Source organism: Boleophthalmus pectinirostris, unplaced genomic scaffold (genome assembly GCF_026225935.1).
Source record: "Boleophthalmus pectinirostris isolate CB_2022bp ecotype Guang Dong unplaced genomic scaffold, ASM2622593v1 HiC_scaffold_13, whole genome shotgun sequence".
In the NCBI taxonomy this organism is placed as follows: Eukaryota; Metazoa; Chordata; class Actinopteri; order Gobiiformes; family Gobiidae; genus Boleophthalmus; species Boleophthalmus pectinirostris.
In genome coordinates this window covers 13,601,883-13,703,240 of record NW_026571036.1, presented here as the reverse complement: position 1 = coordinate 13,703,240, position 101,358 = coordinate 13,601,883, and the positions used below count along the sequence as shown (strand labels likewise).

Here is a 101,358-nt window from a genome sequence, read left to right as displayed (position 1 = left end):
GTTGATATATTTATAAGGAGGAGAAATGATGCTCCTTCTTTTAGCCCCACACACACAGACCGAGACTCTCTCATGTGTGTGTAAAGTGACAGTGCAGGCTAATGCAGCACAGCCAGGAGAGCCCGAAATAGGACCATAAAGTGAACCTGTCCCTGTTCGAAGCATTTAGTCAAAACAAAACCCAACTGTTCTGGTTCAGGTCACACTAAACTTAAAGGTCATTCACTCATTCATTATAACATTGTAATATTGACTTAATAATAGAAAAATGTCCATTGACTATGAGTTCAAAATTGGTGAATTGATTTGGATATTTTTATTAATGTTTTGTGACATTTTTGAACTCTGCAAGTGTGGCTCACAGACAGATTTTTATTTATTTTTTTATTTTTTTTATTCGCAAGTACAGAGAAGCAGACAGGGATAGAATTGTAATGGGATCCAGACGTCTTCAATACTTTATGAAGATGTGAGTCTGATCACTGGTGAATCTCCCAGTTTTCAAATGGATATGACTGACAGGAGGATTAACCATTCAGAGACACGCAAGTAAAAATATCACAGGGAACTGAAAAACAGTGTGAATTTCTACAGAATCAGTGCAGCATTAAACGGTTCATTTGAGGTGAGATACAACTGATTTTATTTGTAGATCATAGGACACCAGTGAGCTCCTTCATTCCACATTCATTACTGAAATAAGACAAATCTGACTGCACAATCACATTTGACCAGGCTTGAGATTTGACAGAGGGCATGGGGACCAGACTATTCTTGATGTGTATAAAATAATAATAATAATAATAATAATAATAATAATAATAATAATAATAATAATAATAATAATAATAATAATACAGATTTACAGGCAAGAGTTAGCAGGTAGGTGAAACCGACATTTTCTGAGCAGCCTCAAATGCAGGACTATACTGGATTACTGTATATAAAGTTATGACATGAGTCAAAGCTCATAAGAGTTGATTTCACACCATATAGCTTGGCAGTAGAATCAGAAAAATATATATTGCAGAAATAAAGATCACAAATATTTGTAAGTGTTTTTGAGTGAGTGTGGAGAGGGCAGAACAACTACATTACACGACAACAAAACAATGAATATATTTAACCCAACCCGTCTGCAAAGAGTCATTAAAAAGTCATCAAAACATTCTCTGACTTGGTTGTACTTGACATTTGAGCCTGTGGCCCGGGGCTCGGATCATTTGGCCGGGTCTGGGTGCCTTAGATGTGGGTGGCAGAGCAGCGGCAGACAGCTGGTGCACCCCGGGGTGACCTCCAGAAGACACAGCACATCTGTACAGGGCTGTCGAATGTACCAGAGCCTGCCAACAAGCCCCCGGTCACTGCTTCATCAAACCAGTGCTGTCACATCTTTCTTTATTCTTATAGTTATGAGCTAAAAAGTTTTTCTTTTTTTATATATCCAAACTACCAGTCAGTCAATTGCATTTATATGACAATTTCATGCTACACACCATGTCTTATCTTATGTCTGGTTCAGTAGTAAAATGACAGTATGTGCTTGGTCAGAGTTGAACCATGTACCTTCAGAGAGTGAGAGAGCAAGAGATGCTTTATTGATCCAGAGGGAAATTCAAGTTTTGCTGCACCAAACTGTTGCAATTGCTGCTGCTGCAACATTTCCACTGTGTGTCTAAGTCACATTTGTATCACACTCAGGTGTTTTTATTGCTCAAAATATCTGCAAAAAGGTGCATAGTTATTGTCCCTTGTTCTCTTGTACTTCCTTTTTTTATATTTGTGCTTTAGGAACCAAAGTCCACACACCTTTGGTCCCAGTGATCTGTCCACAGCACCCCAGCACAGCGATTTGATCTGTAACAATGGAGATTAATTACACTGATAAATTAAAAGCCCTACTTTGGAAGATTCCAGGCAATGCAATAACATTTCCATGGAGACAAGCAGAAGGCGTACCTTCCGCACCTAAGTGCACTTATAACTAGTTTCAGTGGAGGAAAGCAAAAAGTATAGGTCTGGTTTCCTTTGTAATGACACAATGCAAACTTTTTTATTCATTTCACGTCTGTAGCATTTTAGATCATTTTTGTTTGTGATGTTAAAAGAGAAACTAAGGCAGAAAGGAGATGCTGCACTTTCCAGGCATTTCCTGAGCCCCATTGTAGCGGTATTACTTTGAAGCAATCTGCATGCCACTGTTGTGAGTATAATGAATCAAGCGGTTTTATTGTCAAACGCTGGCGATATGACAATGCGGCGCGAGTCTTATTTATTCCTCGTGTATTGTCAGTGCTCTCCTCGGCTGATCTCCGGATGAATGGGGCTTTTTCAGGCAGAACAAAGCAGGGCATTCATCATCTTCTCGCTGTCCCTGAAGCTCTCGACAAGGCCAAGGCGAAACCTGCTCAAATAAATAGTTCTGAAGACTGCGCCAAAGGTCAGGTAGAGATGCAAAAACTGATAAGAGTTCGATGAGATACGATAATCATCAAATGCACAAAGAAATCAACCTGGCAACCTTTTCAGGGCGCTGGAAGTGACAAGCAATTTGGTGGCTGTAGTGCAGTCGGTAGAGATGCCCACAAAGGTTGCTGCTGGTGATATATCTTACCTTGAGCAAGACACTTCAAAGTTTCAAAGAAGCTTGCATATGAGCAAGCAGAAAAGGTTCTGTCTTTTAGTTTTTTCCACTATGAACCATGCAGGCATTTGACATCACACACATATAATATTTATGTGCTTCCATGTTCTTGGGTGGAGTGGTCAGGCTCAGTGGTTTATTGGTGTGTGAAGTAAGCCTCCTCATCTCCCTGTATTGTGCACACACCAGCATTGTTTAAGGAAGGGTGTGAGGCAAAGGAATTATGTCTGATTAGAACTGGAAGCCATTAACATACAGATGCAACTCCTTTAAAAAGCATTTTACCCCTCACTGATGTTTACTGGGTCAAACTGTAGTGTCAGGTTTGTCACAGTCTTAATCAAATCTGGAGAAGCCATATAGTCTCATGTTTAGTCGTCTGATGCTTCACTGTCGTTAAATATAGTACTTCATTAGCCATCTTCATGTGGACATTGCCAGGGTTGAATGATCAGTACCCATAGATAGATGCACTTCCAGACTGTCTCATGCCTTTTCATCTATATCCTTATTTTTATGGACTGTAGCTCCAAAAATGTATAAAACAACCAGACATTTTCTTTATGTTCAACAAAAAGTTTATGACACCATGAGGCCATTTGACTTTGTGGGACACTCTGAACAGATTGCAATTTTGTGTTGTGTAACTAATGAAATGATTTTCTCAAACAGCAGACAATCCGGTCATATTAATAGTTCATGCATGCTGAAAGTGTCTGTCAGGGCTTTAGCAAGTGGCTCAGCTGATATTGTCTGCAGCTCAGAGCAATCCATAGCCTAGTGTTTGTGTGCCCTTTGCCAAGACACCTTGTGTGGCTTATGAGAAAGTGATTGGTGGTGTTTGGAGATGCTGTTGGCCCATATTGGCAGCCAAGACTCTAAGTCAGCCCCTGGTCACTTGTGGCTGAAGGAGCTTACCGCCGCAGAGTGGAGAATTAATGAATAATGCATAATAGAAACACTGATGTGCAAAAAGTGCCATATGATACTGATGCATTATTATGAGCCGTTATAGTTGAGTATTCTAGAAGCTTAAGGCACAGTTGTACTTTAAACAAATTGTCAGAGCGGACAAAACCCCCAGTGGGACACTGGTGAGAGAGGAAGCTGCTGAAAGATGCAGCGTCCCAATGGGTCGGGCCATTTGTCTGTGTCAGGGTTTATGCTACACTCCCAAACACTTTGCCTAGCCCCCCAACTTCCCTGTCTGCTCCTCTCTAAAGGCAAATCCATCACGCTCCCCCATGCAGGAAAGTGCTGAAATAAAGAGACAATGAAGTGGAATGAGTGAGAGCAGGATTGATCGTTTAGAAGGAGGGGGACCACAGTTTGAGGAGCAGACTGGTCCACACTGCTGAATATGAGCTATGCAGATAGATGGAGCCAAAGCCTTGTAATCGTATATTCAGGAGCTGGGACACCGATGCTGCTCTGATGGATGACCGCCTTTATGATTTCCAGAAGCCTGAAAGACAGAGGTCTGTAGCATAACAAATGATCCATCATTTCTGAGAGATTGGTCACCGTATCTTTCAGCACTTCATTTGGTATGTCCAGTAACATTTGTTTGTTCATAATACGCTAATTACATTAGAGGGCTTAAATAGTGATACATCCATTTTAGATTCACTGTTGTCAAGGCCTTTCTTAATTTCATAATTGGAGAACCATTGTTATGCTCTGAGATCTTTGAGCATGTTTTGATAAAATACTACAGTACTTCTGAAGGAGTGATTCTAGTAGAACCCTGTCGAATGTAGTACATATGAAAGGTTCAGATTTTTTTAATTAATTGGTTCAGTGAATACTGCATGTTATATTTATTGTAGATATAAAATCAAGTGACATTTTGAGGGAAAAAAGGTTAAGAAAAGTACAGAAATACAGGAAATATTGACAAGTTCCAAAAATAATACCTCCATTTCATCAACCGTGCCACTTAGGTAATCAGTTGTTCAATTTAAACAACTTTTGGCACTTCTTAACCATATGGTTGCTATAGGCATCTGACTGTATAGTTAATGTATTTGCCTATGCTTTAGTGAAGTGAGTAGTTTAACCTGTCATCGTAGGCTTATGTTCAATTTATCCATTAACAACAGAGCCAATCACTGACCACACAGCACCCTCTACTGGTAATACTGTGTAGTGTGTCATAAGTGATACCTCACAAAAACACTGTCCAAATGTAATTACACAAGGCAGCTTTAACAGCACAATTAAATTAAGTATCATGTTCTCCATGTTCTCTCAGTGAGTTCAGGGTCAGGCAGACCTTTCACACAGCAGTAAGAACATGGTACAGTACATGTAATAAAAAACACATACCTCCATTGACCACAAAATCAGTTTAATTAGTTAAGTGTTAAAATGTACAATTGTATAATAATTATATAAAAACACTGACATGGTTAAAATGTACAATTATTTGTCAAAGAAAAACATTGTAATTTCTCATAAAAACTTCATATTTTTAGGATTTTAACTGTTTTCACAAAGTAGTAAAACATGGTCAGTTGAAAATCTCCTGAAGCAGGTAGTTTAAATTTTTATATATTTTAAATAGAATCCATAATTTCCTTCATTTAGTAAAATGTTTAATACCATCCTATTACGCACCGATAAACACATGACCAGAGTGGAATGTTATGTCAGGAGTGGAAAATATGAGCAGTATGCTAGGTGAAGAACCGGTTCATCCAGATGGTAGTTCACATCTCAGCTCCAAGCAGTGTCTTCCTGTAAGGAGGAGGTCACAAGTGCAGTCTTTGCTAGGCCTCCTGTGAGTGCATTTACAAGTGAAAATATACAATGGATCAGTACTTGCCGAGTCCACAAACAGACTATCCACCATCATTGCTGAGATTTTGTTGTGGGTTAATTATTGCCTTGTGGCTCTGAAGTGCCATGTAGTGCGAAAACAGTCTTCATCTTAGTAATAGTATCACAGTATTGGCGTCAAAATGACAGTGTCCTTCATTTGTGGACAACGATTAAACATCCAGTCATATCCATCTTTGAGATTGTGTTGCTGATTTTTGTTATGTAAACTAATACCAAATGTTTAGGAGTGATAGCGGTTTGCATCATCATATGAGGTGGTATCCAGTTCAAAGTCCTCGAGCTTCCACTGAAGGGTCTCAAAGGTGGGTCTGTCCTGAGGCTCCTTCTTCCAGCAGTCTGACATGATCCCATACATGTGTTTGGGGCAGTTTGCTGGGGGTGGCATCCTGTAGCCCTCCACGATCCTCTGCACAACCTGGTAGTTGGTCATGGCTGTAGGACAAAACCATGGACAAAATGGTTAAACTTTAAATAGAATCAATCAAACAAACACTCAGTTAAGAGCTTACCTGGATAAGGCGTTTGGCCAAATGTCATGATCTCATAGAGCAGAATGCCAAAGGACCAGACATCTGATTTGATGCTGAATATACCGTTGTGAATGGCTTCAGGAGCAGTCCACTTCACTGGGAACTTTCCCCCTTCCTTTGCTTCATACACATTTTCATTTTCTTTCTACAACAGGAAGCAAACGCACATTTAGATATAAACAGTTTTTAACTTAAAAGAAATTCCACATTCAAGAGCCAACAGGGAAATGAAGACACTTTACAAAAGGTATGTTATTCTACAAGGACCTTGTCCTGTATTTGTGTGCACACACATATACACACACATATAATTCTGCGTTAGTAGGTTTTAAGTGCAACTGTTCTCTGCTCATATAAACTATCTGAAGAACAAGCCTTTCTCTCCATGGCAAATGCTTTCAGCATCAGATACTGAAAACAATTTAAGAGAATTGTTTAATGTATATATAAAAAACAGAATTTTTACTTCTATACTCTCCAACATAGTACAATCCAGAGAGACACTAACTCCTTACAGAATTCAAGCAGCTAATCCAACTCAATCATTGAAAGTGAGGACCAGTACTAATACAATATACATTATACAAGGTTCTAAAAAGTGTTGTGCATGGAGTTAAACTCACCATGAAGACCCTGGCGAGGCCAAAGTCTGCCACCTTGCAGATGTTGTTCTCTCCTACAAGCACGTTGCGGGCTGCCAGGTCTCTGTGAATGTAGTTCTGCTGCTCTAGATAGGCCATCCCTGACGCCACCTGAGCCGCCATCTCGATCTGGTCTGACAGGCCTAGATCATTGCCCTTGTCCACTGTCAAGACAAAGCCCACACCACCATTATTGTTCATCCGTCTGATCTCTTGCTGACATGGGTATGCTCATTGTTTGGACTTGGGATATCAGGGTTAAGCATTTCTACTACATAATTAAAAAAATCTGAATCAACATTTGATTTGATCAGCTCAACATCACATTGTACAATCACATGATGGCATTTTAAATTACCAGTAAACCACTATTACCCACAGTTTCTCCGGTATCACATTCCCCTGTCATTTAGTTTCTTCCCGTCAGCAGCACTTTATAAAAGTCATATAAGTGAATGAGCAACTACTAGACTGTAAATGTGGTATAACCAATTACAATATGAGTGGAGAGAGGAGGCATGTCCTTACTCTGCAGATACTCCAGCAAACTCCCGTGCCTCATGAGCTCTGTGATGATGAAGATGGGTTCCTCCATGGTGCACACGGCATACAGCTGAATCAGTTTGGCATGTCGCAGCCTCTTCATGAACTGAGCCTCTCTCAGGAAGTCACCGGGGTCCATGGAGCCTGTCAGCAGACACAGGATAAAACCACTGTGTACACAACAATAAAGCTGACAAAGTGCACAGAATGTAATCAGAACTTCAACCAGACAAAGCAAGTGTAATGGGGCTGCGCATTTTTGACATGTGAAATCTATAAACCTCTCTCATAAAGACCAGAGACCTGTACTCTGCTTATTAATCTCCAGCTAACAAAGTGTGTTTAACATACTAAAGGTGCACCATTGATAATAATGGTCAAGAGTCAAACTGTACAATCTTAAACAGTGCCAGTGAGAATAACTTCTTAAGACTTCAAAATACCCATCCAGTTAAAAGCATACAAGCTTTCGTGCCATAAATGACTCACCAGTTTACCAGCACATGTTCGTACCACAGCTTCCCACATAATTACATTGAATTTATGGGGGTTATAATTTATTAACACCAGTGTATATAATTGATTTTGTGGCCATGTTTATGATGCCTTCTCTTCTTAGTTGGATCATTGTGCAATTTCTGCCTTTATCATTCACAAAATGTGCATTTCTTTGTGCGTATTCCAATACAAAGTAATTTCTAAACAAATGAGAAACCAGTTTACCAGGTTTAAGGGTCTTGACAGCCACAGCGGTCGTGTCATTCCAAAGGCCCTCGTACACCTCTCCAAACTGTCCTGCTCCCAGCTTCCTCCCCAGCTTTATGGAGCTGCGCGGGATCTCCCATGTGTCCACTGTGTTGTATGACAAACCATATGTCGTAGGAGCCTCTAACTGAACATAACACCACAACAGTTCAATGGCATATAATGTCATACATTTGATTTCACATTTTATACTGAATTTGTTCAGTGCAGACCTTTTTGCACGGCTCTCCCAGACGAACACACAGGCCGTCAGCCTGCACAGTGTACCACTCCACTAGCTCCTTCAAAGTTTCAAAGGATTTGGTCCGGGACACAAAATAGTGACCATTCTCTAGTTTTCTGAGTTTGTAGTGCTTCACACGTCCATGGTCCAGCACTACAAAGAATACAACACATGAAACATTAGGAGACTATGGACCAAACATCACCACCTACTTCCCTGGAAAACAGGATTATTTTCAGTTCATGATTCAGTAAATCATTGAAATAGACATTTTATGGATATTTTGTGCATCCTGCATAAACCAATGACTTTGGTCAAAAACAATTAACCTGTTTGAAGGCTCAAAAACAATCTAGAGTAGTTTTTTTTATTTCATGCATTTTTAAGATGACGACAGTGAGAAACTATGACATATGAGGATAATTAAAAGAATATGGCAATGGAAAGTACGAGCGAGAGCAGAGGTCCGCGGGTGTTATCTGGTCTTTATGAGTACTATAGGCCACTTATCAAACAACAGTCACATTGATGTACTGGAATAATATTCATCACAATGTTGACGGAAAAAAAAATATATCACGAAGTTCAAAGTCTAGCTGTATTGTATTCCATTTACAAATTAATCTGCACACATTCATGGAATTTTGTAGATCTGATCTCCTACACAAGACAAACCTGAAATTGTGGAATAACCAACTATTTTAAGCCTTGTTTCATGCATCTGAGGAATGTGTTGATCAGGTTTTACCACACAATTTGTCACATAACTCAAGACCTCTAATAAAATATTCTATTTTGTCCTATAGGGGCTTGAAGAACTAAATCATAGGACTAAATATGGCTCCACAGATTCCAGGGGTCAGATGAAGCTGCAGTGGACTTACCTGAGAGGGACAGCTCTCCTTTCTGACTCTCACAATTGCGGATGAGGAAGGCTCCTTGACTGTTGCCTTCAGCTAGAAGCATCTTCTCTGCATCCAGTCTTTTGGTGTCCAGAAAGTACCAGCTGCAAAGCAGTGAATATGGGTGACTATGTTGCATTAAATTATACATTGTTACAGTGCAATATTTTCCATAATTGCATAGTCATCCATCAGTGATGCTGTTGAACAATGTTCATATCACTTTGTTCAATCAAATCCAAACAAACCAAATAATAAAACATTTTAGTCATGGGGCACTGACAAAAAGATTCTCTGCTTGCCACTTAAACTCAGAAGAAGAACTGTCTAGATTTAGCATCAGATACACCGGCATATGAGCTTCTGTTAAACTCTGTTAAACATCTGTACACATAATAAAAGCTTTTTGTGCTCACACAAGTTTGCTGTGTTTTGTAGTAATTTTTCATTTATTTCCTTTCAAAATATATGTCCCACAACTAAATTGCACTGAAATTGTGAACATTCACCTGATATTTTTTTTTTATGTTCACATATTTTCTGCTGCCATTTGAAGTATAGGCCTCCTGTGTGCTTCTAAAATTAGCTACTGTGACCTGGGGATTTCCTAAGTAGATAAATGCAGTTTAATCAAAAGCTACAATGACAGCTTAGAGTTAAGTTCTGTGGTTCATTATACCACTTTTCCCTCACAGATACAGCCCTCAAGGCAGCCTGTCATTTACCCTCAGAAAAGAGCAGAATAGTTTTGCCTGAGCTTCTGGATAGATGTTTCATGATTAGATTATCTCCTCTGCCTTAGGTGTAAAAACAGGTCACCTATACAGTTTCCCAAAAGTGATGAGAGCTGCTGCTGGGACACAGTCCTGGTTGAGTTACTGAGAGTTAAGGTTTGTCAGTGACAGAGCACCCAGGGGAACCGTGGGTGACGATGTGAGCCACTTTTACATCACAATCAGGAAGCTACCGAAACTTGGACGGCAACAATAAGTTGACAGGAGGTATTTATATGACAACAAGAAAAGCTGAGGCATGACTAGAACTGGGTGAGCGAGTAGCATTCAGTGTGTCACATGACTTAACCTGAACAGTGACATAAATACCTGGTTCAATTCACTGTAATGCAAAGTGCACAACTACAAATGGAAAGGACCCTAGAGCTGTTTTTAATACTATCCTGCTCTCAATTACTACATTTGATAGAAGAGTACCTGTCAAATCAGTTAAAACATTTTTGGCAGCACACCAGGAGTCATGTTTCAGACAGATGTTATTGACCAGGTCAAAGGTCAGGACTAGAGTGTTTAATGTGTTGTGTATTTATCAATGAATATACAATAGGGAAATGAAAAGCAAGACAAGACTTTAACAAGATCTTTGAATGGCAGATCAAAAGCAACTAATAAAGAGCCACGCTATAAGTATGGTTAAAAGTCATCAGAACATCAACATCTTAAATAGTGAGTTAACACTAGCACTGAAAACAGTCAGCTAGGTTGATAGAAGATGAGTATTTTGAAAGATTGGCATGTGTGTATCCTTTTGTATATCATCTAAAACTAATCCAAAATGTTCTTCATATATTTGGGTCATGTGCATCACTTTTACCACATTGATTATTAATAATACATTATTGTATAATTGTCAATAATGAATATTTTATAATATAGTAAATCTATATTACAATATATTTCCTGCATTACTCTATTTGGACTAGAGTAATGCCATGTAAAACCTATGGGATAACAATAATAAGGTCAATACTTCCCTCTACACGGAAGTATTTCTCGCATGCTTTCCAGTCAAGAGGCCTGATTGCTAAATGCAGCTAAAGTTTGTCAGATTTTAACCAGCGCTATCTCACCACACACAGAGACACACACACAGAGACACACACACAGAGACACACACACAGAGACACACACACACAGAGAGACAGAGACACACACAGAGACACACACACACACACACAGAGACACACACACACACAGAGACACACAGACACACACACACACAGAGACACACACACACACAGAGACACACACACACACAGAGACACACGCAGATTCCTTGTGGGAATTATTAACCCACAAAGACATTTCCTGGTTTGAGGCAATTATTAACCAGACTCGTCTTGGCAGTCACAACACTGTCAGCTCAGGGATTATTATTATTCCTCGGGAGATTTAGGCCCATTGGTTTATTCGGGTTTCAACTGGGGAGTGGTGAGAGCACTGTTATTTAGGCATCTTCCAAACTGATAGGCCTAATAGCACAGGCGTAAAAAGTCAAATGTAAGTTGCAGGAAAAAATATACCATTTTAAAATGCTTTAAAATGCTAAGTAAATAGTTATCGACGCAAAATATACAGTCTTATACCCAAGAAAGAATTTTCATGCCAATTTTGTTTCAAGAACTCTTATAACGGACGACATTTGTGCATTTTAAACATTGTGTTTATGGAAAACACAGCTATTAGGCACACAGGCTACTCACGGTTCTGCGTCGATGCTCTCCACAGGGGCCACATAATTGGCAGGAATGTAGCCCGTTCTATTGGTCGAGATCCCGGTGAGAGCTTTGGCAAACCACCATTCCCCTGCGTCTTTGTTGATTGCTTCGAGTTTATCCCCGGTGTTGAAACTCAGGTCGTCTGCCGTCCGGGCCGAGTAGTCGTAAAGGGCTACGTACTGGTTTCGTGAAGACACCGGGGCCCAGGTTTGCGGGACGGTCGGGTTGGGCTTTGAGTCCGGGTCCTTGGGCGGATTAGTGAAAAAAGTAGTGCCAGTATTCTTTTTGGATCCATCCGTCTCGGACTGTTCAGGTTTTCTAAAACACGACAGAAAGCGATCCCAACATGCGGATAACCTTTTCTGGAGCTCCATGGTAGAACTCAGTCAGAGCTGATCATTGTGAGAAAATCAGAGCAGTCAGTTACGCACAGTCACGGTGCGGTTCATCTGAGCGCCAGCTTCACATGAACTGTTTCCTTGTGTGATCACCCCGGGCTCCGGGCCAGGTGAAGTCCAATCACCTGGGCCAATCAGATGCACCTGCGAGGAATGAGGAACCGAACCACCTCGTGCGACTTTGTGTAAAACAGCGCCACCTGGTGAACACTCGCTCATATTGCAATACTGTATACTGTACTGTATAATGAGCTATTTTTTAACTACAGGCTCCTATAGTAGCTACGCATAAATTATCAAGGTCTGGGGGTAATTTGTGTATGCCCACTCATAGCCATATGTGAGTAGATTCCCCCAGTCGTCCAAGTAGAATCCATGACAAAGGAGAAATTAAATTTGTCAGTTGACAAATTTAATTTCTCCTCTGTCATATCCATATGCCCATATGCTTGATGCGCGAGATTTATAAGCTGTTAATAGAAAAATGCAGTTAAATTACCACAAATAAAACTGCACCCATGGACGGGGTATTTTTATTGTTATTGTTATTTATTGTCATTGTTATTTACCAGTGTCAAGCAATTACAGAAATCTTTGTGCATTTATTTCAAAATGTTTTGCGTTATTGCAATTCTATCCTAAAATGACTGCGCTGTGGAAACGCTGTACACTGTTTATAACCTGGGCTCTCAAGTCTACTATATGCTTCATATCAAGTTGCGCTCAGATGCCATGTGCTCACTTACATCACACATTACGGTCTCATACCCGGAAGCACGGTAGCCCCGCGCGCCTCTCTACCGCGCTCTCCAGTGGCGCGCACTGACACACAGCACATGCGTTTTGCTGGTGCGTCCGTCTTATGGAGCTTTCGTTTTGGTTTACCGCCCGATAACCTGCAGTAATCCATCAACCCGCAGCCCCCAGCCCCAGAGAGAGTGAGCGTTGGCCGGGTAGTACAGGCTCTGACCGCAGCGCTCCGTCAGCTGTGACATTGACAGCGCGGTGTTGAGGTGTTGGGTGCATGTCCGTTATTAGACAGCCTCGTCTGCGATCATGGGCGACTACTTCTGCCTCTCCGACTGCGACGTGATCGGCTTCGACCTGGACCACACGTTGTGCCGGTACCATCTGAAGGAGACGTCCAGGGTGAGTGGGATGTGCAGGGGGCGTGTGTGTGTGTGTGTGTGTGTGTGTGTGTGTGTGTGTGTGCGCGCGTGTGTGTGTGTGGACAATAAACCAGCAGATCCTCACATCTGGAACGCGGCAGCATCAGGACGAGCAGCCCGGGTCTTCCTGAGTACCGTGGTCCATGCCCGGCCGTGCACAGTGATAGAGGATATTGTCTTTAGCCAGCAAATGCTGCTGATGTGTTAATTCATGATTCACGGGACTGCCTGAAAGGCCCAACACTTCCCCGTGTCAGTGGCGTTGTGTACAGTGTTCAGGCTACTGTAACGCTGGCTGGGTTTTGTGATTGTAACACAGCCTGTAGGTATTGATTTACGCATGATGCACGCACCGTTTGCTCTGTATCCAAATGTAATAGCTGGTTGGGGTTTGTGTGAGGTGTGTCAAATTTATGCAAATCAAAGTCTTGCACAGATGTGTTCACTAGAAGGCATATGCACCAGGACTATTGTTTATAGTCTCTTTTACTGATAATGTCACTATAGTTTATTGCATTCGTATAAGCCATTATTACATAGTTTATTGCATTTGTATATGCAATTATTACATGGTTTATTGTAGCTGTATAAATTCTTATTTGGGAGTTACACAAAACTGGTAAATGTTCTTACCTTTGTCCTATTCCAGTAGGACTTGGCAAAAAATGGATAAATCAAAATTGAAGTTCAAATAAATGCTTACTTTCCTCACTTTCTTGCACTGGAAATTACATTGAAAATGCAAGGAAGGCTGCTCACTGCAGTCAGTAACCAAAAGTTTAGCACAGGGCCATGCAGCTCTGACTGCGTTGAAATCGTTGACTTCAAATTTAATGATGGCGTGCATGTTTAATGCAATTATTTGTTTTATCTCATTCATGTAAGATTTCCCCAATGGGTAATTTTAATTGTGCATGTCGTTTTCTTTTTGCTATTGTGCAAAGCAGGGATTTTGGACTGGAGAAGTATAGGTTACCAGTTTATCAGGACTCTACAGTGCATTCATCTTAGAGAATATGTAGTGTGGGGCAGTCCATGCCTCTGTTGTAGGGTAGGGAGTATTATAACCTGGACAGGACAGAGATAAAGCTATTCGCAAAGAAAGTAAATAAGGATCCTGCTGAAATTGTCCTTGATACGGCATTGCATGAAAATTCCCCATTACTTTTTACTTTACATTGAGTGTAAGTAAAAAGTATATAAATGTATATAAACGCATTATTATTTACTGTATATTTATATTTTTAATTCAAATGACACACCTGGTGTTTGTTCTTGACAGCTGATCTACGAGAGCTTTACCCGGTTTCTGGTAGAACACAAAGGCTATGACAAGGAACTGCTGGAGCTCACCCCTGCCACTTGGGACTTCTGGTCTGTACACTGTCCATATAAATCACAATTGTAATACTAGAAAAACACAAACACGCAATTCATATTATAACAAGAAAATAAATATCACTTTAATGCTGCAGTTTTCCATAGAATATTTTTAATGACAGAACATTTCCTGTAACTGACTTAATTAGTTCTGGTTTAATCTAAGTTGTTGTTTTTTGTTTGTTTGTTTGTTTGTTTTTTTTAACTTCATTAAACTCAGTTTTAAATTTTGTATTAAAATATTATGGTGCTGCTCTTCTTGATACAGCAGTATAGTACAGGTGCTACTGTTTGTCTGTGATATTAAGTATGTGGTGTCTACTCAGTTTCAAAGGCCTTGTGGTGGATCTGGAAGATGGAAATCTTGTGAAACTGGCAGAAGATGGAACAGTTCTAAGGTATGTAGTTGTTTATTTTTTATATGAGACTGAGTGGTTGTTGTAAAAATAAGAACAGCTTGTCTCTTTTTTAAGACAGTGCAACATCAATTATGTTTTAAGTGACCATAATTTCTTCAAGTTAGCTCTAGGGTTGTCAGAAGTATCCAAAATCACAGAACAGAAATAAACTTTTTTCAAACAGCTTTAGAATGACTGTGAGTTGTACTGGAACAAATATAAGACCACATAAATTAATATATGCCCATTGACCAATTATGGAACATACCTGGATGACTGAGTGATTAAACAGCTACAACACCATGTTAATATAAAAGAAAGTGCTTACGTAACAATCCAGATATACTGACTTGAAACTTACAAGTCAGTATATCTGAAAGGTCCATAGATTTCTTCCTTATCATTATCCTTTCGGTGTAGTTCAATAACTAACCTTGTTCATTGATGGACATAGAGCGACACGTGGGACCAAAGACCTGAGCACAGAGGAGCTGCTCCGGCACTATGGTCCCTTGCGGGAATGGAAACACTTTGAGAGCCTCAGCACGTCCTTCACCAGATCTGGTACGCCCCACCATATTGTACCTACTATCCCCTGCTCCCTTCTGTGTTCACAAATACAAATATTCTCTTTTGTGTTGCAGCTAAATATTATTTCTACGACAACTACTTTGACCTGCCTGGAGCTCTTCTTTGTGGGAGAGTTTTTGACATGTATCAGAAGGTATTAGTGTTATTTATAGATACGTATGTGTTAAAAGTTTCATGACAGCTATTTTCCAGATTATACCACATCACCAAATAAAACATGCATTACACCAATTTAAAGATTATTGGGACATTTGCAAGATCAGCACTTTTACACAATTATTATAGGGACATGCTCCTGTGGCCAAACCTCCTTGTCAAAGCCTGATCTTGTCTGATATCAGAAGTTAAGCAGGTCTGGGCCTGGTAAGTTCTAGGATGGGAGACCACTGGGAATGTGGCACAGTGGAGCACCATTAGCAAAACTGTCGTTGTCTTCTTAGGCAAAGCACTTGACCCACATTGTCTGGTATGAATGTGGTGTGTGCGCCAGTGTTGGTGGTGGTTGATGGTGGTTGCAGGGGCCGATGGTGCAGATTGGCAGCTTTGCTTTTGTCAGTCTTCCCCAAGGCAACTGTGGCTACATTAGTAGCTAACCACTAAGTATGGACTGAATGATTGATGCACAAAATTGTAAAGTGACTTTGAGCATCAGAAAAAGCAGGAAAAGAATAGAGAAAGTCAAATGTGCTGTGCATGCAAACAGGGTCTACTAACTTCCACCAAATGTTTTTCTTAAAATCTCTTTTGTTTTTGTAAGCAGCAAGGAAAAGAGGTGAACGCTGACTTTTGGAAAGACATGATAGCTGCCATCGACCACAACTACAACACCTCTGCCTTTAAAGGTATGGCTCATTCTGCTCTTTGCTCTCCTGTCATAATTCCACTGTTTTTGAGTGCTGCCTCATTATAACAGATGTTAGTTCTTGAGCTGTTGTAAAAGAGTCAAACAGACTAAAGAGTAAAACAGTTAAACCAGATTTGATTTACTTTCACTACAATTATCATCTGTTATGCTATGTTAACCCTCTGCACTTTGCTTTCTCATTACTACACTATTCTGTAGTAGACAGTTTTTGGAATTAAAATGTCCCAGTATAGAAACACACAAAACATTACTTTTTTTTTTTCAACTCGAACTTTATTGTTTCTTTTGGTCTTTTAGAGGCACTCATTCAACAGGGCATATTGTAAAATGCATTTTGAATTTTTCTCACAGTGGTTGTGCAAATGCTTTGGAATGTGAAGGATGTTCTTCTGTATATTACAGTTCAATTTTCAGACAAACATAACAACAAAACACATAGAACAGAGGCTGTAAATGTTACAGGCAGTTGTAGAGCACCATCTTAAATCTCCATTGAGTCTTATTCCTTCCTTCTAAGGACCAGCATGTAAACTGTGACAGGGGTCATTTAATCTGTACATTATAGAACTCTTTTCATACATTTCAAAACTTTCTCCTGGCTTTAAGGTTGCATTAAGAGAAATTTAGGATAATCTGTGAAAATGACAACCGTTTCTGGGCTCATCAGTTTGTAAACTGATTTACTTTCTCTTCAGTTCAATTTGATCAAATATTTGAGGTGTGTTGATGAATTTGTGAAATCACGTAGACGCAATCAAGAAGCCAGAGAAAACACAGTGAACATTATCAGCGGCAAATATGCCATTGCTCTCCTCATCAGGGACCTGAATGTAGACACGGTCTCCAGGCTGCAACATGAGCACAGCGCTGCCTGACATCTGGTCCAGGAAGCCCTTGTTGTACTCATCATAGCTGAACACCTGGGGCTCTTCATTCTTGTAGAGGGCCACCAGTGCATTGGCTCCATTCACGTGCATGTGGTAGCTGAAATAGTACAGGCCAGCCACCTGGCAGGTGAAGACTCCACTGTGCTCATCATAGTGCTGCTCCCCATTGTACAGGACCTGGTTGAACTGGATGGGGGTCTGAGCTGCAGGATAGGCATGGGTCAGTACTGCACTGAAAGCAGACATGGGGGCTTTCATCATCTCATGGGGCATGACGACTTCATGGGATTTGATGGGCATGGCTTTCTCATGGTGGTAAATGACCTCTCCTGGAGGTCCAGGAGGGCCAGGGGGACCAACAGGTCCTGGAAAACCATCTTGACCTCTGGGTCCAGGAATTCCTGGTGGACCCTGAGGACCAGAAACACCTTTAGCCGTCATACCAGCAGGACCAGGAGGTCCAGGAAGTCCAGGGTGCCCTTTAAGTCCAGCAGGACCGGCTGGTCCAGATGGACCAACTGGGCCCGTAGGTCCTTGCCTTCCAGGCTCACCAGGTTTTCCAGGAGATCCTGGGGAACCAGTGTGTCCTTTAGGTCCAGGAGCACCATTAGATCCTGGCTGTCCTGGGGAACCAGAATGACCCTGTGCACCTTTAGGACCCTGAGCACCATTGTGACCTGGGGTTCCAGGAGGACCTACGGCACCAGGGACACCGGGCTTTCCAGTGAATCCTTGAGCTCCTTGTTCACCCTTTGCTCCTCTGGGACCGGGGGCTCCAACCATTCCAATGTCACCTTTAGGTCCTTGTGGGCCTGATTCACCCTGGAATCCTCTTGCACCTTGTGGGCCAGCTGGGCCAATTGGACCTGGAGCACCTGGATGACCAGTGAAACCAGTTGGGCCGGGCTCTCCTTTCTGTCCTGTAGTTCCGGGGCTACCAGGGGCTCCTCTGCTGCCAGGAGTTCCGGGCTCTCCAGTTTTGCCAACACCTGGCATTCCAGGGGAACCTGGCTGCCCAGCTGGACCTTGTGGACCTTTAGCGCCCATTGGTCCAGGCATACCAGGGCTGCCATCCTGACCTGGTTTACCGGGTGATCCTGCGCCTGGAGCTCCGGTGTGACCTTTGGGTCCTGGAATACCCATCGGGCCTGGGGCTCCATCCCTTCCAGGTGTACCAGCTTTACCGGGCTCACCTGGATATCCTGTGGCACCGGGTTTACCTATTCCTGGTTTGCCAGGCATTCCTGCTGGGCCCATGGGTCCAACTGGGCCAGAGGGTCCCTGAACACCGGGAACTCCGATACCTCTATCTCCTTTGGGACCAGGAAGTCCAGGAACACCAGGGTGTCCTTTAAGACCAGGCTCGCCCCTTGGTCCCATAGATCCTGGAATACCAGAAGGACCAGGTTTGCCGACAGATGAGAGTCCAGCAGGTCCAGGTGTTCCAGGTGCTCCAGGTGCTCCTCGTGGGCCCATTGGTCCAGTGGATCCAGGGGCGCCTTTTTTCACCAGGGTAACCAGTTGCTCCAGGTTTGCCAGGGGAACCGGGGGTGCCAGGTTTTCCAGGTTGGCTGTATCCAGGAGGGCCAGCAGGGCCAGGGGGGCCTTGAGGTCCGGTAAATCCAACACCATTCTTACCAGGGGCTCCTGGGGGCCCCATAGGGCCTGGCTCTCCTGGTGGACCTGGAGGTCCTTGTTCAGCTGCTGGAAAACATGCATGTGCTCATTAATATACAATCACTTTTACTATAGTTATATTTCACCAAATATATGCTGTTTGTTTTTCTCATGCAATTTGCATTATGCTCTAAAGAGCAATTGTGTCTCTAACTTTAACTTTTAATTTTTATATGAATTCAAATGTGGAGGTAATGGAGTTCGCTTTGATCTTTTTGAACTGTATTTTATTTAATGGATCATCTAAATCTATGGATGTGCATCCACACAACATTATAATGATGTCACAGTTGTCAGTTCTCATGTCAGATTTATTGCCTGTGAGGCGTATGCTGTGTCTCAGGGCTATCATTATCAAGCCACATGGGGCTGAGCTCAAACCTCATCAAAAGTCAATGTGGCAGACTGCCGCTCTGGCAGACTCTTTCAGCACAGTGACAGAGAGGAGGTGCCTGCTCACTACTCCCAACCACGTGCACCCTGTTTACACTGGGCTTCACCTGTCCTCCGCTGTCACACACAGCCATTTCATGGCTTTCTAAAACGTTACCTGTTATCAGACATCTTCCTGTTCACTGCTACACTTAGTGACCTCTTAAAATGTAGCTTTATTTTTTTCCTCACAGGAAGGACTTCAGCACAAACAAGGAGCAGTTACAGGGCGTGTCTGTGATGTGGTTTCATCTGTTGGGCAGTTCTGTCAAATCCAAGCTTTTATAGCGTTTATGTGGAGACAAGCAGTCAAACCACATTACAGTATTTACGTAAACAAAGAAAAACACCAAATGTGCGTGCCACAGATTTGAGTGGTGGTAATAGCCTGGCACCTCCTGTCATCTGGACAAATGGGGAAAGGGCTAGCAGTAAAACTGGGAGTTTAACTGCTAGCCCTTCATTTACTCACACATTACAGCAATTTAACCAGAGCCAATGAGCAGGTAGCAGGGTCCCTGCATATGCAGCTTAACAGTAGTAATGATGGAAAATTATTTGTAATGATAATAATCCTCATGCACCTGCATGAGTGATGCTTTTTGCAAAGTTTTGCAATTTTTTTTTCATTTTAATATTTCTTCCTACTATTTCTTCTTCACAATATTTTTTGTCATGTAATATTACAACTTCCTGGTGATCACATTATAATATATATAATTTATGTGTATCTAAAAAAATGGCATTAATTAAAAAAAGAAAAAAGGCTTAAAAGACTTACGTTGGCTCTTCACGGGCGCCTGGCTCTTCGAAGGGTATGGAGCCTTGGCCACCTTGGGGACATGGTAGTAGCGGTCTGGGGTGGCCACTGCCACAGCCAAGAGGACCAGGAGAAAGCTTGCTACCCTCAGGTCCATTTTTGTGAAGCTAAACCTGCAGAAAATGCATTATAAATAAAATTTAAAAAACAACTTAATAATAAATAAAAGCATTGTAAGGAAACTGCATTTACACAGATCGCAGTAGACTGTCTGTCCTTGAGACCTTAGTAAGTGTACAGTTCCTTGCGAGATGCTGCAGTGATGCAAAGTACAGCAGGTGTCAGTCAGTGCAGAGGTTAGTCTTACCGTTGGTTTAGGCTTCAGAGGAAGGGTCAGGCTGAAGGCTGCTGTCCAAGCAAGGCTCTTATATCCTTAAAGTGTGGGGCCTCAGCTGCTCTTCTCAGGGCATTGGGCTCTGGCTTTTTATACAGCGCCAGTCCCCAGCATGGAGCTGCACGCTGCACGTGGAGGGCCCTCCCAGTCTGATGTCATCTTTAATGACGGGGCCCATGTCCTCAGGAGGCCTGACTGCAGAGTGACAGTCCTGCTCCTGTGTTTAAAGTTGCCATAAGTTACTTGATTTTTGTCTTTTTTTTAATACAGCCATATTAATTTAATCAGTTAGAGCCCTCTTCTAATGAATGAGATTTGCTTTTTTTTTTTTTTTTGTAGAGAGCATATCCCATTATAGTGAACAGTTTGCCTTTGGTGCCCTCACGCTGCATAAATCCCATGCCCTTGTCAACACAATGACTTATTTAAAATCAGCTGGACCTCAGATTCAGGTTTCTAAAGACCAGGTTGTGACTGTAGTGGCTTGGTCGAGCTGAGCTGTAGCCTACAAAAAGTAAGTAGTAAATGTGTCTAATGCTAAGATTGGTTTTAGAAAAGACAGCAGTGCATTGGGTCCACATTTGTTTTAAATATTCAATTCATAAATTACTCACAATTGTGCAACTGTAAAACATTCTCCCCAAAACAGCAGCATTTGAATGTCACATTGTTATTATTTTTTTTTACACAGACTCAAATGTATACCTACATGCACTTATATTTTCTGTAAACATTTGTAGGTGTTGATTTCAATGTTGTATTAAAGCTGTAATTTTTGAAATGATGTTTGTGAAAATACCGCACAATAATTGAGGACCCTTTTCAGGATGTTTTTTCTCTTTTTAGAAAGATTATGTGTCAAGCTTTATTTTTACTCTACTTTGGCACTTGTGGTGAAATACATTCACCAGGTTGGCTATTTTCATCCAGGTTTTAATGACCATGGAAACGGTTTGATCTATAATTTTGGCCTGTGCACACAGTCAGTAAGCATTGTTTGTGTTTGTAAACTTTAAATTATCCAGTCAAACATAGTTCCTCCTCACAGGGAGATGTCTCACTCTGTTGCAGATGCCGCCTTTGATGCATTGGCTGTGAGAGTTGTTGGGGTTGTGGTTTGGTTGCGAGAAAATGTAATGCAACTGTCACACACTAGAGGGCAGGAGTGAGGTACACCCTGACCTATGGTTGCTGTATCAGTGCATGAGAAGAATGCCATGTTGTTATGGATTGAATCTTTCTTGGCACAGTAATCTCTCCATGCTCATTGGAGAGTAACCTTGGACCTTCCTTTTTATGGTGAAGTTTGGCTTTGGTCAGTGTAAGCAGAGAGGTGTTTGCATGTACAAATAAACACAATATAAACACAAGCATAAAAGGAAACAGAGTCAAACAACCTTTGGGCAGTATTACAGTGGAGTTGCTTGGCCTCCTGTTGTAGGGAAGCTCATGGAGTGTGTGATGGAAATAGAATATCATGTGCATGTGTACAGCAGATTCACTTATTTGAGGTCACAAAATTAGTTAATTGAAATGTACTGTGTTCAACTTTACTATTCCTAGCTCATGCTTGCAGACTACGCATTATATTAAGCTAATTCATTCTGGGAAAACCAGTTGCTCACATTAGTATTTTGTACTGTTGCAACAAATTGTTACAGTCTCTGCACTCATTGCTCTAAGAAAGCGTTTAATTTATATGCTCTTATTATAATGTTTAAATTTGTGGACGGTTGTGTGGATTGGAGATAGTACTTTGTGCACAGAATGCCAGATCCAAGCTGTGCCACAAAGTGACGCTGGGTGTATAAAGGGCCGCAGTGGTCAGTGCAGTGTGTCATTTGGAAAAGCCCGGACTTCCTCAGGCCTGGCTGTGTTTGGCCTGTTGCAGATGAGTGCCTCTGTGCAGAGGGCACCCATGCTATTGCCTCCTAAGCATGTGTGTATTAAGACTGATGCTCCATCAGCAGACACAGTGTGAGAGATGAGCTGCACTTTGTATTGAGCTGAAAGTGCTGTGCTGATTCGTAAACATATATTAAAGGTCTTCAGTCCCCCCTCTCTCTGCTGGGCAGGGTGTCTCTAGGAAGGGTCCGCTCTAAGCATTGTTTTGGGCCCCACATTATTAGGACGCCCCAGACATGAGTCAGTGCCCTGTGGCTTTAATTAACTGCAGGGAAGGAAGCCAGCTCTGTTTTTCACATCACGTTTGGTGCCTTTTCAAACTGTCTGACAGGTTTTTTTTTGTTTTTTGTTGTTTTTTTGTAGGTTTTTTTTTTTTTTTTTTTTTTCATTTTTTAAAGAGATAGTCATTTATTTTTTCAGTGTAACTTTTTCCTAGTTGCTTGTTGTTTGCAGATTGCTATGACAAGAATTCTTGCTATCCATTGAGTGTGTGTTATCATTCAAATCCTGCTCTTGGTGTGACAACTATGTGCGAAGTAGTTGACAAAAGTAATTACATGTTTTTGTGCCTGAAGCGGGAAAGCAGGCTAAACATAGTGTCCTGAAGCAGGGAAATGACACTGGCGTAGACTGAGTATTTTAATAAACCGAATTCGCCACTAAGAGCCATTTGGAGCTTTATGAATGGACCTCCTTGATACAATTATAGGGTGCCTTTGGAAAAGGTTAGAAGCTTGACTGACCTGAGAAACGAAAACAACCCAAATCCACTGCAGCCATCTTGTCTTCCTTGACAGGTTCATCTCATTCACACAAGATTATGGTGCACTGCATTATAATATTTTATGAGATACTTTTGTTTGTGTCACAATTAAGGGTAATTTATATCTCAGGCTACTTTGCCTTGCAGGCCTGCAAAAGTCTGCAGTTGAAACTTGACTCAAAACTAAGTCTTGTCAGTAATTCTACTCACTGTTTGTGTTTAAGGTATCACTCTTACACTAGGATTTAAACATGTTCTTTTCAAAAGCACTTGTATACAGGATACGGCTGGGGTCCAATTCAAACAGGTCTGCTCTGATTCTTCAGTTATTGCTTGTGATTTGGGGCCTGAGTTGTTTGATGATATAAATATACAGAGAGCAGATTTCTTGCTTATGAAATCAAATTTAACTCTCATTTTCAGATTTATTTTGGTGCAGCTAATGACTTGTTAGATCTTATTATCCCAATCAAAGCAGAGTAAGTGGTATAATGGGTCTATTTCATGATGTATAATAATGCTGTTTATTCTGGGTGTAGTTTGAGCCCTGCCTGTACCTGCCGCTCTGTGAGGGTGTGCCGTCGGGCTGGACCCAGGACCATTACATTTAAAAGCTTGTGCTTTCTTCATTATGGGAATTTACGGTGAACTCCTCGTCCTAAATTCTGGTGTATGTATTCCCAGTATTCGACACATTGTGAATGTTGCACTGGTAAGTTTTAGTATGATCCTAGTTGTACAGAAAATATTGTATACATGATTTTTTACAGTCATTGTATACTGTACATGAAATCTGACACAGTTGAGATGGTTGCCAGCGCAGCAGACAAACAACAGACTTTCATCTTGGTGCATTACTCACTTTTTTAAACAGTCTATTCTATAAAAAGCTCCACCACAGCTGTGACTGGAGGTTAACACAATGTATGCACCGTGCGGGTGTCGCCCAGAACATTGTGACTACGCAGACAGCCGGCTGGAGGCCAAAACAGATTCTGACACTTAGTTACTCCATAGCTCTTTGTTACACAAATATAGATTATTATTAAGTAGTAATTGGTTTATGAAATAAATCTATTTGCATCTGCTAATGACTAACCAAGATATACTCAAGAGATACTCTGTGAGCCCCATATGGCAACAGTGAATCAAAACCAACCAAAATTAACAATTTTGAGCATATAACAGTAGATTAAATCATATTTAATCCTTATTCATCCCATTTCTGTTTTAATCAGTATAAATTTTCCTTGCTCTATATAGATTATCATAAATCATCAGGTGTTGGCTCCTTTTACTGCCCTGCTGTTCTTTAGGGTACTGTTCCCCAGAAATCTTTTCATTTTCTGATTTCTAGAGTTACTAGGTTGAAATGTCATCTGATCTGAGTAATCTTTTTTTTTGATTATTCAGATCTATGTTGCTTTTGACAAATAAAGTAATGCAAAAAACACAACCTAATGGAGTAAAGACAAAACACTGAACAAAGTATGTTAAAGATTGATATATATGAAAAATCAGCTCTAATTATTGGGTTCTCTTATAAGTTACCATATGTATGTGTACCCAGTGTGTGGACAAATTCAAACTATTCACCAACACATGCATGCTCCTCCTTACTAAAAGTGTGAGGCGAGGACATGAGAGTCCAATATAGCAAACCAAGAGGAGTCGAGCCCTAAAGGCACTCATTGGTTTTGGTGTGACTGTATTTCTGGGGCCGGTGAGGAGTTATCACTGAACCATTCTTAGTGATATGGACGCTGCTAAAGCTGCTTATTCTGTCCGATCCAAACGTGCTCAAGTCACGAATAGCACTTATCTCATGAGTGGGATAAATGTCTTTGGTTGATTCTGGCCACAGCTAAAGATACATTGAGAAAACCTTGAGTGGCTAGTGCCGCAATTCAAATACCGGTACTCCCTATGAAGGACCAGAGTTTCATATGGGCTATAATATGACAAGTGAAATGCCAAGTAAAACTATATTTTTGTACTCTGTAAACAGTGAATAAAATCATAATAACACCATTCCCGGGTCAGTTTGGGGTCAGTTACCACTACATTATATTACATGTTTCTTTTGCTTGGCTGCTCTTAGGTTGTGAAAGTCTGAGTCATTGATGAAATAAATGGGACTGTAGAAGAAGGATGCACCGATTCAGCTTTTTCACTTCTGATATAAGGATAGAAAATGGCATTTATTTACTTAAAATGGTTAACTTATTACACAAGACATCCTTATTCTTCAAATAACTACTGAACAGCTTTGTATGAATGAAAGTTCAAACAAAATCAACCTGTAAATGGCCTTAATATACCCAGTTTAAGGAAATTAAAGATCTTTGGTACAAATATCTGTATTGGTGCATCCCTACTTTACAGTCACACACTTCTGTAGTTGCCAGGTACATTCGGCTCTATGGCCTTTGTGTTAATGGGTGAAACATTGGCTATGGTGGTTGTAGCTATGCATTATTATCAGATTTTGTGAGCTAAAAAACTATGAAAATGACATATAAACAGCAAAATCATCGTTTTTCATCCTGATCATGGTCCTTTGATTACCGTATTTTCCGGGTGATAAGGCGCTCCGGGTTATAAGACTTACTGTCGTTTTCCCGAACTTTTTTCACATATAAACCGCACCGGACTATAAGGCACGTTTAAACGAAACAACAGTTAGGTAAATCAGTCAAACTTTATTTAACGTGTTTACTCGTTACGTTAACTCTCAACTTTGTTCATTTGTAACACGTAAAAAACAAAAACTGTCTGAGACCGATAAATTGTCAGCGTATTCACAATAACTCATAATTGTTCGGTTATAACTAAAAATAACACATTAGGGCGTTTTCATACCGCTAGTTCGATTATTTGGTCCGCACCAAGTAATATAATTGTTATTATGTAGCAAATACACTCCAGTGTGGTCCGCTCTCACACCGGCTGGTTCGATTGACGTGTCTCCGTTTCCCGGTAAAACAGCGATACCTCCAGTTATCAACACCGATGTTCCTGTTAATACCACTCCTCGTCTCAAATTATCATCATGAACTCATAAAACAGCAACATGTAGAACTTTGTACAAACTCACCGCATCAGCCCAGAGTTCGGGTAACAGCAGCAGCCAACAGCGCTCACAGTAGCGCGCAGCTCCTCGGGACGGGGCTGAGGTCTGGTCCTTGGTCTGGTCCTTGGTCTTCTGTCGTCCTACAAGCGCGTTGGTCAGATGGTCCGGAGGCTCCATCCTCCATGTGCTTTTTCCAAACTGTGGCGAGCAAGACCAGTGCTTCATGGAGTCCGAGCGGGTACGTTCAGTCGTCTGCGCGCTGTTTCCGTGCGGGAAAAGCAAGAATGCGCTGTGGACTACAGGTCCGGACGGGCTGCTCTGGTCCTCCGCGCTCAAGAACGCGGCTGGTTCCGAGGTGGTACAGCATCCGGACAGAAGCGTGAGTCCAGTTTGGTTTGTTATATGTTGTTCTGAGCGTCCGTCCTCCGCACATATGGTTCTTCCCGGGGAAAGCGCTTCCTCAGGTCGAGGCTCCCCGCTCCAGCTCCTCTGAGCCCGGCCTGAACTGGAGCTGCCCCCGCTGGTTCGGGACTCTGGTTTGGATCTAGTCCGACTGCATTTCTCACACTAAAAGCAGGGACTTTTTGAAGTTGTATCAATTGAATAGGCTATTGCCATAAAATTATTTGGTTAATTAAAGCCTAAAATAACAAATGCTGGTTGGTACATGATCACGGGGAACACCGGGACCTCTCTGTGCGTGCAGGTCGTGAACAGACGTACGCACCCCCAATTTTGACTCACTCTGGAGCCACATGTTCGCACACTGGTACTTGCTCTGATCTTCGTGTATTACATTCTCTGTATTGGCTATTGTTGGTAAAATAATTCGGAAATGAATCGCGGCTGCGTCTGGACAACAATCTGTTACTGCGCTGGAGTCGCAGATCAATAAGGACGGAGATGTGTGGAAAAAGCCATCCGGTCTCTTAAGGTAAACTTCTCGCAGCCAGTCGCTCATCTTTCCCTCGTCCACAGGAAAAATGAGGAATCACAGTATGTATTACTTCGCGATGCTGCTGACTACGGTAGCCGTAATGCTGCAAGTGGTGCGGCTTTGTCGTTTACTGAAGTTGTACTCGAACACTCGCGTAAATTCATATAAAAGGCGCGCAGTCGTTTTTGGAGTCTTAAGGCCGCGCCTAATCGTCCGGAAAATACGGTACTCACATCAGAATTAACGGTCTACATGTCATTTAAATCAGGGGTCCCCAACCCCTGGGTTGCGGCCCAGTACCGCGCAACCCCCCTCCCATACGCATCTCTAAATCAGAACTAAACCAGGACTAAAACAAGGTCTAAACCAGGTCTATAATCAGGTCTAAACCAGGTCTAAACCAGGACTAAACCAGAACTAAAACCAGGATTAAAACCAGAACTAAAACCAGGACTAAACCAGGACTGAACAGGTCTAAACCAGGTCTAAAACCAGGATTTAACCAGGACTAAACCATTACACAGTATTTAACAGGACTAAACCAGGTCTAAAACCAGGTATAAACCAGGTCTAAAACCAGGACTAAACCAGGACTGAACAGGTCTAAAACAGGACTAAGCCAGGACTAAGCCAGGACTAAAACAGGATTTAACAGGGCTAAGCCAAGTCAAAACCAGGTCTAAAACCAGGATTTAACCAGGACTAAAACAGGATTTAACAGGACTAAACCATGACTTAAACCAGGTCTAAACCTTGTCTAAAACAAGGACTAAACCAGGATTAAATATTGTCTGACATAAAACCGGTCCGTCGCTCTAAAAAGTTTGGGGACCACTGATTTAAATAATTTTAAACTCAAGAAATCAGATCATCAGGTTTTGGTGTGCATGTAAACTTCGCCATTGTGTGGGAGACAGTAGAACATCTTGGTTTCCTCTTACCATGAGAAGCAAACCTTATGTTGTACTATAATTAGCGGGTGGAGTTGGTGTTCTACTGTGTGAGAACCCTGATACCCTGTTTGTATAGAGCAAGAGTCGATGATTGTGGTGAAACTTGAACCAGATGAGAAAAATGTAAGCTTTTAATCAGCATTTTATTAGCTGCAAGAGAGTTCAACCATTCTGTGTAGTGAACCAAAATGTCCAGGATGTGCCAAGTGGAGCTGAGGCATGGCACCAGTGTTTATGGTAAATGGTAAACCAGCCAATCCCAAGTTTAACGTCAGCACTTTCATCTGTAACATGGCATTAAGATGCAAAAATACCAGATCACTCTCATTGAATGCACCACTACTTGGACCACTCCTTCCCCTCCTGCCACGATGTCTGTACATCACCCATATATGAGTGTTAGACTAACTGTGCTGCTCTGCCACATGGCAACTTCATTTCTGTCCCTATTTCTTGTGGAGAGTTCTATAATCAAGTAATATAGTCAGATTTGTTAAGTGAATGTTGAAATATATTTTAGGATGTGAATATTATAACATGTAGCTTCATTTTAACTTCACTTTAATTTTTTGTAGTTCTTTTAATATTTGAGCTGTTGGGGTGTTGAATAATTAATATATATGACTAGGGATGTAACAATATTCAAAATCCCTCAAAACGATATTTTCACAATATGCATGTCACGGTACGGTATTTATTGTGATATTTTGTGGAGGCTAACAAAATTGTGAATATGCTACTTTTTCTTTTTAACATGCCTTGACAAGACTTAATCCAAAGTAATAAGATTTCTTCATGCTGTCTGTGCTGAAATGATGCAAAGGATCATGGTCTATGTAGTTCCCTCAGCTTTTTAGCTGATACTGCACCATAACAATGAATTTAAGCAAAGAGAATTGTAATTCGATTTGTGATGGCCCAAGATATTATTGTAAGACTTTTGACGATACAATATCATGATATATTTGGTTGTTATTGTTACATCCCTATATATGACTCATTGTAGATGCTAAGTAGCTTATATTTTATGAAATGGTACAAAAATGTTTTCCTGGACTTACCCTACTAAGCAGTTATATTGTCAGTGGCATGAAGAGATCTTCAGTATTTTTTGTTTATCTTTTACAGTACTTCCCATACTTCAAAATGTGCTGTAGTAACAGGCCTGTGTTTTGTAACCTGATCATACATTATAACTTCAGTTCTTCAGTTCACTAATTCACAGTGAATTAGTGTTTAGGTGCATGAGATGTTTTACTTTACTTTTCTTGTTACTAAATGTGTTTCACTATGCTGGATTCATTAAAATTACTTCTCTTTATTATTACAGATTTGCACACAGAGCTCTAGTTTTATAAGGCCCATATCAGTCCGAATAAGGCATGGAATCAACCTCAGTTTCAGCAGCGGGTGTATTTTTATTATGTAAATAGTCAATGGTCACATTTTTATTTAGCACTTTTCCAATATCAAGGCACTCAAAGCATTTTACATCAAGGAACCACTCACCCATTCACGCATACATTCGTACACCAGTGTATGCAGGCACTAAAAGCGAGGTGCATTAAGTGTCTTGCCCAAGGACACATTCATCTGTGGGAGATAGAATTGCATCGCCAACCTGTGGGTTAGTGGATTTGACCGCTCAACCAATGATGTTGACGCCAAGAGCAGGATTGAAATCACCAACCTTCGGATCAGTGGACAAATGCTCTACCAACTGAGCTACTGACGCCCATATTGAACACTTAATGCTGCCATCTCTAGTTCTAAACTAGCCCAAATCTTCTCCCATCAGAATAGAGCAGTTTGATATTCTCTGTGTGATGCTTGAGAACCTTTAATGTGTTCAGGAAAGGCAGGGCCGTACAGTTTACAGTGAGACTCAGACTGCTCCCCCTGTCTGCCCTGCCACTGTTACTGTGTGACTGCACTGGAAATGATCCTGGGGCTTTGATCTGCTGTGATAAGCTAATGTATGTTTTGCATGCAACAGTTCAGCCCTCACTTGTGTACAGTCATGTCTAAACATGGGGACTGTTTCTGTCTAGAATATCTTGAATGAATCACATATTTTCTCACAAATGTGTATCCATTTATAAATTGAACAAGTAAATAGACATCTATTCATATTTACACTTTGACGCTTTAGTGTGTGTAAAGCAACCTTGCAATGTTTACCATTAGAGCTGCAAGATTAATCATAATCTTGTCAAAATTGCAATTTCTGTGGACACACTTGGCAAAGTTGAAGTACCATAATTTACCTCACAAACAAATAAATCTCCTATCTTAATCTGCATAAAATAACAGCTTTCTCTGTAGTTTAGATCTGTGCAAACATATTCTGAAATGTGATTCTTGTATGGGTTTGTCAGTTCCTCAGTTTTGTCAGTTCTTCTAGACATGTTTTAAAACATAAACAGAATACTGTTATTAAAAGGAAATTGCAAATCTTCACAACTCCATTGTCAGAAATAGCTCAATTAGATATTTTTCCCAAAGCTCTATTAACAATGTGTTAAGCCTTTGACCTTCTTTACACACATGTATCCTCCAGTGTCCTGCAGTGACCTGTCCTTCAGCTGACTCTGCACATATACTGTAGGTCTTAAAGCAAAGACCAGCCTTTCTCTAAATACAGTAACATGTCGAGGGCAGAGGAGATATGAGAAAGCCCAGTCAATGGGTTTTAACAGTCTACGCACGTATACCGCTCCCTCATTCATCATGATTGTGCGAGTACAGCCAGGCCTGACCCCTCCTGCTCCACTTACCTGCCTCTCTCCCTTTATGAGTCAGCACTATCGTGTTAAACACATTTAAGCCTCAGGGTAATTTTACAGTGTGATTATTTCATAGTTCAAATACAGCTGCAGTATTGCCATATTAGACTGTAGGCATGGCTTAACATTAATGTTTTCCTCACACAATGTGGCTATTATTTCAGCTAAATGGCCCAAATTATGCCAAACTACCTTTTTATCTTTTAATGATATAATGTTACTTATGATTATCAAAACCATTTCTATGTATTTCCACATTTTAGGTGCTGGGAACATGCTGTTGAATAAACTAAAGCATAATGGGAAGTAGGTGCCCAATTTTCACTATAACCTATCCTAGACATAGGATAAGATCATAAAACTATTAATTCACATTTTTATAGTTTTTGTTGTTGTTGTTGTTGGTTTAAAGTTTCTCTAGGTTGTGTTTTAATTAAAAATACACTGCATTGCATCACTCATCACTTTATCCTCTACAGATATTGTATTGTACTTAAATCAACACAATTTCTGGCAATCAGCAATACTATTAATGAAACAAACCAAGGATACTATAGGCAGGAAATGTAGGAAATGGTGGCTATTGCTGCTAATTGGAAATCTGCTCCTATATGTCCCCATTTGACCCCATTTGGCCCAGCTGCTGTTGAGCCTGGCTGCATGTGTGAGACCCAGCCTCAGATGTAAAGGCAAAGATAAAGCTCTGTATATTTGGAGAGACTGCCTCTAAACATACATGTGGTTTAGTGTAATGACACATTCTGCTCTGCTCCACGTCACACTCCCCCACTGGGATCAGGGGCAAAAACCACAAAGCATACACTCTGGCGCTCGCCATTGTTCTGTCTTATCTTTGAGATTTTCATTCAAAGACAAGGTCTTTCAGACAGCAACTGCACATTTTACGTTTACTGTTTCGTATCAGCTAGTGTGTGCTATTGATTGGGACGGCTGGAAGGTATATGCTATACATGAGTTTTTAGTGATGAATGAAAAATGTATTTTCCAAGGCCATAACAAACAAGGTGAAGATTTGAAAAGCAGAACCCTGCACTCACACTTCAGTGCCACTGGGACAACCTGTCTGGTGCCACAGTGCATCACCTGAGACCCATCTCCATGATCTTGAGCTAGGCTTGGTCAGGACTTGGTCAGGATTACAGATATTGAATTGCAAGCTCATACCTAAATGCATTGTTTTGTTGCAGCACCACAACAAACAAATTATATATTAATCCTAAATATTGTACTGTGAGGGAATAGTGTGCTAATCTTGTACCATGAATTTTGGACATAATTATGTCCCTACTATTTGCATTCTCGTTATTTTCCAAAGGGAGAGTAGAATCTTCCCTTGTGGCCGGTGGTAAAAGTAAACGCTTGACTGTGAGGGATGTGCTGCAGTAATTTGTGGCCATGCTGCTAAAAAAGGCCTGAGACAGACAGCAGTGTTTTCCACAGGTGCAGTCTGGCCTCACAGACCTGCCGGTTACAAGTTCTGAACTGTGGAAAGAAAAATGTGCATGTGCCCCATGATAAGGGTAAATCTCCTTAGGGAGTCCTGGTGTGGTTGGCACTGGCGTCTCATAACAAGGACCTGGGTTTGATTTGCAGACAGTTTCCAACCTATCTGTAAGGATTAAAAAAAAATTCTACTGTGGTGCTGATACTGAAAAAAATACTGGATCTGATCTCTGCTTCTAAATATATAGACTGTAGCCATGTTCCAAATAGGAAGTGAGCATGAGCGTGCTTTCGGCTCCATCAACTCCACTTCAATTCACTTAACAGTATATTGAAAAACCGCTGCTCCTCTGTGTAACTGAAGCTGTCAGACTCTTCATTTTGGTCTTATAATGTTCTTATTAACCCACTGTACATGATCCTGGTGTTTTTATTTAGCTACTTTGTCAATAAATCAAGTAAATCATTAATAACAGACAAATCAGGTGCCTTCTTTCCCTGAGGTCGCTCCCGCTAGCGTTCGCAACAGGTTTGATTGACAGTGTTGCTGGTTACTGGTTCTTATGGTCACAGTTCCACATATGGAACTTTGCTCCACATTTGTCCCTATAACTGCTACCCTCAACAAGCTTCATCTGATTGGAGATGAATGCTATGAGTGACTTCACACTCCCTTAGTCCCCTCCTTTTTACAGTCTATGGATTGGGCATATAAATTGATGCACTGATGTAAAGACTGTTTGCTGGAGATTATTTGCTGGTCATAGTCAGCCCTGATTTTTTATTTATAGAAATTTGTTTTGTGTTGCTCAAGGGATAAATAACAGCTGCATATCATATTTGGAACAGATTTGTCTTATTTTACTTTTTGTTTAAAAGAAATAAATGCTGTTTTCAGTCTCTACACTCAGCAGATACTTAAAGTTATAGGACTGAAGTCAGTATCGGACCTAAAAACCTAATACTAGGGCTGTGTTATTAATCAATTAAATTTAATTAAATCAATACAATTTAATTAAAAGTTTAATCATATCAAGAGCCAATAATTTCAAGTCATCAGTGATATGCTTGATGTTTTTAATCGAGATGTCCACAGCCAATGGATTCAGTAAAAGCATGTGTTTTTTTTAATAGCACAGATTGAAAGTCTGTCTTGTTTAGGTTGATGAAATTAAAACAGTAGTATGCCAAAAAAAAGAAAAAGATTAATCTCCACATACAGGACTCTTATTTGGCTTGGAGGAGGGTCCCATCCAGCTTCCATGGAAATGTTATTCCTTTGGTTATAATTTCTCACAGTATGGCATAAAACTTATCTAGTTCCATGGTTTTAACTTTTTATTTCCATGAAATCATGCAATTGACCTTCTACCTCCAGAAAAAATTAAAAATTTAGATATATCCATACAAGGAAAAAACTATTGTTGTCATAAATCTTGCTGTATATTATTATCCTTGTTTGTATTTATATTAACTTTATCTATTCAGTATTCTTGTTGACATAGTGAGATTTTATCACTACTGTCTAGTGTCTGTTACTGCCTCAAGTTCATTTTATGTTTGTGATGTTTGGTTGTTTGTCTGTTAAGAGATAGTCATGATCCCAGCCGTTCTGTATAGATTGCCCGGGTCATTTTCACAGCTCATGACCACAGCGTTATGGCGGGTTGTGTGTTTGACTCTCTGCCCAGCCCCACACAAACCATCACACAAATCAGTATTTAAACCCGCCCATACAGACCCACGGAGACAGAGGGACAGAGCAGGAGAGTGTGGACACCGCTGTACACTGTATGAACTGTCCTCAACTTGAAACATAAAACATCCCTTTGTTAGATTAATTTGGTTCAGACAAGCATTTACACATAGGATGACCAACAGACACTTTTTTCATTGATGTCAGTAATGAATTGTGGTGTAGTGCTGGTGATTTACATTTCTTAAGAGACTTTAGTTCCAAAAAGCAGCACTACATTGACAGCAAAATATTTAATAGACTAAATCAAATTGAGGCCAAATTGAGGCTAAAGTTGTGAACTAAACTATACAATTTATTTATTACAAATTATGTCAAAATCACATCTTTTCTCATGAACCCAATCTTGTGTCTTGTCTCATCATATGTTTGCACCTATTGCTATTCCAATCCGTCTGTGTGTATTACTATGAATATAAACTGAGTCTGTCTCTCCATGTCCTTCTTTTCCAACAATTTGAGGTGCTATACACAGCCACTTACTCCAACTCCTAGTTACTTTCTGGATGCTCTTCATGATATTGTTTTTAAACTTTATGTATTTTCCTTTCATCGCCACAACTCCAGATTTAAGACTGTGTTGTTGCATTTTTGTTGCATTTCTGAACTCCATACGCACTTTCTGTGATGGGTAATTGTAAGTTTTGAACACTTTCATGTTGGCGGGAACTGTTCATGTGCTGTGCCGATGAAAAGCAGCTTGACTTTTGTCCCCATCTACAGGCAGAAAAGGTGATGTGCCTTTGAATTAAATATTTGTGGTGCTATACAATTCATTTGACAGCAGAGTGCAGTAGATCCATTTTTAAGACTTGAGGTTTAGCTACTGTTCAGTAAAATGTTGCTTTTAATTTAGATTATAAGAATTTATATGGGGCAACAGCAGAAAGGAGACGTGAGTTAGCTGAAGATTTTGTTATTTATTGGTACTTATATGTTAAAAGTCAGATTAAACAAGTTTAATCTGACTTTATGTAAATACATTGTTTCCTTGTACTTATTTTTTGGGGTTAAATAGTTGTTTTTGCTTGAACTCCCATGCAGTTGTAGTCTAGAAATACTGAATAGTTTTGAGAGCTTTTGCAACACTCCCTTTTTAGTTGACTAATCGATCAGCAGGGATTTCCTATTACAGCCCTAAACCATTATGCTGTCCACTTTTTCTGTACATTCAATATGAAAAATGGCAATGTATAAGTATAATATCTGACAGTGGTATGTTGTTTGTGCAGATGATGCTGGTACATACTTTCCATGTGTGAAGAGGGACCCCGGGCGGTACCTGCAGCCCTGCTCCGACTCGGTCAAGACCTGGCTCCGGACCATGAAGACCGCAGGCAAAGTGCTGCTGCTCATCACTAGCTCCCACAGCGACTACTGCCGCCTCATCTGTGAGCACGTGCTGGGGTGAGCCTCAGAAGCTAGAATGTCAGTTTGTCTCACCTAAATTTAAAAGTGCGCTGTGTAACTTTTCTGGCAGAGGGTCTGGCATTTTGCTTGTCTCAATGCAGATGGCAAAGGAGAAAGTCACTTTGTCGACTGGACAAAAGTTTATTTGGCCAAATATGTTTTTGTCCAGTCGAGAAACTGAATTTCTCCTTTCCCATGGATTCTACCTGGATGACTGAGGGATTTTTCACACATCTAAATGCAGATGTTATTGCTTTGCCTGGAATGTTCCACAGTATGGTATAAAACTTTACAGTTTACTACAGTTCATATCTGGGGCAAGTCAACCCTGATTACCGTAAGAATGCATGTATTTCAAGGATTTTGAGTGGCTCTAAAATACCTAGAATTGAAAAAATGCAGGATGAAGCAGTTTAAAACCATACCGTGGAACATTACAAGTAACAACACCTCCATGGAGACCCACATCGGAAAAGTCTTTGCAAAGAAAATTGAATTCAGTCCACTGATCTTTAGCTCAGAACTGATGAAGCCACTTGGGTGAGTAGTGAAACGTATTTACTCTTAAACCTTTTGTCCATTTGACAGAATTGAATTTTCTTTTGGGATGAAACCTACCTGGAAACTTGAGGGATTATACATGCCTCAGGAAAGTCATGTACTGTAATCCCAATTTTAATTAACATTTTAAATGTACCCCCCCATTGTATTCCCCCAGCACAATATGAATCAACACAGTGACACATAATGAGCCATGAGAAACATTGCGCCAGTGAAGTGTACAATTTCTTGTTTTATGCTTTCCAGGAAGGACTTTGAGGAACTGTTTGACGTCATCATCACAAACGCTCTGAAACCAGGCTTCTTCTCCCTGGTTCCCCATCAGAGGCCCTTCAGGAACCTGGGTCAGTGCTTACATTTCTCTCACATATCTCATTCACTCCTCATTTGGGAGTGGTAGGTACTCAGAGTGGCAGAAAGCAAAGTAGCTGAAGTGTCTTGCAAGTCAATCTCCGGTGCATGTAGAATTGATTAAATGCAAGATCTTGTCAAACTCACACTGACAATTGCAGGGTAGCATGGGTTGAATCCTGTCTTATCCCTATGTTTATTTAGACTGTGCTTAGACATGGGAAAGGACAATATTGTCAGCTTAGTGCAGCAGCTTAAAGTTGCTGGGGTAAACAGTTAGTGAATTATGACTTTACAAGCTCATCTAAGTAAATATTGGCACTGGCAGATGGCATTAAATGTGTTGGTTGGGAACAGACTAAGTGGTACTTGGCTGTTGTCATGTGAAGTCATAGTACTGATTTGTAAAGAGCTTTTGCAGTCTCCTGGTTTATGAAACATGATTATATGTACACAGGTCTAAAAATGTGTTTGGCAAATGTGTTTCTATCTATCTAAGATAGAAATTACCTGTTCTGCTTGTTGCATAGTAATAATTTTATTTATTTACATCAGCATGAATTTAATCCCAGACAAATTAAAGGACTGTTTTTTTGTTTTGTTATCTTGAGCAACTGAATGCTGAATGAAGTAACTTCCACTATGATTTCAAATGGACTTAAATATGGTTCCTCATTACTTATCTTAACCCATACACATTATTTAGTGTTGTGTAATGGCTGCGTCAATTAATCAACTAATCATTATTAGTCAACTATAAAAAATAAAACATAGTTTATTTTGATAATCATAACCAGGATTACGTAGCCTATAAAAACATACAAGACCTGTGTATAACAAAGATGTCAATAGATTAAAATGTCAAAAAGAATCAACAATTTTATCAATAATACACCATTTGTAAATATTCTCCTTTTAGAAGCCTTCAGTTGCCATATTTTGAGCTTTATTTGGTTTAAAAAGCATTTAAAAGGCTCAATGTACAATAAAAATAACCGTTTGCCTAGTTGACGGATCGTAAAATGTATTGCTGACTACTCAACTACTACAATAATCTTTATTTGCAACCTTGTAGTGTAAATGACCACTTAAGTACCATGTAGTATAAGAAGTGCCGGTTCACAACAGTATAGCTGATATTATGGCATTTGTTGACCCTCTGTCTTCTGTGTCCAGTGAACGACGTGGAGGAGAGTGAGGGCCTCCCGTCTCTGGACAAACCGGGCTGGTACTCTCAGGGAAACTGGCCCCACCTGCACGAACTGCTCAAGACCATGACTGGAAAACCAGAGCCCAAGGTACAGCAGACATTCCACAGACACACATATGTAATGGTGCAGGCAGAGAGCAAAAAATACACTGTACATCTGCAAATCACATCAACCACATAGTAGAGACGAAGTAATCAAAAGTATACTTACCCAGAGACTAATCAACACAAAAACAAGTATTTATATTGAAATTTGAACCAAATTTGAAGTATCTATATTGAGTGAAAAGATTAAAAATGGTGAGAAAAAATTAAGGGTTTTAGAATATTTGGAAATCATCAGTATTCATGTGTTTCAGCTTTCTGCAACCATTTTCTTCATTCAAAAGACATACTATTCAGTGTTAAATTGTAAATTGCTACATCAGCCGTTTTTCATTAATTAGATATTAGATAATATTAAAGAAATTTGTATTATATTTTCTTGAACATTTTTACTATTATTATTATGGTAGAATCAAGTTTTTCCTTAGTATTGAAATCAAGTTTTAAATTGTGACACTATAGGCAGTAGAACATGAGAATAATATTACATTTTCATCTTGTGTTGCATCAGGCAATATTAAAAATCTGCTTGTAGAAAAGTCCTTTTAAAGTCTAAAGCAGTGTTGCCCGGGTGTGGTCTTGGTGGAGTGTGTCAGCACCCAGACGCTGGCACACTCCAAGTGGATGAGAAGAGTGTGATAAATGAGCTGCAGCACATTCACAGAGGAGTGAGGGGAGAGCACCACGTCATGGGCTCACTGCCAGGTCAAGCAACACTCATATTTCATGTTCCAACTAACAACTATGACACGGGGTTTCCACTGAAGTCACGTGATCAAACTGATTCAACTAAATCCACAATATTTCACAAACATTCGGCTAATGTTAACAGACTTGGGCTGGTTCTTGCCACATCAGTCAAATATTGAGCACAAAACTAGTTCAGTGTTGAGCTGAATCATACACACTACAGTTTATTTTTTATTTTATTCACTTTTTAATGATTTACCGATAAATGATACATACTGAGCAGATAGCATATAAAGGTGCAACATGTAATTTTTTCTGGGGGATGGTAGAACCTGTTTGTCTGATGCATGTATAACATTATTTTATTGCTAAAATGCCTTACTGTGGAACCTTTTTTGGCAAAGCAAGAACACCTCCAGGGAGACAAGCAGCTGGCGGAGCCTCCACCAGAAATGTTAGGGTACTTTTTTTGTACTTTTTTTTTAACTTTTTTTTTTATGGAACTGTGTGGGCCATAATCCTTTGCTCATTTTTGGTATTAGAAATCTGTACTAAATTCAAATCTTGTAAAATGGACATTGTTACCCTAAACCAATGCAAACAACACCATACATTATCTAATTATCAACATTGTTAAGTGGGGCAGAATAATAACGGATGACCTGTTGACATGTAGGCAGATTAAGTTTGTGAGCATGTTTAAACCTGAAGTGAGGAAACTGCCGGGCTGTCAAAACGTCTTTGTGGAATTGAAAGAAAGGTGCACAAGCCTGAGGATAAAAGCAAAAAAAAGAACAAAGTCTGTTTTGAGGTTCTCGTAAGAGGCTGTTTTAGAGATGCTGCACTATGTAGCTTTTCTGATTTAGTGTCCAACATCTACTTCTATATATTATTGCTTTGCCTTGAATGTTCTACACAGTTTTCCCTTAAACCTGTCTATTTTGTACAGGTGTTTCTATTGCTCAATACCGTGAGTGATGTCGCCTCTCCCTAAATCAGACCTATAATTTGGCATGGCGGCATCACCTGCTTGTGTCCAGGGAGATAAGTTAATAATAAGTTTAATGCCAAGCTGTTGACCCTTCCAGGTAACAGCATATCATACAGCATACCAGATAAAAATCATACAGGCTGAACTCTCTAGTAAAACCAACACGTCATCAGACCCCCTCTCTCCCCCCTTCCCCCAGAGCAGGTCAATAGCCGTCTGTTTAAGCCATGTTCTGGACTCAGGAATGTGCTACGAGGCTGCTCTCAGATGACCCTGGGCTTTCTCCCCACTTTCACCTGAAGGTCTACAGCACAGCATTTGAGTGGCACTAGAGATGCTGTTTTGGATTAGAATTTTTGGTAAGAAAACTACAGAACGCTCTCCAGAATGCTTTCCAATAGCTTTCTGCAGTTCAAAGAAGTGGTAAGAATAGCTAGAATGTTGGCCAAGGAAACATTGTCTTTGAGTGTCCAAAAGCACTATATAAGTCTGATGTTTTATTATTATTAACTATTATAAAATATTATTGATATAAACTGGAAATGTAAACACTAACTAACCCTAACATTAATTGTAGACACCCTATGTAACCCCCTAAATTAAAGGTGCATTGTGTTGCTGTGCTCTTTTCCCTGGAAATGTTATTTCTTTGTCTGGAATTTTTCATAGTATGGCATTAAATCTTTCTATCTTAATGGAGACCGAAGCAGACCAAGTTACAGGTCAGATCTGTGAAGAGGTGCCCTGGCTCACAGTCAGAATTCCTGTTTTTATTTGTATTTTTGAGCTGTAAAACCACCTGTAATTGAATAAATGTAAGTAGAGTTGTTTAATGTCATACTGTGGAACATTGATGGACCGTCCAGTAGAAAAGGTGCACAGTGTACCTTTAAATATAAAAATACACTCTGATAATCTCAGTTGACAGCCACTTCCAAAAACATGTAAACATCTATTTCTAAAATGCCTACTAGTATGCGTGTATCTGAAAGGTAAAATTCTTACTTGAAAGACAGTACAACTCAAGACTACCTATCTGTATCACAGTCGCACACACATTCAGAGCCACAGCAGCTTCTCTGCACATCGCTGTTCAGTGTGAGAGAGGCTCCGGACGCCACAGACCCCAAAGACCCCACACCGTCCTGACACAATGGACGCCCTTTCACTTGGGTCCGGCGCTTACTGCTCTCGAGTGATAAGCTAAGACCTGGGCCCCATCTGTGTCAACGCTGTCATCTCCTCATAAGTGCACACGCTCAGCCTCAGCAGAAGAAATGGACTGCTCAATCATTAAAATAGGTTTGATATATTGCTCATGGCGCTTTTCTAGACACTTACTTGTTGAAATATTAAATAGATTCTTAGTCGTCATTCACATTGCTTTATTTTTTTCTCCATATCACTTGGTCCAATAATCCATTAAGGTAAAAAAGAAGCGTCTGACCCAAAAGAAAGAGGTCTGTGCAGTAGGTTTATTGAGTGGAGGAAAGTGTTGTGTGCGATAGGAATTTATAAAAAAAAAAAGAACAAAAAGCATGGGGTTTGGAAACAAAGGAGGGAAGCTGCATTACTGGATGTTGAGGTTCGAGAATAGCGTCGATTTGGTTGACAAAAGTATTGAAAATCAGGTACTAAAACTAGTATCAAAACTTGATACTCATTTGTGTAAGTGTTGACATTTAAAAAGTCACATTCACACGACGGAAATGAACCTTCCCTGAATAGCTTTTGAATGATCTTGAGCTGTATCAAAACTAGTGTAAGACCACATAGTATACACCCATGGACCACTATGGAACCTACCCTGGACGACTGAGGGATTACACAAATATAAGGCAGCATCGTTATACAAAAGAAAGTATTTTATTTAATGCTGTGGTATTGAAATCAAGTTTGAGAGTCACTAAGTGCTGCTGACTAAAAATCAGTGTCGGAAAATTGTTGAATGATAAGAAATGCTGAGGGGAGATAATGCTGCATGTGTACAACTTTAGAAACAGCTTTTTTCATATGAAGAAGTGAAATAGGCGTAGACAATTATTATACAGTGTATTTACACCCTGCATTTCTGTCTTCCGAACTTGTGTTCAGTAAAATACCTTATATATTATTATTATTAGATGCACACGGAGCTCAGCCATCTGATTTTGTTCATAAATGTTGCTTTAACAGTAATCTATAAGAAGGAAAGGGACTAAATTAATTAGAATGTAGGTTAATAATTAACCATAAGATCAATCTGGGTTGGGTTAATTTTGTTGCCCATATTAGTGTTGTCATAATACTAACATTTCAAAACTCTTATTTCGATACTAAGGAATAGATATTCAACAAATACTGAATACTGATTCCTATACCACAACTTTTATAATACCATGTTGTTTTATATCTGTGTAATTCAGATATATGTGATGTTTATTAGTTCTGATACTGCTTAAGATCTATCTAAAGCTATTCAGGAAAGGTTCATTTCTGTCCTGTGAATGTGACTTCAAATTAGTATCTAGTTTCGATCAAATTGTTTATATAAGGTTAAAGAAAGCGCTTGTGTTTCAGTGTCTTCGCACAGTAGAGCATTTCGTGGACAGTGTCGGAGGCTAACTGGAATCCGTGTCCTGTGTAAATATTTATCAGACTGATCCCAGACTTTTGGAGAGCTACCGGCAGCTGCGGCCCTTTTGGGGAAGGTGTGGGGGGATTGTGATTGTGGAGCCCCCCCCCTCCCTCCTGTTTGTTTACATGTGAGGGCCAGTCTGACACAGGCAGCTCTGTCACAAACTGCTAGTGGAATGCCTTACATCCCTTTTATAGACATCTCACCCGGAGAACACTGCCCTTTTCGGATCTCCACTAAACAGCAGTGCTTGAAAGAAGTAGGTAAATCATAGAGCTAGTGTTCATCAAACTGATAAAATAAGGGTTTGCACTAGGCCTGTCACAATAATTACTATATAGACTTGGCACTCAGTACATGATAGATGGAACAACCAGTTTTTAGGGTCAATATTTTTCATGGCTTCTTTTTCTAGGGGGGTAACTTTTTTTATTTTTTTTTTTTATATGATGTGATTCAAAATTTGTTATCGTGACAGGCCTGGTTAGCAGACTGTAGCTTGATGTAGCTTGTATGTGCAGTCTCCTAAACTAAAATATAGCAATTAGTCATCCAGCTATGAGCTCCTGTCTATCATCGACATATAGCTTAGATTTTGGTATTTTGACCCATTTGACATTGGAGGACAGCATGAAAAAAATGACTAAACTTTCTTGGAGCAACAATATAATAAAAAAAAATGAAATGCATAAAAAAACTGCTGAGTCTAATTAAAAATTGCACTGGAACACGGATATAATAATATAAGCAATAAGATTAGATAAGCACTTGGGGCACTCTGCTCCAAGTCACTGCCCTCTCTTTCCCTGCCTCATTTCCTGTATCTGAACAAGGCCAACAGCTAATAATCTCACTGTTTTTACAATCATTCCTCACTTCATTTTCCCTTCTCACCGTCTGAGCTGTGGGTGGAATTCTTCTCCAGACCTGCCTTGGCCTGCTCCGATGTAATGTGATGAGTTCAACAGACTTCAATGTCTACTCCAGAGTTTCCCACTTACCATAACGGGGGGTACTTATTGGGTTTTCAGATTCAGAATTTAATTGGAGATAAAATGTTCTTTGTAGTAAAATTTGTGTCTTTAAGAATGTTGTGTAGGAAAATTGGATGTCAATATCAACAAAACAAGATAATGTAATAGAAATAACTGGCCATTTGTTTGTCTAAAAAATCCTCATGGGTAAAAGAGGATACTTGGGACAAAAAGAAGTTTGGGAAATCATTGGTCTACTCTGTTTCCTACTGACCACAAAAATGTTCTAAATATGAATGCAATTGCTCACCTCAGAAGTGCATTACCTTCTTGTCTGTTTTTTATGGTGGCTTTGTTAAAATAGTATTTACTGTAGCTTGTCACTGTTGCTATGTGTAATGTGTGTACTTGTAGGCATGACGTAGGCAAAGAAAATGTATTTGTATAGCACAATTTGTACACAAATTAGTTCAAAGTGCTTTACAGAATAAGAAATACTTTAAAATCACAATGCAAACAAATCAAAACTTAAATAATCATAAAATTAAAACAAGAGAGAGAGACATTAAATGAAAGAGAAGAGTGCGGAATGAAAACCTTTCAGTCATGTGCACAGCTAAACAGAACCATTTTGAGCCTGGATTTAAACAGAATCAGAGTCGAGGCCTGTCTCACATCTTCAGGAAGACTGTTCCAGATTTTAGCTGCATGAATCTGAAACGCTGTCTTCCTATGTTTAGTTCTGACTCTGGGCACCAGCAGGAGGCCCGATCCTGAGCTCCTCAGAGTGCGAGGTGGTTCATACGGCACTAATATGTCAGAGATGTACCTTGAGATGAGACTTGTACACAAGCAGAGCTGCTTTAAAGTCTGTTCTCTGAGCCACAGGAAGCCAGTGCAAAGACCTGAGCACAGGACTTACGTTCTCGTACTTCCTGGTTCAATTAATGACCTGAGCTGCAGCGTCTCACAGCTCATTTGGAGAGGCCAGTGAATAGGCTGGTCTAACGTACTGGATGCATGGATAAGTCCCTCCAAGTCTGCTTTAGACAGTATACCTTTGATTTTTGCTATGTTTTTAGATGGTAAAAGGCTGCAGATGTTATTGATTGATGTGGCTGTTAAAGTTCAAGTCTATCTATTATTACCTTTAAATTTCTAGCCTGATTTGAAGGTTTTAGAGAGCGAGACTGGAGGTGACTGCTGACACTGTCTGAGAAAGTTGTTTTGCATCCACATACTGATCTGTTGGAGTCCACTGGTCTATAGTCCCCTGCTGCCAGTGTGACATAGATCTGAGTGTCATCTGCATAGTTGTGGTAGGACACATTATTGCTGCGTATTAACTGGTCTAACGGCAGCATGTAAAGATTGAACAAAAGGGGGCCCAGGATCGACCCCTGGAACACCTCACAGGTCAAGGCGATGTGATCTGAGCCACAGTTTCCAATTTCAACAAAATACTTCCTGTCTTCTAGATAGGACTTGAACCAGTTTAGCCCAGTACCAGAAATGCACACCCAGTCCCTTAGTCATTGTAAGAGGATCCCATGATCGACAGTGTCAAAAGTAGCACTCAGATTTAACTGACTGAGACTTTCCCTGCATCAGTGTTCAGGCGGATGTCATTTGTCTCCTTGATAAGAGCAGTCTCAGTGCTATGGTGGGCTCTAAAACCTGACTGGAAAACATCAAAGGAGTTGTTCATTTGGAGAATGTTAGTAAGCTGTTGGTAAAGAGCTTTTTCAATGACTTTGCCAAAAAAACGCAGATTTGAGATGGGTCGGAAATTGTACAGTACTGTGCCATCAAGACTTCTCTTCTTTAGGAGAAGCTTAATGACTGCAGTTTTCAAAGCTCTTGGGAATGTTCCAGATTGAAGTGACATGTTTACTGTGTGAGCAAATGGTGAAAGCTAACTGTTGAGGAGGGACTTTAGAAATCTAATGGGTAACGCATTGAGGCAGCATGTGGATGAACTCAGACTGGTGACGATCTCTAAGAGAGTTTTGTCAATTACAGGCGCAAAGTGACTCAACTCTAAGTGTCTCTTTGGCTGCATGCTTGTTATTTGCATTGTGGAATTGACGCACTAAACCTTGTCATTAAAGAATACTGCAAACTCATTACACTTAGATGTGGAAATGAGTTCTAATGGCAGTGGAGCTGGAGAGTTTGTTAATCTGTTCACTGTTGCAAACAAGACATAAGAGTTAAACCAAAGATGTTAATTTTGTCTTCTTATGTACTTTAACTTCTTGGGTTCTTTTTTAAAGACAATACAGTGAAGTCTAATTACCTTGTTGACATTTTTCGGCTGCTAGCTGCAAGCTGTCTTCAGAACTGGTGTTGGTGGTGACCTGCCATATATCAGCTGTTTTTACTTCCTCAGACCTTGAGGTCAGAGAAAGTAACAAATTGCCCGTCTGCCAAACGTCAAGGTCAGAGATACACTGCTGCTAGGACATGGGGCTATCAGTGGTGTGAGCCATCGAGGAATCCAGACATGCTGATGTAGTACGTCATTTGCTCTGTATGTAGTCTTTTTTATCATAGTACATTGTCTGACAACAAATGAAACCTGGCATGTTAGTGTTGATCCTCATTAGTGATAAGGTATTTAATTTGCCAATTCTGTAAATCATCTCAAGTAAGTAAGTAACTGATAAATTTGACATTCAAGAGTTGTGTACTCCTAACCAAGCAACAACAAAAGATCTGGAGAAGGGTTCCTAGGTGCTGCACTGCCCTGTCCAGAGGCTTTAGGAGTTCTCAACCACTGGGCAATGGGAAAACCAGACCCACCCAGACATTGGGAGAAACAGTCAAATCCTCACAGTAAGACCAGACCCCATAGTCGAAACCAGGAACTTCTTGTTGCTGTGAGGCCACTCCACCAACATACACGGTTAAGGCATTATGCTTTTTGCTCTGTTGTCATTGATTTTACTGGCCCGGCCCCTTCCACTGGTCCCTGAAAGAAAGTAAATGTTCCCTGGGGACCACTGGGATGGGTTAAATGCAAATTTTCAAGCAGGGACAATAAGTGTAAAGATGTACAAATGTTCCTTTCCACTAGTGCTGTCTGTGTGTACATTTGTGTACATTTTGTGTTGTCCTTTGTAGGTGGTGTACTTTGGCGACAGCTTGCGCTCAGACATGTTTCCGGCCAGCAGCTTCGGGAAGTGGGAGACTGTGATGATCGTGGAGGAAATGGAGGGGGATGGGGTGCCCCAGAGTGACGCAGCCAAATCCAACCAGGCCCCAGTGGAGCCGCAGGAGAAGAAGGGAAAGTTTGAGGTAAGAGTGGAGCTGCTTTCTATTAAAGACCTATAGATCCTGATCCCTAAACCACGCCCCCGCCTGCTCTGGATCTCCCCCCTTCTGTGCCTCACTGCAAATACCACAGTTCATATTCTTTGGTCCCTTTTTAACCTTTTGACAGTAGATTATTATATTTTTTCTTTAGTTATGGTAACAACAGTTGTGGATATTAATTATTCACAACGATACCGTAAAATACTGAAACCAGTCAGAGAAATGGTAGCTGTGATTTAAGAAATTAATATAGTAAACGTTAAAGGTGATGTAGCTTTTATGGTTGAGGGGTCTGCCACTTGCCACCTGCCACTATGAAAGTTATTTGTCAGATCTGTGGAGCTGCAAGCTTACTTACCATATAAATGCTAAAATTGCTAAAAGTTTTTTAAAAATGACTACTAAAACTGTATGATCTGTAAACTATGTAATCTGTAAAAGACAGATAAAGGCCCAAGATTCAAGCGGACAATACTTCTGTGAAATCTTTATGATATAAATGTTTATTCTTTCACATCTTCTTTTCTGTCAGGGGTTAAAATAAGTAGATGTTGCACAAGGGTCATAATCACATCCCTTTTTGAAGAACACATCCTGCTTTCCCTGTACTCTCTTCTGACATAACTCTGATGAGAAGTGGAGCAGGGGAATTTCTGTCCATTCATTTCATCACTGACAGGTATCAGAGCCCTTTTGATCGCCCATCTCCTCCCCACTCCTCTCACTCTCTCAGTCATTCCTGCAGGCCTGTCTGTACATGTCTGAGCTTTGTGTGGCATGTCTTTCAGGAGCAGGGCATGAAGTCTCCCTCTGCGGCGTCTAACCAGTGGGGCTCGTACTTCGTGGATGTACAGAAGGGAGCGGGCGGAGATGAGGATGTGCACAAGCTGACCTGGTGCTGCCACTGCATCCACAAGTACAGCTCTCTAGCCATTCCCAGTGTGGAGCACATAGCAGGTACACAGGCTTGCTTACAAAAAATAAATACATGAAAGGGAATAAATAATGTAATGATCATGGCTAATAGCTTTCTCCGTAATGCCTAAATTAGCCATCACGGAGGTTAGTAATTTCAAAACACATTCCCCTCTTGATTCTAGTTCTATATTTCAACAAAAAATCACTCTGCAACCACTCTGCTCTGGAAACTTTGAACAAATAAAGGAATAAAAGATTTCAAACGCATACAAGCTTCACTGGCTACCATTTATTGAGTTCACCTACCAGCTTGGCTTCCTTTGCAGACACCATGTCAGCAGAATGGTATGGAATCCTTCTCAAATTCATCTCCAAATGTGTTAAAGTGTAGTGCTCACTGCTCACTAGTGGTGTAGTGGTTTAAGGGGTTGGGCGCATTTGGCTGTTACCACCTTGGCGGTGCAGGTTCCCTTCCTGCCTCAATCACCGTTTGCTGAATGTCTCTACCCTTTCCACCATTTCACACTGATGCTTTAGCTGTCCTATCAAATACTGCCTTTGGGCCAGAAAATGAAAAGAAATATAATCTAGGAGTATGTAGAAAATATGTGTTTCTGTGAGGACAAAATAGGAGATCGTCAAACACCTAACCGACTGGTGATCCTTCAAGCAACTGGGTCGGTTGTGTGTTGTAGCAGACCACAATGCAAAAAAATTTTTCATGGATTCAAAAGGCTGACCGTGTACTTTAGCCCATAAGGATCCTGTTATAACTACATACCACGTGCACCTGTTCCTAATGCTCTGCTTCTGCTTTTCCAGATCTGCCTTTGGATTACAAATTCCCCCGTTTTTCTCCAGACAAGCCCTGCACCAGTGGATACTATCCCAGACCTCCTGATTCTTTACTCAAGAGGTTCCAGAATCAGTAAAAAAATATTAAATTCTACATAATTTTGAAACAGTCCTTCCTTATGTCGGCCTCAGGAGAGGAACGTGCCTCCCATCACCATCTGCTGTGTAGACTGAGACTGCCAGAGGTGTGCCTGGAACACTTGTGTGTTTGTGTCTTCTGTTCATCCAAGAACAAACTATTGGTCTTTTGCCTCATACGTTTAGTGCAACGTTCAAAGAATTGATTGTGTACTCTGTGTGAATCTCTTTTGTTGAAATAGGAACCTTCATTAACTCCCAGAATTGAAGCCCTCTCCCAAACTATACATGGTGGAAAAGCTGGAAATGACATTTTGTTATTCCACTTTCTGCTAAATGCGCAAAGAAACACTTGGGTAATCAAATCTGTAGAATATTAATTTGAATTTTGTATAAAAAGAGGATTTAACCCACCTGGTTAAAACTGTATTCAACATAAATCGATTTCTCCTGTGGGCATATTATGCTTGCATTATTATGAGCTTTTTACTATGTATGAAGGGAGGGCTCTCATTTCTGCAGTTACGAACAGGAGGCCAGTGGCCTGGTTTCTATTACTAAGCTGTTTTAGATCAATATTGCAGTTTACAAAATGTAAAATAATATTTGTGTGATCATTTAATAGGATACTAAATACCAGAAGAAAAGCAAAATATGTCTTCATTATTATTTGAGGAGGATGGCCTTATGGTCTTGCTGACTTTTATATTCAATTCCATATTTTTGTGTAAATGGGTACTCTATACTTTGAAAAGAGCTGTGGTTCAAAAGCCATGTTGTAAGACATGAACAGAGCATTTGTGAATGTAGGCCACAGTGACACACATTGGGACTTTGTGTCGTGCTGTAGTTTTCTCTGAAGAATAAGACTTGAGTGATTGTCTGTTTACATAAATAACACATGGACAGTTCTTCAAAACTGACCTGGACATGGTTAGCACTTTACATTTTTTCCCATTACCTCTGGATCGTGTTGGTGCTGTGCGTGTTGAAGTTTCATTTGACTGCTCATTATGGAGTAAATCTGTCTTTCGTTCTATGTTGATTGTTTATTGGGACGTTACCTGCCAAACCCTGGTGCAGTGCTGTCTTTTGTATTTAAGACGCATAACTACAGTGAGAATATATGTGTATAATGGGTGAAGTCTGTGTGATGTCCTGTACTTGTTCCGCTGGAGTGACTGTATTAAAGTGGACTTCTTGTGCTTCAGTCAAACTGCTTTGAATCCTGCTTTGAATGAATGGTTTACTGTTCATCATAGGCAATAATATTGTATTCATCAGTGACAGTGGCATAGTCTGGCACCTGGTGACTTGGATAATTTATTTTTATGCATTATATTGTGATAACATGTATGTAATACAAATTGGTTCTATAGTCGGTTATATGATATTCATTAAAAAAGAGACTGGAATCCATTTTATCACATTCTTTGACTACATTTAAACTGTTGGAAGGACACAAGTAACTACTGCAAATTATTTCTATTGAAATACTTCCACACATGCAACATGTGACTGTGCCGCCATGAATGCATTCATCTTTGTGATCTGTCTATTAGCTTACGGCAAAGTCAGGGTAGAATTGGAGACTATGTAAATTACCCTTACAATTGGTGTGCCACTGCATTAGTCAAGAAATATGTAGAGATCCGCATATAATTAAGAATTGTATTCTGTTGTTTCTAGGCTCCTGTCTGGAGGTGCACTGTCAGGCTGCCTTCTTCTCACATAGACCCTGTATATTTGCCTTTTAGTCTGCCCTGTCTCAATGGGGGAAAAAAGCTAAATATTGTCAAACACTGACTACATGTAGGTTCTTTAAGATGATATACAGACAGACATTATGAATATACTGTAGTGCTGTTCAGTCATAGAAAAATGTGTTTCACACTTGAGCAGAAAGACGTGAGTGGTGATTGTACTCTGCTCATCTCATCCTGGAAACTCTGACAACTCCTGGTTTAGCCTCATTAGTGTGTTCTGTAACTGTCACTAAAATAAAGTCTTCTTTGTATGTAGCCTGTGTCTCTGTTTCCCCAAAATGTTTTAAATATGTAAGATGCATTAGTTACCAGACTGAAAAAGGGATGTCAAGGGAGACATGTTTTCATGCCAAACTGAGCAGCCCTAAATTTACATATGACTTATTATTTCTTTAGGTTTTAAATTTTGTGACAGGACAGTTGTTGCCAGCAGAGGCTGCGTTCTTTTTTTCTTTGGCCCATAATATAATCGTATAATACCAGGCTATATCCTAAAGCACAGAATAGCACCACATTCAATCTTTTTTTAGGCCAACGAAGGACTTTTGATGACATGGCCTTCTTTATTTGTACATCTTACAGGAAATGGTGCCTTTGTAAAATTTTTTAAAGGACCTGCATTAGATAATCCTGACCTCAAGTATGCAAAAATCAAATTTTGTTTTGGTTAACACTTGTAATGCTGATGTAGGCTTATTGATAATTCCAAAAACAGTGGACATGGTGATGCCCCATTTATTTAGCTTGTGTTCTCAAGACAATTATCCAGTCAGAAAGCAGTTTTTTTAAACTGGCTTTAAAAAATGTTCATAGTTGTCCTAGTTGTAGTTGTAGGCTAGCTTGGTCTTGGTTTGAATATGAAGTATAGTTCTGATAGTATCATTGTTTAAGTCCTGATTCAGTCAAGGTTTAGGTCCAGATTTAGTCCCAGTTTTGATATGATATTTGTGCAATTGTGTGAACGCACCCTAAATTTGAGTTGAAATTCAATCACCTCTTAATTATGTGTCAAACCCCTATAGTCCCTCCTTATAGTCAGCCTCCCTGGTTTATAAGAACCCCAGAGATGCCCATGTTCGTGTGTGAGACTGAGAGGAGACAGATCCATGCGCGGAGTGAGTGTGGGCTCTCTTGGCTCTCTGTGCGCCCTCCTTGCGCCCCTCCTCGTCGGTCAGCGGGACGCCCCTCTCGCTTCCACATTCCTCCTCCTTCTTCGCAGCTCACACACTGCTGCGGTTGCCTGCTTTCCGCCGACCCAGGACTTTAGGCCGACCGCCGACTTCAGTCCGAGCTATGACGCCAAGAACACGGGCCTCTGACAGGTAAGGTCCCGCTCTCCCCTCCCCTTCACTCATCGCTTCTCTCTCTGAACAAGGCTACATTTGTACCCAAATCTAGTTACAAATGGGTCTTTATCAGTGACCGATAACGCGTTTGTTCTTACCAGATATAACGAGCAGTATTAGTCTTATTCTGATTTAGTTTTTCATAAAAAGAACTATTGAATTTGGCAATCCGCGTGGAAGGATGTTTTACACCAGTAGCAGAAGAAAACTTCATGCTTCCCAGGAATGAAAACCCTGATGACATTTTTGGATCGTATGAACTCTCGACCTTGTCTAAGGTCTGTTTAAAATATGTGATTGCGAACTGATTAGGCTACAGTGAAAAGTTCCGTGGGACTTGTTATTGTAAGCTAAGTTGCTTGTGCCTGGCTTTATGTTTTGGGGGTTGTGGTGGTGTTATTCCTAGTGTTACACAGAGGTGAGGAGAGCAGCCAAGTCTGTGCTCTGCTCTTGCTCTCAAGTCACAATGCGTTTGGCAAATCATCTCTGTTTACAACCAGCCTATTAGAAATAGTCTGAGTTTGAGAGTTATTGATCTGTTGTCACACATAGACAGCAGCCTTTTCTAAAGGAACACGCTGTGTACTTACTTTTTCTACACTTACTCACTGGTGGCCACAAGGGATTACTTCTGGAATTCAACGGAATATGACAAACTTCCTTCCAAACCACTTACAAATATTTCGACCTTGGTCGTGTTCAAATTATTAACAGAAAGCTTTTGATTCGTATAGTTCATAGCCTCTTCTTAATCGCATTATAAAATACACAATTTTATTATGTAACTCATTTTTATCGTTTGGTGTTGTGTTTAGGCTTCATTATGATACCAAACATTCCCATGTCAAAGTGTTGAGTTATCACTCCCTGCTCACGGGGCTTTTTTTTCTATTATAAACAGACAATTTAACCTTTATTGTTTTTCCCTCTTGTCCACTCCTCCCAAATGCAGCATGGCTGTTTATTGGAGTTTAGCAAAGCCTTAAAGTTAGTGTGAAAAGCTGGTCACTGTGAGCGGGTGCTCCGGTCTGGAGCAGAGTGGAAAGTCGACACATGGAACTCGTTACTGCAGGAATGCATTAGGGGTTTGTACTGGCTCTCATATTTTCCTCCTCCTTTCTCTCAGCTGATGTACCTCAGAAATGCCTTCTCTCCGATGAGACGATGAGCACACACACCCGCGGGGCCCCCACAGTCTTCCTCATAAGTGCGCTGTGGCCCCTGCTCTGCGGTGCTGCTGTACTGGACCCTGGAGGAGGCATACCATTCATTGGGGGGAACTATGAGGGCCACCCCATGCTGTACTTTGACCGGGGCGAGGTGGAGGAACTACAGCGGGCAGCGGCGGGCTCACACCGTGAGCTGGCCAAGCTGATCCGAGATGCTGCAGAGGAGATGCTGGAACACCCCGAGGAGTACCTGCCCCCCTGGAGCCCTGCGGAGTTCACCAGCCGCTGGAACGAGGTCTATGGGAATAACCTTGGTCTTCTGTCCATGTTCTGTCTGCTTTATCCTCACCGAGCTGGGGCCCTGGACATGGCACTCGACTACATGGAGAGGATGGCAGCGCAGCCTAGTTGGTATTCTCTCTTTTTGCTGTTATACTATTATTATTCCTTTTTTGCTATTATCACCCTCACCAAAGACAGTACTCATAGTCTAGGCTACTCTAGTCTACTAGTTTTAAGTAGTTGTCTTGTTTATGAATAGTAACAGTCTTATTACTTAGTGAAGTAAGTAATAAGACTGTATCAAAATTTTACTTTGTCTACAACATGCAGGTTCAAATGAAAGTACACTTATTCAGCAGCTGTGCTTTCCAGTGTCAGCGCTGCGGTAATGTTTACTCAACAGACCAGTTTAAGAGTATGCCTGTGTAGACTAAAATCTGATAATTAGCTACTTTTTATGTTGTGGTTTTCAATGCCTCTTAGTAAGGAGAAAATATTCTGCATCGGTAGACCCAACTGCTGCACTGTTTAAGCAAGTGTTACTCTCATTAGGGGAATGCGTTTAAATTGCCTGATAAAAATAACAAATTAACAACCCACATAGTGTCAGCCATTCTGTCAAATTGTAAAGCACCATTGTTTTAAAGATGCATTGTGTAACTTTTCTGGTGAAGGGTTCATCAAATGCTTTTCTTCATGGAGATGTTATTGCTTTGTCTGGAATGCTTCACAATATGGCATTAAACCTTTCTATCCTCAAGGAGACCAAACCAGACTAAGTTACAGGTCAGGTCTGTGGAGAGGCGACCCCGCTCATAAACAGACTGGATGTTGTTTTTCTAGGTATTTTTGAGCTATAAAACCAACTGTAATTGAATAAATGTAAGGTGGAGTTGTTTAATGTCCAACTGTGGAACATTCCTAGTGGAGCAGTGAGTCTTCCAGTCAAAAAGTTACACAGTGCATGTTTAAGACTGAAAAAGCAAGTCTTTCTGCTCTTATCCTATGCTACAATAGCAAGCCTTAGTGTAAAAGAATGAGGGCAACTGCTCAGATTTCACTGTCCAACTGGAAATGTGTTCTGCAGCTGTTTGGTGAATGATGAAAGGAAATGAATAGTTCAGATGTGGGCAGAGGAGACACCGACTCCCACTCGCCAACGCTAAAGAACTGTCAACACACCGTCACATGATCGCTCTATCATCTACAAATAAGTAATGTCCTTGAATATATACCTGGAAGGTTTTGTTTTAGTCAGGTAGACCTAAATCTGATTCAGCTATTTCCACTAGCAACTAAAACCAGTGACCATTTGTGTGCTTGCTAACATCACACTGACAATCGCCATGCTGCTAAGTAGTATTCTGAAATAATTTTACTTAAAGGTGCACTATGTAACTTTTGTGGTGGAGGGTCCAACAGCTGCTTGTTTCCAGAGATAATATTGCTTTGCCTTAAACCTACCTATACTGCATTGATTCAATTGCAAGTGTCTTTAAACCAAAAAATAATAATAATAAACATGCAATCTTACATTGACTGGGGTCGCCTTTCCACAGATCTGACCTGTCACCTATATACAGTATGGTCAGAATAACAGTACAAGACAATCAGTGGAAGTATAGGAGTTATAAAGTTATAAAGTGCAAATAACAAATAATACGTTTAGAACATGACTCGGTTAGAGAAGTGCTTTCCAATTTATCATTTTATTGTGTTTATTCATCCAAATTATTGTGTAACTAAATTTATATGACCTTTATAATCATTTATATCTTCAATATTTTGACTTTCCTCTTTCTGTAAGTCCAATAAAAGAAAAAGAATTTAGATAAAACTTTCCACAAGCATGCATTTCTTGACATTTTATGATTAGAGGCACATGCTGATAGCTGAACCAGGTATGGAGGTTGGGGGAGTGGGGTGGCTGGGGTTAGAGAGGAGTTAATCCTTTTGTCTGATCTCATCTGGTGCCCCTACCTGCGGGGAGGGGGTTTCTAGCACCTCATTCCTAGGGGCTGCAGTAAGTGGTATTAGGGCATTAGGGTGCAGGACATTTTCCCAGCTTTGGTATGTGTGCCACAGCGCAGCGAGGGAAAGCCACTGAGCAAGTGTTTTCACATGTTCAGAGCTTGCTGTGAGTTTTCCCCTTGGCTGCATTTTATTATGGTCAGCCGAGTTCTCAGGGCGACACAGCTGTGGTCTGCAGGGCCTTCAATTATGTGTGCTGCTGCTGCTCTCGTGCTCCAGGAGGTCTGTGTGTCTGCAGGGCTCTGGAGCTCCTGTCTGCACCAGGATCTTATGTCAGGCAAAGAGCTGTGTCATGTTTGGAATGATACCGAACTCTCACCAACGTCTGTCATTTACAATACATACAAATAAATGTGAAAATGAGTTTCTTTCTATGGGAAAAGACAGTGTTGTAGTTTTATAGTTTTTTGGTGTTATAAAGCCAACATTCTATTCATATTTTTCATCACACTAAAGTGAACAGTTCCACATTTAAACCCAAAGCACATTATGAGCAAAAACAGACAAGTTTTTAGATGGTCTGAAGACACAAGAAGAAAATTATTAAAAGTCTGTCTTGAATAACAGCTTTTGAATAATAAAAATAAAATAAAACGCTGGCTAAAGTAAAAATGCTGAGGCTAAGACTAAACTAAGTTAAAATTTCTGAATAGTTTTGCATAAACATTACAAACACACAGACACACACACACATTGGCTCTCTCTAACCTTGGATCTCTTTTCCAAACTCTGGCATTAAAAAAGGAAGTGCTGATCTCCTCAGACTCTACTCACTGCCTCCATAATCAATACAGACTGCACCCATCTGGCAGGAGATTCTCCTCTCTCTCTGAGAACCAGACAGGCCATGTCCCCTTTTGTGCCAACGTCAGTTAGACTATTGTACAAGCACTAGAGGAAGGAGTGTATAGACCTCTTTTAATTACAAACCCCCCTGCTGTTTTTTGTTTCATTTATATATTTATATTGTCTTTTTAACCCATGGTATCAATGACCCTTGTTTTTTATGTGTGGATTGTATAAAGGTGCCAGACCACAAAATGTTCCATAATAGGAAAAATAGTTCTCGTTTGTGTAATCCCAGTTGTCCAGGTAGGATCCATACCAAAGGAGAAATTCAAATTCAGCTCATCCAAGTGAACTGAATTTTTCCTTTGCCTCTTTGAATAGAAATGAATTGAATGTTTGTCATAAGCCAGACCACATAATAAGTCCATATTAGTTGTTAACCTAGTTCATATGGGTAGAAATGTTTCCTAGCAGGAAGATGAGATGATATTTTTCCACTAGTACCATGGATTTGAATGTGGTCTTGTGTTGCAGGTTTGTGAAAGACGCTCCGTGGGATGAGGTTCCCGTGGCTCACTCATTGGTTGGTTTTGCCACAGCGTATGACTTCCTGTTTGAATATCTGAGCAGACAGCAGCAGGAGCGCTTCCTCCAGGTGATCGGAAACGTGACCCGTGACATCTATGAGAAGTCCTATGAGCGAGGCTGGGGCTTTCAGTACCTCCACAACCACCAGCCCACCAACTGTGTGGCTCTGCTCACTGGCAGCCTGGTCTACATGGCCCAAGGTCAGCAGCTATTGTACAGGAAACCAGAAGTAATGTGTTTGTTGATATTTGGAATTGAATTTTTTTTTTTTTTTTTTCAAAGCTGCCTCTTGTCTGTGTGTGCCCTTGCGTTATTCCCAGTTTGTCCTCAGATGTGTCTTTTTGAACAGACTAGTGTTTTACAATAGAAATAGAAGAGCAATAGGGCGAAAAATGTTTACATATGTTATGGCTACAAAATCATACAACACATGATTTTATATCCCAGATAAATATACAATTTATATATATATATATATATATATATATATATATATATATATATATATATATATATTATATATATATATAGTAAAAAGTTAATTTGTGAACTAAAGATATCCATATAGGACCATCCTCACAATACAATTAAAATATAAAGAAAGCGCAGTGTAAATCTATTCAGCAATCATATTATTGTCTCACTCTTTCCACCCCATACTCAGGAACCTAACCTCTGTATGTTTATACATTTTTCAATATGGACAATGGACAAGGACATGGAAAATGGAATACATGTTTTTCCAATTGTTCAGTTGCCTAGTAGGAACGCAAAGTTTGTGACTTGTGGTAGAAGTATGATGTGAAACAATGAAACAATAAACAGGTCTAAACAAGGTTGACCCTGACCACAACCTCCACAAATAATTATTGTGGTAGGGTCTTTGAGCAAGACACCCACTGAGACTATTGTTTGAATCTGGGGTGTGAATGAGTGATTGGTGACTGTCAGAGACACCATCAATTCTTTTCACCATCAACTGAAAAATGAAGGCATAATGCAGTGTAAAAAGAGCTTGTCCAAAAACTGCTATAGTGTGTTTTCTTCTGTTGCAGGTTATCTCCAGGAGGCATACCTGTGGACCAAGCAGGTGCTGTCCATCATGGAGAAGTCCTTGGTGATATTACAGGAGATCACTGATGGTTCTCTGGATGAAGGTGTGGCCTATGGGAGCTACACCACCCGCTCTCTGTTCCAGTACATGTTTTTAGTGCAGAGACACTTCTCCATCAGCCACTTCCATCACCCCTGGCTCCTCCAGCACTTTGCCTTCCTCTACCGAACTATTCTGCCAGGTAACTGTGCACGTTGGTATAGATTTGAATGAGTTTTAACTATCTATTTCATATCTTGGGAATTTAAAATTGTAAGTGGGGGTTACAAAGCTTACGAATCTTGACCAAGAATGAGTGGAATATGTAGTCTGGGAAAGTGTCTTGCTCAGGGACACAATGATGTTTGGCTGACCCTCCACTAGGAATTCTTAACCCACTATGCCACTGTTGCACGATTTTATATATTTGTACTATGACCAGCAATATTTAGAAAAGCTCATGGCAAATAGTTGAATGAATGTGGGACTAAGTTATACTGTCATAAATATTAGTATTTAGTATGAAGCATATTCTTTTATTCTCTAGGTCTAATTATTTGTCAACAAACTGCCTAACTTAATAGCAGCAAACTCACCTTACATACAGTAAGGCAGTAATGACATATAGATTTATTTTCTCTTCTGCTCATTATTGTCATTGTGCTTTGTCCATGTGCAGGATTCCAGAGGACTGTGGGTATTGCTGATTCCAACTATAATTGGTTCTATGGCCCTGAGAGCCAGCTGGTGTTTCTGGACAGATATGTGCTGCGTAATGGCAGTGGGAACTGGCTGGCACAGAGGATCCGTCAGAACCGAGTGACTGAAGGGCCTGGGCAGCCCGCAAAGAGCCAACGCTGGTGCACTCTGCATACTGAGTTCATCTGGTCAGTCACATCATGGGCCAATATTTTGTTTTGTCTGGCATATGTGATCACAATTTTGTTAGAGCTGCAATTTTACCATCGAGTATACTGTAAAAGAAGCACTAATTGACAAAATCAAACTGCTGTTGTAAAACATTTTATCAATTGCAAATGAGATAAAAAAGTCCAATATGTCGCTAAAATAGGTTTTGGAATGAGAGCAGATTGATGGTCCACCTCTGGTACACTTTGCGGTCTGAAATAAATATTTTAAAAGTACATAGAACAGCACAGACAGATTTAAATACATACTTTTATGGTTTGAAATTCATCTACCCCAGATGTAATATATACCGGTAGTTTATCTTCTCCTTTTGAATTAGTTATTCATTCATTCAGCCTGCTACATGTCTTAACAATCTCTTCTTATGCCCATGCTACCTAAAGTCCTCATATGAACTTATATAAACTATCTTTCATAACTGTTCTGTCTTGTTTATTTCAGGTATGACCCCAGCCTCTCCCCCACCCCTCCACCAGACTATGGCACATCACAGCTCCACTACTTTGAGGACTGGGGGGTTGTAACCTATGGAAGTGCGTTGCCGGCAAGGATCAACTCAACGTTCCTCTCCTTCAAGTCAGGGAAACTGGGCGGCCATGCCATGTATGATATAGTTCACAAGAACAAGTACAAGGAGTGGGTGAAAGGCTGGAGGAACTTTAACGCTGGCCATGAGCACCCAGACCAGAATTCTTTCACCTTTGCACCCAATGGAGTGCCTTTCATCACTGAAGCTCTGTATGGGCCAAAGTACACTCTGTTAAACAATGCAGTGCTGTTTGGATCAGATGTTCCAGGGGCCTGCTTTAAGCCCTGGGCTGGACAGATCACAGAATCCTGCGACTCCAAGTGGCTTAAGTATAAGACCGGGCAGGCGGCTGACACTCAGGGTCAGGTGGAGGTGGCCATGCACAGGCAGGGCATGGTGTTCGTCCGCGGAGAGGGCAGTGCTGCGTATAACCCTGAGCTGAAGGTGCGCAGCTTCCAGAGGAACTTGCTGCTCCTGCACCCCCAGCTTCTTCTGCTCGTGGACCACTTTGCTCTGGCTGAGGATAGCCCCAGCAGAGCCATGAGTGCTTTCTTTCACAACACAGAGCTGGCCTTTAGTGGGATCAGGAAGGGCCCTCTGCATGGAGCCTTTGTCAGACATGAGAATGACAGGTACAAGATGTTCTGGATGGATGACACTGGCTTCAGCAACAAGGGGTCTGTGGGCTTCTGGAAGTACCCATCAAACTTTGGCTATAATGGGTCTAATTATGTGAATGTGACTGCGCCACTACGCTACCCTTTCTCTAGGATGGTATATGCCCTGTTCGGTCCTGGAGTGGAGTTAAACTCCTTAAAAGTGCGTGGGGATGATCAGAGGTTGGATATTCGGTTGTCCACAAAGGAGCAGACGTACACAGTACATCTGGTAACTGGGGAGGTGCCCTCAAGCCCCCTATATGCCATGATCCTCAGTGGGCACCAGAAAGTGGTGTTTGAGAGAACAATGGCTCAGGCAGAGCGCTCTCCTGCAGAGGTGGAGGAGTATGTGAACCTGGTGGAAGACAACCTTCAGCATGTCAAGCCTGTGTTCCAGCAGATGGAGAGGCACATCCTGGGCAGAGTGCTCAATAGTGCCACCTTCAGGAAGACAGCAGAACGCCTTCTGCAATTCTCAGACAAAAAGAAAACTGAGGGAATTATTGAAAAAATGTTTGCCAAGTCAAAGAAACAAGAGCGTGGGAAAAATGGCAGGAGACTGAACCTGGGAGATAAGCTGCCAGAGAATCTACCTGATATATTTGCACAGATTGAATTAAGTGAGAAAAAAGAAAGACAAAGGACGTTCCGTCGTGTTTATGAGGACAATCCTGAGAGCAATGTGGACTCCCATCTCTTTGTAGACTACGCTAATAAAAAGGGAGGCTTTGCCAGACCACGGCTTAAAGTCTCTGAAGTGAACACTGGAACACAGGCCCAGGCTCTGACCCACACAGGGCTCTACATCAGACTGTTCCTGCTCATGAACACAGGCACATTCTTCCTGCTGCTGGCTGTGCTGGTGACACGCTTCCAGGGAGGACACAGTCTACACACGCACCGCTACTTCTACAGCATCCTCCTCATCGACAGCTGCATCCTGCTCTTCCTCTACTCCTCCTGCTCCCACTCCCAGTGCTAACATCTGCTCTTCCTCTACCTCTCCTGCTCCCAATCCCAGTGCTAACTTCTGCTCTTCCTCTACCCATTCTGCTTCCACTCCCAGTGTTAACCTCTGCTCTTCCTCTAGGTTTCCTGCTCCCCTTTTCCACTCTTTGAGACAATCTGTAATGTAAATTGTGGTTGAATGTGATAGTTTAAAAGTTTGGTGGTGGAAAAATATATTGCAATTATTTTGTATAAAAAATATTTCATGAAAACTGTGTCTGTTCTCCGTGAGCTTTATCACTAGGGCAGCTGGTGACCCTTTGAAAGCAGGTTCTTGTAATCAAACATATCAGATTAAAGTCATATCTCTGCTGTTGGTAGTTTTACTGCTGATGTGTTCATTAGGAGCGACATGACTTCAGCTCCACCATCAAACTACATAGGTCAGCTTTAAATAGGCTACTGTCCTCAAGAGCCATAAGAAAAAAAAAACATTTTATATCAAATGGGAGGAACGTGCTGTGAAAATACATATTGTCAACATCTTTAGTATAAGGTCTAATGAAATTTTGGTGTTCATACTCTGTAGCTTCAGAAGGCTCTGCTCATCATGGAAGCATAATATAGTTCTTATAGAAAGAAAAGAACAGGAAATGCTGCCATCTGCTGGACACATTTAAACATTGTAAACCATTTCTCTTGAGTGGGTGTTTTTCATTTTTAATACTACGGATTTGATTCTACAGATTTTTAAGCATGACACTGAATAGGAATGAATGAACTTTTAGCTGAGGTACTGGCATGAACTCTTCTTTATACGGTCGATGGCTGTAGGTCATTAGATCTAGAATCATGTAAAGAACATTGCCTACTCATATGTTTACTTAGTCTTGAAATATGTGATTAGTTCATTGGGCCTGGGATGTAACCCTGTACAAATCCAACCAATTAAAATTGAAATTGTACTATAGTGCCAAACATTATTAAGGCCATATGTTTTTAATGAATTTTTAACACACCCATTGGCCACGCAATGAGCCTCCAGGGCAGTAGGTGGCGCTGTAAGTGTCTGAAAGCGGAAATTAGCAGTGAGCCTCTTCGCTTCCCGTCGTTTTGCGTAAGCGGCGTGCGGTGCTGTTTTGCTGTTTGGATGTGGAGGACAGTCAACGATGGGCGCCCGTGTGGCTCGCATGTTCCGAAACTTTAACTTGGAGAACCGAGTCCACCGAGAGATCTCCCGTGACAAGCCGCGAGCTGCGCCCAGACACCCGGACACCGCTGCCTCCGTCCCGGGATCCTCTGAAGGTGAGGAGCAGAGTCACAGCCGTAGAGCCTATGGTCACAGACGCCTTATTTTCTATGACCTGAGATTATAACTCCAAGTTAAAATGGCATTTGTTGTTGTTTTTATCGTCTTGCAGCTACTGGAGGTTTAAATGAGAAGAATGCCCCTCTGCTGGATCATCTGCGCTCTCTGTATGTGGAGTCCACTGACCCCGCAGAACTTCCGCAGGTCAGACTGGGACACTCACTGACCCCTACCACACTGTATCCCATAATGTTGTTGTTATGTTATTATTTCATTGCATGCAGAACTCTTGTAGTAGTTACTAATCATAATTACTGATCAGATATTTACTGATATGGCGTTCAGTACAATAGTCTAAAATAGAGTTACATAGTCAAGGCAAGTTTGTATTTTGTAATTGTATAACACAATTTGTACACTAAGTAATTCAAAGTGCTTTACAGAATAATAAATACATTAAAATCACAATACAAACAAACAAACCAAAACATAAATAATCATAATAAAATTAAAACAAGAGGGAGACATTAAATGAGAGAGAAGAGTTCAGAATAAAAACCTTTCACTAATATGCACATCTAAACAGAACTGTTTTGAGCCTGGATTTAAACAGAGTCAAAATAGAGACCAGCCTCACATCTTCAGAAAGACTGTTCCAGGTTTTAGCTCCATGAATCTGAAACTCTGACTCTCCGTGTTTAGTCTTGACTCTGGGCACCAGCAGGAGGCGGGTCGCTGAGGTCCTCAGAGTGCGTACATAGACCCTGCTGTGCTTGAAATTACAATATCATTAAATTATAGAATGTGAAAGACTCAAATTTCAAGAGGTATATCTGACTTATTAAGACTTTGACTGCATGTTGGCACAGGAACGGTAAGAAAAACGTGCTGGTTTGTGATTTGCATTGCATGGGTATGTTGATGACACAAACAGATCTTCATCTCCATTTTATTACAGTCATCCAGAGAGGAGGCAGAGGAGGCAGCAGAGTCAGAGCGACGCCCCCTGCAGTACAGTGTCCCCTTGGAGCAGCTGGGTCTGATGGAGCTCACGGACGTCCCCAAAGGCAAACTGACCCTGGCTGAGGCTCTGAAGGCCCTAAGCAGTCACCAGCAGCAGCCCCAAACATGGACCGCAGAGAAGATTGCCCAGCATTACAGTCTGGAGCTGAGGGACTGCAAGGCTCTACTGAACTTCTTCTGTCCCTTCAGAGTCCAGATCATTCCTCCCACCAATGCACAGACTAAACGCATCACCGATTCATAGCACTGGATACCACTGTAGTGTTTACTAGCTTTATATTTATGAACTCTTAATAAATTAAATGAAGAAATAAATACAATGGATATTTTATATAGGTCCTTTGGTTTAGTTATCCTTTGGTTTATCTGTATGACTTTATAGACCATAGCATAATTTGAACGATTTGAAGTAAGGGTCAAAGGCGCCCTTCTTAACTGCCCTGTCGCATGCACTGTGGATGTGATGTGGTGGTAAATGGGCTAATTACAAAAACTAACTAAACTAAAATACTAATTAGAGCCCGACCGATATGGATTTTGCTGTGGCCGATATGAAACCAATATAATGGAAGTTGGAGCTGCCAATAGGCGATATAATCACCGATATATTTAGTGATGTAAAAATTCACTGTAAATGTTGAATTGTTTAAAAAACTTAGGTTTGGCTCTGGTGGATTTTAAATTGGGTTTATTTAGGCAACATTTATTGTTATTCTGCCTCTTTACATCATATTTACAGACAGTAGGTTGACTTAATGGCATTTTTGCATCACATTCTAGACACTAGTGATGGGTATTCCAGTTCTTTTTAGAGAACCGGCTCTTTTGGCTCGGCTCACTAAAAGCTGCTGGTTCTTTTGGCTCCCAAGTGGCTCTTCAGATTGTTTTGTTGCAAGCAGGACTAAAGCACGTCTAAAGCAGGACTGAATCAGGACTGAACCAGGTCTAAACCAGGACTGAAAAATGACTTAACCGGGACTTATTTATTTTATGCTAAACTACAGTCAAATATGCTCGTTTTTTTATTTTTATTTTTTTTAATCCTACGTACACGCAAATTTCTCAAAGTTTCGTTTTGAGCCGCTGCCGCTGTCAAACCACGAATCTGCACGCGGCGTGAAGAGAAAAAAAAGTGAGAGAAAGAGAAAACACGGCTCCCAATAAGGATCAGGCTCCCGTCGTTCCCTTCAAAGAGCCGGTTCTAAGAGTCATTTCGGCCGCGACGGACCCATAACTAGTAAAGAAAGTAGCGCTATTAGCCTTTAACCGTAAATACGTGCGCGCCGCGGTAATTAATTATATGCGCAAATGTCATAATTCACACCTCTATTCACAGCTCATTTACATATCAGTGCAGGTCCAGTAACAAATATACGGCCAATATAGTCACTTTAGAACAGACCAATAGAAAACAGCCTGTTTATGTGCGGGAGCTACAGCAGTTAAGCCATAACAAATGACAAAAACTAGCTTCAGAGTCGACATATTTCCAACACTCACCGCTCACACAGGCTCCTCCTCACATCACAAATCTGCACTAATAAATGTCCTTTTAATCCAGACTCAAACCGATTGTCCGTAAAAAGAATATAATCTCAGTGTTTGGATCTGTGTCTGCAGGTGTAAACAAACACACGTGAGTGACGCGACTCTGTGGTGTGTTCAGGGACAGTACAGACACACACGCTGACAAATGATTCCGTAGATAAATACTGATGTGGAGCCACATATTAGGACATTTATCTGTCTGTAAATTGGATTAAATGAACAGAATGTAGAGAGTCTAAGCTTTATAACGAGGTATAACATGCCCACGTGAAATATCGGCCCCTATCAGCAAGCATATCGGCCGATAGCCGATATACCTAAAGTTGCCCATATCGGCCGATAATATCGACCAACCGATATATCGGTCGGGCTCTAATACTAATATTGTTTAAAATACGTACTTACACTTTACATAACTCTACAAATGACACTAAAATTTAAATGATCCAGTAACTCTATGATCTGGCTTACAATAACAACTTTGCACACAGATAATCACTAAAACTGTCCAGCTAACCTTCTCCTTCTTCTTCTGTGGTCCATATCAACTCTTATAATACCTTTACAGAAAGTTTGTGTGTCCAAGATGCAATTTAATCCACCAGTTGCTGTTTCTGAAGCTGTAGTGCATGCATGGGCTGCCTCTGGTGGATTGTGGTGCCCTGTGCACTTGTTTATTGTCTTCCTTTAATCCTTTACTACTTATCTATTATTATTATTATTAATAATAATAATAATAATAATAATAATACATTTTATTTATATTGCACTTTACATAAAATAATCTCAAAGTGCTACAGGTAAAAACAATGAGTAAAAAGGTGCATCAGAAACAGTGGATCAAGCTAAAACCAGTGCAGGAATTTATAAGATAAAACAAGAATAAAATACAATTAACAAAAGGCTTTAGTAAAAAGGTATGTTTTAAGATTTTGTTTAAAAACAGAAATAGATTGTGGGGCTCTCAGGTGGTCGGGGAGAGCATTCCAAAGCCTTGGAGCAGCAGAGGAGAAGGCCCGATCTCCCATGGTGCAAAGTTTGGTTCTGGGGGTTTGGAGAGTGTTGGTGGCTGCAGAGCGGAGGGTGCGTGAGGGGGTCTGGGGAGTGAGGAGTTCTTTAAGGTACTGGGGGGAGTTGTCTGATTCTTTTGACTGGTTGGTCTTATTTTAGGCCAGTTTTAGAGACCTGGTAAAGTCATGGATGGTGTTTCTCTGAAAGGATTTGGGTACTTGCTGTAAATAATTTGAGAACCACTAAGTAATTGAAGACATATGGTCCTAGTAACCCATGGTTAGGCTGCGAGCAGAAGCACATTTGTTAATTATTTATTTTATTCAAGTTATTGTTAAAATTGTACATCTTTTAATCATCTGCTGCTGTTGCAGCATTTGGTTATAACTGGGTTGTGCATGCTGAATGACACTACAAAATCATGAAATGGAAGCACATTATATTCTTCACTGGCAGATCTTTGTGGGATCGATTTGGTGGCTCTGATTTTCCATTTCCATTTTTAATTTGTTCTTCATGAAAATGCACAGTAATGCAATGAATACCAATCCAATATGTATGTACATAATACATGCATGCATTAAGAGATGCCCATAATTGGAGTAGGTTAAAAAACAGTGGATTTTATTTTTTCATTATTATTTTTTTAGATTATCTATTTTAAGAACCATACAGTACAATAAGGTTCCTGAACAGTATCGAAGTGTAGAAATCAAATGAGAAAAGGGCAGAGTAATCGTTCCCAAAAATTGTCCAGATTAGTTTATTCTGAAAGAGCTCATCGGAAGTCATGTTGTGTGCACTTCCTTTCGGTAGTTTTTGTTGTGATTTTTGGTTCCAGGTTCATTCAGAGATCAAACGGTGGAAGTCCTCTCGTGTTGTCGCACGCAGATGTTCCTGAAGCAGTAACCAGGGAGAAAGCGGAGGAGGATGCGCCTTCTCTAAACATTTGTGCATGATGTCTTCTTCTCCGGAGCTTCGTTGTGGACAAAGAAGCCGTTTAAATGCGGCTGTCCCTCGGTCTCCATGTGTGTAGGTGGGAACACCTCTGTCTGCGGCATCGGAAAAATCCATGGATACAGAGGCGAAGTCAAGATACTCTCTCCGTACTGCGTAAAACCCATTATTTCTGTCTGCGCTTCTGCGAAAAAGAAAGGCGAGCTGTGAAACGAACCGATGTATCGTTTGGTGTAAAACCACACAGCTGCTGTCGGATATCAACAACATGGCAAAAACATGTAAGTAGCACGATCATCATGGTCCATGGATCTTATCACCAGACGCTATCTAAAATATGTTTATGTAACCAAACGTGTTGCGGATGCTAGTTCCTCATATGCGTTCCAGCTGTTGGGATCTTGCAGATGCTCCTCAGACAGTGGGATTGAGCCCGAAATACTCATTGATTGTAGGCTACCGTAGGCCATATGACGATTTAGTTTTCTGTGCACACTGTAGGCCTGTCACACATGTTTTAATGAAGACCAAACTATTAACATTGACAAATCCGAACTCAAATATATCGAAGGCCAAATGAATTCTGTGTTCAAATTTAGGCCTACCTTTCTTCTTAAAAATATTGTTAAAAAGGCCTAAATGTTTGCAGCCACATTTTGCAAAAGTGTCCAAGGTTAAAATCCTCAAATGGATATGAGAGATGGGTTTCAGCAAATGTTCTTCAAAAGTAGTCAAAGGAGTGTGTGTGCTACAACCTAATGACTGCTGTTTTGCAGGGCAGTAAGAGAATATGAGGTGTTAGGTGATATTTGAATGTTTTCTTCTTTTAAGTGGAATAAGAGGATGTTGAAAAGTACTGTTAAATTGTCAGATTGTATAGCTTAACAAACCAAGTTTTTCAACTGACTTAAATTTAATCAACACACTTGAATACACTTTGATCATTTATAATCTTATGTGTTTTAATTAGTTTCTATCTTTTAAAATGTGCTTTATTAAATTTATTTATTCATTTATTTATTTATTTTTGTTTAATTTCTCCAGTGAAAATAGCACTAAAGAGTTAAATGTGTGGTATGCACGGGTTATCTGCATGTCTCCATTACACATAATTTGCTGTAATAATGTTTACCTGAATTTACCGCCCACATATTTCAAACTATCAGGACTGATTCAGTCTGAAATGTGTTTTTGTTATCATTATTTTAGCACACGCATTAATGTACCACTGGCCACTCAGTGATCCAGGCCGTGTTTACACAGGAGTGATAAGGTTTTATAGATGCATTTGTGCCAGATGGAGACTTATGTTACTGGTAATAGAGGAGGAAATAAAATTGTTATTGGGGGTTCAGCAAATGAATGCTGCATAGTAATGTACTCATTACCCTTGTTCTGCCAGTAACCTGCCAAAGGTTATCCAGAGAAAAAGCAATCAATGTCATGATGTAATTGCAAAATGTTAATATTATTCAGCAGTTTATTGCGTTTGTGTTTCAGGCCCGGAATCTGGACATGGAGCTGCTCTTCTGAACCAGTGGCCTTCACAGTCATGTGTTAGCTTGGTCCTGTGCTGAGAGGATGCCTGTTGATTCGGGGCAGTCATGCTTCACTCCACTGCTGTTGGGCCCCCACAGGAGGGCCCCAGGAACCACAGTGTGTGCTGCCTGGTCAGAGCCATGTTAAACCTCTCTGATGTGCCCATGGATAGCGTCTCCATGGCCAATACTAGCCGAGTTTGGACTTTAACATCAGTGTCCCCCACAGGGCCCCCTTCAAGCCTCCAGGGCTTGGGGCTGCCTCTGCAGATTTTCTTCTGTGCAGTCATGGTGATTATTCTGTTGGTGGCGCTGTTGGGGAACGTGGTTGTGTGTCTGATGGTGTATCAGCGCTCAGCCATGCGCTCGGCCATTAACATCCTGCTGGCCAGCTTGGCCTTTGCCGACATGATGCTGGCCATACTCAACATGCCCTTTGCCCTGGTCACAGTGATAACCACCAGCTGGATATTTGGGGACATTTTCTGTCGAGTTTCTGCCATGCTCTTCTGGTTCTTTCTCATGGAGGGCATTGCTATTCTGCTTATAATAAGCATAGACCGATTCCTGATCATCGTGCAGAAGCAGGATAAGCTGAGTCCTCACAGAGCTAAAGTGCTCATAGCTCTCACCTGGGGACTGTCTTTTATTTTCTCTTTCCCTCTGGCTGTGGGCTCCCCACTACTACAAAGCCCCCCCAGAGCTCCTCAGTGTGTGTTTGGCTACAGTGCAGAGCCTGGGTACCACGCCTACGTCCTCATCCTCATGCTAGTCTTCTTCTTTGTGCCATTCACAGTCATGGTGTACACCTTTCTGGGGATTCTGAACACTATCCGGCACAACGCCATCCGCATCCACAGCCGCAGTGACAGCATGTGCCTCAGTCAGGCCAGTAAACTGGGGCTGCTCAGCCTGCAGAGGCCTTTTCAGATTAACATCGACATGAGCTTCAAGACACGTGCCTTTGCCACCATTCTTATCCTCTTCTCCGTGTCCACCGTGTGCTGGGGGCCTTTCACTGCCTACAGCCTCATGTCCACCTTCAGCCACGGATTCTACTTCAAGGACTCTTACTTTCAGATCAGTACATGGCTGCTGTGGCTGTGCTACCTCAAGTCAGCCCTGAACCCACTCATCTACTACTGGAGGATTAAAAAGTTTCGTGACGCCTGCCTCGATCTGATGCCCAAGTACGTCAAGTTTCTTCCTCAGCTTCCTGGAAATACCAAGCGCCGCATCCAGCCCAGTGCTGTGTATGTGTGCGGGGAGCACCGCACAGTGGTTTAACTAACTGATATGACTCCTACTACTGTTAACGCACATATGGAAAACTGCCTTTGTGATTTTGTTATTGAAGGTTTTTTCTCATCAAAGACCAAAAGGCGCTGAATTAGAAGTACAGATAAGAACGAAGAACATTTTTTATATTCGTAGATTTTGACATGCCTACATGTCAACTGTTTGTCATTTCAACATAGAAGAAACTATTTATGAAAATGTATACAAAGTATGCATTTAATAATCTACCTATTTTGTACGTGAAAATCTTTAAATCTAAATATTACATTGCCTACTGTACAGTGTATTTGAAGACATTTTTGAGACATGTTGATTACTGCGGTACTTGTGGAAATGACCCACAATACTTGAAATCTAAAATGATAGTTTGGCTGTGGAGAAGTTAAATCTGATCTTTTTCACAAGGAAAGGTTTGTCATGTACTGTATATATTATAGAGTAGGCTGTTACCAAAATGTGAATACAACCTCAAATTTCTCAATAGATGTTTTCAGTACTTTTAGTTCCTGATAGATATAGGCCCTTCTTCTGTAAGCAAGCATCATAACAACAGTGCCAGAGTCTTGAAAAAAGGCATAAAAATAAGCTCCTAAAGTGGCCATGACTTAGTTTGAACTTGTGTAGTTTATTTTATTGTTATGGATGTGCCTATTTGAATTGCCAGTCAGAATGCTGCTATATCTGGTGAAAATGTGCAATTTTGGTGTACTGTACTGTTGAATGTAATAAAGATAGACATTTCTTACATTGGTAATCTGTCTGTGTGATTGGTCTCTCCCATATGCTGTTACATATGATTTATTATAGGTTAACTTGTGAATACATTGATAAGCAGGTTCTAAATTCATTGAAGCAAGTTTTTTCTTACGAGTTCAGGCTCATAGTGAAAATAATTCACTAACTCAACTAGTACTCCCTTTCATCAAGTTGGTAAATGTTAACTTTTTTACTGATGGAAGTTCCGTTTTATTCCATTGTCAAACTAGTAGAACTGAAGATACCTGTTTGATCTGTTGCTCGTGTTTCCAGGATGTCATGATCTTTCTAATGAGTTCTACATCATAGCATCTGTTAAATGCGTGTAAATTGTACACAAGGGAGCACTTTCCATCACAGTTGCTTCGTCACACTTTTCGCACATATGTAGTCGTTGGGGTCCAGTGAGTCATGGGGAGCACCTCCGGGACACTTTTTCTTACTCTGTGGACAACATTTCTGCTTTAAAAACAAATGTGGAAAACCAGTTTGACTTGATAAAGGTCAGGAGAGCGAGGAGACAGGGCTGTCATCGGTGATAGGGAGTTGCTGCTCTCTTTGGGGACTCATTATGCAGTCAGTGCGGGGAAGGAGCATGCCCAGAGCTTTGAAGCTACCTTTAATCTCAGCCTCTACACCATTTCTAAGCAACAGGGATGTGCCTCCAGAGACCACACTGACGCTGATCACCTCTGTCTTTCCAGTACATAGACCTCACAGCAGGTGTCCTCATGCTGCAGTATTAACAGTAATGTCAGATTTAGTCCAAATTAAAGTTAAGAAGAGAAAAATTAAATATCAGTATAATAGTGAAAACAATATTCAAAAAACAAACAAAAAAAAGGTAAAATAATATAATTTTCTTACAGAGATGGGACAAAGCAACATTTTACACTGACTTCATCATCAGTTTAATCCATTGAATATTATATATATATATATATATATATATATATATATATATATATATATATATATATAATAAATATTGTTTTGTTTTGTTTTGTTGTTTTTTTTTAACTTTTTGTAGCACATAAAGCAAGTATTGCAGAAAAAATAAAAAACATTGTGATCACCCCCCTGTCAAACCCCCGTCCCATTATCCTCCCCCATTGTAAATAATTGTAAATAAATAAATTAATAATAAAAATATTATTAATAAAAATATAATAAAATATTACTACTACTAATACTACTACTACTACTACTACTACTACTAATAATAATAATAATAATAATAATAATAATAATAATAATAATAATAATAATACAGATAAAGTAATAGATAAACTAAATAAATAAATACAGGGAAAAGGGGAAATAAAAATGAATAAAAAGGGAGTAAATAAATGCAAGGAAAAAACTGAATCTTGAATGTATATTTAAGATTTTTTTATTATTATTTTTTGTTCAAAAGCGCCCCCCGCAGGCAGAGGTTCATTCATTTCATAACCATACCGACAGAGGGCGCTGAGGACTGCTGTGGCTTTCCTGGTTTGCTGCTGCTGACAGATTTGGGACTTCCGGGTGCAGTTAGACTGTTCGCAGCACTTCGATCTTACTGTACAATGGGCTTGTAGTAAAACCTGATCTCTCGGTCCACTTTCGGTTCAGAAAATCTTCATATTTAGGGACAAGCTGTGAAAGGAATACGGTTGGAAAGTTGCTCCCGGTGCGCTGTTAGACTGTAGCCATGTCCGCCTCCTCGACAGGTTCCTCCCCGGTGGGCCACGGCTCGGGCCTGAGCATTTTCCGCTGGCTGGAGGTTTTGGAGAAAGAGTTCGACAAAGCTTTCGTGGATGTGGACCTGCTGCTGGGAGAGATCGACCCGGACCAGGTGGACATCACGTACGAGGGCCGGCAGAAGATGACCACCCTCAGCTCCTGCTTCGCGCAACTCTGCCACAAAACTCAGACGGTTTTCCAGCTCAACCATAAACTGGAGGTAAGATCCTAACTCCACTGGCCCAAAACATACAGATGTCTGTTTCAAAAGAAATAGTTATTAAGTCTAAGTAAATATTGACTTGCATTGCATTAATACGTGTTCTCATTTAGGACATGCTGTCCACAATGTGTATTAGTATTGTACTCCTTCCTGTACAGGTTGTGCCAGTTTTGCTCTGTGACTGCTAAAATCATTTATTTATTTATCATTTAATTACTTGTATTATTTATTTTATTATTAATCACGAGTCTAAGACAGGAGAATGTCTGTAATAAGAGATACCTGGCCAAGGTAGCAGCCCACAAATAATACTAAAAGTCACAAAAAAAAATTACAGTGGCATCTCTCATGAAAGACATTTCTCAGTCATCACACTTTTAACTTTTTTTTTTCAACTTATAAAAAAGTGACACTACACATTCAAAGTTAATAGGTTTTTCTAAATCATTCCAAGACCATGGTGCTAAGTAGTTAAAGCTGTTTTTCTCAGCTCAGTGAAGCACCAAGGCACATTGAAAAGGAAGTTTAACCAGTAACATCTACTCTTTTATCTCTGGTTGTGCACTTGTGGTTTGGTTGAAAGCACTAAGTAGTTAAAGATGATGTAAGCGATGGTAAGTGATGGTTTCTGCTCCTCTTTCCTTTCCCTCCAGGCCCAGTTGGTGGACCTGCGCTCAGAGCTGACCGAGGCCAAAGCTGAGAAAGAGGCGCTGGAACGAGAAGTGCATGACCAGCTCCTGCAGCTCCACTCCCTCCAGTTACAATTGCACAACAAACAGGGGGAGCCAGAGGAGCCAGAGACTCTCAAAGACACACTGGTGAGGACACAAGTGTTTGGGGCTATGCTTCTTTTTAACAATTATTAGTTAAGACAATAATTAATTAAAAATTAACTATTATGTAGCGCTTTCTAGACACAAAAAGTTGCTTTTACAACTGGTCTGCAGAGCCAAGATGAGATATTCCTGTTTTATCTAGCATAAATACTGTCAAAAATGTAAACAGATTGTGTTCAGTTCATTCTCTGTTTCAACTGTTGATCCAAGGGCTTTCAGAAAGAGAGATATGATTAAACTGATAACCAATCAAATAATCCAATGAGCATATTAAAGGCCAAGGCCAACTACATTATGGATTAATTCCATATCTGAGACTATTTTTTCACACTAATGGGAATGTTATGGCATTGCCTGAAATTCCAAAGTACATTTATGTCTTCATGAAGACAAGCACTTGACACAGCCAGGCAATTTACAAGTCAGTTCTGTAGAGAGACAACCCTGCTGTCAGTAATAATGTGTTTCTCAAGGTATTTTTAAACAATAGAAGCACTCACGGTCAAATAAAAGCAAGATAACTGAAGGCCATAAACCATAAACATCTCCACAAAGACAAGCAGGTGGCAGACCGCCCTCCATAAAAGTTGATGCACCTATATTTTATAGTTGATTTTATCTGTTGAATTATTCCTACAGTAACATCTAGCATTTTAGACACCAGATAATGTAGAATCAGGATTTATGACTCATCCTTAACATGAATTGGTATGTTTTTTTCAGGTGCAGCAGACTGAGTCCCGGAAGAAGGAGCGCGTGATGGAGGCAAAGTTGGAGGCTGAGATGAGGTTGTTTAAGAAGGAGAATGAGGCGCTGCGGAGGCACATCGCCGTGCTGCAGGCTGAAGTTTACGGAGCAAGACTCGCAGCCAAGTATCTCGACAAGGAACTGGCTGGCAGGTATTATCATGAACTACTTATTTACTGACTCACTAACTAGGGATGTAACAATCATTAATCTAATATTCCAAATAAATCCATCCAACTAAACTCTTACAATATTACATTTTATAGTACTGGTAAACTCTATGTGAAATGTATTTTAGTGGTAGTAAATTAATGAAGAGACAACATTATCTTTTCCTGTTTTAGTCCAGTACATATGAAGAAATTACACTTAGGAAATAGGAAAATAATCTCTTTGATAATATTGTGACTGAGGTAATGGTAATACCTGGAATAATATTTGGATATTGCACCACTGCTACTAAGAATAAATGCAGTCAAAACCGGTTTTCATTAGCTTGTATCCTGTGCTTGCTCTTAACGTTTTATAATGGTCTTGTCCAGGGTGCAGCAGATCCAGTTATTAGGCCGGGACATGAAAGGCCCAGCTCATGACAAACTCTGGAACCAGCTGGAGGCCGAGATCCACCTGCACCGACATAAGACTGTGATCCGAGCCTGTCGTGGGAGGAATGATCCCAACAAACCTTTGCCCTCTCCTCTGGGTCATGTGAGTGTCGAATATCAGCTATTATAACAAAAAATAGTCTTACACAAACTGAGCCGGATCACAACTCTTGACAGGATCCAGACATGTTAAAGAAAACACAAGGGGTGGGTCCTATCCGAAAGGTGGTCCTGATGAAGGAAGACCATGAAGGCTTGGGCATCTCCATAACAGTAAGTTTCCAAAGAATGTCTCGGGTTTCATTCTTCATTTGATTTTATTTGATTTGTTTCCCAGGGCGGTAAAGAACATGGGGTGCCTATCCTAATCTCAGAGATTCATCAGGGCCAGCCAGCAGACCGCTGCGGAGGCCTGCATGTGGGGGACGCCATTTTGGCCGTGAACAGCATCAACCTGCGAGACGCCAAACACAAGGAAGCAGTCACCATTCTGTCACAGCAGGTTTGTACACATGTGGAACTTCCCCCATTTTAAAGGAGCACTGATTGGGGTGTAAATACTTTTCAATCTGTAGAGACTCAGACAGACACAAAGAGAAAGTACAAGTAGTTTTATTGAATGAGTTAGCTTTGGTGCTTAGATCCGGCAGAAGACATTGTGATGCCATGAAGCTACTGGAGGCGGTAGAGAGGAGAGTGAAGGGGATGATGAGAGAATGAAAAGCCGAGGGGGAGGAGGTGGGGCACGGGACAAACAGAAGCGACCGTGCACCTGCAGTGGGATTTAAATTGGGCAGACTGGGCACTGATTGGACAGGAGGAGGTGAGGCGAGCAGTGGTGTTTGTAGTGAGGGATGAAGATTGAGGAGCAGGTAGGCTCTGGAGATGCATTGAGGTAGATGGGGGCAAAAACACATACATCATTTAAAGTTTTACTGAAAATAGTTGGGCTAAAGTGTCCAAGGTATTTAAACCCCCCAAACATGCATGATATGAGACCAGTCGAGTTATCTTGTTGCCCTGTGTGTTGCAGCGGGGGCAGATTGAGTTCGAGGTGGTGTATGTGGCTCCAGAGGTGGACAGTGATGATGAGAACGTGGAGTATGAGGATGACAACGGTCATCGCTACAGACTGTACCTGGACGAACTGGAGGAAGGCAACAGAGCACAGCAAGGCAACAGTGCTGCTTCTCTGCAAGGTAAGCAGCCTCCTCTTTATGTACAGGTAGCAATGCTTTAAATAGGATGATATTAGGGGGAATGATCATTTTAAATATCGATGAATTGTTAAAATAAAACATCAGTATACTAACTGTTGTAAGTGGGCCAACTGCAGATTAGTGGAGTGGAGTTTTCATTCGCCAACCTGAGAACAGCCAGTGAACCTCAGCCAGGACACTTCACCTACATTATCTGTTTCACTGTTGTGAAAGGGTTGGCAAATCTCCAGTTTGTTATGGAAACATGGACTGAATAAAAGGATAGGATGAGTTTGAATTGCCGTACTAAGTAGTTATTATTATTATTCCCTTGTATATAATTTCTGTGCAGACATTTTTTTCTCACAAGCAATAAATATGTCAGCTTTATTTTCCACACAGCTATTTCTATGTATTGATACTTTGCAGTTAGATCACCTGGGGGTGTTCTACATGTATCTCTATACTGGAACTTTCAGCACTTACCACTGACATGAAAATCAGTTTTTCTGCTTACTAGCTGTGTAAATGTATACATATCCCTGGCCTTATTTTTGGCGTTTTGGTGCATATTTGTTAAAAATCTGACTTTTGGGTCAAAGCCGTGTCTGTAATGGCCTCTTTAGGATCAACTACGGCCAGTATATTGAATTTTCGGGTTCGACTAACAGCCGCCAATGAGTCAGATGCAGGTTATTACATGACGAGCACAGCCACTGGCGTCTACAGGCAGCATGTGAGGAGCTCCCCTCACTGCTAGTCACTGTGATGTCCCACCATGTCTGGAGAAAAGGGAAACGGTGTGATCCGAGCACAAATGTCCGCTCTGTTTTAACGTCTGGAGTGCACAGGTCCGCTCCGTGTTGGATGGCTATCGGTCAGCTGTCAATCATCGGTCCAGAGCCCACCCCACAACTGCCAGGCACCCCTCACTCTGGAGGATTTTTCAGCTTTTGGTTAGGGGTGGAGTAAAGCTCCAGGAGGGTGTTTAATGGCTCTTTAAAATTGTTTTTTAAAAGTTACAAGTACAAAATGGATTAACTAACTGAAAAACTGTTGGCTAATTTAGCTATCTTGTGACTAATTTTAAGTGTCAGAGAACTTCCTGCAACAGCACAAATCAGCTCATCTGTTGCAGTTCCAGCTAAGTTGGTTCTTTCTGGTCAGATTGTGTTAAACAGTCAGATTGAAGTCTTTGAGTAACATAGCCTTAGACAGAGCAGTGTCTTCAGTTAGCTTCACACCCCCAGGGAAAGTTGATTAGATCAGCTGCAAAGTATCACTATATGAGGGACGGACAGAATGAGGCACTGTTTCAGTGTGCATGAACAAGGGCTGAACCAAACATGGGACTGTTATTTTGAATAACAAATTATCTCCTCCTGCTCATAACGACACAATCTCAAATGTGGTGTCACCTCTACTGATGGTTTTCAGGTCCCATAATGTTGTTATGTCATACTTAAATATGGGGGGCAGAAGATGTCTTATCAATCACATTATATTTTAGTATGAAATATCCTAATATATATAACAAATATTCAACTTGTCATAGCCATTAATGAATACAACTTGCTATAGTTCAACAAAAATCTGCATTATAAAAAATTTGCTGCCCCCATATTAAGTCTTATTGACCATACAACTTATCCCTTGTTTTGTTACTTGTGTTCAGTGGTTGATTTTTGCTGAATGTGTGTTGGCTTTTAGCTCTGGAGAAGATGACCCTCAGGACCGAAGCTGAGAATGGTGACACAGAAAACAAAAGCCTCTCGAAGCCTTCCGATACAGAAAGTGCATCCTGGACCAGTCAAGCCATCTCCCACTGAAGCCGCACTTTACTGCTCTGCCTTCTGATTATAGAATCTTATCACCTGGAACCGAATGAGGGACTGTGAGAGAATAGGTGTAAATGTGATGATTATTACAGTATCTTCCTAGTGCTTGCAGGTCAACATTAGCAGTATATATTGGTGAATTGAAAAAGTTGGTTTGAAACACTACACTTCACCTCAGTGGCAGAATATCTTGACCTTCTGTGATTTTATGGTTGTCAGCTTAGGTTCAATAAGCAGGTGTGTTGAAGGAAGCTCCTGCACTGTTGTCATGGTAACAAAGTAACTACTAAACTGGATCTCCATCCTCCGCTATTTTATTTCTGATTCAAATCCAAGTATTTAGTTGCATTGAGCTTTCATTACTAATAGTTTTTTCTTACTGATTTGTAGTAATATAAACTACTGAACAATGTTTTTGAATGAGAATACCGAAACAATGAAAAATGTAATGGCTAAAACATAAATTGCTAATGCTTATATTGTGAATTATAATATTGTGATATCAACATGTATTTAAAGATTATAATATGCATTTGAGGTAAAAAGTAACATGGTTTAGACTGTGCACTGAGGTCACAATTAAACAAACAGGTATGACCTGTTTAACCTAGAGAAAGTTACTGCAGGTTGTGTATCTTCAATGGATTTTGAAATACAGTAGCAACCTATGGATTTATGTTCCAGAAATTATTTTATTTTTATGGGTTTATATAAAAATTAATAAGGTCTGTTAATGTTGGTTTTGTTTTTCTAGTTTTTTTTTTCTCTTTTGTCTTCAAATTGTGATAGAATAGACTTTTTGTAAACCTTTTTTTTCCAAGAATGTGTGACACACAAAAACCTTCCTCTTTTTCATGTGACCTTTGACATTACCCCAGGCCTTTATTAAAATATGTTTGTACAGTTTGTCTGAAAGTGTGCTGCACTCCACTGGATTTGACTTGGCCCTTGCCTCATCTGCTGACCCCTGCCTGTCACCCAGCACATCCTGGCCCAAAGAAAGACTTTGAGTAAAAATAGTATTGTGTTTTCTTCCTCTTAACCCAAACTGGCTGGAGGCTGAAACTGATCCATGCCATCCTTGCTAATGTAAAGGGAGATTAGATGAAACCCTGGACAATCACTGTAGGAATGTATGATTATTTTACACTTCACTATGGTAGCACAACAGGGTGTTGCAGAAATTGTTCCCCACAAAATATTTTGTCAATTATATCAATGTATTTTCTTTTTCTCCTCCTGTTTTTGTACATAATGTATCTTTTAAAAGTATTATTTTATGTAAGTTAAACTGCCTTTGAATAAAGATTTGTTTCAATTCCAAATTTGATTTGTGAAATACCAAGCTTTTTACTAATGAGTTATAGGATTAAGGTTTAAGTAGATGTAACGTAGGTCAAAATTGGACTGAAATGCAAAAGAATTTTCCAACTTGTTAATGCATTGGTTTAAATGGATATTATGACAGAAGGAAAGTATTAAAGGTGCAATGTGCAACTTTTCTAGTGGAAGGTTTGCTACCTACTTGACCCCATGGAGATGTTATTGCTTTGCCTGGAATGTTCCCTAGTGTGTGATAAAACATATCCATATAACATTTATTCATTTTGGATGTTTCTATTGCTCAAAAATATGATAGCTAATACAATAGCTAACCCCTTCTGTGAACATTCTAAACAAAGAAATCACATTTTAATGAGAAAGGTTGCGCAGTGCACCTTTAACTATATCAAAAATGGATGAACTGTAACCTGCAGTTCTTCTCTCGAACAACAGGTGGTGCTACTGGATCACTGGACTTAATTGCTCAAATCCACGAGAACTTCACGCATGATGAAACCCTAACACGTCGTCCTGATTTACTGCACAAACTTTGAAACCTGATTATTTTGTGTAATTTAAGCTTTGTCGACTTTAGAAGTATGCAAAAAAAATATATATATATGGAAAGATAGAAAACAAGTGGTTGTCTACTAAGCCAAAGATTCTTAATGGCCAGTCTTGTACTAACGACATTATAGGAGTTGTAGTTACTGAAATAATACAAGTTTTCTTCATGTTTGTATTTAATAGTATTTCTGAGGTGAACCTGTATAGGCGTACCCCTTCTCAAGTCTTCAGAGCATAGATTCTACTCGTCATCAAAACGTCAGGTGACTAACGGGACTGCTGTGAGGAATTGGGGGGAGCCAAACTTTGCTCAAAACTGCGCTCACTTGGGACAAACTGTGGATACGTCTGAGTTTGTCAGAAGTTTGTGGAGAGCGAGTCACGAGGTCTCAGCACTTTTCTGTAAGTTTCATTGGATTTTATTTCACTTGTTACTTTTTTCTAAAGTTTGAGAAAAGTTATTCTGGGGAGTGGGCTATTTAAATGTACTGGCTGAAAATGTAACTAATAATTTCAGAACTTTAAACAAATGCATTCAATATATAATAAGTTTGGAGTAAAAACTAAATGAATTAACCAATACTGTTTCATGAAGGTTTAAATACTTCTTAAATGTAGAGCTATTTGACCCAGGATTTTTAAAGGGTTTAAGCAGCCAGACACTGTTTCTGTGCAATTCACCTTTTTTAGAGTGTAGTTTTCTTTTCTTTTCCTTTCCTTTTTATTCTTTCTTACTTCATTTGCTTGGTATTTCTTCCTTAATTGCTTCATATTGTTATGGATATGTCTTCAATCTTACAAAACCAAGTCACTTTCTTGTCTTCTGAAACTTCTTGGATGACTTTTCTTTGAGTTCAAGTTCCCTGTTGCATTTTAAATCAGCCTATTTTCCTTGATGAATAATATTTTATGTTTATAATATGTTTTCTACTGTTTTTGAAAACATTTCTGAGCACTGGTCTGGAACAATGCAGAAGTAGACTCTCTATTGTTCTCTTGGGGAGTCTTCAAAGTTTCTGTCTTAAGGCGCTCAAGTGGAAAGTGGCGGGCCTTACTGTTGTCTGTGTGGCTATATTACTGTATACAAATCTTTTTCTCTCAATATTTGACCACTGTCTGAATATATGTCTAGAATGTGTGGCGCATGGCTCGTGTGGGCTAAGTAAAAGCACATGCACTTTGTTTGGTGGATTAGACGGAAGGTTCCCACTTATTCGTTATTAACTTAACCATTAAAGCACACTAGCAAAATCTAATGAATTCAAGACAACTCTTCTGTGCCATCTATTTTATTTGCTATTGAGAGACCCAATGCTCTTACCTCATTGAACGTTTTATTCATTTGGCCTGCATTTATATGTTTAACCATAGGAATTCTTCTTTTTTACAGGGGAATTGTACTTTGAACTTGTATTACAGATTATAATGTGTTTTGGTATTAATGAGTGCGTCATGCTGCTGTAGCTTAGACATTTGGCCTGACTGCAAGGCGAGCTAAGCACCTTTCTCATTTCATAATTGTTTACTGTTGTTTGGAGATTTGAGATTTGTGGATAATTCCAGTTCCTTTTCACATGCAGACAGAGCACATGGACCAACTTGATTTCTGCTGTACTGCTAATCCTTCAGATAGCTGCATTTTACATTTGACAGCGTCACCATACCTTTAATAAGGCTTGGTGTTAGGTCAGAATCACTATGTTGTTATTGAAGTTATAGTTGTTGAAATACTTAAAATTGCAGTACAAAATGCTGACTATGAGCAGTTGGGTTCATGTTATAGAGTGGATTTCCTTTATGACTGAAGCAAACCATCAGTATCCATCCATCAGTAGTCATCCATCAAGGAACACTGATGTCCTCACATTTGTTTTAGGTGTAGCTCATTTATGAAATCATGACTAACTATTGTAACTAATATAATAACTAGGTGAATGTTATCAAAGTAGTGTAGGTTTTTAAATTCTAAAACATCGTGCCCAAACCAAATGATGAGTCATTAAGTGCCTTTGTCATTTTTCAAGAGTAGCTATCTAGTTTTGAAAAAATTGTGGGTTTAGATACAGATGTCTTTAAAGACCACCCACTGGGCTTCAGCATATCATGTAAAACCATCTTTCACAATGTTCCCACTTTTGTTTATTTTCTTAACCCTTGATTCATCCAGGTATTGGACCAAATATGTTTTATATTTTATTCAATAATATTATATACTTACTTGAACAAAGTGATAATTCATTATGAACACATTCTGTCAATACTGAGTATTGGTTAACTTACTCAAAGATGTCCATGTATTGGTATTTGGAAAAAGATGGCTCAGTGTATCTCTACTCAAAATCAGATTTAAAGGTCACCCAAATAAGAAATAAAGAACATAAAACTAAACCAGGACTAAACCCTGACAACTTCATGGTCCAAATTAACCAGTCGAACAGTATCACAGTTTGAGTCCAGGCCTAGGTAGACAAAAATTGTGAACTCATCTTTGAGGTAAAATAATGTAATTTCTGAAGCTCTAATTGGTTTTGATCTGCTCTTTCTTTTCAGGAGCTAGAGCCGTGCGAGGATGGGTGACTGGAGTGCTCTCGGGCGCCTGCTGGACAAGGTGCAGGCCTACTCCACCGCAGGGGGCAAAGTCTGGCTGTCCGTACTCTTCATCTTCAGGATCCTGGTGCTTGGGACAGCTGTGGAGTCGGCCTGGGGGGACGAACAGTCGGCCTTCAAGTGCAACACGCAGCAGCCCGGTTGTGAGAATGTGTGCTACGACAAGTCCTTCCCCATCTCCCACGTGCGCTTCTGGGTGCTACAGATCATTTTTGTCTCCACGCCAACGCTGCTTTACCTGGCTCACGTCTTCTACCTGCACCGCAAAGAGCAGAAACTCAACCGCAAGGAAGAGGAGCTGAAGGTAGTGCAGAACGATGGAGGAGATGTGGACATCCCGCTGAAGAAAATCGAAATGAAAAAGCAGAAATACGGCATTGAGGAGCATGGAAAAGTCAAGATGAAAGGAGCCCTGTTGAGGACATACATTGTGAGCATATTCTTCAAGTCTCTGTTTGAGGTGGGTTTCTTGGTGATTCAGTGGTACATCTATGGCTTCAGCCTGTCTGCTGTGTACACGTGCGAGCGCTCCCCGTGTCCTCACAGAGTGGACTGTTTCCTGTCCCGGCCCACAGAGAAGACCGTCTTCATTATCTTTATGCTGGTAGTATCTCTGGTGTCTCTTCTGCTCAATGTTATCGAGCTCTTCTATGTTTTATTTAAAAGAATCAAGGATCGTGTCAAAGGTCAGCAGCTGCCCCCAGCACTTTTTCCTGGTGGGACCATGAGCACTTCTCCAAAAGAACTGTCCACCACCAAGTACGCCTACTATAACGGTTGTTCCTCCCCAAGTGCCCCTCTGTCCCCTCCAGGATACAAGCTGGCCACAGGTGAGCGAGGCACAGGCTCTGTCCGAAACTACAACAAACAGGCCAATGAACAGAACTGGGCAAACTACTCCACTGAGCAGAGCCGGCTGGGGCCAACTGGTGGAGGTAGCACCATCTCCAACTCACATGCACAGGCCTTTGACTTCCCCGATGACACAGTGGAGCACAAGAAAATGCCCCCTCCAGGCCCCGAGCTGCACCCCCTCTCCCTGCTAGACCCCAGACCCTGCAGTCGCGCCAGCAGCCGCATGAGCAGGGCCCGACCTGACGATCTGGATGTGTGAACACAGTCATAAGAGAGCTCCAGAGGTGTATGTAACACTGTCAAAGGTACAAGTCTGAACTACCTTTAGTGGCACTAACAGAGGAAACCAGGAGGACTACACACTTCTTAGACTAGTCACGTCTACCGCTGGATATTGTTTTGTCCATATACACTACATTAATACATTGTCTTTACTTATGCCTTTACTACTCATATCTTTATGTTAACTAACCATTTTCACTGATGACTTTGGGTTATTGGTTATTATTGACAAAAACGTCCCCTAAAATAAAAAATAAAAAAAGATATGTCCTATCTATGTAATGTAAAGCACAAATGTATGCAGAACAGCCCCTGAGCCACAGTGGCACTAGAGATTGCTCTTGTGTAAAGAACTTTATGTAAATACGAAAATGACACATTAAACAAACTACAAACTTGACTGACAAACATTAATAAATCTTAGGAGGCCATCTTTTCCACAGATGATGTGCCATACTGACATGCATAATTCTTCATTTCTTTCAGCTTTTATAGTTAAAGACAGGCATTATACCATATCTCAACAATGTCTAAACAGCTTCTACATTAAACCATGTTTTGATACAGAATGCCAACAATCATCTGAAGGTTTTTATCTGATCTCAAAGACAATCGGCTACTATGGGAGCGATCTAGTTACATTTTTACATGAATTATACTCATGGTTTACATGATACTCAAAATCCTTTAACTGGAACTTTTTATGCTTACATGGTCCAAGAGAGAACATATTATTGGTTTATAAATATGATTTTGTTATTTCTTGAAGCCACTACCAGTAAAATGTGAGCGCGGACAAAAGCAATCTCAAAGTGCGTATTTATTCGGATGAATCTTACTGATGTTCTGTTACTTCCTGAGAGACTTGGAATTTACGTGCTGTCATCCTGTGTTATTGTTTCTTGTTTTCACCAGTGTCTTTTTAATGATGATGTAAGTTTTGCTGCTTAAAGATAGTTTTAGTACTGTATCCAGCTAACTGCATCACTAAACCTGTTCGTTTGTAGAGGACTGCCTAAACATCTAGACTAATATTTAGTCAGCTCACAAACATTCTCCATAGATTTGACAAACTTTTGATCCAGTCCTACTTGTGGGTTTCTTCTCTTTCATTTGAACTTTAAGTAATGTTAGCTTTGATTTTGGGTACGTCTGTGTTTGTAGTTCTGTCATGGATCTTCCAGCTGTAATGGCATTTGCACTGAGATTCTGGTGAGATGTACTATAAGGCACACAGTGAGATGTTGATGTTACTAATTTATTTGATGCAGTGCCTAATACCTGAAGTGTCTGGAGGAGAGTTCTTCCACTGAACTGAAGACTCTGTTTATTGTGATCCACTGTTACAATGTAACAGCATGATACTGTAGATTCAAACTGTATTTGTGGATAAAATGTTTTAACCAATAAAATGTGTCTTTCCTAAACTTATGACTCTTGTGTTATTGGTTAACCGGTGGATAGTAGTTCTTATAATATCTATAGGTCTGACACAAAACCAAGCTGGGGAGAGAAGGGACAGAGAATGTTGGGATGATAGGCACTGGATCATTCACTGGCCTCACAGCAAGTAGGTTCTGGTTCAACTCCCCAACAACTGGAGTGCCTGGGTTTCCACCAGGCACTCCAGTTTCCCCAATCGACCCAAATATGCACATTAGGTAAAATCCTCCAGAAGGTTGTCCTAATCAAGCCTTAGCAACAAGACCTGGAGATGGGCCCCTCTGCTCCTGACAGGCAATGCCCCATTGGCATTGTTGGAAGAAGAGGGCACATTTTATTTATTTATTTAAAAAAAGGACAGTGCACGGAAAACATTCATCTCAGAGATAAAAGATATAGCTACGAATTAGTTTCCATCTGCAGTCCTTGGGATTTTTTTTATGGGGACAATGAAGTGTATTGTATATCTTGAAAGCTCTGAACCAAACTGATGTGAATGTATTTACCTAGCCTTGTTCTTATGGTATACGAAATGATTTTAGATTCAGAGCCATGTCTTAACATCATCTAGTCTGTTGGACTATGTCTGGTCAAGAATGTCTAAACTAATGTCTAACCATGCCAACAGATCCTTTTTGCACTCCAATGAACTTTAGGAACTCCTTACTCGTGGCCATATCTGGTTGTCAAAGCCTGATCCTGTCAGAACTCAGAAGCTAAGCAGGGCCGGGCCTGGTTAGTACTTTGATGGGAGACCACTGCGAAAGTCAGGTGCCACAGTGGGGTGCCAGCTGCAAAAACTGTTGTTGTGTCCATAGGCAAGACACTTCACCTACATTGCTAAGTGTGGAGATAATGAATAATGATCTGTAAAGCACCTTGAGTGTCCAGAAAAGTGGTATATAAAACTGATGCATTATTACTATTATTATGTCCTCTCTGATCAAACAGGTGTGTTTGGAGACTCTATGGACCAGCTGAAGCAGGACTTGTGACAGAGCTGTGCAGGCTTTCCTCACAGCAGTGGAATGGTAGTGTTTACTCAGCCTCCTGCCCCACACTCTTATCACATCTTAGCTCAGAGAACCAAGCATTTCTGCATGTCTGACAAATACATTTACTTTGGGTCATTCCATTTTCAACAATGGTGACTCCACACTGCAAAGAAAGGCAATATGGTGTAATAATAATCAGGTCACAAGCGAAATCTCTTCACCTCTTTGTACTAGGGCAGCAGTACTTCAGATAGAGTCCCCCCTAATCTGAGACTCAAAGAAAGTTGGAGGTTCAGTCCCTGGTTTTGTGTCTTTAGGCAAGATGCTTAACTCTGTCTTTGTCTAGATCAAGCACTTTTGATGCTGGTAGTCTCTAGTTAAAGTGTATGCCATATTAAAACAGTTCCACATTGGTAAGTCTGTGTAATGTTGAGCCCGCATTCTGACTCATAGCTTTACAAATAATTATGTTTTAAAACAAAGAAGAAGAAAGTATTTATGTTGTGCTGTTGTCCCAGAAAAGTAAAAAATAAACTGGACCACATCAGAAAAACAAAGCTTGTAATAATGTTTGAAATGTGCTAACTAGAAAATTCAAATTTCCAATTATGCCGAAAGAATCCAGGGAACAGTGGGCTTTGGGAGATCTTTGCTTCACATGGTTCCACTTTACAGCAGAAACAAACAAATTGCAGCTCATTTAAGCCTGTTTAACTGCTTTTGGCTGGTAACAACGGCTGCTAGCTCCAAAACACCACTGACTCGGCAAAAATAGCTCTCCCATGCGCAGTGCTTCTGTGTCTGAGCTTTACTGCGCCAGGCTCTACAACATCTCAAGACCCATCAGGCTTCACTGTCAGGGAGGTTTGAGTCATGCTAGTCAATTTATTTTACCATTAGCTATTAAGGATGTAACAGCAGGTAGTTGTGATGTTGTAATGTCAAATCTCAATGTGAGCAATTTTAAGTGCTGCAGAATACCCAGTTGTTAGCTGCAAGCCATGAAATGTGTCTTCGTGGTTAGGCAGAATGAACTACATAACCCATAATCCTGTACTCTGTTAAATGCATATTAACAGGCATTTCAAAGCTTTATACTTGAATAGTGTGAAGGCAATGGCCACTAAAATGATAAGAAAGTGTTGGATATGTATAGTAAGTATTTATTATTAGACTAAACGGTTATAAAAGAGGATTTTGTATGTTTACTTTGCTGTAAATTGTAATATAAATCTAAAACAGTGAATGTCCCATCTTCTTCATCGTGGCATTTCAGTGTAACAAGACTTTTTATTAATTGCTGAAAAATGGCTTCGTGCCACCTGACATCAACCTGGAGTCTGAATTTTTTGAACAATCTCAATTAAATAAAGTGATGGATAGAGATTTTGTGAGTTTTCGAGCCTCAAATGCAAGACAATACCAGATTACGCAATCGAAATACAACTCTGAGTAAGCTAATTACACCGTGGTTAAAAGCACATAAAAGCCCATTTTACATCATTTGTCTCCTTTAAAAACAATAAAAAGCACTTCGTGGAATACCACCAGATGACATCATGCAGTGGGAACCAACTTTTGTAGTTTTGGGGAGAGAGACATGAATGTGATAATAAAACCAAATGCACCTTCAAGTAGTTTTGGATGAGGGAGTGCGATTATAAAATGGTTTACAGAAAAGCTCCCCAGAATAAAACAGCAGGATTCTTAGTTGTCTCCATATTTTGAGGTATAAAGTCAGCAAAGTGTACTTTAAAGCCAAAAGTAGGTTGAAGGGCTGGTCCTCCTCTCATCGCCGTGTGAAGGACTGTGCTGGTAATGCCACACCTACGTGCAGACGTGAATCACCACATCGGGCTCAAAATGAGATCAACACAGGCAGCTGTTATCTCCTACTTTGAATTACAGTTCATTGTTATTTTTTTTCTTCTATCTTATGGCTTGTCCCTTTTCTATTTTGAGTCGCAACCATTATACCTGTTGCCCCTACACCACTGAGTCATGCTCAAGAACACAGCAGTGGGCGGGGTTGGAACTGCTGACCGGGTTGATTGACAAATGCTTAACCCTCTATGCCACTCCCACCCCAAAACTGTACCATTATAATTAAACTAAATTGTAAACACAGTAGGTCAAACATGGAGGGACAAGACTGCAATAATTTAATTAAATATAAATATAAGTTAAATCACTTGAATGAAGCTCATTTTATCTCAACTTTAGCTGATTTAACTACACATGGATCGAATCAAGATAAAATTTGCACTAACTAACTTTACTGTGGGTTGGCAGACACAATCTTCTTTCCATGGAGAGGTAATTGCTTTTCCTGGAATGTTCCACAGTATGGCATTAAACACATTTGGCATTTATTCAATTGCAGGTGTTTTTATTGCTGAAAATGTGCATTCTTGACCTAGAGGTGTCACTATAGACTAGAGTGTATCAAGAACTGGACAAAGGGAGAGTGATGTCGGCATTCAGCTCCAGTCAAATGAAGCTCATCGAGGATACCAGTTAAGGGGGCAAATTTTAGGAATAAAAATTGATTTATGGTGAAAACAATGAAATAAAAACACCGGGATCTTGTAGAGTGGGTTAATACGAACATTTTAAAATCTGACAGCAGCAGTTACAAAAAGAGGGTGATGTTTTCTCAATGCAAAGTGAATTGGAGCCAGAGTCGATGGAGCCAGAAGCGCACCCATGTTCACTTCCTATTTGGAACATAGGAGCTAGCAGGTCAGCTATGTAGTTTTATATTTACAGTCTATGGGCGTAACTTACCATGATTCATCAGCTGGTTTCACTTTGTGAAAACCGTCTGACCTTACAACATTAGGATTTGTTTGCTCTACTGTACTTTTTTAAAATTTAAACAATTGCTGCTATTTGGTCGTGATGTATGTAATGCACCTCTAACGGGGCTAACTGGTATATTAAGCTTTTCCCAAATCCCATAGCAAGAAGGGCAATAACATCTTTCCCCTTGATAAAATTCACCAAACATTCTCTTTATTTCAGCTTTAAATCTTTGATCTTGGGAATCGTTGCCATCACAGAACATATGGCTTTTTGCTGATTGGCTGGTGCCCGGACTCGCACTTGCGGGGTTCTTGCAAACCTTGTAGTGCACAGGTGTCAAACATAAGGCCCGGGGGCCAGATCCGGCCCTCCAAGACCTTTAATGTGGCCCTTGGGTGATTTTCTACAAAAATATTTTAAATGTTGAAATTGAATTTTTCTTAAAGTTTCAGGTTGTTCATAATATTATAATATTATAATAAGAAAGAGTTCATCAATTAAAAAAGATTTCTGTAATAGATTTGCATTCCTCTGCACAAATATTTGAACTTATTGTTATTTTTGGGGTTTATATGCCATGAGTTTTCTGATCCGGCCCCTTTGGGATCAAAGTAGGTTGGATACGGCCCCGGGACCAAAATGAGTTTGACACCCCTGTTCTAGTGTATTCTGATTCCAGACCTAGTCGCTGGAGAGAAATGAAACTGAGCGGAGGCACTAGGTGGCACCAGCCTGGCTAGTAACTTACTTCTCAGCATGAAAATGTACAAGCTTAATGCCGTATTGTGAGACTGATTGACACTGATTCTCCACCAGAAAACTTCAAATTAATTGTAAGTATTATTTTATTTTTCATATTCATTTTTGCAGTGTACTCTTGTGTTCTGTACTGAATGCGGGTGGGCTTCTGATGCTTGATCCAGACACATCAGAGAAACTTTCAACTCTCACACAGACATGAGAAGAACTGTGAGGAAACAACGGCTTTGTGTTCAGGGCCACAGTAAAAGAGCATTTACCCTACGCTGTTTGATACCAGCACAAAATGCTACAGCGCTAAGGAAGGAGTACAAATGTGTCTCTTTTTCTTCTTTCTCTTCTTTTTTTTGTAAAGTCTGATCCATCTCTACCGCAGCTTTGGAAGTTCTACCATCAGCTTCAAAAGAAATATTGCAGAAATTTATTACAGAAAATCTTTACCTATAGGATGCACTGTATATTGGTGCTAATATTTAATTTCTTATCAGTGTCAGCAAAAACACCCAATATATTTTTTTAAAGGTGCACTGTGTAACATTTCTAGTGAAGGGTCCCCCACCTGCTTGTCTCCATGGAAATTAGACAAGCAGGTTACAGCACTACACTGCATTACAATTCAGATCTGTGGTGAGTCACTCTTATTCACAGAAGGAATTACTGTATATAGAGAGAGAGGAGAGAAAGAGACAGAGGAAATAAAGAGAGAGGAAAGATGAGAGAAAGAGGCAGAGGAGAAAAAGAGAGAGGAGAGAAAGAGACCGAGGAAATAGAGAGAGGAGAGATGAGAGAAAGAGAAAGAGGAAATAAAAAGAGAGAGGAGAGGAGAGAAAGCGACAGAAGAGAGAGAGAGAGAGGAGAGAAAGAGAGAGGAGAGAAACAGACAGAGGAGAGAAAGAGAGAGAGGAGAGAAGAGAGAGGAGAGAAACAGACAGAGGAGAGAAAGAGAGAGAGGAGAGAAAGAGACAGAGGAGAGAAAGAGAGAGAGGAGAGAAAGAGAGAGAGAAGAGAGAGAGAGAGAGAGAGAGAGAGAGAGAGAAGAGAGAGAGAGGAGAGAAAGAGACAGGGGAAATAAAGAGAGAGAGGAGAGATGAGAGAAGAGAGAGAGAGAGAGAGAGAGAGGAGAAAAAAGAGAGAGGAGAAAAAGAGACAGAGGAGAGAAAGAGAGAGGACAGAGAATGAATAATGAATAAAAGTGTGATGGATTTGTTTAAAGTCATTCTATGTAACATTCCAGGCAAAGCGATAACATCTCGGAGACAAGTTGGTACTTGCACAGTGCACCTTTGAGGAAGAGTTCACTGTATATGCTTAAATAATCATCATAAGAATATTGTGCCTGAGAAAAATGTATTTAGGTATTTATGAACTTTTTACTACAACTTTTTAATAATTTACATTAAAAAAAATCCTTATGGGACATCTTTATCTTTATGGGATCTAAGTAAAGGCGCATTCTTTCAATAAACTTTTCAACACCTCATATCTATGTCTTTTATGTCTCCCTTGTTTGACATACTAATTATTTCACTACTAATTGTGTAAACGCCCTGACCCCACAGTAAAGTCTATACTGTTGACGTGATTGCGCACACAGCAGACTTGGGGGTCACTTCCTGTTTGGTGGTTGCTGTGTCTTCTGGGAATCCTGTGTGTGAGAAAGGAAGCCCCATGTTAACTGCACACGGCCGGGCAGTGACAGAGCGCAAATACTGACTGTAAATGATCATAAACACTCAATGATTACCATAAACAACATTGGTCAATACTTTTGAGTGACCAAATAGGACACAAGCAGCCAATCGTCACTCTTGATTAAAGCTTGTCAGATCAATTGCATACTGTATATAGAATTGCGTAATTCATATGTAATGTAATGAAAATCGGAAAAACAACACCTGCTCTGAGGAAATGAATGAAAATCAGCTCATTTATCAGTTTATCGAACACGTTTGAGCTCTTTGATTAAAGGTTTTTACACTCAGGGGTTAACTGTCAGTTATTATGAGAGCAACAGATCTGCACAAGAAAGACTCGAGACTACAACTGTTTAACATTAACTAGCTAAAGCAAACAAATAACATTAGGTTTAATTCTGAGAAGGCTAACAGCGCCAATAAATCTTACTGGTTAGCTCTTTTAAACACTGTTAATGAGCGAAATCCCAACTTTCCAAGATAAAAGCACATGAATGCAAACAAGTCTCAGACATCTCATCTGGGAATCCCGAGTTCCCAAGGACCACATGAATGCAGCAATATGTTTTAAGATGTCTGAAAACTAAAAAGTAGTTCTTTATTGTGAGCTTGTGTTAAAACAAAGCTCAGATTAAAGTCTAGCTTGAGTAACAGCTTCAGACAGAGTAGAGCCTCCAGTTGCAAGGTATCAATGATCTGATTCCAGTGACAATATCATTTTTTTGGTGATGTCTATATTCAACACTTTTCTGTTTAAAGTAACACTATGACCAGGCCAAGTTACAAGGCAAGCCCACTCACGATATGGATTTGTCTTTTTGTGCAATAAAAACATTGAAGTTTTCTGAAAATAATTTTGGTCTGTCTTCAGGCTGGGGCTTTAAAAATGTCAATTGATTATATAAATTCAACAAGCAAAAGTAAATGAGTACATGCATATTTATTAACCTAATTCATCAGCCGGTTTCACTTCGTGGAAACTGTCTGGCCTTCCAGCATAAGACCTACCATCGTAGGTACTTTTTTTTAATTTAATCAATCACTGCTATTTGGTCGTGATGTATACAATGAGCCTCCAACGGGGCTAACTGCTATATTAAGCTTTTCCCAAATTCCGTAGGAAGCAGGGCAATAACGTCTTTCCCCTTGATAAAATTCAGTAAACATTCTCTTCATTACGGCTTTAAATCCTCAATCTCGGGAATCGTTGCCAACACAGAATGTATGCTCTACACTGATTGGCTGGTGCCCAAACTCCCTCTTCCTAGGTTCTTCCAAACCGTCTAGTGTATTCCGATTCTTGACCTAGTTGCTGGAGAGAAATTAAATTGAGCAGAGGCACAGGGTGGCACCAGCCTGGCTACATACTTAAAGGCCCTGCACTTGATTTATTTGATTGTGTAAGCAGCTCATGAAGTCAGAATATGCATCAAACTGAAATGCATTTTATTGTCTGATAATCAGTACGTGCTAGTTGTTAGCTTTTCTGTCGCAGCAAAGCCCCGCTCTGATCTCTGAAAGTGAAAAGCGCTTATAAACCTTTGTGACCTAAGAGTATTCAAAACAATGGGACTTTCTCCTGTATTTAAACACACAGCATATATCTGTTAGTGTCATGTTCGTGGGGTCAAGTCCCTGTGACGTGTGAGAGAGGAGAACCTTGGGAAAGTGAAGACCACTTTGTTCTCTGCCATTGTTCTTCTTCAGGATGTCCTTCAGCGTCACAGAGAGTTCGCCGAGAGGTGTGCTCACAACCGAGCGGATATTACGCTTCCCATTCAAAATCTCTAATATTTCATAAGAGTTTGGGGGGAAAATAAAGAAAAAATAAATAGTGCATTCCAAGTTTACATGAAACATTTATATTCACCGAACAGTAAGTGGAGGAAAGGTGAGTGAAGTGTTTTGCTCAAGGACACAGAAATGGTATGGACATTTTCTGTATGTCAAAATTTCAATTATGCAGCTTGTAAACAAACCCAATAGATCTTGTAAAAGGTATTGATTTAGTGCTTCTACAAAACAAGGGAGCAGTTCATCATTTGTGTTTTTGAGGAAAGGCACATTGTTATGTCAGTGGCCGCCAGTGAGGTTGAAAGATCTCAAATCTGTTGATTACGTGCAATATGAAGGCCAACACTTGTCATTGCTTTGCCTCAAATGTTCCTCATTATAAACCTCTCATTATCCTGCATTTATTCAATTATAGTAAGTGGGCTTGCCTTTCCACAGATCTGTTTATCGCCATGGTAATAGAAGTGACAGGCGGATTAACCAAACAGAGGGACACATGGTTTGTTTAAGTCAAGACAAATGTGGTTTACAAGTAAAAAAGAAAAAAAGAACACAGAGGACTGCAGAATCAACAATCGAAGCTCTCGGGTGAAGGAGGTTATATATTTTGCTCTTAATGACAATTTTTGAGACATGCTTTCCACATTTGAGAGACACGTGATAGAAATGAACAACTGTGATCGAAACTTATGGCCCTGTTCAGATATTTCTGCATTTGAATACAGTAATTCAAACAAAATATAGGAAGGATTGTCTGGTTAGACTAGCAGGTGGCAGACCATTCACTTTTTTGCTCTGTTTTTATGAACATGGTAACATTAAAAAAGTCAAGTATATGTTGCCACACATGAGCAAACATTTGGTTCTGCTCCACTGCATTTTACCTGCATCTATAACAATGATAATGTCCCACAGACCTGGGCGTGCACCTTGTCTCCTCCTGCTTGTTTTCTTGTTGGTGCTGGGAGCAGTAATTACACTGGTCTGTGTATGACAGGTTAAAGAGAACACTCTCATTTAGGGCGGCCATGGCTCCTACTCCTGACTCCAAATCATTATTTTTCCTCATTTCACGTCCCGGCTGGTTTACATTGTGGCCACATGTCTATTCATCTGTTCCAGGGAGCACTTAGAGAATTGTGAAAATAACCATTATGTGGAGCCTAAACAGTGTTTTGGAGCAGAGACACTGGCAGAGTGCTGAGCAGAGCTGACTCAGGTCTGGACAAGTCGCCACACCATTCAGAGGAGTGGACTCACAGGAGGCCGTGTACAGAGCCCAGATGGCATTATGATATTGCTTTAGTGTGCAGTGGACACAGGGGGAGGTCAAATGCACCCACTGAGAGTCATCAGCATATTCAACTGTTTTCAATCTGAAAACAACCAATACACTGCTGGCCCGTGATCTGAAGGCTTTTGACAAAAAACATCACATTTGGATAGATCAACTTTTTCAAGTTAAAAGTCATTTTTAACTTATCGTGTAATAAAAATCTTCAGAGCATCTTTAAAAAAATCTAAATGTGCATGAAAATTGGTTCTGCTTGATAATAATCTTAATTACCATTAATAATGTATGAACAAAGACTTTTTGAACTATGAATGAATGAACTATTTGACAGTGAAGATGACCAAACTTGTAGTATAAAAACTTACTGTGTCTGTTAGCTTTTATCCCAGGCCAGTTTTGTGAAAATGCAAGCCTGCCCACAATAAGGACACATGTTTGTTCTGTGTTTTACTGCAATAAACACAACAGTAATGAAAATTTTATTTAAATTGGAAAAAAAAAAAGTTAGCTCATTTGAAACTGGTATGGCAACTTGCAGGGCACTGTTATCAAAACCAACCTACATGTTTTTCGTTTTCAATTCTGGTCCGACCCCAACCCACTGCCAACAAAACTACACCACTCTTTTATTTTTGGATGTCCATCACTCTCTGGCAAAAAAGAATGTTCTGTTTGTTATCTTCTAAATGCTTCGCTGCTTCTTTTGTGCTCAATTACATCACAAAAATGTTCCAAAGAGCTTTGGAAAAAAAACACTCAAAAAACATCCTGGTTCAGCAAATAAGTGACACAATCATAAATGGAGTGTTACCATGAGAGCTGCTTTGTTGGAGATTCACAACAATTATCTAAAGATTTTTAAGGAACTATTATAAACAGCAGATAGTGTTTTGAATCCTTCACAGCAATAATTAAAGGACTAGTTGTGTATGGGAACGTTCTTAAGAAAGTATATCCAAGCAGTGGTCATTAACTTGTATCAACTGTGTTTTGAAGCATTAGAGATGTTCACAGTGTTCATTTTGTATTTTCAATGTATAAAGAAGACATATTCTGCTTGAGGCTGCCATATACATCTAACCTATGACACTTGTGGCTCATTATATTATACTCTGTACATTTTAAATTGCTATATTCCTCTAAAATAACTAACTAAAAGAAACAAGCCCGCTGACTTCCATGTTAGAAAACTGTGCCCAGTGGGAGCTGATGCCACTTTAAATGTCATCACACAAAGAGTTATTGGCACCTTCACTGGATAGTTGCACATCACACTAGAAAGTAGCACGATTTTTTTTTTTATTGTACCATAATGATGGATCCTACACGTATGAAAGATTAAGAAAATTACACTGGATCACAAAATAAGTATAGAGCAATGGGCGCACGGCCGTGGTGGTGAAAACGGGGATTGATCAGCAATAGCCAGAGGTAGGGACTTGCAAGTTGTGACCTGGAAACAAGTCAGACTTGAGTCACTATTTTTAGGACTTAAGACTTGACTAGATAAAATATACTAAGACTTGGAATTCGACTTGGACAGTGACTTGGGACTTGACTCGGACTTGAGGCCTGTGACGTGAGAAGATTTGAGAATTACTTCTAAATCTGAATTCTTTCTATTCTGACCATAATGATTCACATTAAGATCTTGTCAAGACATTTAAAAAGGAAAAAATACTTATAATAATTTCTACAACTCTTATATTGCAAAATTCCAAGCTATATTTGGTACTTCTTTTTAAAGACTTGAAATGACTTAAAGCTTAAAGCAGACGACTTGGACTTGACTTGGACTCATGCTGGGCCAGTGACTCGAGACTCAACTTGGACATGCCTGTCTTTGACTTGGGGTTGACTCGGACTTGAGGCCAAAGACTTGAGACTTACTTGATACTTGCAAAACGAAGACTTGGTCCCACCTCTGGTAATAGCTATTAAAGATTGCTCAAACATGCATGAATCACTCCAAACACAACTTTCAGAGGATAAATGAAAAGGTGAAACAACTGCAAGATGGTTAAAAGCTTTGAAAAGTCAATTTTGCACAATAGGTCTGCTTTAAAACAATTATGCTTTTTTTTTTCATTGCCATGGATAAATATTTAGTGGTGTTGAATATGCCAAACAAATTCATATTATGATTCTTCTTAGAACTTAGAACACAATTTTATTTTATCACAATTGATCTACATCTTTGAATTTCACTGTGATTGGTCACTCAAACATGACATGATGGCGGCTGACCAGTAGGAGGAGTGGGTGGGATAAATCACAATTTCATATTTGTTTCATTGTAACCCCCAAAACAAATTAATAATAAAATGGATCTATTGTCTTCATGTTCAGAACTGCAGAACTGGCAAACCCATCCTCTTCATGGTTGCATTTCACCACATGTTCCCTTTAAGTTGATTTTTTTCATACTTATTACTGTATAAAGAGATTGCTGTTGTCTCAAACATCTTTTCATACAATTTTACTCATATATTATAATATTTTTAACATCCATTTTAATAGGAAATGAAGAGAGTGAATCAGCGCTATAACACCACAATATAATTTTAGTTGTTTCCATGATGGTGTATGTTGTGTTGCTATATGTATCTGGACACACCTGTCACCATCCCGCAGAGCAGATCTGGGATTCATACACTGCCCTCGTGTTTATTTGCCTTGACACATCTGCTCAAACAGGCCTGTATGAGGAGATCAGATAGTGTTTGTTGATAGTGACTTTGGCCGGAGCTGCCTCAGAGTTGAGTTTCCTCCCTCCCGTTGCTCTGAGGGCCGCTGTACCACAACAGCTCCAACATGACGGCTTTGACCGGTCCCAAACAAGAGCGCCCCCTGTGGCTATGCACACTGCGGGGCACGCATGCTATAGGTGGGAGTTCACTGGCTCCAAGGAATGGTCTGTGTGAGCTATAGGCTGACGAATCCAATTCTGTCACAGAAACTATTTATGAAACTATGATAAAACATTTTCTTGTACATTCAACCTAGAAAACTGCATGATCATTGTATTACTCTCTCCTAGTTCTGTGTCTCTTACTAATCATAGCCTCTTAACCACTGTCCATCCAGAGTCTACTCCTTATATCTGTTTTATATACACATCCAAATCAGCAGAACCATCAGCCTCCTCAATCTGCCAATCTCCTTTTCCTAACCAGGTCCTATGTTACACCAAGTTGTCTCTTGTGAACTCTACGCCCCTGTACCACATCAAAAACATGCCTTGAGTTGTGTTTTTTTGTTTTAGTTCACACGTTTGAATTGCTCTTTATGCCCTTTTTGATGTCATGTAGTTCTAGTTTGTAGGTTAACAGTTCCTTGTACCTTTAGTTCAGTAGAGATTGACAATTCCAGATGTGAATTAGCCAAATTATTCTAGTGAAGGTGTATGGAATTTAAAAACATAGTTGGGCAATTCCAGGTATGTTTTTGGTGAGTAGACAACATTATAAGATAGATCAGAAAACTTGTAATAAGGGTCTTTTAAAGGGCAAATCTTTGTAGTTTGACTCCTAGACGTTGGGAACCTGAAGTGTAAACTGGTGCTCAGGGATGTGGGCAGTTTACTCATCTGCTCTGACACTGAACAATGAGAGGAAGCAGGCCGCGCCGGCGCAGGAAAGACAGCACATCACTGCTTCCTCTCCACTGTTCCCTGTACTGCTCGTCTACAGTGTCCCACTGGAAAGACACACAAGAGCAAACAAATGCAGAGGTGGGACACTCATCATCGCCTCACAGTTCTCACACCCATTGCACTCAAAGAAAAAAAACATCTGCCAGTCTAAAGCATGTGTTCACTTTCCTCTCATTAATGGTTGATGGTTCAGATTTCCACAATCATACTGCCTTGTGCCCTTGAGCAAGGTGAGTGAACCTTGGGAGATTTGGTACTATTATAATGACACAGGTGTACTAAGTCACAGGCAAACTGTTTATGATATAGAATTTCAAGAGGAGGTCGAGCTGTTGGCTGAGCTGACTGACCCTGACGCCCTCCCCAGTCTCCTGTTGACCCACATCTGTTATGAAAGGCCCTGAGGTGGAGGCTGTTCTCACCAGTATTACCTCTGAACATTTCTCAGAAGGACAAATATTCCTCTTTGTGGGAGCTGTGTTTGACTTTAATCTCCTGTAACCTCCAGTGTGTCCTGCTGGCAGCGGGCCAGCCCCTCTTTCCCACACCACACACAGCAGGAGCAGCGGTAGTATACAGAGTCTACAGCCTGTCCATGGGGCCAAACAAAAACACCTGTAAACGACATACCTTCAGAACTGACTAACTTTTGTCCGTAACAGGCTTGGCTCATGGACTCATCATCACCATCCTCTTGTACGAGAAAAACTCACTCAGTTACCAAATTTTACACAGGTGCATCAACCCCACTTATGGTTAATACCAATTAACATCATTCTGCAACACTGGATTCACTGTATCACTCATTTATCAAAGCACTGTTAAATAAAAGTGATAGAACTAGCGATTCGCGATAGAACTAATCTCATCATGAACCACTTTTCATTTTTCATTTTTGACAGTTCAAATTACACAGAATAATTTGGCCCTTCTAACCTCAAATAATATTACCACAAAGTACTCATTTATTCATAGTGAACATTTGTTCCATTTATACTGAAGTCACTGTCTCTAGACTCATGCCGCATGCCAGGGGTCGAGAGGCAAAGGAGTGAGTGATCACCAGACTGATATCAATCTGTATAAAAACACTACACTTTTCACTGGACTTTTGCTGTAAAACTGGCAATTTAAGTTACTTCACTGACCGCATTTTGATATTGGTAAAAATGACACATATTTGTTTTTCTGTAACATGGTTTTACAGCATTTTGAGAATGAGGTAACAAAGTCTTCTGCGATTAATTGGGAGAAGAGTGCTATAGCCAGGTGAAGTGACAGAAAAAAATTGTGTTGTGGTAAAAATAATGACAGTGAATAGAATAAGACACAGAGCTGCTCCAGAGTTTGTGGCTCACACCTTTATGATTGTAGGAGCTGAGTGAGTCCCAAAGATTGTGCTGACAGCCAAAGCCTCATGCCACAATAGCATGGACATTCCTACTGGCCACGCACCAGCAAATATGGAATGCAATTAGCACGTATTAGAGAGATAGTGCAGAGGCCTTGTCAGGAGCAGAGCAGGGCACAGCACAGTTATCAGCTAATCACAGCACTGCATACAGGTGGAATAGTCAGTCACAATCTACAATTTAACATATTTGGCACATTACCTTGAGGATGCAATAGGTACGATATACAAACACTCAAAAATCATCATATTTTATCATATTGCTGCATCCCTGGGAGAAACACTAAACCCATCTTGCCTCCTTCATTTGAGTACACCTGTAAGAAAAAGCTTTTTAAAAGTGGGACCACTACCACTTACTTCATTATCACTAGTACTACGACTATTACCAACCCATGTCATGAACTGGTTGGTTTTTGTTACCTCCCTGACCCTAGCCGAGCCGAGTCGTAACACCCATTACTCATCCTTCGTCTTTTGTTTGGACATTTTTGTATTGGTATTCCATGCTGGGTGCTTATGATATATTGGATTCACACTTACTTAGTATTTGCCTAGCACTTGACTTGCTTGTCCTCACATGCCCTTAGCTGCTGAGTGCTTCACTGGGATTGTTCTGTGTTATTATGGGATGCACTATAACACAGAGTTAAATGCTGATGGTGAAAGAGTGAAGTGAGCTGCAGGAGGAGGTGGGAGACTGTTAAGTGCCTATTCTTTTCTTGTTTCATTCATGCTGCGTTCAGGGGCTCCTCATAAAGTCCACCCATTTAGTTCTGACTGCCCTTCTCCCTCATTGGTAATTGAAAACAGCTTTTTGCTAGTTTTCAAATATATGTGAACAAGTATACATTGGAGAGTAAATCTTTTATGGTTGTGTAGGATATCTTTAGAAACACATTTGGAGAAAGAATGGCTAAAATAATGCAAAAAACCTCTTTGCATTTTGATGGATTTTGCAGACATAATTAAAAATGTGTTCTGTTATCTTAATATAAGAGTGTTGACAGGTGTTAATGAATATATACACACTTAATGCTATGCTGTGGAATATTCCAGGCAAAGTAGCACTGCTCCCAGAAAAAAGGTGCATAGGCCACCTTTAATTTCAATATTTCTGCCCCTGTAATAAATAAAAGTTGAATTTTCTGAAACCTCAATTGGACTCTTAAACGCAGGTCTCCATTCAGAAAGCAAATAGTATGAAACTGTGACCTGAAATGATAATATAAACAAAAATATCGGTAATGTTTCATTAAAAACGCTCTTTGTGTGTTTGTTGTCACTACCAAGAATATAAAACAAGAATTAAACCAAACTACAAACTTCAAAACAAACACTAAATGTAAACAAAAACATATTGTAAATCATATAATTGTGGTATCCGTAAAATCATATTTGATCTGAACTTTTTATATTTCAAGAGGGGCCTTAATTCCTGTATACTAAACATATAGCCAACATCTGCTGTTCGCATCACTCGCTGATCTAGAGTAGTCAATTACAATTTTGCTTTATTCATGCATTACATTCTAACTCATAAACACTTCCATTCACCTTGAAACTAGGAAATGTGTTTTTAATCTTCATACCTTCCTCTGGATCTGTTCACATCATTACAGCGCTTGAAATATATTCAAACACCAAAGCGTAGATCTGCTGGCATCATGTTGACAAACTCAGATACGAATTGATAAAACTAGTATCAAAACTAGAGTCATTTGAGAAATCACATTCTATTGACTAAAGGTTTTAGTTTTTTTACATGAAATGGAATCTTATGAGCTTATAATGTTGTTTCCTCATCAGAAACATACCTGGAGTTGTGTTTTGTTTCATTCACATATGTTTGAGTAACCCTTTTATTATTAGTCTGGCTACATCTCCAAGGCACAAAATGCTCACTTCAACCTTCTGATGTCATGAAGTGATAGTAGTTAAGTTAACCTTTAACCTTTTACATATAGTTCAGTAGAGATTGGCAATTCCAGGGCTGAAATTACCCAAATTCTAGTCTAATGAAGGTGTATGGAGTTTAAAAACACAGTGGAGCACTTCTTGTATTACCACATGACATTACACTGTTTGAGAGAAGAGCTCAACCTAAATATGTAAGATTTTAAACATGGAAGAACAGGCACTGAGTATCTATTCCTTAGTATGGAAATTGAGTTTGAAATTTCAGTATCGTTACAACACTAAAATGTATTTCAAAATTCTTCCTTTCCCACTGTGACAGCGACAATTCCAAGCATTCATACGGAAGGTAAAAAAACAAACAAACAAGAGAAATACCAACACAAGTTTCCCAAAAGTGTTTAAAGTGCACAGAGATTCCCTTGTGCATCAGACTTTTTAGCAACTTTTCTTTCTGAGGAGAATCTCGAGGAAATGTGCCCGAGTGGAATAGTAAATAAGAGTTGCTATCCGCACCAGTAAATCCGTATGCACAACACAGGCTGCGTCTAAACAGATCTTCTTTTGAGGGATCGCTCTCTGGGTGCCACCACAGTGCATGCCAGTGCAGGCCGGGGCTACCAGCACTATTAGCAGGCCAGGCACAGCTCCTCAGTCATGCTCTGTTCAGGACCGCTAATGACCAGCTCACTGCCAAGTTCCTGTCATCCACCACTGGTCTTAGCTCATTGTCCCCCAAAGAAAGTCCTGCACAGAAAAAGTTAGTTCCTTCATACAACCACCAAACGCATTTATGTTACTGTTTCGTTTTTAATATGGTCTGACGCCTTGTTGTTTGCTAATTGTTGCCTGATTGTTTTGAAGTGTGAAAATGTGCACCTCTGTGATTATCGCATTTTCTGCTATAATATATTGCATTTTAAATATATTTGCATTGTTTAAA

General features: G+C 40.3%; 8 protein-coding genes across 10 annotated transcripts; 6 read left to right on the top strand and 2 right to left on the bottom strand.

The window, feature by feature from the left end:
* Positions 1–4,977: 4,977 nt before the first annotated feature.
* frk (fyn-related Src family tyrosine kinase) lies at positions 4,978–12,129 on the bottom strand. The gene is made up of 8 exons (XM_020941972.2): positions 11,590–12,129; positions 9,075–9,196; positions 8,180–8,343; positions 7,926–8,094; positions 7,188–7,346; positions 6,642–6,823; positions 5,998–6,163; positions 4,978–5,920 (listed from the first exon to the last, which is right to left on the bottom strand). The coding sequence occupies exons 1-8, from the start codon at positions 11,976–11,978 to the stop codon at positions 5,709–5,711; spliced, it is 1,563 nt and encodes a 520-aa protein (XP_020797631.2). The 5' UTR covers positions 11,979–12,129; the 3' UTR covers positions 4,978–5,708.
* A 617-nt stretch (positions 12,130–12,746) lies between these two features.
* Positions 12,747–50,230, top strand: nt5dc1 (5'-nucleotidase domain containing 1). 2 transcript variants are annotated; one of them, XM_055149632.1, is made up of 12 exons: positions 12,747–13,151; positions 14,454–14,545; positions 14,878–14,949; positions 15,404–15,513; positions 15,594–15,673; positions 16,298–16,382; positions 35,425–35,599; positions 36,410–36,507; positions 37,691–37,812; positions 46,228–46,401; positions 47,208–47,376; positions 48,160–50,230. In XM_055149632.1, exons 1-12 carry the CDS (start codon positions 13,059–13,061, stop codon positions 48,267–48,269), a joined length of 1,380 nt encoding a protein of 459 aa, XP_055005607.1. In that variant the 5' UTR covers positions 12,747–13,058; the 3' UTR covers positions 48,270–50,230. The 2 variants fall into 2 exon arrangements, with proteins under 2 accessions (XP_055005607.1, XP_020797649.1); XM_020941990.2 differs by having other exon boundaries at positions 12,749–13,151; positions 16,301–16,382.
* Positions 16,657–20,607, bottom strand: col10a1b (collagen, type X, alpha 1b). The gene is given in 4 exon segments (XM_055149629.1): positions 16,657–18,798; positions 18,800–18,996; positions 20,183–20,334; positions 20,529–20,607. Coding segments are annotated over 3 exon segments (1,986 nt in total). The 5' UTR covers positions 20,319–20,334; positions 20,529–20,607; the 3' UTR covers positions 16,657–17,145.
* A 900-nt stretch (positions 50,231–51,130) lies between the features above and the next one.
* dse (dermatan sulfate epimerase) lies at positions 51,131–60,772 on the top strand. Of its 2 annotated transcripts, XM_020931967.2 has the most exons (6): positions 51,131–51,358; positions 52,509–52,962; positions 56,188–56,441; positions 57,297–57,536; positions 58,014–58,221; positions 58,706–60,772. In XM_020931967.2, exons 2-6 carry the CDS (start codon positions 52,547–52,549, stop codon positions 60,432–60,434), a joined length of 2,847 nt encoding a protein of 948 aa, XP_020787626.1. In that variant the 5' UTR covers positions 51,131–51,358; positions 52,509–52,546; the 3' UTR covers positions 60,435–60,772. The 2 variants fall into 2 exon arrangements, with proteins under 2 accessions (XP_020787626.1, XP_055005602.1); XM_055149627.1 differs by lacking the exon at positions 51,131–51,358 and having other exon boundaries at positions 52,823–52,958.
* A 704-nt stretch (positions 60,773–61,476) lies between these two features.
* ndufaf4 (NADH:ubiquinone oxidoreductase complex assembly factor 4) lies at positions 61,477–63,067 on the top strand. The gene is made up of 3 exons (XM_020919679.2): positions 61,477–61,705; positions 61,822–61,913; positions 62,668–63,067. Exons 1-3 carry the CDS (start codon positions 61,570–61,572, stop codon positions 62,974–62,976), a joined length of 537 nt encoding a protein of 178 aa, XP_020775338.1. The 5' UTR covers positions 61,477–61,569; the 3' UTR covers positions 62,977–63,067.
* Positions 63,068–65,446: 2,379 nt separating this feature from the next.
* Positions 65,447–69,839, top strand: gpr63 (G protein-coupled receptor 63). Its single transcript, XM_020920832.2, has 2 exons — positions 65,447–66,529; positions 67,749–69,839. Exon 2 carries the CDS (start codon positions 67,853–67,855, stop codon positions 69,071–69,073), a length of 1,221 nt encoding a protein of 406 aa, XP_020776491.1. The 5' UTR covers positions 65,447–66,529; positions 67,749–67,852; the 3' UTR covers positions 69,074–69,839.
* A 1,498-nt stretch (positions 69,840–71,337) lies between these two features.
* Positions 71,338–78,339, top strand: gopc (golgi-associated PDZ and coiled-coil motif containing). The gene is made up of 8 exons (XM_020935119.2): positions 71,338–71,786; positions 72,443–72,607; positions 73,349–73,524; positions 73,915–74,080; positions 74,155–74,250; positions 74,315–74,479; positions 75,011–75,176; positions 76,887–78,339. Exons 1-8 carry the CDS (start codon positions 71,535–71,537, stop codon positions 77,003–77,005), a joined length of 1,305 nt encoding a protein of 434 aa, XP_020790778.1. The 5' UTR covers positions 71,338–71,534; the 3' UTR covers positions 77,006–78,339.
* An 843-nt stretch (positions 78,340–79,182) lies between these two features.
* Positions 79,183–84,075, top strand: gja1b (gap junction protein alpha 1b). The gene is made up of 2 exons (XM_020925511.2): positions 79,183–79,306; positions 81,455–84,075. Exon 2 carries the CDS (start codon positions 81,474–81,476, stop codon positions 82,623–82,625), a length of 1,152 nt encoding a protein of 383 aa, XP_020781170.1. The 5' UTR covers positions 79,183–79,306; positions 81,455–81,473; the 3' UTR covers positions 82,626–84,075.
* The last annotated feature ends 17,283 nt before the right edge of the window (positions 84,076–101,358 follow it).

What these genes read in the sequence shown, in the direction of transcription:
- nt5dc1 (XM_055149632.1), top strand. Translation starts at nt 13,059, where the DNA reads ATGGGCGACTACTTCTGCCTCTCCGACTGCGACGTGATCGGCTTCGAC. An exon ending in CAACACCTCTGCCTTTAAAG is followed by an intron (nt 16,383 to 35,424) that starts GTATGGCTCATT and finishes TTGTTTGTGCAG; the next exon opens with ATGATGCTGGTACATACTTT. An exon ending in CAGTGTGGAGCACATAGCAG is followed by an intron (nt 47,377 to 48,159) that starts GTACACAGGCTT and finishes CTGCTTTTCCAG; the next exon opens with ATCTGCCTTTGGATTACAAA.
- frk (XM_020941972.2), bottom strand. Translation starts at nt 11,978, where the DNA reads ATGGAGCTCCAGAAAAGGTTATCCGCATGTTGGGATCGCTTTCTGTCG. An exon ending in GAGAGCATCGACGCAGAACC is followed by an intron (nt 9,197 to 11,589) that starts GTGAGTAGCCTG and finishes ACTGCTTTGCAG; the next exon opens with CTGGTACTTTCTGGACACCA. An exon ending in GCCTCGCCAGGGTCTTCATG is followed by an intron (nt 6,164 to 6,641) that starts GTGAGTTTAACT and finishes TTCCTGTTGTAG; the next exon opens with AAAGAAAATGAAAATGTGTA.
- gja1b (XM_020925511.2), top strand. Translation starts at nt 81,474, where the DNA reads ATGGGTGACTGGAGTGCTCTCGGGCGCCTGCTGGACAAGGTGCAGGCC.
- gpr63 (XM_020920832.2), top strand. Translation starts at nt 67,853, where the DNA reads ATGCTTCACTCCACTGCTGTTGGGCCCCCACAGGAGGGCCCCAGGAAC.
- ndufaf4 (XM_020919679.2), top strand. Translation starts at nt 61,570, where the DNA reads ATGGGCGCCCGTGTGGCTCGCATGTTCCGAAACTTTAACTTGGAGAAC. An exon ending in CGTCCCGGGATCCTCTGAAG is followed by an intron (nt 61,706 to 61,821) that starts GTGAGGAGCAGA and finishes ATCGTCTTGCAG; the next exon opens with CTACTGGAGGTTTAAATGAG. An exon ending in ACCCCGCAGAACTTCCGCAG is followed by an intron (nt 61,914 to 62,667) that starts GTCAGACTGGGA and finishes ATTTTATTACAG; the next exon opens with TCATCCAGAGAGGAGGCAGA.
- dse (XM_020931967.2), top strand. Translation starts at nt 52,547, where the DNA reads ATGAGCACACACACCCGCGGGGCCCCCACAGTCTTCCTCATAAGTGCG. An exon ending in CCTGGTCTACATGGCCCAAG is followed by an intron (nt 56,442 to 57,296) that starts GTCAGCAGCTAT and finishes CTTCTGTTGCAG; the next exon opens with GTTATCTCCAGGAGGCATAC. An exon ending in CTGCATACTGAGTTCATCTG is followed by an intron (nt 58,222 to 58,705) that starts GTCAGTCACATC and finishes TGTTTATTTCAG; the next exon opens with GTATGACCCCAGCCTCTCCC.
- gopc (XM_020935119.2), top strand. Translation starts at nt 71,535, where the DNA reads ATGTCCGCCTCCTCGACAGGTTCCTCCCCGGTGGGCCACGGCTCGGGC. An exon ending in AGCTCAACCATAAACTGGAG is followed by an intron (nt 71,787 to 72,442) that starts GTAAGATCCTAA and finishes CTTTCCCTCCAG; the next exon opens with GCCCAGTTGGTGGACCTGCG. An exon ending in TCACCATTCTGTCACAGCAG is followed by an intron (nt 74,480 to 75,010) that starts GTTTGTACACAT and finishes TGTGTGTTGCAG; the next exon opens with CGGGGGCAGATTGAGTTCGA.